Source organism: Peromyscus eremicus, chromosome 12, assembly GCF_949786415.1.
Source record: "Peromyscus eremicus chromosome 12, PerEre_H2_v1, whole genome shotgun sequence".
NCBI classification, from domain to species: domain Eukaryota; kingdom Metazoa; phylum Chordata; class Mammalia; order Rodentia; family Cricetidae; genus Peromyscus; species Peromyscus eremicus.
Genome location: NC_081428.1, coordinates 49935571 through 50079749, shown reverse-complemented (window position 1 = coordinate 50079749; position 144179 = coordinate 49935571). Strand labels below are relative to the sequence as shown.

Sequence of the window (144179 nt, the reverse complement as noted above, 5' to 3'; positions counted from 1 at the left end):
GCTGCCCCTTTATACGAGGCAGAATAAAACAACTCTCGCAGAGGCAGGGCTCAGGATGACATCAACATTTTTTCCATCTGGAAGGAATTGAAATCACCAGTTAATTTCGTTGGTAGTCTCCTAGGGAGGAAAGGTTGTGAGTGAAAAAAATCATAGCTTGGAACTCAACTCAGGACAAATAGCACTTTCCCCTCAATGTGCTGGATGGGAGAGGGGGATTAATCAGCTTCAGTTCTTCCCTGCTTCCTGTCTTTGTAATCACACTGGAGACAGCGCGGAGGGAATGGTCAGGATCAAGAAAAACACAGCATGTGCCATACTGGAGGGAGAATGGGCCGGACACTGGCCAAGTTACACAGCCTGTGTAACTTCGGCGCCATCTTACCGGTTGGGAAGTAAGGGGGTAGGTGGTGTTGCCTGATCTTCCAAACCTTTCCGTCCCAGGAAGCCAGACTTCTGTGTCAGCAGCCTTTCTGTCTTCCTCCTTTCCTTTGCCTCTCCCTTGAAAGTGAACAGGGTGATGGCGTTGCCTTGGCTGGGGAGAAGGGGCATGGAGACCAAAGCTGGCTAGATGAGATGCAAATGTTCTTTTTCTTCCCTTTTCTCAAGTCCCTCTCTCAGCAGGAGCCTCCTCACGACACCAAATGGCCTTGCTCTCTTCCAGAGTCTGGCCCGGAGCCAACCTGTTGTCTTTTCTTATGTCATTCATTACATTCCTTCTAAGCCCATCATCTCCTCTTCGAGAAGTGTTTCTGTATATTGGAAGTAGGATGTTGGTGAACTAGGGATCTGAAAACAAGGTTCCAGTTTGTAGTATTTGTCTATTTTCATGGCCTCAGTACTCCCTTCACACTCAGTCTCAAGATGACTGCAGTTTAGCAGCCTGCTTAAGAATTTTCTGAACATTTAACAGTCTGTGCTCATGGACCAGTGTGAACCAATTCTAGCACACTGCTGTCTTTGCATCATTTATAAGTGATGTTTTCATGAGACCAAGGTGTCAATACAACGCAGGGCCAAAGTTTATACCCACACCTAAGTGGAACCTTTTATTGAGTTTCTTCATCCCTTGACTAGTATAATCTTTGTGCTTTTATAATCTTTCTTAATGCGATTCTAATACATTGCCAGGCCAGTCTTAGTTCCAGAACTTGGAGGGTGGGAGATCTCAAAGGCCAGCCTTTTGTCACTAACAAACTAAATACTGACCAGATCTTCTGCGGAACCTTTTCAAAACTTAAATTTAAGACTTAAAATTCTCCAGTTCTCAGTGTGTAACCTCCAGTCTTCCTTTATTGTATGAGATTTGCTCTGCAGGGCCGGACCAGTTACGGCTCTGGAACAAAGTACTCCTTTTCCAGGCAGAGAGATGTTTCATCTGGAGCCAGCCTCGACTTTTCTTTTGGCTTTAATGGAAGCATGAAAATATGAAAATGAATAGCACAAACAAGGTCTTATGGCCTTCTCCAAGGAACACAGGGAGCCAGGAAAGGCAATAACAGAATTCAATCATCCTCTCTCCTTTCCTATTAGCTTGATTTTAATTTTGCTTCCAGAATAAATATTTCACAGGTTTCTTTATTCATGAGGAGCTGAAGGAAATGTAATAACTTTGGCTCAGGTGGATGGCTGTGGCTCTACCTGCTAGTTCTGGTCTGTGGACTTTAGTGTTGGATTTATGGTTCTTAACCTAGCCATGCGGTAAAGACTAAATAAAGACAGTCATGAGGCTACGGAGTAGGGGTCCAAGAGCAGACGATGGGCCAAGGTTGGGATGAGACAACACTGAATCTGCTGGGTGTGTTCACTCCCTGGAATGCAGTTCATTCTCCAAAATGGAAAAGTACAAGAATATCATTAGATTTTGAGGGAAGTTTTCAATAAAGTCGTAAATTAGTTGTGTTCTTCATAGACTAGGAGTCAAATAAAGTTGACTGTGGGTTAGCTTGGGGAGCAGTAACTCACACACATACTCTAAAGAGGCACACAAGACTTGAGAAGGCGTGGCTAGGGCCAGCCTGAAGCAAAATGATGAAGTTTCTATCAGCAGCTTTTGTTTCTGCTCTTTTGTTATTTACTGTGGAATGATTGTTTGTGTCCTTAAATTTGTATGTTGGAATTTTAAGCCCTCATTTGATGGCATAGGAAGCGAAGCCTTGGGAAAGTAATAAGATCGTGAGTGTGGGCTCTTATGAATGAGATTAGTGCCCTATGAGAAAAGACTCCATGTGTTTTCTCTCTAATCATCTCCCTCTCCCTCTTCTTCCTCTCTCTAATCTTCATCACGTGAGGAAGCAACATGAAGACGATCTCCCACATGCCTCAGTGGCAGGACACAGGGAAATCAAGCCAGAATCTTCTTCCTATCACTAGCTCTGGGAGAGAAATGTTTTACTAAGTTGTGAATCATGTATGCAACAAAACCTTCTGGTCATGCAAGGTGTATTCATTGGTACAATAGTAAGACTATTCGGGGGACCAACTGCTTTCTGATTGGATCTGGCACCTGATGCACAGGAGGGAATTTGTATCTGTTATTGTAAATCTGGTTATGTAATAAGCCCTAGTTGGGAAAATATTTCTGTTGTATTGCTAAATGGTGATAGTATTGACCTGTCAATCTGACTTCTAAATATTTATTTATTTTGCTTTTTTTTCGAAACAAGGTTTCTCTGTGTAACAGCCCTGGCTGTCCTGGAACTCTCTTTGTAAACCAGGCCGGCCTCAAACTCACAGAAACCCACCTGCCTCTGTCTCCCCAGTGCTGGGATTAAAGGCATGCATCACCATGCCCAGCTAAATATTTATTTTTATGCCCATGGATTAGTGGTGCTATTGGCTTTAGACAGAGAAACTTCTTTTTTTTCCACTGGGCAGTGATTTATAACTGATCAAAACTCTGAGAATAAGTGACTGTTGAATGCTCAGTCATAAATGAGGACCCACATCATCCCCTCTAAGGCTCAAGAAACATTGCAGAAGGAGGAGTGGAAAGAATGTAAGTGTTGGAGGGAGGGGGAGAGTGTTGCGGAATAGTCTTCCAGGCACATGACAGTTGTTTAACCCTGGAGCTGTGGCTACTAGTGCTACACCTGCACAGAGGCACCGGTGCTGTCACAGAATGCGAGAGACTCACGAGGTCTTGTCCCTTTTTAAGTATTTTAGGCAGTTGATAGATGATGCAGGAGGGAGAGACATTTTCTTCAGTGGTGTAGCCACTGGTAAGTTGTGACCACGTTCCTGTAATAGCCTCCTATCAAGTTCCTATTAAACTCTCGAGGTCACCAACCAACCAACCAACCAACCAACAAATAAACACACACACACACAGAGACAAGAAAGTCAAAGGGGATATATATTGTGAAAATGTCATGATAAAACCCATTATTGGCTGGGCGGTGGTAGCGCACGTCTTTAATCCCAGCACTCGGGAGGTAGAGGCAGGTGGATCTTTGTGAGTTCGAGGCCAGCCTGGTCTACAGAGCGAGATCCAGGAAAGGTGCAAAGCTACACAGAGAGAAACCCTATCTCGAAGAAAAAAAAAAAAAAAAAACATTATTATGTATAATCAATATAGGATAATAAAAACTTAATATACAAAAAAGATGATCTTCTGCAAAGCAGGAAGCTAGTCCTTAGCAGACACTGGATCTGCCCTCACCTTGTTCTGTGCTTTCTACTCTTGGAAATTGTGAAAAGTAAAAGTGTGTCTTTTAAACATCCCAATACACAGTAATTTATTGTGACAATATAAACATGTTTTTTACTGAAATGTATGACTTTTTACCATTTCCAGGAATCTTTCAACCACAGGATCCCCAAAACAACAACACAAGATGCTTCAAGAGAATGTCATGTAGTGAGTTGGATAGTTTAGACTTCAGGCTTACCTGTAAATATTGTCTAGTCCAGTGACATGCAAATTTACTCACATACATGGAACCACTTGGGGAAAGTTACCAAACAGAGTTCCTTTCCTTTCCCTTCTCCTTTCACGCATGGAAGCAGGGGTGCATGGAGCAGAGAGTGTTGTGATGATGATAGGTGAGTGGCAGGAACATGGAGAAGATACAGAGGCATCAGGGAGAAGAAGCAACTGGAGGTCGGAATTGGTTGTATTTGGAAAATAAGTCAGTCAATTAAGAAAATCGGTAGATGTACTGGAGACCGGAAGGTCAATATTTTTCACCATCTGAAATGGTATTTACAAAGATGGAAGGAAGAAAAGCTGGGAAGTTTGGGGTGAGGCTGAGGATGTTAAAGCATGAGCAATGATGGGCACAGAGATAGTTACAGATCCACACAGCACTAAACATGTTCAGTCCTCAGAGGCTGGCTTTCCATTTATCCTTCATTAAAAGGAGCCAGGGTTCCCTTCTCACTGGTGCGGGACAAGGGTGAGGAAAGATCAAGCTGAGTCTAGACCATCTTGTGACAGAAAATAAAGTGTTCAGAGAATAATAGGTCCACGTTCAAAGGAAATAGAAACTCAGTTCAAAAGAGCCCCCACTGGCCAAATTTAGGGCCAAGAACAATCATCAAAAGAATGAAAATACTGGATGAAAGTTCAGGAGACTGCCTGTGATGTCTATGATAGTCACATAATAAAATCACTGAGGAAGCATTTCTTAGGATGTGTCCCTACAGCTAAGCAATGTATGACTGTTCTGAAATATTTATTTTTGTAAATTAAAACAATTTTGACGTTTATTTTGTGTCTGTGGGGGGGGGGGAGTTGAACATGTGCCACGGCACTCCTACAGAGTTCAGAGGACAACTTGGGATGGCTGATTCTCTCCTTCTGCCATCTGGGTCCTGGAGATCCACCCTAGCTTGTCAGGGTTAGTGGCAAGCACCTTTACCACTGAGCCATCTCTTAGGCACTGAAGTATTTTCAATTAACATAAATGCGTTATTTACTAATCAAAGGGATGATACTAGCGAAGCCAGTTCTTTGAAACAGTGGCACACAGTGTTTGATGCTAAGGAAATTGAAAACCAGCAGCAGCAATCTGGAGGTTTGACCCGAGCTTGTTCATGCGCACCAATAATTACTGCACAAAAGACTAGTGAGGTGGGTCAGCAGGGAAACATACTGGTGGTCCAGCATGACACCCTGAATCCATCCCCAGGCACCACATGGTAGAAGGAAAACATGCACCCTGTGAGGTGTCCTCTGTTTTTTACAGTGTACCATTACACACACACACACACACACACACACACACACACACACACACACACGTGCACTGATGGTGGAAGTTTTATTTTACTTTTGTATAGACAGGTCACAGTGTTCATGAGGGCTATTGCTGATTTCCCACCTCTCAGCCTTTTTCGTTAGTATGCGTCCTTCCCATCCACTCCTAATATTGAACCAATACACCGTCCAGAAGGGTGCAGACTGTCTGTTTCTGTCATCGGCTGTAATTTCTTCAAACTTCTTTCTCCAGCGCCCACGGAGCTGTTGATTTCAAAGTCCCTTCACTTTTGACAGTGTGGCTTTTCTTGTCACAGGTGATTATACAGTCCGGGCTGGTTGTTGAATTCATTTTTTCCAGGAGTCAATCTCACTCCTACTTACTTCCTCTAGTCACCAAAGTCTTTGCTGTCCACAGCTGCCTTCTTCCTTTTGATGGCTGAATGGCGCCCACTGTTGTTGTGAGTACAAGCAGACAGCGGAGTTCCATGAGGGAAGGCAGGTGTGGTCTGAGTGACAGGTCATGGTTTCAGCAATAAAGAGTACATATACATTTCATCCACTTCTCTTTTACTCATCTTACATGAAAATATACCTACACACACATATGTATGTGAGTAGATAACATATATATACATATATATATATATATATATATAACACAAATGTTTGTATATAAGTATACATATACCTGGCAACATATACACATATATGTATATATGTATATATATGTGTGTGTATATGTGTATACTTATATATATATATACACACATATATATATGTGTATATGTGTATACTTATATGTGTATATGTGTATACACTCATACACATATACATATATATCCATCTCTCTCTAAAAGTTAATACTTGGTAAGTGGAGAATCTGGCCTAAGGAAACACATTTTGTCATCTTCTGTTGGTTTAAAACCACAGTATCCTTAGGAAGAACCAACACTACTTCAAGTTATGTGTACCACTCATCCTCCCAGGAAGTATTAACTGAGCACTCACTACCAAACGCTGTTCGTGTACTTGGGTCATATCCGGGAACAGCAGAGGTCAAGCTTCCCACCCTTGTGGTACTTTATGCCGTGTGTGGTCATCCCATGTTGCCGAGCTTAAAATGGAAGCTGTTCTTGCTGTTTCTAGAGAACAAAACTTTCTCTAACCCCAGGAGACCTGAGAAGCTCTTTAAAGGTACAGCCGGGTTTTCCTTGGTCACATGTCCTTGTCAACCGTATCTCCTTAAGCCTGTGGTAGGCACAGGTGATCTTTAAAAACTATCTAACACGTCTCACTTCTGGCTCTAAGGTGTATCTGAGGCCAATGTGTATTAGTATTGTTTAGTGTTGCTCATATGTATATGTTTTTAGGGCTGACGCTTAGTATTTGATAATCAGTGAGGAGAGCTTATCCTAAAGAAGATGGATTCTCCCCATCAGTTAATTTCCTGTCGCTCTTCATCTCATGGTGGGACCTTGTGAAGCTTCCACCATCCGTGTTAACATGGCAGTTGGTGTTGTCATTGTTCAGGTCTTGGTTAGGCAGCTGTATTGTTCACATTTCATGGGTGGGGCTTCCCTGACCTATCTAGAAGAAACAATCTCACAGCAGACGGCTTTTACAATATTTCCACCGTCTCTTCCATGATGTTCCCTGAGCCTTAGGTATAGGGTTTGTGTTGTATATGTATCAGTTGGAGTTGGGAAGCCCATAGTCAGAGGTTCTCTGCGTTTGACCAGGTATGTTCTGTAATGGTCTCCATCTGCTACAAAAAGGAACTTGTTTGAGGAAGGCCGAGAGGTACACTGATCTGTGGGTAAAATGTGTATTCTCTAGCCTGGAAACCTTCATGACTGTAACTTCCGTATATTTAGTTTCAAAAGAGGTGAGCATAAACTTTTACAAGTGTTTGGTTACCCGTTTTAGCCTCTGGAGATGGAGCTAAGGGGACTTGTGAAGAGACTTGATGGGGTATCAGTTTAGTAGACATGGAGTAGCTACGCTTCTCCTGTCTGGGTCAGCTTTGGTAGCAGTCAGCTTTGAGCCTGACCTCCCCATGGCTGCCCTGGTAATGACTCCCTGCCTGACTCCGGATGAGCCAGCCTTGCCCAGGGTAAGAAATGCATGTTGAGAGGTTTATGGAGGAAAGAGGCAATCGATCATACACTCAGCTAAAGGTCTTATTCACCACAAAGAAGACATTGTGGTTTTTCTGGAATCATATTCAGGTCAATGTGTACTTGTTTTATTAAAATCTAGGGCCATTTGCCTTGACATAAAGTGAGTTGGCTTAGCTTGCCACAACTGATATTTTGCCTAGAGATAAGTAAGCTCCTACAGTTAAGGGGAAAATTCCCTCCAACTGTCAAGGCTCTTGAGAAGATGGAGTGGGAAGTAAAGAAAAGCCCAGGGGTACTGGCTTCCATGGATGCTCAGCTGTTAGTGAGCTGTGTGACGAAAGGTCCCACCTTCCTTCCCTGTGACTCACTTTCCTCGTTTGTAGGATGGATGGGGTAGAATGGATGTCCTTTTAAAGGTTTTCCAACTCAGTAGACTAGGATGCCATGCAATACTACCTATTTTGCAAGGTCCTAGTGTCAGGTGAAAATTCAAGACCCTTTGTTAAATTATCAAGAATTCCAGGGCCTGGAGAGATGGCTCAGCGGTTAAGAGCACTAGTTGATTTTCTGGAGGACCCAGGCCTGAAACTTCCCATGGCAAAACACTAATGCACGTTAAAAAAAAAAAAAAAGATTTCTAAGACATAGCTGGGTGTTGTGGTGCACGCCTTTAATCCCAGCACTTGGGAAGCAGAGGCAGGAGGTTCTCTGTGAGTTCAAGGCCAGCCTGGTTGACAGAGTGAGTTCCAGGACAGCTAAGGCTATACAGAGAAACCCAGTCACAAAAAGAAGAAAAGAAAAGAAAAGAAAAAGAAAAAGAAAAAGTAAAAGGAAGAAAGAAGGGTAGCACAAAGTAGGGGTCTAGCAGACTGGATCCATGGTGTTGCTGGGTATTATTTGTTTATAGTAAGTTCACCGAGTTCCACCTGAAACAGAATTTTACTGAGTTGTGGCTTTTCAAGGCAAGATTATACTAGAGAGACAGATTCAGAACAGACATTCTTTAAAAAAAAAGAAAAAGAAAGTCATGAGGCTTCTTTTACCGTAAGTGCATCTGCAGGGCTCTGCCTTCTGGACCACACACTCTCTGGTTTAGGAAGTCAGTGTAGTCCCAGTTTAAAATCGTCTTTGGGCCTGTTACTTTTTTTCACCCACCCCTGGCCTCCCACTCTTCCTGCTCTTCAGAACTGCAGACAGCTCTGGAGGAAGGCTTTTGTGTCACACACTCGATGCCAGGCTGTGCTTGCTCTCATCTGCACTTTGAGTGTGCTCGCGCGTACAGCTTTTCTCGGTTTAGTGTTGCCAGAGAAGAGGCCCAGCCTCTCTTCGGGATGCTCTGCTCTTGTGAGTGGCACCATAAGCAGAAAGCAGCTTCTACCAGCAGGAAAACAACATTCACCTGTGTGTTTATTTTTTTGTTCATTCATTCACTACTTGAGCAGTGACTCACACGTGTTAGCTGTGGAGCCAGATACTGAGAATTTGGAGAAACTCAAGGAACAATGGGAGAGTAAGTAGACTTACTAGTAGAGAAAGCAAAGTGAACTTTTAAAAAAGATGATAAAGATGTGAGTGCAGATGGTGATGGGAATGACTCTCATGGTGTGTGCAGGTGGTGATGGGAATGACTCTCATGGTGTGTGCAGGTGGTGATGGGGAATGACTCTCATAGTTCGCTTTCTGTCTGGAGAGTAAGAGGAAGGAATATTTGAGTCTGGTGCTAAAGGATAATTAGGTGTTTTTGTAATTGGAAGTTTCCTGTCCCAACTGGCCTGTCCCAAATAAACACACAGAGGCTTATATGAATTATAAAAGCTCGGGCAGTAGCTCAGGCTTATTACTAACTAGCTCTTACAACTTCAGTTAACCCATATTCCTTATTTATGCTCTGGCACATGGCAGTACCTTTATTAACATGGCACGTTCATCTTCTGCTCCTCTGGCTGGCTGGTGACTCCTGACTCAACTTTTCTCCTTCCTGTCATCATCATCCTTAGTTTGGTCGCCCCACCTATACTTTCTGCCTGGCCAACCAGCATTTTATTAAACCGGTTTGAGTGACAAAATCTTCCCAGTGTACAAGAGGATTATTCCACAGCAGTTTTTTGTTTTGTTTGTTCTTTGTTGTTTTCAGGAAAAATTGAGTCACCTGAAGGGAATCCTAAAGTCTCATGGTTGTTTTTGGGTCCTTTAAATCATCTCTGAGTAATTCCCTGAGACATTTGCTTCGGGATTAGCCTGGTGGAGAGTCAGCTTTACCAACACTGTGGCTTCAGCACACACACAGAAACAAACCTTAACCTCTAGTTCAAGGGTACGATCACATAGGAGGTGAGGTACTCCATCTTTGCTTTAATTACATTGTTCCTCATTCCCAACCCTGTCTTCCCTTCTCTCACAGAGGAAGATGCCCTTACTCCTTCTAAAAGCAGCCCTTCTTCAGGGATCCCAGTCCCACCTCACCTTCTAGAAGCTTTGCTTATTACATTTTCTATCTCACAGCTTCAAACTCTTCGGCTTTCCATCTCCTTTCCTTCTGTCAACAAACATCTTCCAGTCTTGCACAAACTCAAAACAAACATAAGCTTCCCACCCCTGCTCTCCCCTGAAGCTACGGAGGTGCCCACAGCCTTCTCACTCACACACTAAGGAAATGGGCTCTGCTGTCACAGCTATTGTAATTTCCTTGATCCTTCTTCACTCCGTATCTTCTAACACTTTGGCCTCCAGCCCCTCCCCCTCATGGAATCTCAATTCCCCAGAGAACCTCCAGTCCAACAGGTCTACTGACCTATCTCCAGCTTTCATTCCCATCAATGTCATCTAAATCTTTAAAATGCACAGTTCTTGAACTGCGCTTATCCCATGTCTTCCACAGCATTGTGGACCCAGCTCCCCCGCCCCACTTCTGCTCCTACTCTTTTCAGGTCAACCCTACCCCAAGGGTGTCCTGTATGGTCTCTTGACCTAAGCTCTGGACTCTCAAGCCAGGCCTCTCACCTTCAGCCTCTCTGAGCATTCCACTCTAAAACAAGTCTTCCCTGTCCCACCATCCAGTTCCCAAATCATGACACAGACTTACATTAATTACGAAAGCTTGGCCAATAGGCTTGTTTCTAACTAGCTTTTTTTTTTTTTTTTTTTTTTTTTTTTTTTTGAGACAGGGTTTCTCTGTGTAGTTTTGGTGCCTGTCCTGGATCTTGCTCTGTAGATCAGGCTGGCCTTGAACTTATAGAGATCCACCTGACTCTGCCTTCTGAGTGCTGGGATTAAAGGTGTGTGCCACTGCCACCCAGATCTAACTAGCTCTTACAACTTAAATTAAGCCATATCTTTTAATCTACGTTTTTGTTGTTGTTGTTGTTGTTTTTTGTTTTTTCGAGACAGGGTTTCTCTGTGTAGCTTTGCGCCTTTTCTAGAACTCACTTGGTAGCCCAGGCTGACCTCGAACTCACAGAGATCCACCTGCCTCTGCCTCCCGAGTACTGGGATTAAAGGCGTGTGCCACCACTGTCCGGCAATCTACGTTCTTTTTAAGTGGCTTGATTACCTATACTTTGTGTTGCCCATGCTTTGTCCTCTGGTGTCTCCTCTTCTTCCCAGTGTCCTCTCTGCCCCCCAAATCCTGCCTAGCTATTGGCTGTTCGGCTTTTTATTAAACCAATTTCAGTGACACATCTCCACAGTGTACAAAAAGACTATTCCACAATACCACTCCAGCAGGGTCTGTGATCGTCCATTGAGGTAGCTCTGGGCATCTCAAATGCAGAACTCAGTATGTTCTGCCGTAGACTCTTTTTGTTTGTTTTTTGTTGTTGTTTTTTCGAGACAGGATTTCTCTGTGTAGCTTTGGAGCCTGTCCTGGATCTCACTCTGTAGACTAGCCTGGCCTCAACCTCACAGAGATCCGCCTGCCTCTGCCTCTCGAGTGTTGGGATTAAAGGCGTGCGTCACCACTGCCCAGCCTGCCTTAGACTCTTACACTTTGGTGGGTGATAAGCTTCATCCCGGCACTCAGACTCAGGATCTGATGGCATTCTTTATTCCTTGCTTCTCTCTATCTCCTTTGGCCTTTTTCCAATTGAGTCCCAAACCCTGTTTTGGGTAACTGAATGGTTCCTGCTTTGTTGGTATTATAAAAACAAGGGTTTCTTCTGCCTGTTGGCTACTGAGAATGCCTGATAAGTACATCTTCATTTTTCTTAGTTTATGTGAGTTAACAGAACTTTTCAATGCTTTACCCTGTGAGTCATAATCAGGGCCTTTCTGTATTTACTTATACTTGCCCTAAGTATTAACTGAGTATTTTTAAAGCAACATCTGATCTATGGCTTGGCCAGTTCTCACCCTTAAGTCAAGAGCTGCAAGATGAAGAAGAGGAAGAGCAGGTTTTTGAGGCAAGGAGTAGAACTGAAATTGAAGATAAAAACAATAAAGACTTGGCAAAGATAAATGAAAAAACCAATATGCTTCCAGGAGAAAGAGATCCCATTTGTGTGTGTGTTGGGGGAGGGGGTGTTGTAATAGGTGGAGGTAGTATTTGAACTGGATCCGAATAGAGATAAACTATTTCCACAATGGTATCAAGATGGGCTATACCAGGCATGTTTGGAAAAATAAGAAAGAATCTAGATTTGCTGGAGAAAAAGAGTGCAGACTAAACTAGCTAAAATTGGTTTACTTGATGAGTTCTAAAATTCACATATTTCTTAGAAAGCACAGTCAGTGCAGAATGTAAGGCTTTGGCTTGTGCTTCAACAAAAACATTTACTTCAGATCTGAGCACTGTGTATATTTGTTAGGACACACACACAGACACAAATACACACACAAATATAGACAGACAGACAAACACATACACATACAGAGACACAAACATACACAGACACACACACACACACACACACACACACACACACACGAGAGAACATGCTGGGGATTGTTGGAATGCACAGGCTCTGTGGGAGTAAGTGTGAATCCATTCTCAATTGCAAAGTCACAAGCGAGCGCTACTAACACAAGTGAAGACACACACCGTGCCTGTGGAAGCTTGAGGAGGGCAGAGGAACTGAGCTGGCATGAATGCAAGGAAAGATACAGGTCAGCACTTGATTTAGGATGTACAGTGTAAAGCATGAGTGTGTCAGCAGGAGGGGGAAAAGCACTGCGCTTCTAATGAGGGAAATGTGAGTACGTGTATCAGAAGGGGAGGGCACAGACAGATGTGCTCAGAGCAGAAGCTGCTGTGTAGACCCTGTGGCAGTTATCAATGGAGGTAGCTTTGCACGGCTGTGGCTTCATGGCGAGGTCAACTTCGTCCCTCGTGGGACTTTTGACAGTGTCTCCGGGTGTTTTTAAATGGTCACAGCTGGGGTAAAAGCCAGAAAGGCTGTTATACGTCCTTCCATGAACAGGACAACCCCTCAAAACAAAGAATCATCCCATTAAAATACAAGTGGCACCAGGGTTTAGAAACTCCTAACATGAATAGAGAAACAAGAAGAAGAAGAAGAAGAAAAGAAAAAGAAGGTTGGAAAGATAGGTGTTAATTCAAAAACAAACAGAAAACAAAAATTAAAAAAACATATATAAGGGAACTTTCTGGAAAGGTTAAAAAAATTAATTAATTTAATTGGCTTCATTATTTTATTAAAAGTAATAATTCTAGCAAGTGACAAAAGAGCATTTCAGCATTTCTTTGTAAGATTCTTACAGCTTAAGCACTGGTTAAGAGCACTTCAGCTCCTGTAAAAGACTTGGATTCAATTCCCAGCACCCATGCTGGGCAGCTCACAACCTACTGTAACTGTAGCTTTGGAGGATATGACGCCCTCTTCTGGCCTCTATGAGGACCTGTATAAACATGCTACACACATACATAAATAAAATAAATCTTTTAAAATTTCCTTTTATTCATTTTACATACCAATTACAGATTGTCCTCTCACCCCCCCCCTCCCGTTTGCCCCCCCATCCCCTCCTCCAACAGGGTAAGTTCTCCCATGGGGGAACAGCTAAGCCTGGTACATTCAGTTGAGTTAGGACCAAGCCCCTCCCCAATGCATCAAGGGTGAGCAAGGTGTCCTGCCATAGGTAATGGGATCCAGAAAGCTAGCTCATGCACCAGGGATAGAACCTGCCAGGGGCCTCTCAAACAGACCCAGTTACACAACTGTCTCCTTGCAGATGGCCTAGTCGGGTCCCAAGCAGGTTCCACAGCTGTCAGTCTGAAGTTAGTGAGTTCCTTTGAGCTTGGTTCAGTTGTCTCTGTAGGTTTCCCCATCATGATCTTGACCCCCCTTGCTCATATAATCCCTCTTCCCTCTATTCGACTAGACTCCTGGAGCTCGGCCTGGTGCTTGGCTGTGGATCTCTGCATCTGCTTCCATTAGTTACTGTATGAAGGCTCTATGATGACAGAGTATTCACCAATCTGATTACCAAGGTAAGCCAGTTCAGACACCCTTACCACTATTGCTAGTAGTCTAAGCTGGGGTCATCTTTGTGGATTCCTGGGGAATTTCTCTAGCTCCAAGTTTCTCCCTTACCCCATAATGTCTCCTTCTATCAAGATATCTAATGTCTGCTAGTTCCCTTATTTCTCTGTTAAGTTTCTGTCTGGCAGACCTGTTCATCAGTGAGAGTGAGAAGTTGAAGTCTCCCACTATTAGTGTGTGGGGTTTGATGTGCGATATAAGCTTTAGTAATGTTTCTTTTACATATGTGTGTGTCCTTATATTTGGGACATAAATGTTCAGAATTGAGACTTCATCTTGAAGGATTTTTCCTGTGATGAATATGTAATGTCCTTCTTGATCTCTTTTCATTAATTTTAGTTTACAATCTATTTAGTTAGATATTAGGATAGCTACACCAGCTTGCTTCTTAAGTCCATCTGACTGGAAAGACCTTTCCTAGCCCTTTACTCTAAGGTAATGTCTGCCTTTGAAGTTGAATGTGTTTCTTGTATGCAGCAGAAGGATGGATCCTGTTTTCATATCCATTCTGTTAGCCTGTGTCTTTTTATAGGTGAATTGAGTCCATTGATATTAAGGGATATTAATGACCAGTGATTGTTAATTCCTGTTATTTTTTGGTGGTAGTGTTGTGTCTTTCCCTTCTTTGGGATTTGTTGGTGTGAGATTATCTATTGCCTGTGGTTTCATGGGTGCATCTAACTTCCTTGGGTTGGATTTTTCCTTTGAGCGCTTTCTGTAGGGCTGGATTTGTGGATAGGTATTGTTTAAATCTGGTTTTATCAGGGAATATTTGGATTGAGAGTTTTGCTGGGTATAATAGTCTGGGTTGGCATCCACAGTCTCTTAGTGTTTACATAATGTCTGGACCCAAAAAAGAAGTCCCTTCACCGCATAACAATCAAACCACTAAACCTACAGAATAAAGAAAATGTATTAAGAGCTGCAAAGGAAAAAGACCAAATAACATATAAAGGCAGACCCATCAAAATAACACCTAACTTCTTAATGGAGACTGAAAGCCAGAAGATCCTGGACAGATATTACACAAACAATAAAATAAATCTTAACCAAAAAAAATTTAAGTGTTGAGGTCATTGGAACAAAAATTCTCCAATAGAGCCAGACATGGTGGTGCATGCCTTTAAACCTGGCACTCATGAGGCAGAGGCAGGTGGATCTCTGTAAGTTCTAGGCTAGCCTGGTCTACAGAATGAGTTCCAGGACTCTGTAGAGAGACTCTGTCTTGAAAAAGGAAAAAAAAAAATCCCCAATAGAAAGGTGACATACTCTCCTGGTTCTAGCTAGCTCTCTTTGCCTTAGAACTCCTCCATCCTTATCTCTTCCCGAGGCACAGGATGTCTGTCCATAGCTTCTGGCAAAGCTGACCGGGGGAAACAGGGCTGAGTTCAACATGGAGCGAGTGTAACCAGGATCACATGTGTTAAGCTGCAGCCTTCTGAGCCTAGGAAGGACTGGCTCTGGATATGTGTGAGCAGAAGGTTGTGGATCAGGATTCCTGAGTCACACTCATGTAGGAAAAACTGAGTATTCACCATCTTGTCCATTATAAACCATAGCTGCCTTCCCTCATGGTGTTAAAGCCGCTCTGTGATAAAGATGGTAAATTTAAATTAGTTGGAAGTGACCTAGGAAACACAAGACCTCCTAAGCCCATTTTTAACCTTCTAAACAAAGGTATCTACTCAACAAGTATTTCCTAAAGTGTAGGAGAGGGTTACCAGATATATACTTTGTTCAGATTTAAAAACAACAACAACAACAACAACAACAACAAACTACTAAAGCCTGTCACTTGTGGCCTCAAAAATGTGAACTTGGACTGGGCAGTGGTGGCCCATGCCTTTAATCCCAGCACTCGGGAGGTAGAGGCAGGCGGATCTCTGTGAGTTTGAGGCCAGCCTGGTCTACAGAGTGAGATCCAGGACAGGCACCAAAACTACACAGAGAAACCCTGTCTTGAAAAAACAAAAACAAAATACAAACACAAAAAAAATGAACTCAGGGTGACACCTAACCCAGAAATGGTCCAGAATCAATCTACCAATGTTGTCCAGAGGAGCCAGAGTGGATGGGAAAGAGAATAAATTCTTGGCCTGGGTCCCCAGGAGCTGGGTCTGGTAGTTCATGTCTCACAGACAAAATTAGAAGGCCCCTGTGTCCCTGGAAAAGAATTAGGAGCTCACAGATTTTGAAGAGGTTCCCAGCCCCTCTCCAGCCCAGTGGGTCTGGATCCACAGCCCCTTTGCCCCCGTAACACCAACAGCATTATATCCTGGCCCTTTGGGGTTCATCCTCAATAGTTCTGCTGCCGTCTCTGCTTCTAGGAAGCCAACACGCACAAAGTCCAGGAAATACCTTATAAGCAGTCCAGACAGGGCACCCCCAAGCAGAAAGCCAACATGGTAGATGAGCTGGCTACACTCTGGATTTGGGTAACTACAGCTCCACCCAACCCTAAAAACCAGTCTCTGACCCAGTGTTCCTAGAGTGGGCATCCCTTTTGTGAATTTCCTAGTCAAAGGCAGATAGTGATGCCTGCACAAGCAGAGAAAGAGGAGTCAGCTTTGAGCACAACTGATGCACCCAATGCCTTGGGAGAAAGGTATCAGGGCATGGGACACAGGTGCTGCCCCTTCAGCCCGAAGCCCTGGGCTCAGCCTGCTCTGGAGAGACCGAGTACCATGGGCCATTCAAAACATCAGGACCTGCTGTTAGCATCAGTTGAGCTTTTAAAGCAAACTATCAAGCTGGGTGTGATGGCAAACAAATCAACAAAATAAACACATCAGTTGTTTTCAACACACACTCTTGGAAAGGAAAACCAAATCAAAACCTTGAACTTGGGGAGTATTGGAGTTCTTTGTGGCATAATTAAAGGGACACAATGTAACTGACTCTTACTTACACTACAATGCCATGGAGACCATGAAATTAAAATGAGGCAGCCTCAGAACCACAGAGAAAGAGAGACTGCCATTAAAAAGTCAGAAAACCGTCCCCGCTTCTGCTTAGAAAGTGTATATTCCAGACCGAGGGTGCCAGTTAAAATACAGGATGCAGTTCAGTTTTGAATTTCAGAAACATAATATTTTAGCAGTGTAAGTTTATCTCAGGCTACCTCCAATTATTTGAAATTCAAATTTAACTGAATACCCTGTAGTTTCGGGGGTTTTGCTGGTGCTGTTGAATCTGGCAGCCTTACCCCAGACAGGATTAGATGGATATTTTGTGGATTTCCAGTCAGTACTGGTGCCCATATGCTCTGCTAGCATTAGCATCTTGCTCCTCCTGCTATGATGGCTGTGGAGTTGTATACAATGTGACTCCTGTATTCAAGATGACTGATTCAGCTAGTGTGGATCTGAAGAATCCATTGTCTAGTGCAAGTCTGGGAGAGGAGAGAGAGAAAATCAGAAAGTAGGCATGCTAAGAGTCTCTGATAAGGTACATTTTTTAAAAAAGGGTTTGCTTATATTTTATGTGTATGAGTGTGTATGTATGTGTATGTATGTGCATCACAAGTATACAGTACCTGTGGTGGCCAGAAGAGGGCATCCAATCCTTTGAAACTAGTGTGATCCACTGACATGGGTACTGGGAACTGAACCCAAGTTCTCTTGCAAGAGCAAAACATGCTCTTTTTTGTTGTTGTTTTCTTTTTTGTTTTGTTTTTTGTTTTTGTTTTTTGGTTTTTGAGACAAGGTTTCTCTTTGTAGCCCTGGCTCTCCTATGTAGACCAGGCTGACCTAAACTTACAGAGATCCACCTGCCTCGTGCTAGGTAGGATTGAAGGTGTGCACCACCAGTGTCTGGCACATGCTCTTAACCACTGAGCCATTTCTCCAGTGCCTGTGGTACATTTCTTAACTATTTTCTTCATTTGGCAGACATTAACTGACCAGTGACATGTTCTAGCTATTGGGGAATAAAACAAGAAATGAAGCATTCTTTTCTCATAGTTCCTGCATGACTAAAGCAGATTTTCAATCTAAGTATAACAACTCTGTGTTGGCTTTATCATATGATAGCACTTTGCTATTATTTGAATATGTATGCCTACTGTGCTGATCCTGTTTTTTAATTACTCCCAAGGCAAAATTTTCACTAAGGTGATTTTTCCATAATAGATTTTATGAGAATTATTAGCCATAAATACTGACATAATAGAGAAAGCTTTTAGGAACATGACTCTACTGAAATCTGTTTCCTCAATGCATGTGTGTATGTGTGTGTGTGTGTGTGTGTACAGACAGTGGTCTCTTGGAAACGAGACTACAGGGTCATGTCTCTCTTGGTCATTTTGAGTCCCCAGAGCAAGCACTTTAAAGATTGTAGTCACAGCTTCTTGGGTAGAAAAGATGGCTCCCTGGTTCAGCAAATGTGGCTTGGCTCTGTCCCTGGCTTAGTTCTAGGGTGTTATGTTCCATTAGAGGCCCTGGTGAGAGGAAGTTCTGAGTACCTTTCAGAAACCTGCCAAATCAGGCACAGACTTGCTGGCAGCCTTAGCGGAGGGATTTTACTGATCCATGCCCAGCTCTCAGGAGGTAACTGGCAACGGAGAAGAAAGCAAAACAAGCCACCCAATGCCTTTGCACCTTGGAAATTTGACTCGGAAATTCTGCCTCAAGGCTGTGAAAGAGTGGAAATAATGATTCCATTTTCTCCGGGTCCAATTTCTGGGCATTTAGACTTTAATGTTGAGAAAATACATCCAATTATCTGATTATTAACCCCACCAACAGGGTTTCTCTATGTAACAGTCCTGGCTGTCCTGGAACTCACTCTGTAGACCAGGTTGGCCCCATACTCAAGAGATCCGCCTGCCTCTGTCTCCTGAGTTCTGGGATAAAAGTTGTGTGCCACCACCGGCCGGCCAGGTCAGGAGATTCTGCTCCTTAAGAACACATTAAGATTAAGGCACTCCTATCTAAAACTAGACCATTGGTCTCAAGACCTCTTCCTCTTCCAGGCCAAGCCTTGAAATCTATTTTGCTTGTGGGACACTCTTTTGACTACCAGCATCTTCTCTGGTAGAGGTAAATGGACTTGTCTTCATCCTGTCTTAGGTCTCAAGAGTGAGGATTAGTAAATTCTTCTTTATGGCTTCTGAGGCCACAGTGACCCAGTTAGACGGTGATCCAGGCACAGCCTTATGCTGCCCTCTAGAGGAAAAGGTAGTTACTTTGCAAGCTGGAACTGAGGACTTATTTCTTAAGTAAATTTAAGGTGTTACATAAAGACCCACTGGGAATAAGGGCCCTTAAAGCTATTCTGTTACGCTAAAACTTGAATCTAAATATTATGAAAGAAATCCATATTAAACTAATGGAGTTTGAACAGTTGGTTATGCTATGAGAGTCTAATGTCTCAGCATTGGTGGGATCTCATTTCTCTTTCTTTTCTTTCACTCTCTGCTTCTCTGCCTCCCTTTCTTCTTTTTTAAAAATTTTGTGTGTGTGTGTGTGTGTGTGTGTGTGTGTGCATGTGTGTGTGTGTGTGCGTGTGTGTGTGTGTGTGTGTGTGTGTGTGTGTGTGTGTGTGTGTACACCATGCCTTGTGCCTGGACAGGCCTGGGGCACCCGACCTTCTGGAGCTAAATTTGCAGGTGGTTGTGAGCCACAGGAGTGGGTGCTGGGAACCGAACCTTGGTCCTCACCAAGAGTGGTACAAACTCTTAGCTGCTGAATTCCCTTTCTAGCCCCTGCATCCTTAACTTCAGCTATTAGTTGATGTATCTTGGGATAATTATCAAGATTCTTGTAAGATTGTCTTTCCATAGTTTCAAAAAGAGAAATTCATTCTACTCAGTCCAGGCCTCCCAGCCATGGTTAGCTTTAACCCAGACACTTGGGCATGTTAGGCAAGCACCCTAGCATTGGGCTACATACATCCTTAGCTCTGTACTTTGGGTCAAATTGTAAACTAAAATCCACTTCAGGAATTCAATGAAACAAATGTTCATATCATACATTTAGGAGTCCCTCCATTCAAGCAAGATGCTGCCTCCTTGGCACTTCTGAATGTAAATTAACATTTGAAAAGAAATGTTATCTTTTTAAAAGAAGTCTGAAAACGATAAGATTCTCAAAAACTACATCCAGACAGAAGCAAGCATTTTCAATTAATGTCTACTTGAGGATACATTTTATGATTTATACCATAATTTTTATGAAGATGGAATTTTCGGAGGTTACAGTATGAGGCATTGACACACTGGATCAGTTTGCTGGCCCTTCAAATGCTTTCCGATCACTTCTAGAACTATCTTTTTTATTATGAAACTTCTAAGGGGAGGCTAGTTGTTGGAAGGCTTTTTATCATGACTCAATCCAGTATGGATTCAATGAGTACTTGCAAAGGAGTCAGACACTACGGTGGGAGACAGCCTCATCTGCATGTAGGTTCTTACGCTCAGAACAGAGGAGTCTTAGGGACAAGGCAGAAAGGACAGGATAGAGTGAGGTGGAGGCAGAGGGAGGTGGGAGTTCAGACAGTTTTCACTCTGGGGCAGAACAAGGAACATCTGAACTAGAGTTTACAGACCGGAAAGAATCAAGAAAGAAAGTCTGTGCATGGCAGCAATTTGGAAACTTCACTCTAGGGAGGACGTCCTCTCAGGAAAATAAATTATAGTCAGGCCTAATGCCATATGAATAATCGTCTCCTGTCGAGATATATTTTGAAATGTGAGAATTAAGGACAGTTCAGATACCATTGTCCTCCCACCCCCATTAAAATTAGTTTTACAGGGGCAGAAGGACAGCTCAGTGGTTAAGAGCACTTAACTTCCTTTGCAGAAGACATGGGTTTGGTTCCCAGCACCCACATGGGGACTCACAACTGCCCTTGACCCCAGCTCTGGGGTATCAGGTGGCTCTCTTCTGACCTATGTGGGCACCAGGCATGTTCATGCTGCATATATATACACGTAGGGAAAACATTCAATTATACATAAAATAAATCTTGAAAAAAAGTTTTACTAATTTGTTGATATTTAGCAATGTTGAAAATACAGGTAGATACACTACTACAGGCTATCAAATGACTAAAGAATTTTATATAATTATATAATTAATATATTACACAGACCTAAAGCGTTTATTGAATGAATATCAGGCTCAGAAATTAACTCTGGAAAATTAAATCCAGTATCAGCACCTGCAACATGTCCAAAAGGGCAACTTATAAGTGTATTTTAATAGCCTGGCATAGTGGCACATGCCTTTAATCCCAGCACTTGGGAGGTAGAGGCCAGCAGATCTCAGTGAGTTCCAGGACAGCCTGGTGTAGCATGAATCTTAAAAGTTCTTACTAATAAAATCAAACCCGAGGCCAGTTATTGGGGTCAATGCTGGTAGATCAGAGAGACAGAACAAGCCACAGCTGTCTCACCTGACCAGCTTCTCGACTGGTCCTGTTTCCTCAGACTGGAGGCCTCTGTGTCCTCATATCCAAATGGCTCTCAGCTGAACTGCTGCTAGAAGCCTAAAAGCTTAACCAGCCAAATGCTTAACCAGCCAAATGCTTCTAGTTTCTGGTCCTCACGCCTTATAAACCTTTCTGCTTTCTACCACCACTCCCTGGGATTAAAGGCTACTTTCTGGGATTAAAGGCGTGAGTCACCATGCCTGGCTGTTTCCAATGCGGCCTTGAACTCACAGAGATCCAGAGGGATTTCTGTCTCTGGAATGCTAGGATTAAAGGCGTGTGCTAACATTTTCTAGCCTAAGTATCTTGTGGCTTTTCTGTTCTCTGACCCCAGATAAGTTTATTAAGGTATACAATATTTTGGGGAATACAATACCACCACAGCCTGGTTTACATAGTGAGTTCCAGAACAGCCAGAGCTACACAGTGAGACCTTGCCTTGAAACTTCCCCCAGAGTATTTTATTTTTAAGTGTGTGTGTGTGTGTGTGTGTGTGTGTGTGTGTGTGTGTGTGCCTTTAGAGGTCCTGAATCTGGAGTTACATGCAGTTGTGAGTCACCTGCCATGGGTGCTGGAAACTGAACATGGGTTCTCTGAAAGAGCAGTACATATTCTTATCCACTGAGCCATCTCTCTAGCCACCCCTAAGTGCAACTTTTAATGTCTTTATTCTCTCCTAATATGTTTATTAGCCCTTTCCCAAAAACAATGATCTCACCCCTTCCCTCTCCTCTGCAAGGACTTTAGAAACTATAATATTAAGAACATACAGACAAAAGATCTAGGATTTATCTCAGACTTGATAAGATGTAAGATTTTTTTTAAAAACAGGTGTCCATGCCCTTATCCCAGCACTCAGGAGGCAAAGGCAGGCAGATCTCCAAGTTCAAGGCCAACCTGGTCTACTAGGTGAGATCTAGAACAGCCAAGGCTACAGAGAAACCTTGATCTCTAAGTTCAAGGCCAGCCTGGTCTACTAGGTGAGACAGCCAAGGCTACAGAAACGCTGTGGCATTCGAGCTTGAGCACAGCATGGTGGATTCCTGCTGTGGTACACAGAGGTGTCTCCAAGCTGTGCAGCACTCTGCATGGTGGATTTAGTTTTTGTTAGTACAGAGGAAAAAAAAAAGAAAAAGAAAAAGAAAAAGGTTTCTGGGCTACACGCTGCTTGATGGAGGCATAGACCCACTGCCTTCTCAGAGTCGGCGGTGAGCATGGCTCCCAGAGCAGGTGGTAAACATACCTCTGCCATGTTGGGAAGCTGACAGGGGCAGAGTCAGCAGCCAGGACTGCTGCTTTGTCCTAGCCACACAGTTTAACAGTTTAAAATCTCTTCTGGTCAGAAAAGGATTGCAGACACACAATAGGACAGATTCAGATAGAAAAAAACTTCTAAACGGTACAATATGTGTTTAAAAATATATGTAGGCTTGGGAGAGTAAAGAGAAGGTATAGACAGTCATAAAAAGGAAATACGGTTTTAAAATAATAAAACAAAGCCATTAGAAAGGGAAATAAAATAATATAAAGAAAATGAGATGTGAGGATGGAAAATGCACAGAAAATCTGAATTATATGTATTATTGTATCTTTAAAATTTTTGTTTGTTTTTTGTTTTTGTTTTTTTTCGAGACAGGGTTTCTCTGTGTAGCTTTTGCGCCTTTCCTGGAACTCACTTGGTAGCCCAGGCTGGCCTTGAACTCACAGAGATCCGCCTGGCTCTGCCTCCCGAGTGCTGGGATTAAAGGCATGTGCCACCACTGCCCGGCTTCTTTAAAATTTTTGACTGCTATGAGACATTTGATTGTAAAGGCTGCTAAGTTAAACATATATATATATATATATATATTTATATTTATATTTATATTTATATTTATATTTATATTTATATTTAAAGGTATCTTGACTTCCAAAATTGGGTCTAAGGATATGTTGCTTTGGAAAAGAGGTTCTGCTTTTGTTTCTACAGAAGATGAGAACCTGTGGATTGCTTCCAGGCTAATATGGTTTTATCAACCAAGACCCCCTGAAAGGTCTCTGATGACAGCCATGGCCCAGACATCCAAAACAGCTTCAAGGCAACTAGCTGAGATGATACAGCCTTACAGACTACTACAGCCAAGATTTAATTGTAATTCTTAATTTTCTCAGGATCCCCATAAGATTGCCAGTGCCCCTAGTCAGCAGGAAGTAGTATGGGAAGCTACACTCAAATTCCCAAAATATTGTTTATGAATGTTTATTTTTATTTAAAGCAGGTTGATTACAAATGCAATATCTTTCTAAAGAAGAAAAGGGGATATAGCTATGATAGAATGAAAGGGTAGGTTATTGAATCTACTTTTAAAGAGCAACAACTTTTTTCAAATGTTTTACACAGCTATGGATTTTAGTTTATTGGTACAAATTTAAAGTTAATTTTGTTATACTGTATATATTACTGTATATATATTTCTACTCTTGTTTAAGGTATTATGTTTATGGAACTCATTTAAAATTGTAATGTATAATTAAGAAATACAGATTAACAATTAATTATCTATGATAATCAAACCTATAGTCATATTAGTTAAGTTTTCTAGGTCTACGTAGATATACTTCAATTAGGTAAGTAATCTTCAAACACTTCAAAGACCTACAGAATATGGCATTTAAAATGTTTTAAGAACTTAGACTTTTCTGAACAATGAGACATGTCTGCTCCAGGCAGCACCAATTTACTTCAAAGAGGAAGATGGGCATCGAAGACATTCCATATGGAGTTTATCTTCTTGGCAGAACTGGCCATTTGGGCAAGAAACTGCTTTTGCCTGGACTGCTTAACAGTATGTTATATAAACTGGACATACAGTACCCATAGAAAACTGACCATTAAACTTTGTCTAAATGGCGAGATGGTCCTTCAGGTTCCTGCTTCACAGAAGAAACTGCCAGACATTCTGCAGGACACAGAGGAAAGCAACTGATGAACTTTGCCAATAGGTGAGACAATTCTTCAAATTTCCTGCTTCACTAAAATGTCTGCCAGAGACTCTAGGCCTGTAGGCTGAAGATGGATGCCCCAATGCTGCAGAGGAACTTGGGGTGACTTGTCCAGTTAGCCAGCTGTGTGTTATTTCTAGAATTTTGAAAGTTGCTTACAATGTACTTCCTGTTTACTTAGGTAATATATACTTTTGGGGTCTTTGATGGAGTTGAAGACTAGATAGTTATAATCATAGTCTTCCTTAGTTATGATGAAAGGTAAATTAGATATAAAACTTTAGACTCATAAATATAGGATGATAGAATATTTTCTTTAATTTTGCCAAATACAAATAGACTAGATATTATAACTGTAATTCTTGCTTGATAACTGTTCTGTTATGTATATAATTTTACTATGTTAAAGTTAAAACCTTCCTTTTTGATTAGACAGAAAAGGGAAAGTGCTGTGGGATGTCTTTCTGTATGTTGTGAATATATGTTGCTCTCATTGGCTAATAAATAGCTACTTTGGCCTATGGCAAGGCAGCTTAGAAGCAGGCAGGAAATCTAAGCAGAGATACAGAGAGGGAGAAGAAAGGCTGGGTCAGGGGAAACACCAGCCCACCACCCAAGGAGCAACAAGATGCCTGCAGACTAGTAACACCATGGCCATGTGGCAACACACAGATTAATAGGAATGGGTTGAGTTAAGTTATAAGAGCTAGCTAGCAAGAAGTCTGAGACATAGGCCATACAGTTTGTAATTAATATAAGCCTCTGTGTGTTTACTTGGGACCAAGAAGCTGCAGGTGGAACACAGGAAAACTTCTCTCTATATATGTCTCTGTGTGGGTAATTGCATTGGAGTGCAGTTCTAAAGCTGGAGTTACAGGAAGCTGTGACCCTGATATGGCTGCAGAGAATTGAACTCAGGTCCTCTGCAAGCACAGTATGCATTCTTAGTTGCTAAGCTGTCTCTACAGTTCCCTATAGTTGCTTGTAAAGAAGTATGTCTTGAAATGTCATCTTTGTGGTTTGGCACATTTAATCCAAGACAGGCTGGAGAAGGCAGTACAACTTTGTGCCCAGGAATGAGAGAACAGGGGTCAGGTTTATAAAGGATACCTTAAGAAAATAGGAAGGTATTGTCAGAGACAAAGATGTTAGATTAAAGACTTCATAGTCATTTATGCTATGACCTTTCAGTTTTTGAGATGGAAGTGGGTTAGGATAGATGACTTGAACTGGAGAAGAACTATGACAGAGAAAGCAATTGAAATAATCACCTCTTCATTATCATCTTCTATATTACCCCAACATTTCATCAATATCTCCCTTAGGATCCTGGGAAAACCATGTGATCAGAACCTATGGGGACTCATGCCTCAGACCTAGACCCTAGACTTCTCTTCCATCTTTTTCCTCTGAGACAAACTTGTTACCTACAAGGTTCACACTTGAGAACCACACAATCAAGTTAAACATAAATACAATAAAAAATAAAATTCACGAAAATATCTCACAATGTTTTAAGCAAGTTTACAGTTTTGTGTTGGACCATATTTATTATTATCCTGAAGTGCATGTGGCATATGGGCCCTAGGTTTATGTCTAACATGAAAAGTCTTTTACCAGACTATATAGTAACTTGTTAAAAATGGCCTCCAATAAATGGATCACATCACCCTGTGCACATGCTGCTTAGCAATGTGTCTACTTCTTTCTCCAACAAGAGAGGGAATCTATTCCTCATTCCTGGAAATATGACAGTAGAGTATGATGAAAGCTCCATCCATGGCTGAGCCTCAAGAGGACTTGCAGCATAAGCTTTGGCTGAGAATGGATTCCAGCTTCCATGGAAAAGAGTCCAAGTGATCCCACTGGAGAGACTGTGTGGAGAGACAGGTCCCAGAGAGACTGCTTCCCTGTTTTTTCAACTACCATGGTACCACATTTAGAGATAGCAAGTACCAGATACCAACAACGTTTATACATGCTCAATTTTTCATTACTGTACATGACAGGGATGAACAGCATTATCCCATGCTCACTGTTCATCAAAGACTCTATCTTGTTCAACTTAAGTCTGGAAATTAAGTAAGATGCACTATCTCTCTACCTTGGTGCCAAAACCGGTTCCCTGGCTCCTATAACATAGACAAAATAATGCATTAATAGGCGGTGATCTATTTAATTCCTCCAGACACTTTGATCAATCAGCTAATCAAAACAATGCGACAACCTTGTTTCTTATAGTCAGTTACTGCCAATTGACCTTTGTCTATGTGGGATACTATTATTCCCACTGAAACCTGGAAACTCAGTTCAGTGGCAGTATCGCTTATTATCAGTTGACCTACAGAAGATGGCCATCACAGAAGACACTGTGAGCCTCTCATTAACTCATTTCTAGGTGCCTCAACATGGGGAGTTATGTCTGAACTCTCCGAGAGGCTACACCATTGGGGTTGAGGTGGGTAGGTAGACCACAAATTACATATCCACTCCAATATTTCAATTCCTCTAAGCCTTTGGATCTTACTCTCTGAATTATCCCCAGACAATTCTGGCACTTAGCCTGACTGAATATTGGTTCCAACTGGTTCACTTCAATCAGCAGAGAACATAGAAAACTTCTAGCTTTAAGATTCTCCCATATCAGTCCATTTTGTCTAGTCCATTGTTTTATATCTATCATCTCTGGTCTGATGACCTTAAACTCAATGTTACTGGAGTGTCTATCACTAAAAATGAGCAAGATTCTGTAATTACTGTGGAGTATAAACTCCTTCCCTCTCTCCCAGACTTTGTACTTGGTCCCTCAGAACAAACCCAGACCTGCATCTAGATTTAGTTCCAGGGATGATGAGAAGCAGCTGGGGTCTTCGTGTCAGTCCCTTCAGTCCCGAGAGCTCAGCTTTTCCTGAGTCCCAGTGGAAGCTCCCCATACCACGGTTCAAAGTCTTTCTTGTAACTAATCACATTTACATGTGAGGCTTATTAGCACACAGATGCTATTTAGATTGTAATTCTGCAGGCCACAAAATTGTGTACTGAGTCCAGGTCTGCTCAAAATTCTGACAAGCAAGTGAAGCACTTGCAGTTACCACAGAAGCTCTGGCTCTTCACTGGAGCTGAGAGTAAGTGACCCAGTCCTGCCATTTCCGTAGGCTCTCTGGTTCATTCAGAAGCATCACTGCTACTTGTTTCTGGTCCCCAGTGGGCTTCAGAAAGTTCTTCATTCCAGCCAATCTTGTGTGATTAAGCATGGCTACACAGCATAGCACAGACTTACCATATCCTATTGCCTTAATTAAAAAGGTTATTGTGTTCAAAATGAATGATATAATCATATCAACCGGTGAATCCCATATTGAGGGGTTATTACCTGGGACCACCTCTGGTTCCAAATAGCTCATCAGTTAGAACCCTTTAGTAAAAAGGGGTGAATGTCACACACTTTACCTTCAAGAACTGAACATCTGTAGGTTAACTGGACATTTGAGAGCTGGAATGCTAAACTACAACAGTGCATTAACACAAGTAACTTTCAGTTAACCATTCTAGGAGTCGGCGACACAAGAAAGACCAGGGACTTGGGCTATCGAAGGTAGGTTTTTAGAGGAAGATACCTGCAGAATTGGGACACAGGTCACTGAGGAGGCACTGCTGGCCCTACTGGGGGTGCTTCTGGGATCTGTTAAAAAAGTCAGAGACCAACTGCCACTACCTGGGCTGAAGAGGGAGGGCACCGTCTCTCCTCTTGTGGCCGCCCTCCCTCTAGTGGCCCACAGTGGTTTAACAACGACCTGGCAGAAGCATGAATCACAATGTGGGATCAGAGCTGAAAGGCCAATGAATGAGTCATGAAGTATGTGCCTCTGAATTATACTGGCTCACGTGAACATCTCCTCTCTCTCCCACCCCCTTTCACCCCCACACTCTGTCTTTAGTGTATTTTAGCACAAAACATTATTTTTCTCAACACAACGATTTCTATGTTAAAATAAAAAATACAAAGTCATAGAGGAAAAAAGTCTGCCCTACTGATGAAAACTGATCACTGTTAATACCTTTTTAGAATTTTTTTCAGAGCATTCCATCATGTATAATTTCAACAGATCAGCTTTCTAATCTGCTTTTAAAAATGTCTGAGGAGACTGGAGAGATGGCTCAATGGGTAGGAAGACTTGCTGCTCTTGCAGAGGGCCTGGGTTCAGTTTCCAGCACCCACATGGTAGCTCATGACCATCTGTAACTCCAGTTCCAGAGGATCTGACACCCTCTTCTGACATTCATGGGCATCAGGAACCATATATATATATATATATATATATATATATATATATATATATATATATATATATATATATATATACACACACAAAACCAGGCAAAACACTCATAGACAGTGGATAGAATAAAAAACAAAAAAACACACCTTAATGTAGCATAAAAATTGCTCACATCAGTCTATGTTTATTTACACCAGAGGATTTCAAACCATTCCTAAGTATGGGCTTGTGAACCACCCATGGGAGCTAGAGTATAAGGCCTTATTAATGGGAGGGCCTACCATCACCCTTAGCCACTACAATTCTGTTTTATATATTTGCTTTACACATTTGACACCAATGTTAATATTTTTTTGGGGGGTAGGGAAGAAAATTATATTGTCGGAACTATTAGAAAACAACAGATTTCTTGTGAGGATATAGTGTTATCAGTATTTCCTATTTTCTGTTTTAAATTTGGGGCAGGGTCTTGCTATGTAGGCCAGTTTGTAACTCCAGGAGAGCCACCTGTCCCAGTCTCCTGAATGCTAGGATAACACGTGCTCAACCAAGCACATTTTAGTATGCACTTCTTGGATTACTGAGGTATGTAAGGCTTTACATATTTGCTGGTCACCTGTGTCTGTTAGTCTTTCTCTGGAGTCTAAAAATTTTCCAAGCATGACTTGAAAACATGCACTGGGATTCTTCCATATGCCCAGTTCCTAGAAGCTCTGCTTTCAATACGCATTGCTCATAAAACACCATCTCCTTGTCTCCACTCCTCATTACGACCTCAGAAATTCCTTCACGAGAACAGACCTCTCATTCTTAGGCTCCCTCATGTCTTCCTACTCCTGCCTCATAAACATGTCCATATCTATAGCTACCTCAACTTTTCTTTCGGGCTCATATAGTAAGGCTTTTTAACCTTAAAGTGGACTCTTTCACTTAGGTCCTTGACTCCATCTCTCCTTGTCTCCTCTAAATAGGGGAAGATACTGCAAGATGCTATGGTACTGACTTTGAACATGGGAGAGGTGGGCATGAGCCAGAGAACGAGGCAACCACTAAAAGTTGGAAAAAAACAAGGAAACACATTCTTTAGAGCCTTCAGAAGGAAACAGCCCTTTAAACAGCCAATTTTACTTCAGTAAGATTGAACAGAGGCTGGGGAGATGTCTCAGTGGGAAAAGTGCTTGATGTGCAAACATAAGAACCTCAGTTCAGAGGTTCCTCATTACCCTAGGAAAAGCTGGGCATGGTGGTTCATACCTGCAGCTGGTGCTGGTGGGGATGGAGGGATGCTTCTGGGGACTGGGAGCCAAATACTGAGTTCCAGGATCAGTGGGAGAACCTGACTCAAAAACAAAGGTGGACAGCTATAGAGGAAGACCTAACCCAGTCGTTCTCAGCCTTCCCAATGCTTCAACCCTTTAATACAGTTCCTCATGTTGTGGTGACCCCAACCACAAAATTATTTGCATTGCTACTTTATAACTGTAATTTTGCTGTTAGCCTCCACATAGGCACGTGCACACGTGCATGCACCATACAACCCCGAATAAAAAAAGAACAGTTCCTATCTTCCATAAATCCAGTAGCTTTGTGTTGCTTCAATCTGTTAAATCTGTGGCAATTTGTTAAGAGTCAAAAATAGGCCATCAAAAGGGCACGATGGCAGTGCATTAAATGGGCATCTAAGTAGTTATAGAATGAGGATAGGTGTTTAGGAAGAATTATCAAAGATAATGGTCCCAGCGCTGACTGAGGAAGTGAGGCTGTTTCAGGGAGATGGTCCAGATGGAAGAGCAAGTATCTGCAAGGTACACAGAGGACAGAAATGTTGCAGTAGGGCAAGATTACTTGCATTATATACAAGTCTAGTAAGAGCAAATATTGGTATAGTAGGTACACTTCTAATGTATTCCATAACCTATGAAGGTCTTTATTTTACTCATAAGCATACTGAAGTGTGGAGAAGTAGCTTTTTGGGATCACAGAGCTAGCAAAGACAAAATGAAGTCACCTAAAAATCTCTAATGCTCACCAAATGCTCCTCTCCACATTGTGAAAGGAACCCTAAGTACATAAGATGATATCAACGGCCGAGAATAAACAACCATGAGGATATCATCATGATGAGGACCAGCAGAGCTTGGAATACTTTGTCCGAGACAACGACGGTGGTAATCCAAACAACCTCTGGGTCTCTCGTTACTATCAAAGTGGGGTTGACAGCCAAGGTGTGTCAGTCTTCCTTGACTACTCAAAATAAATCGTTACGAACTCCACATTTAAGATAATCCGAGTTCTTCTTCTCAAAATCCCTGAGGCGGAGTTGAAGGCTGGGCCTCACTCGGACTCATCTGTGTGAAAACCCTAGCTTCCAAATTGTTCCAAACTTCTGTGTGCCTCAGAATACTCTGGAAGGAACTTAAGACTACCTGTCTCCTTTCCGGGAGGGCCTAACCGGGCGTAACTCCGCCCCCAGGGCGGGCCACACCCCCTCGGGCCCGCCCCCCACTCCCTCCCTCCCTCTCTCTCCCGCCTAGGCCGCTCCAGCCGGCCTCTCCTAGCTCAGTGGTCGCAGGCCCTCCGGCGGCGCACAGGATGGCCGCTGCGGTGCGGCGGGGCGCGGAGCCGTGGAACCGCGTGAGGATCCCGCAGGCGGGCAGCAGCAGCACACTGACGGTGCCGGACCGCAGCGCCACCCTCGGTGAGCGAGGCGCGCGTGGAGCTCCGGCATGTCTCCCGGAGCCAGGGGGCCGGCTCACGTGGGACGAGGGTGGGACTTCCTGGGCGCGGGGCACGCCGGGAAGGGGCGCACCGGGCGGAAGGTCCGGGCTGCGAGTGTGCGTCCGGGACTGTGAAGCCGCTGGGCTCCTGCGGGTCTTAGCTGGAACGTGAAAGCAAGGCTAGCCCCGGCCTGGCGCGTGCAAAACGCTGCCTGGGACCCTGTGCTGTTCCCGCCAGGATCGGGGCTGTCCCCCAAGCACCCTGAACTGGGACCTCGGGCTTTTCTCCAAAATGGAGCTCGTTTTTTCCCTTACCGGGCGAGGGAGTACTTGGGTCCCTCGGTTCTTCTCGATGGAAACAATTTCAGTTCCGAGACAGTTTTAGCAGTTTATTTAGAAAACAAGAACTCCCAAGGAGATGTCAGGGGGCAGGGTGGCAGCTCAGTGGGGTCTGTGTTGTGAGTTATAATTAATATGTATGATGTGGAAGGGTGCGTATTCATGGAATCAGGTGATTGTATCTACCCTGTCCCAAATCATGGGCTGGATCTCTTCTAGGACTTTCTTCACAGGACTGTTTTTTAGAAAATTCTGTTGGGTGGGCGGGACGAAAAGGTAGTTTCATGCTTATCCATCCCCGGGTTTCATGTGGGAGAAGGCGAGAACAAACTTCCGCCATTAGTACGTTCTCTAGACTCAGTGCTGTGTGTGGTACTCCCTCACACTCAATAAAGAAATGTAATAAAATATCAAAACATAATGCAAATACTGTAATGAGGTGAGGGGGTCTTTTGAAGTGTGTGAAGTGATAACCTGGGTGCGAGAACAGCCTACCCGCAGCCTGAAGGATGTTTAACCACAAATGGACGTTCAGACCAGGAGACCTAGCTACCAAGATACGCTGTAATTTTCTTGGTTACCTCATATCTAACTTTTTTTTAAAAAAGTTGCCAACGGCCTTATGACTGTCAGCTAAGAAATTTTGTTATTTCTAAAACTGGGGTTTTAGCCCACTCTAAAATGGAAATTAAAAACAGTGCCAGTGTCTTGAGGCTGTACTGGGGAATGAAAGAGTTGATACCATGAAGCATTTGTAACTCTGTCTGGTATGGCAGTCGAATGATAGCAGCTGTCGTTAATATTAAATAGACACATTTGCTCATAATTGTTAAATACAACCTATCACGTCATCTCACCTGTCTTCCCATCTATCTTTCCTATGCTGTTTAAAACTCTAGTTCCTCTCTAGTCACATTAAAAAGACAAAACAAAACAAAACAAAAAAACAATGCTATGGAAAATTCACCAACTCGTAGCTAATTTAAATTCTCCAGATAGGGCCGGGTGGTGGTGGTGCACGCCTTTAATCCCAGCACTCAGGAGGCAGAGATCTCTGTGAGTTCGAGGCCCGTCTGGGCTACAGAGTGAGTTCCAGGAAAGGAGCAAAGCTACACAGAGAAACCCTGTCTCGAAAAACAAAACAAAACAAAACAAAATCCAGATGGCTGGGAGGGACAGACAGAGAACATTCTTCCACTTAGAGTGTTTGTGTTTCCTTTTTGAGCCACCAGGTGGCACATTATACCTGCTTCACAGCTGCTCATGTTAATATTAAGACACTGGTATTACCCTTTCAGTTACATAATACAACTTCCAGTGGCCCTGGTGGTTTCTCTTTTCTGAATGTAGATTCCCATTGATATTCATGGGGGGATTGGTTCCAGGAATCCTTCTATTTAAAATTGGGCACATGCTGAAGTCTCTGACATGGTCGATAGTACTTTCAGTAATGATCCACTCACATCTTTCTGTCTGCATTCACTCTATCTATAGGTTGCTTATGATATTGTATACAGTGTGACTGCTACTGAAATACGTTACAGATGGAATGTGGGGGACGATATTCAGTGTGAGGTTGGTTGAATTCACAGAGGGCACTCACAGGTAGATGGCTGAGTGTATTATATATTCTTATCAGAAAGTGGTATCCAAATACAGTTCCTTTGACTTTGAAGGCTGTGACTCCATCCATTCTGTCTTGCTTACCTGCAGAGCAAAGTGAAGGTTTTAGAGACATGCAGCATGTGCCTGGCTTTTGTGTATTTGGGGTGTAAGTGATGTAAGTGATCACCACCAAATGATGACTGTAGAGTAGTCATAGTACTCAACAGTCATGGCAAAAAGTGATGTAAGGACATATGCACACATTCATGTTTAACAGGTGTTCTCTTGTTGATCACCTGACACCATTTTCCAATTTCTTACATACTTGGAATCCTTTATTACATTTTTTTATAGTTGAGGCTAATTTGTGTTTTGATTTCTTTAAGGCAGATACAGCGGAATGTTTCTTTCAGCATTTGATGCAGTAAATGTAGAAATGCATACCGAGTCTTGTTTGAACTGTTTCTGCTTTAGACATTTGCATTGCAGCTGTCGTGAAGGGGTGCCGTCTCGTCACACGGTCACTCAGGAGCCGGACCTTAGATGCGGAAGTTGACGTGTTATGCTCCGTCCTCTACAGCAATCAAAACAGATTGGGCCACCACAAGCCCCATTTGGCTCTCCGACAGGTGAGGGGAAGCTTCTCTGTGCTCTACACGTAGCCCAGTACTGATGAACATGAGGATCACAACTGCCACTTATATTTTGTTACTTATGGAAAATTCATAAATTATTTTGATTCATAAATTTATAAGATAATTACATGTTGGATATTTGGCCTTTTATTTTCCCAAGATATTTTCAAAAGGTAATTTATGATCAGGAAGCATATTTCAAAGCTGGTGTGTGCCTTTAATCCCAGCACTTGGGAGACAGAGACAGGTGGATCTCTGTTAGTTTGAGGCCTTCCTGGTCTATGTACTGAGTTCCAGGAGAACCAGGGCTATGTAGAAACACCCTGTCTAAAAACAAAACAAAACAAAAAACCAAACCAAACCAAACCAAAAACCCAAAAAGAAGTATATTTTGATTCTTTCCAATTTTTGAGCCCTAAAATCTTAAAAAAGAAAAGTTGTGGTTTAGTGTTGTGGTTTATGTCTTGTGGGGTCATAATCTAGTCAGCAGTCTGCTGGTGTGAGTGGGTTTATGGTAAGTTGTGGTGTAAAGTGGTTTCATGCAAGTTTTGGAGATAAAGTATTGTGACCTTCAACTCCAGGACTCCATGGCCAAGAGCTGCTGGAGCTGAGTTCTGTATGTGCCGTTTACATACTCTCTTTGCTAATTCTGCAAGTCCCCTTTCAAAGCTCAGTGTGCTGCCCATGTGTGTCACAACCATCTTTCCAGTATTTATTTATTTTTTTGCAAAGTTCTCTGTTGACACTGTGCTTGCTGTTGGATCTGCAGCAATAACAAAGATAGTCTCTCACTGTGCAGACTCATTCTTGCTGGCTAGCTATACTCACTCCCATTGCTTAAAGCCCGAGGGATGAGGATGCTCTCAAAGAGGATCATGGTCTTTTCCTACATTGTCTTTTTGGGGCGGCTTTTACCCAGGTCTTCTAACCCAAGAGCAAACTTGTTTACTAACTTCTCTGCTGAAGTCCTTAACTGTTTTTATCTTTCTCTTCCTCCCTTACCCCAAACTATATTTCACTCACTGTACTTTCCAAGCGCATCACCATCTTGGACTGTCAATACCTGTCTTCAAAGATGGTATCCAGACTTAGAAATTAAAAAAGATAGGAGCCAGCCCCAGAGAATTTAAGGATTTGAACTATGCTGAAGTAGATTTGGTTTTTAGTAGTGTATAAGTAGCTCTGGTAAGATATGCCACTTACCAATACCAGTTCCCATCAGGAACTTTACATCCTTCGAAGTGCGGATACAGTCCTGGGAGGGCCCTTGGTGGGCATTCCTGATGGAGAGTTTATATAGCATTTTGTATGCTACATGGCTTGTTTTTCCCTGAGAGCCTACTAAACCCTGTTCTAAGAACTGGATTACATGGGTGAACAAACTGGACAAGGTATATTGTCCGCGGGGAGCTTACAGTATAGTCTGGAGAACAGGGCAGTCAGGCAGCCAGTCAGTCAAGGACTGGCCATGCCAGCCGGTAAGAAGTGCTACAGGGAAAAGCAGAGGGGGAGATTGCGATTTTCAATAAAGCATACCTATTTTTGCATTAAGTTAGTACTTTCTATGTTATCTGCCCTCATTACTCGAAATTGGGATGTATTGTATACCATGTTCTCTCCCAACATTCCTTTGCATGTGGTTAAGGAGGTGAGTATAGATTTGTTCTATGACTAAGTCACTTTTCTCGTTTCTGGTGTTTACAGACTGTTGAAACTGAGTGAAGAAGTTGCTGTCTTGTTTTACTAGATTCACTACTGTCAATATGTTCCCTCAGCAAATTATAATATCGAGACTTATATTTATAAGCATGCTTGAATACTTGGCACATAGGAATTGCTTGAATTGAAAAATTTGTTGGGTTGGTTAAATTCATATTTGTGAGCAGAAGCCATTGCTTTGGGATTTGGGTTTCCTTGTCCTTAAATGAGAAGGTCTTCTGTGGTATATTCCCACCTGGGAAGTTTGCTTTCTTTGAGTTCTTGGTCATATCTGCGACACTGTTGTATTACACACAGTCTAATCTAAGCCGATCTTCCTCCTTCAGGTAGAACAGTGCTTAAAGCGTTTGAAAAACATGAATTTGGAGGGCTCAATTGAAGACTTGTCGCAGTTGTTGTCTGCCAAGTAGGTGGCCATTGCTTTGTCAGGATGCCTTTGGTAGTCTCTGCTTGGTGTTGAGATATCATCGACTATGCCAAGACACATACATTGTGTTGTACTGAGGGGCCCCTGTTGACTGACGGGAGAGGCTGGCGGGACTCTGACATGTGGCTCACAGTAGGTGACAATGAAAGAACCGTGGGTTGCTGGTGGGCATAACCGCCTCAGGCCGAGCCTAAGGCAAGTCCTCACTTGTCTACTACTCTAGAAGTGTTGTGTTTAAAAACGAAAGTCGTGTCTTTTTCTGTTTATGTCAAGTGAAACTCAGCCTGGAGTTACAGAAAGCCACGCCGTCCCCAGCCAGCCGGTGGTGGAGGTGGTGCTGATGAAGGTTTTGGGAGGCTGCAAGTTGTTACTGCGCATGTTGGACTGCTGCTGCAAGGCATTCCGGTATCCTTGACTACGGGAACACCTTCTTTGGAATGGGGGCTGTTTGGGTATATTTAGCTTCTGTTTGAAAGCTGTGCTGTAAGGTGGTGTAACCTGTGGGAATTCTAAAAGCTTTGCCTTTTGGCTAGGGGCTTTAATACCTTCAAAGTCTTCTGTACTTCCAACTTATTTCTTTCATAATTTTAACTTATAAGTCTCAAGTTCCTTTGGTTTTGTTTTGCCAACTTAAACTGATTCTTCAGATTGACCGTGAAGCATTTGGTACTGCAGGAATTCATTATTTTGAACCTGGTGATGATTGGGCTGGTGAGCAGGTTATGGTATGTTTACGTTTCTACTTTCGTGTTTCATCTCTTATTAGTGTTCCCACAGTTTCGTTTCACACTGTTGGCCATGGGAGCTGAAGGTGTGGGTTTCCCTGTCTTCCCAGGACAGTTTATCTGCAGATTGTAAGCTGAGTGCTGGTGGTTATGCCAGAGGAGTGGGCTTTGCTTCTGTAACCACACGATCAGTGAATTCCTAGGACCTAGGAACTATAGTAATAGTAACAGTAGTAATAATACTAATAATGGTAATAGTAATAATAATAATAATGATGGCTATAGTAATATTGCGGTAGGCTTTTGAAAAAGCTGTTGTTCCTGTGGTGGTCATATCTTGATCCTTTCTGACAACTGGTTTCTAATTTTAATAGCAATTAGAAATACAATCCCAGCACTTGGGAGACAGAGCCAGGCGGATCTCTGTGAGTTCAAGGCCAGCCTGGGCTACCAAGTGAGTTCTAGGAAAGGCACAAAGCTACACAGAGAAACCCTGTCTCGAAAAACCAAAAAAAAAAAAAAAAAAAAAAAAAGAAAGAAAAAAGAAATACAATTTGACCTTCCTTGTATGCTCTGGACTTTTCTTTTGCCTAACACACAGCTGCTTTTGAAACCTATTTGGTTGATGTAAATAACATTAGTAATACTAAATAGTAATACCCACTAAAAAAAGTCATTTTCCTTTTTTAAGATTTATTTTATGTATATGTGTGCTCTATCTGCATGTATGCCTTTATGCCACAAGAGAGCATCAGATTCCCACTATAGATACTTGTGAGCCATCATGTGGTTGCTGGGAATTGAACTCAGGATCTCTGGAAGAGCCTCCAGTGCTCTTAACTGCTGTCCTGTCTCTCCAGCCCCCTCCCCCCAAAGGCACTTTCTTGTGTGTTTGTGCAGCATAAAAAGGTTTGCTGGATAACGACACAGAGTTGGATCATTAGCTCTTACTTGAATGTAGCAAAACTATCAAAACAACACAAATCCAGAAGATTCTACCTTCAAACATAAACCTTGCTTTGATGTCTTAACCCAGATATCTCATTTGTATTTTAATCATCTTTTTATTCTGCTTATTCTTAATCAGAAGTAACAGCATTTGAATTACTAATATTACTTTGTTAATAAAAAAATTAAGAGAGGCTCTTACTGTGTAGCCCAGGCTGACTGAATTCATGTTCTCTTACCTTAGCCTCCAAGTATTGTAGGTGTATACCACCAAGCTAGGCTTGCTAATCATATTGTTTTAAAATGTTTAACTTTTGCTATTTTCTGAAATGAAACGAGATTTACATTTTACTCATTAAAACAATGGTTTATACTTAGAAATCCAAAAACACAAAAACGTGAAGAACTTGAAATGCACCTGAAATCTCATCTCAATAAAATACCCGTAGGGTTTTTATGTACACATCTTTGACACACGTCTCTAGGAAGTTCTCTTTGTGTAGCGTCAAATACTTGGAGTTTTGTGTTTGGGGTGGATTAACCTGGCAGTTTGCAAATACACACCATAGGCGTTTTGTTTGGTTTTGTTCAATGTATAGTGGCAGAGCTTGTAGCTGTGTATTTTCAGTTTGGAATCTTGTGTTTCTTGTATATCTGCAGACGATATTACTAGTTAATTCCTGAGCTTCTGTTTCTTTCCAGGGTTCTCCATAAGGGACTTTTAAGGAGGCTGATTTCCTTATATGAGCCACTGTTTGGATTGCTTCAGGAGGTCTCCAGGATTCAGCCCATGCCTTACTTCAAAGACTTTGCCTTTCCCTCTGATATTACCGACTTTCTGGGGCCACCTTACACTGAACTCTTTAAGGGAAAAACGCCGGCACCTGTTGCCACTAAAGGAGTAACTAAGTTGCTAAATAAACTGTTTTTAATGAAAGAACAACTACCAAAGATCAATGAAGACACTTTAGATAGAATTTCCAAAACATCTGAACAAATAAAGAGCAATCTACAAGGAAGTGTGGACCTGGGACAGCCAGTGAAAACGAGTAAAAAGACCAGGAACCGTGAGTTGCTTGGATAAGCACAAACTCTTCCTCATTTCATTTAAAATTTTACTTATTTGTTTTTATTCTTTTCTTTTTTAAATACGTACTTTTAAGATAAGCCTTTGAAAGCACGATACAGTCATGTAGAAAGAAGTTCATGCGTAGAAAGAAGTTCAGAATCTCACTGAAGTCACTGATTATATTTAGGGAGGTATGAATGTCACCCCTTTTCAAGGCTTCGCTTCTAGTTCCTTCCTGGGCCTTTGCTTTATTTTCTTGGTTTCTTTGCAGTAACTTGGCAGGAAATGTCACAAAGTTAAGGATTTGTTGGTGGTTTGAAAGTCCTATGGCTGAGTTTTGCTTTTCCTTTTTTTAATTCCACAGAAAAGCCATCGGGATTGGACGTGCGGGCTTTGTGCACAAGGCTGCGAAACAAGGCTGCTCAGGTCTGTCTGGTTTAACTAACACAGCTCTTCATTTCTGTACGTTTAGAGGAAGCCCCTCACTACGGACGGCAGGACTTCCCTCTAATAAGCGTGCCTGAGTTCTTAGTTCTCAGTGTGTTCTTTTGAATGAACAGGACAGGACTTTTTAATATCCTGGTTACTCCAGTTCATAGGCTGTGTTCAGAAGTGCTTCAATAGGCATTTTAAATTTCAATAGGCATTTTAAAGTAACCATAGGGCATGGCCCATCTGAAGTGAGCAGACGGATGGTGAGCAGTTTAAGAGCACGGACTTTGTGGTTGCTGGAACCTTGGCCCCACCCAGCTGTGTGATCTCTCAGTTCTCTGACCTCGCTATACCTCCTCTCTCCTGTCCACGCTCCTAACTTTGGGCTAGCTTCAGTACATGTGAAGTGTTCCATGGACTCTTGAGCGTGGTAAAGCATTTAGCTGATGGCAGATGTTGTTAGTAACAGTCATTTTGTCTTCCTCCTCCTTTGTCCTGAGGTGCCAGCCATTCTTTTGGGGTTCAAGCTTTAACTTGGTACCTTTTAATAATGTCGGAAAATTGTTCTGGACTTCCTGACTGATAAGTACGTCAGTGTCAGCCTTCACCCGGTAACTGCTTGACTTTTATTGCCCTTTGTCTGGTTTCCTTTTGGGGTTATTTCTCCCATTTTATTTAAGAACTCTTAATCATTTTTCGAAGAACCAGTAGTGCGAATCCTGATTGGTCTTAATAATAAAAACCTGGAGCCAGATTTCAGGGTAAATGCTGAAAGATCAGAGAGACAAAGGAGCAACTCCTCAGCCTGAAAGGGGCCGAGCTCCTGTCTTCTCCTGCCTTATATTCCTCTCTCCACCTAGCATATCACTTTCTGTTTCTTCCTCCCTAGTGCTGGGATTAAAGGCGTGTGTGTGTGTGTGCCTCTCAAGTACTGGGATCAAAGGCATGAGATCCCAAGTGCTGGGATTAAAGGTGTGTGCTATCACTGCCTGGCCTCTATGGTTAACTAGTGGCTAGCTCCACACTCTGATCTCCAGGCAAGCTTTATTTGTTAGAACACAAACCAAATATCACTACAAGAACCTGTGTTGTTTTTTTTTAAAGATTTATTTATTTTATGATATGAGTGCTCTGTCTGCATGTACAACTTTATTAAAGAAGAGGGCATCAGATCCCACTATAGATGGTGGTGAGCTCAGGACCTCCGGAAGAGCAGCCAATGCTCTTAACTGCTGAGCCATCTCTCCAGCCCTGAACCCATAGTTCTTTTTTGAACTTTTTAACACAGATGGCAGCTTGCATTTTGATCTTGCCTAATTGATGAGTTCAGAAGGAGGAAACATAATAGCAGGTCCTTTGAGCACCGGACACTATCTTAAATGCTGTATGTGTATTAACTCCCATCTCCTTAGAAAAGCCCTGGGAGGTAGATGTTTGCAATACTGCTTTCCTATTTCTTTTTTTAAATGTATTTATTATGTATATAGTGTTCTGCCTGCAGGTCAGAAGAAGGCACAAGATCAAATTACAGATGGTTGTGAGCCACCTTATGGTTGCTGGGAATTGAACTCTGGACCCCTGAAAGAGCAGCCAGTGCTCTTAACCTCTGAGCCATCTCTCCAGCCCCCGGCTTTTATATTTCAACAGAGGAAAATGAGGCATAGACAGTCTCAGAGTTCTTTAGGCCATATAGTTAAGTGACAGGGATCAGGTTTGAATACAGGCCACGTGATTCCTTATTACAGCTATCCTGGGGAGAATCTTTGAATTCCGGTCTCAAGAACTGTGGGCCTTTCCACCTCTGCAGCCTGAGAGCCAGTTTACAGGGGAGCTGGGCTTGATATGGTTGATTAATATCCTCCTTATTCAAGAGTAATTGCTCCCATATTGTAATTGGCATTCATAGGCTCAGCTTGTTTTTAGAGCAAGTTATTGATCACAAAACAATACTAGAGGGTCTTTAATTTCATAATTATTTCTTTAGGTTCCTGTTGAATGTGGGAATTTATTTACTTATTTATTTGACAGAATCTCACTATGCAGCCCTGACTGGCCTGGAACTCACTATGTAGACCAGCAGGCTGACCTCATAGAGACCCTTCTGTCTCTGCTTTTTGAGTACTGGAATTAAAAGTGTGTGCCACCAGAAATTTGGAAAGAAAGTAAGCTTTGAATGGAAGATAGGTAGACTTGGTAGGTGGTAGACTTGGTAGGTTGTATAGTTTTCATAAAGTAGAAAAAGCTAGTAAAATCCAAACTTGACTTGCTATAGAAGAGACTGAATAAAGATCTTTGGTCAGAATGGTGCAAGCCTGGGAGGGTTGCACGCTTCATCATTTCATCTTGTTCACCAACTGACAGGCCTGTCATGCTGGGTGCTTTCCAGGGCTCCCCATCTTTATGTTTTCTGTAACATTTATGACCCATCTTGAGGACTGTTCCTGGGGGGATAGAAATTAGTGGTAAACAACTGTAGTTTGAGGCAGTCTTGCTGGCACAGGTTTGTTATCCCGCTACACAGGAGGCTGAGGCAGGAGGATGGCAAGTTCAAAGCCTCTCTGAACTAGAGTGAGTTTAAATCAGCCTGGGTAACTTGTTGAAGCCTGTCTCGGGATACAGGCCGCTTGCCAAGTATGCACACGGTCCTAAGTTAGGTCTTCAATAAAAGAAATAAAGTCAAAAAATAAAACAACCCTCCAAATAAACAAACAAGGTAGTCCAGTGATGTCTGTGAAAGACTTGTGATTTTTTTCCCTTCATCATTAGGCTTTGACTGGTATCAGAGTTTTATTTATTTATTTTTTTTGTTTTTGTTTTTGTTTTTCGAGACAGGGTTTCTCTGTGTAGCTTTGCGCCTCTCCTGGAACTCACTTGGTAGCCCAGGCTGGCCTCGAACTCACAGAGATCCGCCTGGCTCTGCCTCCCGAGTGCTGGGATTAAAGGCGTGCGCCACCACCGCCCAGCGGTGGTATCAGACTTTTATTGTGTATGTTACATATATGTGTGAGAGTATCTTGGGTTTTCTTTCTTTTCTTTTTGGTTTTTCAAGACAGGGTTTCTCTTGTATAGCCCTGGCTGTCCTGGAACTCCTTGAACTCAAAGAGATCTGCCTACCTCTGCCTCTGCTAGGATTAAAGGTGTGCTACCATGCTGCCTGGCTTAATTTTGGGTTTTCTGTGTACATTTAATTAAAAGAAAGATAGGACCTGCCTTGGTAAAAAGTAGTGTTAAGAGACTGGATAAAAAGGACAGGTCAATGTATTAAGAGTTTCTTTACCCCCCCCCCCCCAAAAAAAAAAAGAAAAAGAAAAGACTAATTATTTGAATTTTTTTTTTTAAATGAATTAGCTTTCTAAAACTCAGTATCATTTTCAATTTATCTTTCTCACCTTTTTATATTTCAGGAGACCAGCCTTGAGTTGAAATGCTCTCAATCCAGATTTAAGACAAGCAAACTTTCCTCTCAAAAGCTGACAAGAACTTCCCGGGCTGCTCACAATATTGTGCAGAGAATCCGGGTGACCAAGACTTTCACCCAGCTTTCTGAAGAAATCCAAATGGCAGTCGTGTGGTGCCGGAGCAAAAAGCTCAAGGCTCAGGCCACCTATCTGGGCAGCAAACTTCTTAAGAGTAACAGGCTTAGACATGTGGAAGCTCAGGGTTATAGGTAATTATGTTAGAAAAGTTCTTTCTCTTTTCGGTAAGAATGTGTACAGATGTGCATTACCTCCTTTGTTTAAAATGGGATGGCTAGCAGCCCTCAGGGTGCTAACATAGGACCTACTCAATACAGTTTCATGTGTTGCTCATGGTGTCTGGGCAGTTAGGAGGAAGAAAGTGAACGAACAGTTCACTGGACTTACTGATTTATACCTCATCATTCCAGCTGGTTCATTCAGAAAGCATTAAGATTGCCTGTGGCCTTCAAAGCATGCAACAGTCTTAGTCCTCAGGAGCTCATGTTCTAGAGGGAGGCACCCTTCTGTGGACAGCCTCAACACAGCTGGGTGCGGATGTCAGAGAAGTGAGTGCTTCTGTCTCTGAGGCCCACACAGGCTGCAGGAGTTAGGGTCAGGTTTGATGCTTACAGCAGCTGGATGTCCACATATTGGTGTGTTCAATTTGTCATGGTTCTTACATCAAAGAACAGTTTAGAATAGTGAAGAAACAAATCATAATGGTGAATGGTTAGCAAGAGGGGTAGCAAACTCAGGTTTATTGGTTAAACTGTTAGCCTCTACTTCCCAAAATATAGTGACCATGTTGCCCTGTTGCTGTTTCATTAGTACATTTATTTTCCTGTAGTACGTTTTGTAAAACATTTAGTGTCCACAGTACTCTGGAAGGTGGCATTCTCATTCCCATTTCATACATAAAGAGATGGTTTTGCTCAGGTACTGGAACTGGACATCTAGAACTCAGCTCGGTTCCTGACTCTTTTTTTTTTTTTTTTTTTTTGTTTCATTCAGAGATGCACCCACTTTTTACACAGTGAAAAGCCACTGCTTATGGTCATGAATTGCTTATTACACAGGGTTTCCTCAAATGATGATGATTATTATTTTTTTTTAAGAATGAAGGGAATTGGGTAAGGCACATAGAGCTATGTTAGTCTTTACCAACAGTGAGTAGTTTACAAGGCCAGAATAAGCCATAAGGTAGTGAAGCAATTGCCTAGACTCATCAGCTGAGTTCTGCTGCAGACTTGAAGGGGGTACAGTACAACTCACACTTCGGGTTATCTCACGGCTGTCAGTTTGTCTCCGCCAGAAGCCCCCTCTTCACTTCTATTCCTTTCCTCTGTTCATTTCCTGCCACAACATGAACCTAGCTAGGAATGGATTCTGACTGCAGCACTTCCCATTTGTGATATTTTGTGATTTCCACCTGTTTACCCTGGGAACAGATTATCAGCATGAGGGAAAGGCCATGGCTCTCAAGTGTGGAGGTGTCTCACCATTTGTGACCTTGCTGGGCAGTTATGGGAGTTACTTTGAGGGCAAAATGGAGGCACATTTGCCTGCATCCTGAATCAGGGAATCGGGCTCTGAAAAACACACTGTTAGGTTGGATCTCCCATTTCCTTACTTTTGTATGTTTGAGGTTATACATACACACAGGCACAGGACTTACAACAAACTGTACTTTTTATAACTGTACTGCACAGGACTTACAACAAACTGTACTTTTTATAACTGTACTGCACAGGACTTACAACAAACTGTACTTTTTATAACTGTACTGTACTTCTGTTGGAAACTAGTGGAGAAGTTAAAAGTGCTTGAGAACTGTGTAGCGTCATAGTAAGTTAGCTTTTTCTCTTCTGTCCTTTAGTTTACCAAAGAAGCTACAGTGCATGAAAACATCTCTTTGCAACCGCCTTCTTCGCGGCTCCATTGCCAGCACTTCAAAGTGTCCTTCCAGACAAAGATCAAAGCATAAAGTTTTATCGAGACAAAGGAAACCGCAGAGAAAGTTGCAGTCAACTCTTTTAAAGGAAACCCAGCAGGTCCCTGAAGGGACTCTGAAGAGCACAGGGGGCAGCAGTGCTAAGTGGAGCCGCTCAGATGGGACAGTTCCGAGGACAGATGTCTGTCCTAACAGAAAGCAGGTCTCGAGAAGGCTTTCAAAGCCTGTCCGAAAAACAAAGGAGCCGGGGATCCACAGGAATCTCACAGCAGGCGGTGGAAATGAAACTGGTTTGCGGACAAAGAGACAAACACACACACACAGTGTACCAGCAGCTGCTAAAGAGGCAGATGACATTGATGATATTTTTGCTTTGATGGGAGTGTAGATGTACGTATGTGAAACTGAGCAGTTAACAAGCTGGTTCGGGCTTCTGCTGTCTTCAGTGGTACTGCTGAGAGCTGGAAACACTGCTTGGGCCAGGAGCTGCTTCTGTGCGACAATCCAGAGTGCACGCCAGTTCAATAAACGTTTACAGCAGCAGCTCTGTCAGCTCCTCAGTTACTGTTTATTTGGCTTTGACTGTGGAGGGTGTGAAATATGATGAGAAGTGTCACTGTCTGCCCGAGTAACACCTACCTTCTTGACTGAAGCAAGTAGGTTTCAGGTTTCTGAAAAGTAGATGTTTATGATTTACTAGGGAGTTAAGATCCCAAGTTCACAAAATCTTAGGTATCTGAGGGTAAACAGAGCAAGTTTGGACAGTAGCAAGGAAGCACCATAAAGGTTTGTGTGTGTGCATGCACGCGCATGCACGTGTGTACATGTGCGTTGACATCGGAGGATAACTTGTGAGAGTTGGTTCTCTCCTTCCATCTGTAGGTCCCAGGGTGGAGTTCAGATTGTCAGGCTTAGCAGCATGTGTGTTTACTCGCTGGGCCATCTCACCTGCCCAGGTTCTTCTCTTGAATACAATGTGTACGTATGCCAGTGTATGCTGTTACTAAGATGAATTATCAAAAGATTTGCCATTACTTGGTTAAAACTACTGAATCTTCATTTTATCACTGTAACTCTTAAGAGGCTATATTACAAGGCTTTTGGAGTTTTCTTCTTTCTTGTTTCTATGGAATGCAGCTAAGAAGTAGGTGAATGTATGCAAGGAATTTCATAAATTTGTAACCTGGGGTCAGTGCCATCACCTGACTTTTGACATACCTGTACAACTGCTCCCGGAAATGGTGGTTATGGAGAATCCACTTGGCCCTCAGGCCAGAAAGAGGGAGCTTCTTAGGAAAAAAGGAGTCTTCCCCTTGTCCTCTGTAGTGACCAGCTGTCCAATGACAGCACAAGCCTAAAGCCTGCAAGCCTGGGCACAGCTGGACACTTGCCTCAAAGGCCTGAGGGTGGGAATGGTGGGCTGTGTATCTGGACTTTCCATACTCCAACTAGAGTACAACTGCTTTCTGCTCTCAAACACTTTGACCACAAACATGAGGCTCAAAAAAGTTACAAGTTTGGAATAGTTCTGATTTTGGACTCTTGGATATGGGACACTCTACTATTAAAGTCTGCAAATAGTCATAAATTCTGTAATCTGAACTTGCAGTTCTTAGCATCTCAGATATGGGCTGAAAGGAGCATTAGGCGTTCCAGTCGTTTTTAAGTGCAGTGTATGAGAACTTTTGTCTTTTCAAATCCTCTGACACTACTGTGTCAACCAGTGTTGAGTAGGGCTGGACCTTGCCTTCTGCTCTGGGGACCTGTCCCGGCTTCTAGGCTTTTTAAGATGTGTGATCAGTGTATGTGGCGTATGTGTGTATATATGTGTGAGTGTGAACCTCTGGGCTTATACAAGCTACAGGAATTGCTTGGCACTTAGGTATGTGCACCCGGGAAGAGTATACCTGCTTCACCCTCTGGTCTCAAAACCCAAGGTTTCGTGTTTGGGTGGGAATGGAACCTAGTGCGTCATCTATGCTAGATCATGGCTTTACCACTCAACTACATTCTCTTGCACTACAGGTCCATCCATGTCTTGAGGCTGTTCAAAGTCCCTCAACACAAGCACCTGTGTCCTGGTGGCCGGGCCTGCTGGGCAAGCTTTCCTTCTACTTCACTTCTGTTCTCTTCATCACCTCACAAGAATGCTACCATGGGAAGCTTGGATAGCTCTGCTTCTGGCAGAGGATGACTTTGAATGTAATTCTTCTGACACCTATGTTTTGCTTTGTGAAATTTTTTTATTTAATATTTTTATTTTAAAATTAACTTAATTTCACTTATCAGCCACGGATTCCCCCGTCCTCCCTCCTCCCACCCCCCAGCCCTTCCCCCCAATCCACCTCCCATTCCCACCTCCTCCAAGGCAAGGTCTCCCCTGGGGAGTCAGGCCAGCCTGGTAGACTCAGCCAAAGCAGGTCTCCTCCTCCCTACACCAAAGCTGAGCAAAGTGTCCCAGCATATGTCCCAGGCTTCAAAGAGCCAGCCCATGCACCAAGGACAGGTCCCAGCTCTACTGCCTGGGGGCCTCCCAAACAACTCAAGCTAATCAACTGTCTCACTTATCCAGAGGGCCTGCTCCAGTTCCATGGGGGCTCCTCAGCCATTTTTAAATTTTTTTTGGCTTTAAATACTGCTAATTAGGATAAAATAGACTAACTTTATCAATTATAAAGCAACTGAAAACATTTACCATTGAGTTTTTAAAAAGTCACAAAGTTGTACAGCCTTACCGCAGCTCTGACCTCTTGACAGCAGCCTCACTTAGAAACACCAAGATACTGCATGAAGAGTTGATCTCTATGAGAAGTCTGCTCCTGTGAGCTGGAGGTCAAAGCCAGTCTTCCTGTTCTAACTCTGCAGTACAGTGATTCTAAACTGTCCACTGACTGTGAATCCATTTCCTCACTTAAAGCTAGGTCCTCCTACCTCTGCTACTTGTTTCAGGGTGGGAGGCTTTTTGTGAAAAAGCCTATGAGTTGTGCTGTGTCCTTTGGCTGGTTTGGGCTTGCAAACGTACAGCTGTCATCCATATAACTTGTTAGCTTTCAAAGCTAAGGTGCTGATAGCCACCAACGAGGTAGCAAACACCAGATGATTTTCCCAAGGACCAAGTAATAACACACACTAAGAGGAGAACCTGAATCCTGGATTCTGATCATCAATCCTGTGTTCACCCAAAGGGCAGTGAACAATTCTACAAGACTGGTGTTTCCATAAACTGGCAAATTTTGAGAATTTTTTTCATATTCAAATAAAGACTAGAGGAAGAATTATAACCATACATGAGGTCCTTTACTTTTCTACTTACCTATGCATGCTTTATAGAAAGGCACCCCCACCTTACCTAGTTCACATTTACAACATTAAAGACTGTAGACACTTTTTATAAGACAAAAAATTAATAATATAACCTCTCCACATAGTAGTAACAGAGTCTCACTTCATGTATTTCTATATGCTCTTGGACTTGTCAGTTTGTTAAAACAGAAAAAGCAGCTAGCATCTGTCCTAATGAACATTATGATTTAATTATAACCCTCACCCCCAACAAATTCATTTTTGCTTCAGGATGATGCAGGTTTTAAAGCTTGCTGATTCTCCTGCAAGTTGAGATGCACAATATTTAAAACAATATTGGAATTCTTCGAGATGTTTAATTCCAGTTGACATGAAGAACGCTGAACCTTCATCTACCCTGGGAGCGTTTACTTAAGACTTCCTGTCACATCTGCTATAAAGCATTTCAACAGATGGACTCCAGAATGGGTCACTGCACTGGGAAAAGAGAAGAAAACGGAATGTTTCCCCTTACAACAGAACTGAATTCATGTTATGCAAAGTTGTTTTTTCTCTCAACCAACTCTTACGGTGCCATGTTAGTGCAATGCCTTTTCGTCTGCCCTATCTCCCTTCTGTCTCGTCAGTTTCAGGCAGCATTCTGCACTATCTAAAACAGACAGACCCACTCATCTGTGCTGATGATCCACAGCATCCGATCCAGGTCTTTCAGGATTCTCAACATTTTACCACACCTTCCATCTTGCTTTCTCTTCTCCAGAGTAAGTCCTGATATAGTTTGGTCTTTTTGTGATAAAAATTCAAACATCTTGAAGTATTCTGAGGTTAAAAATAATCATCACCACACACTGTGACTTTTATGTGTCTGTCTCCCACACAGAAGTGGACAACTGTGGTCTCTCAGGCCTGAACATCCTCTGGTTTTATAAAAGGTGGAATCTTCCCTATGGTGCTACCAGTTCTGTTAATGTGGACAGCAGTTTGGATTTTCTGGCTAAAACTACCAGGCCAAATACAGCCTTCTGATGGCTTTTACAAGTGAACTAAGCATGTATAATTTAAAGGAGAGATGTAAGTTGGATGGTTCACACACTAACTGGCACTCTGCATTAATGTGCAATGTTTCTGTTAACTCACAATTCTTTTCCCAGAGTCAGTTCTCATCTGCTTGGAATTTTACTACACCAAAGTACAGAAGCAATTAGACTCTGCCTACTCACCTATTTTTCCTGTATCATTTATAAAATATACCATTCGTAATATTAATCTATACGGACATTTCACATTTATACTTTTCTATCGTGTTGAGGCAGAGTTCATGCATAAAGATTATCACTTAATTTTTGTCTATAGGTTCAAAGCCAAATCTTTCCAGACTAAGTGTCTTTACCTTTCTCTTAAGACAGCAGTTCTCAACCTGTGAGTCTTGACCCCTTTGACAAACCTCTATCTCCAAAAATATTTACATTATAATTTACAACAGAAGCAAAATTACAGTTATGAAGTAGCAATGAAAATAATTTTATGGTTGGGGGTCACCACAACATGAACTGTATTAAAGGGCTGCAGCATTAGGATGGTTGAGAGCCACCGTCTTAAGAGCATAGAGGAAGAAAATAAAACCTGACTTATTTACAGTACTCAATTGTGAATAGGCCAAATTCCCTCTGAAGGAATGTCTGGAGCTTTAACAAGCAAGTGAGCAGGTATATACAAGTCTACCAAGGTTTGAGAGCCATGAGCACATTCCTATGAATGACTGCTGGGTTAAGGGATGGCGAATTTCTTTCAGGACAATAGGCTTCCATGTCTCAATTCTGAGTGCTGGGTGGCTTTCTGCAGGGCTTTGGTTACATGTGGTAACTATGTGTGTCAGGGTCATGCAGCAGAGAAAGCTGTCATGTCTAAAAAAGCAAATGCCTTTATAAAACACCAGGAATCCAATAATGTGGCTCGTAAGCCTAACCCTGCCACTGATGACTGGCAAGAAATGGAATTATGTATTTAAAGTGTATATATCAATCACAACACATGATCCTTTTAGTGACATTTACCAGTGAGAAAATGGACTCAGAGAAAAATGAAACAAGTTGCTTTAAAACCGGTAGCCTCTAACAGAAACCCACATGTTATCTGACCCTAAGGCCCATGCCCCTCCACTTCAGCAGATCCTCTCTGTAACCCCATTTCTCACTTTAACCTTCTATGTGAAACAGGCATGTTTACTCTGGAGATCAATGCAGCGTGCTGTATGTGCAGCACCTCCCCCAACTCATCTGTTTTTATATAGCTTTAGTTAATGTCAAGCCACAATCTGACAGGACACGTTTTTGGGATATAGTATATGTACACAAAGTGCGGGGCTATTGCCTCATCAATCCCTTTTTGGAACTCCATAATTCCATTGATATAGCTCCCCAAATTATTAATTTTCCCTGTAACATCATGCTGTTAATTCAAACTCAGCTTATAGTAACTAAAATTGACATTTTTTTTCAATATAGGTATATATTAGGCACGATTTGCTAGTTTAACTTTGTGTGCTTTTTAAACCCATTTTATTTCTTCCTAAACAGTTAAAGTCGGTGGCTGTTTTCTATGGCAATGCCAAGGGCTCTGGAGGAATTAGGACATTAGTCCCACCTCCAGGATTTCCACTGCACTTGTAGGATGAAGGCAAAGGAACAGGACAGATCTGAACATAGGTGAACGAGAAGAGCATTTTGGAGGAGGTGGATCCTGAAAGGCACATTCATAATCTCAATTTCCATCTGCTCTAGACTGATAAGACTAATATAGCTAAAGGGACAGATCCACCTCCATCAAACTGTTACAAGGTTTTTTATCTTCTCACAAATTACCATGGTGCCTCCCACAAACAAGTCAGGGCAAGGAAACCAGAGATTGATACTCCATCTACCTCAGTACACATTACTTACTACTCCCAAGATACCCAATAGAAGTAAAAACCCAAGTTTTTCATGAAACCCTATCATAGTGTCTCAAAATTGACCAGCTCAGAAAATACCTATTCTGTCTGTTTACTTTAATTCAAACTTGAAATATTTTTTCTTCTTTATATAGGCCTATTTTATATTAAATTTTTAAATTATTTTTTGAGGGAGAGAGTCCTACTATGTAGTCCGGCTGGTCTTGAACTCAGCTCTACAGAGCCTGTCAATTTTTAGGCAAACTGATCTGTCAGGGCCTGAATGAGCTTTTTACCACAAGGTAAGTAGTGCTCACTGAAATTAAGGAGCCGGGCTGGTTAGACAGCTCACCAGGTAGTCAGGCTTGACTGAAAGCCTGAGGACCAGCGTTCAAGTAGCAGATCCACCAGGTGGCAGGCAGGAAAGAAGTGACTCCAAACGGTGCCCTCTGCCCTCCAGAGGCCACCACTGCATGAATGTGCCCGCACACACAATAGATACATCAACAAGTAAAAGCTGCTTTGTCAAGTTCTCATTTCAGTCATGGCCTAGGGCTGAGCCAGGCTGAAGTAGAAAGAGAAGGAAGTACCTACAAGAAGAGCCAGCATGAAAAAAAGAGACGGAATAAAGCTAATAGACTGTACTGAGAACGCACAGCTAAATTCAGTTTCCCAAGTGGCACCTCCATCAAGGAGCACTGATTTCATAGTGAAGGCTTTTTTCCTCTTTCTTTCTTTTTGTTTTTGTCTTTTTGAGATAGGGTTTTTCTGTGTAACAGTTCTGGCTGTCCTGGAACTTGCTTTGTAGACTAGGCTGGCCTTGAACTCAACAGAGATCTGCCTAGTAAAGCCTTTTAGTATGCAATGTTATTAGAGCAATTTAATTTGACTCTTACCTTATAGGAAATAACTGAGGAAAACAGCCTTGTGTTTGTGTGTTGACGTACTTCTGGATCTGAAGCACTTGTTTTAAAAGATAGCCCTTGGAAGATCTGTCAATTTTTGTTAATATCATCTATAGGAAAATAATTTAAGTATTAGAAATAAAATTTATCAATATAGTTTTACACATTTTAACTATAATTTTTCAGTTCAGTTGAGTTGGTTCATGTAAATTTCTTAATCTCTATCTACATTCTCATCTATAGAATAAAAACAAGCCATAAATAATTTGCTCTGATGATGAGATGAGCTAAAATGTCACATATGAAGTGTGCACTGTGTGTCCGCTACTTAACAATGATTTTAGTACATGACCATAATGCCTTGGACTTTATTTAAAGATCAGTGAGAACCACTGAGCCACATTTATAATTGACGTCAGCTGTTTTATGCGATTAAAATGTATTAGTCTAAGATATTTAAGTGAATATAACTTGGTTGAACCACATAAAGCTGCCAATATGTAACAATTTTGGAACCAAAAGTTCAATTTTACATGTAGTATTCTAAAGGAAAAATTAGAAATTGGGTTATTTGTTGGCTATATCTACTACAGTTGTATTCTTGGTGAATCTAGAATGTTACTTATCCAACTACCAAGTAGTGGAGGAAGGTCAAATCATGGGTGATTACAAATCAAGGAAGAAGTGAAATTTCAATATATCAGGTTTTCTCAGGGAACATTAAACACTCAAACACCCATACACTCTTACTTGAAGCTGCTGGTGGAGGGGCTCATCCATGCCAGGCAAGTGGTATTTCACTGAACTATAACTCCCCTAGGCTAAAATTTAAAGTCATCTTTTTGTTTGCCCTTTTTCCCCCTTCTTGGGCACTTGGATTATTGCTGATATCTTAATTCCTTTTCCAAAGAAGAAAGTATTCCCTTCAGGTAGAACTGACGGAAATATATGAGTCACAAAGTGGTACCTGGGATACTTAATCAGGACTACTAGTACTTCACAGCCAGTTTGATAATACTGAGTCATTTTTATACTAATCCCTTGATGCATTATAACAGTGTCCCTAATACTTCCTAGGCCTTCTGTAAATCCCAAGAACTTCACAATTCCAAGAATACAACAAAAGTGGCTGCCGAGTCGCATGGCTTTATTCACATGCAACTTCACTGCTTCAGTTTAGTGGTTTCTGACATCCTTTGAAAAGTAAATTACAGTCATTGAGTTCTTCACTTCCCTTAAAAAGAAACTTTAAAAGTCTATCTGGAAGTATTACAAAGTAAAATTAATGTGGACACTGACCTACTGACCTGCATTTTGGTGTAGGTCAATTTTATGCTAGTAGAAAAAAATAAATCTAATGAGATATTCCTAAAATAAATTTTTAGTTATCTTTTTTATTTCATGTGCCTGCATGTAAGTCTGTGTGAGGGTGTCAGATCCTCTGGAACTGGAGTTATAGACAGTTGTGAGCTGTCGAGTGGGTGCTGGGAAATGAACCCGAGGTCCTCTGGAAGAACAGCAGGGCTCCCAACAGCTGTGCCATCTCTCCAGCTCAGAAAGTAATTTTTTAAAGAATATAAAAATTCTACTGTAGAATTTTTATATTCTTAAAAAAAATGTTGGAATCGTCTGTTTCTGGTGCAGTTTTAGTTACATCTTCGTAAGTACTAGACCATGAGCTGCTGTTCAAGAGCTAGTAACGTGTTTGGGACAAATGTTTGTATTCCCATAAAAAACACCTTGGGAAGGGAAGCATTTCAGAACACTAGATGGACAGTTTAAGAAACTGTCTATATATTGTATAGCTCCAATATGTTAAGAGCACACACTGTTCTTTAAGAGGGCCTGAGTTCAGTTTCCAGCACTCCCAGTGGGTGGCTCACAACCTCCTCTAACTCCAGCTTCAGAGAAATCCGCTGCCCTCTTCTGGCCTTCATAGGCATCTGCATACAGGTGACACAGGCATGTGTATGTGTACACACATGTGTGTGTTCTCTCTCTCTCTCTCTCACACATACACACACACCCACACACCCACACCCCTTCCTCCCTCTCCATAAATTTGAAAAATTAAAGGAAAAAAAAATAAGTGTCACAGAACTTAAAGGCACTTTTGATTTTTTTTTTTTTTTGGTGTATATGTGATGTATACATGTGTTGTGTGTATGTGTGTACACATATGCACATGGGTCTGCCTGCAGAGGCCAGAGGAGGACATGTGTCTATTCCATCACTCTTGCCTTTTTCCTTTGAGCCAAGGCCTCTCCCTGAATCTGGAGCTGGGCTGGTAGCCAGCAATCATGCAATCCTCTGGTCTTCAACCTCTACAGCACTAGGGTTGTGGGCATGCATGTGACCACACAGCTTCCCATGTGGGTGCTAAAGACTAGAACTTAGGTTCCCAAGCTTGTGTAGCAAGCATTCTTCCCCACAGACCCTCTCCCCAGGGACTCCTCTATCTTCTGAGGAAACACCTGCTCACTACTAACAAGTACATGTGTGTATGTATCCCAACTGTGATTTCTAATTGCCACCGTAAGGCTAAGGAAACACTTACCACGTAAGGCAATGCAAATTCTTCACACATTTCTACGGCAATATTGTCTAACTTTGTAATTCCAACAACACTATCCACTAACAAAAATGTTCTCTTCAAGCTGTAAGAATAGAAAGAAAATAATGGCAATATAAGATAAACTCATTCTCTCTCCTAGGAACTTCATCCTGTGGTCCAATAGGACTCAATGCAGTTTATTGTACTTTCAATAACTAAATTTGCTAAATACCAATTTATTTCAATAGGAACATATTAAGCTGACTGAGTCATGACAGAAAGATAAATGAGACCCCTCCTGTAAGACCTTAAAGTCTAGTGGAAAAAAGAGACAAAAATCAAATTTATTATAATTTTATTACTTTAATTTTGCACCTTTTATATGTAAAGCTACAAATGTATACATATACATATATGTATATACACACACATTTAATTTGTGATGCTGAGATCAAATGTAAAGCCTTTAGCAAGTTAGGCAAGTACTCTATTACTGAGATACATCCCTAGTCTATTTTTTTTAATGAATATTTTTTCCTTTTCTTTCTTTTTGGTTTCTTTCAAGGCAGGCTTTTACTGTGTGGCCCTGGCTATCCTGGAAGTCTCTTTGTAGACCAAGCTAGCCTCAAACTCAAGATCTGCCTGCCTCTGCCTCTGCTAGGATTAAAGAAATGCACCACCACCGCCTGCTATAAATATTTTTTATATACTCCAGAAGTCTAACATTATTTTCCTCTAGATTGTGTGATTCTTCAAACACATTATTGCTTGATTACTTATGGAGATCAAAAAATAAAGACAACATTTTTGGAGTTTGTGATGAGTGAGCTACTTGAAGACAGAGTTTACTGAATTTTATTTAAATCAATTAGCTAACAATTTTAATTTTCAAAATTAGCTAGCTGAGAGTTTGGTTTCGTAAAAAAATGAATGAACTAACTGTTGAATACTCTTTATAGTTTCACCTTGAGAAAATAAATGAAGTTAAGATTTTCTTGAACTATAGGCAGAAGCTACACAGGCGGTGTATACTCTGGTCCTCAATATTGTATTGCAGAATAATATGAGGATAAAATGCACCTACAAATAAGTCATTTCATAAATCTGAAGTATCTGCCATGTGTAGAATACCCTTGATTTTAAAAAGGCTTTGGGACTAAATGTATAACTACTGTAAGAAAGAAATTTCCTTACTTCGTCCGTTCTTTTAGATAGGTCTCTACCATGTCAACAAAGTCTTCCGGGGCTCTATAGCCATAACCTGGCATGTCCACCAATGTAAAATATTTTCCAACCTTGAAAAAATTCATTTTCTTTGTGTGGCCCTGATAAAGTAAATGGAAAAAAAAAAAGCTGGCTTAAAATATGTCCTTTATTTCATGACTAGAAATGTTTCTGTTCAATCAACAAATATTTATTAAAAGTTGAAGTATAATTATGAATGCAAAGGGAAAAAAGTGAAGATTAGTGGCCACCAATAATTAAAATCTCTTCAATTTGTTTTTTTTAATAAAATACGTTTAGCTTAAAAGCTTTACATTTCATATTAAAAAGACAGAGACAAACTATTTCAGAATCTCTCCTATCTTGCTGTCTGAACCTCACCCAGACTGAAGTTGTATGTCTGCCATTAGCCAGTTCTCTGATGAACAAATACACAGAGTCATGAGCTGGGTGCTGATCAAATGTTTATCTTATCACACAGGTTCTTAAAACACCATATCCAAGGTTGGGCAGTTCTTATCTGCAAACTAGTGTTTCACTAAACCAAGATGCTTTGTATGTGGGTTTTAGTGTCCTCATAGACATTTTTTTAAAAGAATGTGCAACACCACAATTATTAAATAAAGTGCAATTAAAATTGATGCAAATATAAAATACGGCTACTATGCTTTTGTGTTCATGAAACACTTAGGAATCAGGAAAGGAAAGACAAACAATGTAAAGCCAACTGTTTGGATCTTAGAAAAGACCCTATCAATGGAGAGGGTTTTTATAAATGATGATTAAGTTCCTGGTTACTTATTTGTCCATCTGTTAGAAAGTGTGTTTAGAACTCTATATTCTAGAACGAAAAGACCCAACCTCATCCACTGTCCTCTTATACAAGACTGGAATCCATCCTATCTAGAAGTCCTGATTTAGCTGGCTTATTTGGTGAGGAAGAAGAGTAGTGAAGATGAAGTGCAAGGATGAAGTGATGAAGCCAGAGAATCTACTACATGGAGTGGGGAGCAAACACCTCGTGGTTTCATGCAAGAGCTTCAACTTAATGAAAGGGGTAGGGGACATGGAGCATTGCAACAGATGCTAAGGTAAGGGGAACCAGGGGTGAGTTTTGCAAAAAGGCTACTTTAGATTCCAGCTGAGTCTGCAGAATTGCAAAGGAAGTAGATGGGGGAAATGACAGAAGCCTGTAGAGCAGAGTGTCCATGAAAACAAGAATAGAGTGGCCTTGCGTAAAAGAATAAGCAAGACTGGTATACATGCAAGAATGTATGAGAGTGTGTATGAGTAGAGAAAGTGTAAGATTATAGAGGATAACACAACTTTAAACCCATTTTTCCTACAACCAATGTAGAACTAGATGCTCATTAACATATACAAAAACAGAAAACAGCAATAAAATACTTAATTTGGCAATTAGAGAAGATTTAGATAAAGGATGCTTTCCTCAAGATATTGGTAAGACCTCTACAGTCAATTCAGATAAATATATATATATATATATATATATATATATATATATATATATTTTTTTTTTTTTTTTCAGGAAATACATGGGCACTAATGATATGTCTTACCTTATTACTTGTTTAAAAGAAATCTCTTCTCTAGGAACTTAGCAATTATGATCTCTTGCACCTTCCAATACTTAGGTCTCATTTTAGTAAATTCAAGAGATACCCAGCATACCGGTTTTTTTGAAACTCTGACTTCTACATCAGGTGCCAGCGAAAACAAGGCCTTTATCAAGGAGGATTTTCCAACATTGCTCCGACCTATGAAACACACCTAGTATGAGGGGCAAAAAGGAGAATGGAGAACTTAGAGAACTGAAGAGTGGTTTATTTACTAAATGTTCTATTTGCGGGGTTGGAGAGATGGTTCAGTAGTTAAGTACACTTGCTGCCAGAGGACTCTGGTTCAATTCCCAGCCCAAATGGCTGCTTTCAAATGCCAGAAACTCCAGTTCCAGGGGGAATCTGATGCCCTCTTCTGGCTTCTGAAGGCGACAGCAAGCACGTGGTGCACAGACATGCATGCAGGCAAAACACACATCATGAAATACAAAAGGCACTGGCTGCTGTTCAGAGGACGGAGGTTCGATTCCCAGATTCCCAGCACCCACGTTGCGGCTCACTGCGGTCCTCCATGGGCACTGCACACAGAGCTGGTGCAGCCACACCGAGCTTTCTGTTGATTTGATTTTTTTTTTTTTTTTTTTAAATCTCTCCCGTTGGATAACAAGCAATGAGCAGGGGCGAACTCAAGCTCTCTCACCTCCGGCTGCTGCAGGCTCGGGGCGTGGTCTAGGCGGACGGCGGAGCTGAGGTACTCGATGCGGTTCCGGGCTGTGGCCGCGAAGACGCTCTCCGCCCTCGCGATGTCCTCCAGGCTGGGGTCGAAGAGCCTCTGTTCGATCAGGCCTGGCCCGGTGTCCGAGACGAGGTGCTGCTCCAGTTCCCGCAGCGGGTACAGAACTTTCGTTAGCTGTTTCTGCGGCAGCCTTAGCACTTCGGCGAAGGCCGGGGACGTGCTGTAAAGCCGGGGCCAAGGCCCCAGTGCCGGCGCCATCTCAAAGAGCCTTCCCACCCTAGGCCACAGCCCAGCGGCCGCCATTTTCCTCTCCCAGGATCCTCGCGACGATTTCATTCATAGGGTCTGGACCGCGCCAGGGAGACTCTCCCTGCCGCGGCGCCTGCTGGGAATTGTAGTTTTTCTAGGGCCTTCTCGCCGGCTCGAGGTTTTCACCGCCAAAGACTGCGAGGATGTCGGGGACCGGCAGTGGAAAACCTGCTGACTTTCTTTAACACCTTGGCCTTACCAACTGTGCATCAGATTGGTGTGTTCTGTGGGAAAGTCTTCAGCGGTTTCCAGAGGCGAAAAACCTACCTCGTCCTGTGGTTTTTGAGTCTCAAGGGAAGGAGCCATAGAACGAAGCTCTAGAGCATTCCAAGCCCGATTTGTCATCTGTTTCCGGTCGTCTTACCGATAATTGACATTTAATCATAAGTTCACATCACTGAGAAAAACACATTTGCAAAGTTAAATGATCTGGTGAGAAATGTGGTTGGAATAGCACCTCGTTTTCAGGGAAGGGACTGTAACTCTCCGGCAGACATGCCGTTGAAGCTGCAGCTGACAGCTCACATCCAGATCCATAAACCAGAAAGCAGAGAGAACTGGGAAACAGACCTGGGAATAACAGGAGGCCTTTGAAGCCTCAAAATGCAACCCCACCTCCAACAAGGCCACACCTTCTAATCCTTTCCAAACATTTCCACAAACTGGGGACCAAGCATTCAAACATATGAATGAGCCCTTTCTCATTCAAACCACCACAAACATTTAATCATTATTTCCCCCTCTATCACTCCATTACTTTTAATAAATTTTAGAGAGATGACTTAGAGTCGACATATGCTATCCTTTCTCTGGACATAGGTGATCAAACTCTTCCCAGTGTAGACAGAAGATCTATGTGAGACATGCACATAGCAGTTAGATCTACTAGTGAGAAGGTGGAAAACCAGAATTGGATTTAAGGGAACTAACACCATTAAAGTTGCCATGGGAATCATAAAGAATACAGAGAATTGTGTAAGTTCAGGAAAATCAAGCCAAAATCAGTATAGGAGAAGATCCCATCTGGTAAATGGGATTGTGCATCGCTTGCAGTAATAATCTGAACCTGGTTGTTGACAGTATCTTGGTTTCTGGTGTTTTGTCTATATGAAGCAGGTATTAGTCTATGGCTGTATATTAGGATTCAGGATCTAGCTTTCTACACCAGAGGTTTGTCTGGGCTAGGATCGAGAATAGAATTTAGCCCTAGTGAGGTAAAGCCATATAGATCAGAAAAACACATGGTCTGTGCACAACATACACTGTCCAAAATGGAGTTCCTAATATTCTCTCCTCCCCTGTTCTGTGGGTTTTTGCATTCATTCCTATCACAGTACCCCTTCAATTGATCCAACCAGACTTCTTGAGGGAAAGTCTTGATTTATTTCCTTATATCCCACACTTAATCCATCAGCAATCTTGCTGATTTAATCTTTGACACATCCTGAATGTGAGTCTTTAGCATATCCACTGTTAGTATCGTGTTTCCAGTCCCCATTACTTCTTACCTAGATAATTGGCTATAGCTTCCAAAAAACTGGCTGTCTACCACTGCTTTTTACTCTTTTAGGTGCATTCCCAACATAACAGCAAAGATGATTCTGTTAAAATGAAAGTGAAAATCTCCAGCATCTTCCTGTCTCAAAGACAAGCCAAAGTTCTCCCTGTAACTTAAGAAGCATAGGTAGCCCTGCCTCTCTGTATATGCCTGCCTGAAAGAAACATTCCAGATGTTATGACATGGTTTGCTTCTTTACCATTTGGAGTGTTTGTGGTGCTCCTTCTGAAGAAGTGACTTTGATTTTGAGAACTGAAGAGGTAGTTCACCACAGAGTTAACACTTAAAAAAATTAATATGATATAGACATGTATTGTATACTTTACACAAAGTCCTTAGAGTTGTTTTATTTTATTTTATTTGGGGGGATCGTTTTTTGAGACAGAGTCTGTTCCATAAGTCAGACTGGCCTCAAATTCGTGATCCTTCTGTCTCAGCCTTCTGACTGATGTACCACCCCACCCAGATTGAGAGCTAAGATTTTTCACTAAAATTCATGTGACTGAAATGCTGTAGCTATATTCTGCCAGGCTTAGCTTTTAAGGACAGGAAGAAGGTTGGTAGATCAGTGACGAGATCTTGCCATTCTTACAGATCATCACACTTGTTTTTCCACTGTTGTCTGTCTCTGAAATGAACGGCTTTTTGGTTCCAACTGATCACGAGCTATGTCGATCCAGTAGGTATCAAGTCTAGGGATTCTATCTAATTCAAGAAGAAGGTAAGCAGTGTAGGCCTAGACCAGTAGACAGAATCATGGATGTCAGAGAGTCAGCAAATACAGAGCTCACACAGGTCAACTCTTATCCTAGTTTAGACACACCACACTTCGAATGTCTGGATAGACATAAGAGTAGAGATGCTGGGAAAGCTTGCTTTTGGATATAGGGAGAGGTAATGGATTAGTAGTCAATGTTTGTTTTTCCAAAGGTTCTTTCTTACCTTCACATTTCCCTTCTTAACAACAGTAATTACAATTTACCTGTTAAAATACCATGCCTAGTGGTGGTACCTGTGATGCTAGCACTTGGGAGGTAGAGGAAGGAGGACCAGAAGTTAAAGGCCATTTTCATCTACATGCCAAAGTTGAGGCCAGCCTGGACTACATAGAGCCTGTCTCAAAAATGTTATTGAATGCTTTCCATAAGAGGAGTTGATTTGAGTATCAGGAATTAATTATGGAAAAGGCCTGGTCATATTCAAATTCAGGGCTTGCAATGGGAAGGAAATAGTGAGGGAAAAGGAGATGTATTATATAGAGAGTGACATGGAGAAACTCCAACACATAAATTGTCTGAATTATAATAACTCCTGTTGGGATGAATTATTTAAGATTAAAATTCATTTTAAAAGTATTTATTTTCGTGTGTGTGTGTGTGTGTGTGTGTGTGTGTGTGTGTGTACATACCAGCAGAGGCCAGAAGAGAGTGTTGGGTCCTCTGGAACTTAAGTTATAGGAGGTTGTGAATGTCTCAACATGGGTGCTGGCAGCCAAATCCAGACCCTTTGAATGAGCAGCAAGTTCTCTTAAACACTGAGATATCTCTCCAGGGCAACTTTAAAATTTCTTTAATTATATTTTAACTTTTCTGTGAAACTTTCTCTTTAAACAATTATATTAGCTATAACTCAGCACATTGACAGAGGTTTGTGACCCCCACACATGCAACGTGATGCGTGGCTTTTCTACCTAATTTATTTTTTGGGAGGGTGCAGGTTATTACATGTGAGGGTCACTATATTATCATCTTGAGAAATAACAGATGTATTTCTCATGACCATCTTGGTAGTTTATCAAATCATTAAATTTCATTTATATCTCATTAATGTTCCTTTAAAGAATGTCTCCAACAACTTCAATAATTGTATTGTTGTTTTTCTTTTTTTCTCTATGAAGTCTTCTTGAACTTCTTTTACGGTTGTATCTGCCATGCTGACAAATTTCTCTAAAGAGATCTGGAGATTAAATATCAAATGATAGTCATGTAGGAGGTGAGTTCTTAGAATAATCTGAGTTCTGAGAGGAAAATAAAAAATTGTTTCCATCAAGTTTTTTTTTCAATCAATAGAAAGCAAGTTGCTTTAAACAATATTTTCCATTGTTAATTTGGTATTTCATCCTAATCATACTGATGTTACTGTTTTGCAACTCTTTGCCATATATAGTTTGTGCTTTTATATCAGTTAAAAGCTCGTGTGTGTGTGTGTGTGTGTGTGTGTGTGTGTGTGTGTGTATGTGCATACTGTAGTGGTTGCAAAAAGCATGGGTTTTTCTGTTCCAAGTGATGAATTCATTAATATCTTAATCTTTTCAACGTATTAGGTAAAAAAATTTTTTGGCGGGCAATGAGTGATTGTAGTATTGCTATCAATACTATATGCAATTGCTATATTCAAACCTGTAGAAGTTTGAAGGAGAAAGGCCCCCACAGGCTCAGATATTTGAATACTTGGTCCCCAGTTGGTGGAAATATTTGGGAATAATTAGGAGGTGTGACCTGACTTGTCGGAGGAGGTATGGCACTTGGGTCAGGCTTTGAGGTTTCAAAAGCCCAGTTAGTTGTCTCTGCCTCATGCTTGTAGGTCAAGACATAAGCTCTCATCCACTGCTCCAATGTCATGCCTGTCTGCCTGTTGTGATGCTCTCAGCCATAATGGTCATAGATTCCAACTTCTGAAACTGTAAGCTCCCAACAAATTCTTCCTTCTATAAGTTGCTTTGGCCATGGTGTCTTAGCACAGCAACAGAAAAGTAACTAAGACAATCTCTGAACTACATTTCATATACTCTTTGGCACCCTGAAGAAACAGAGCAACATCCCACAGGTAGATACACTCATATATGTTCCAGTTTTAAACTCATTCACAGATAGGTTTTTGTCAGGTATCTCCCAAGTCTAGCTTTCAAATTTGCTGATACAAGAGGAAGATTTACGAAATTCAGTATATGGTTGTCTCTGTGGCTAGAATTTGTCACAGCAAAAGGGTTCGAATTAGAGGAACAGACTCAAGTTGAAGCCTTGAAAAAAATAGGTTCAAGTGTGTCAGAATTCTCTGTCATAGCACAGGCTGCATTTACATCTGCCAGCAATGAGTTGTAATGTGGGAATGCTGTTCACATGGAGAGCTCACTGGAACCCAGGAGTCTAAGGTTTATATCAAAGGCTGACCATGTAACTATTTTGTGGTTGTGTAACTGACTATACTTTCTGAAATTTCAGATCCTCAGAAGGTAATCATGCATTCACTATTGTTATAATTTTCATTTTGTTTTTGAGACAGGGTATTACTATGTGGTCCCAGCTGTCCTGGAACTCACTATGTAAAGCATGCTGGCCTCAAACTCACGGAGATCTGTTTGTCTCTGCCTCCCAAATGCTAGGACTTAAGGCATGCACCACCACATCTGGCTTACTGTTGCTATAGTTTTTATCTCAATGGCCCCCCAAAGGCTCAGATGATAAAGGCTTGGGCAGTTTCTTAAGAGGTACTATCAGGAGGTCTTGAAAACTTTAAGAGGTGGGGCCTGGTGGGAAATAGATCAGTAATTCTCAAGCTGTGGGTTATCACCCTTTTGGGAGTTGAAGGACCCTTTCACAGGGGTCACATAAGACCATTGGACAAACACGGAGATTTACATTATGATTTATAACAGTAGCAAAATTACAGTTATGAAGTAGCAATGAAAATAATTTTATGGTTGGGGGTCACCACATCATGAGGAACTATATTGAAAAGTTGTAGCATTAGGAAGGTTGAGAACCACTGCTCTAGATCATTGGGTATATACTCTCAGGGGGATGTTGGAACTCCAACCTTATCCCCTGTCTCTTTAGTTTCCCATGAGGTAAGCAATTTTTCCCCAGCAACCCCTCCTGCCAGAGATCTGCTATGTCATCACAAGCCCAAACACAATAGGACAGACTGAAGGCTCCGAAACTGTCAGTCAAAACACTGGGTCTAAGTTAATCATTTCAAGTATTTGCTATGGCTATAGCAAGCTTCCTAACACAACCCTAAGCAGCCTTGTCCAGATAGAGCAAGCACGGAAAGCCATTCATAAGTGAGGGAAGCGTTCGCTTAGTCAAGCACTCAGAAGCAGCTCGGGGCCAGTCTTATAGGTAAACTGGATCTGGCCACTGGCCAACTATATTATTCACTCCTTTCCATGCACAGATTTAAAAGGAAAACATTGAATGCAAACCCCAGAATTCTACGTGTTTAGGAAATTCTAATCAAAGCCACCGTCTCAGGCTAGGAAGTAGTACAGTGGCAGAGTGGCTGCCTAACAACTCAAGAGGTCCTGGGTTCTGTCCCCAGGACACCCCCACACTATCCCCCACTCCCCACCCCGACACTATAGTTCCAGTATAGCAGATCTTTGGCTGACTAAATGGGGCTGAAATATTGAGCTGGAATTGGGGCCTGCTATGGAGCATTTCCTTCCACTTCCTTACCTTCTTCCATGAGGTGGACCGCTAGTTACTAAAGGGAGAGGGGGAGGGGGAGGGGATGGAGAGGGGGAGAAAGAAAGAAAGAGAATATTTACTCTCTAGAAAGGCATAATGTCTATGGTATGGATCCTGGGGATTTCCTGGTAATAAGATGGCATATCCAACCATGATGGTATGGTTTTCTTCATGCAGCCTCTCAACTCTTGTACTAACCAGTTCCAGAAATACTCTCACATGCAAACCCATGAGTAATGCTTTTACTGTCAATGAGATATCCACAGCCCAGTCAAACTGACACTTAAGATCAGCCAACACATACACAACTGTTAGAGACAAGATTAGACAAAACCAGTAGTCAAGATAACTGAAGTACAAAGAATCCAAATTTTATAGCATAATCATGTGTGAAGACTTAGGAATTGTACGCTTTAGGACTCTTCCAAACATAGAGGAGCCATCAAGACAACACCCAGACATCTACTAGCAACATTTTGATATTTTTTCTAACACGTAGCCTTATGGAAACACAGATTTACATAAAAAATGAAAGTTATACATGATAAGGGGGGTGGGTAGGACACATTTAAACATTTTGAATTACTTTATTTGTTTATCATGTGTGTTTGGTGTGTGCAAGTGCATGCGCTCGTGCACCTTGACCCACCTGTGGAGGCCTGAGGATTGAGAGGATCGAACTTAGGTCGTCAGCCTTAGCAGAAAGCACCTTCAACCTCTGAGACATCTCACTCGCCCAAAACAAACTTTATTGAACAAATTATTATTCTTATTTGTAACTTGAAAATACCTAGAATTGCTATATGTGGGCTTCCATCTACATTCTCACTAGAGTCTCAAGAGTATAAAGCCTGGGCCTGGTAAAGACAGAAAGATAATAAAATGAATACAATCCAAGATATACACATTAGTATGTAAATGTAGGAGCGATCTAGTGAAGCATTAATCTCCTGTTGTTGCTTTAGCAACATACCACAGACTTAGTATCTTGTAACTTCACAAGACATTTTGTCTCCTCAGCCATTATTTGCTTCTGTTTGTAGAAAAGAAAATCTAATTATGCACCTCTTCGACTTCTAGAAGCAGTTTTTTTGATTCATTATTTTTAAATAAACTTTTTCAGTAGAGACAAAGAATAGAGTATACAGAACATAGTTGAATTATATAATATTTGTTCTTGAATAGAGGAAATAATTGTAGCAAGAAGAATGGTAAATACTGTAAATAAAGCAAAGCAAAGCAAAACAAAAACAAAAAGCCCATATTTAAAAAGTATTTCAGTATGTCATTTTCTCATAGCCAGTTCCAGTCTCTGTGTCTTATTAATACTGGTGTCCCAGTGCCGAGGAGTTACTCCCTGCTTCCAAATGGACCCAAGACAGACATTAGACCAAAGACCCACTGGCATATTCCGGGAAGCTTCCCTGTTTCCCCAGTAGCAATATTTTATATCTCTCTTTCCTCAATCCTGCCATGTGGAAAACTGAAATTTTAGCAATCATAAAATGTTTTATTGCAGTATGCTTATTTAATACATGTTGCTGCGATATGCATACGGTGTGTTGCACTAAATTCACGGGCTGCCTGGTTGGCCCCCAGTGTGGCATTCTTGAGAAGTGGTGGCACCTGTAAGGGATAGGGTCTTGTGAGAGGTAGTTAGAGTGACTCTTGGAAAAAGTTAAGAGGTCAGAGAGGTAAGTTAGGTTCTGTGGAACTAGACTGGTTACCACAGAGTGAGCTGTTCTGAATTAAGTTCAGCTTTTCAACTGTTCTCTTCCTTTTCTCCTTTCTGGCCACATGACATCTCTGTCTTGTTTGGTACTGTCTCTGAGGCTCTCAAAACAAGCTAATGCCTGTGCCATGTTTTGGGGCCTTCAGAACTGTAAGCTAAATCAATATCCCTTCTTCCTAAAGTATTTACCAAGACAGGATGGATGTACCAGGAGACATTAGTATTAAGAAAGTGACTTCCCAATGATAACCAAGCTCCATCCTAAAGAACCACAGTGGTTAGGTATAGAGTAAGAGACTGGGAGGGGGCAGCTCTCTCTAGGAAATGGAAATAGGAGAGTTATGGATGGATGTAGGAAGCTGGAACTGGAGGATCAAGTGGGAAGGAGGAGGGAAAAGGAAGTGAAGGGGGAATAGAGAGAGACTATTTTAGAGCTAGTATGGAAGCCTAATACAATAGAAGCTTCCTAAAATACATACATATATGAAGGTGATCTCAATGAAATTGTCAAATAATAGGTGAGACAGCTCCCATTGGCCATCTCTTGTCACAAAAGAAGCTTTCAGTATTGGGATTGGGTCACATCTAATTGAGTTATTGGCCAAAGAGTCCCCATGGGAACCCCCAAACAAATAGAGCTGTTGCTAGCCTATAGGTTACTCTCCCCAAATTGACAGCAAAGCCCCGTTGCTGAAGAGAGCACTTACACAACTCACTGAACATGGAGAAGTCTAGCTGGTGCCTACACAGAGCCTTCACCCCTACGTGCTATCATCTTTGGTACAGGAAGGCACTCAGCACGCTACCAAAGGAGAAACATAAACACCAAGGCAGCCACAAATCTTTTGATCTACAATGGTGTCCTGTTTACAAGATACTCTCATGCAATGGTGGCACAATGCTGTGGGAGTAACCAACCAATATCTAGTTTGACTTAAGGCCCACTCCACGACATGGAACCCATACCCTACATTGCTTGGGTAATCAGGGACCTAGGACAAGATAGCCCAGGGACCTAGGGTAAAGTCAAATACTACTTTTCTAAAACACAAAACAAAATAAAAATAAAAATTAAAAAAAAAATAAGAGCAATGACTCTTATACATTTTGCTGTGCTCATAGATCTGTTCCCAGCTATCCTGAAAGCTTCCTCCTGCAGCAGATGGGAACAAAAACAAAGACTCACAGCCAGAAAATATGTAGAGAGTAAGAGATCTTGGAACACTCAGCCCTAAATGGGAGGTCTCCATCAAATCTCCCCCCCCCCCCCCCGAGGCTCAGAGAACCCTGCAAAAGAGGTGGTAGAAAGAAAGTAAGAGCCAGACATAGTGGAAAACACCAAGGAAACAAGGACCTTGAAATCTAAATCAACATGATTGACACATGTATGAACTCACAGAGACTGAGGCAGCATGCGCAGGGCTGGTACGAGGCCCTAGAGCTGAAAAGAGAAATAGACATGTGCCCCCATTCCTAATCCAGGAACTCTCTCCAATTGGTAACCACTTGCAAATGAAAATTTAGTTTCTCCAAGTGAGACACTGGGAAAACAAACTACCCTTAAGGGTAGGGTAGGCTAAATGCCCAACAGTAGATAGTCAACGGAAAACAAACTCAATGACATATTTGGAGGTTCTTTGTCTCTTAATCTCATGACAAGACTTTTCTCTCATTTCTTTTGAAAAATTTTTATCTTGTTATTGTGTGTGTGTGTGTGTGTGTGTGTGTGTGTGTGTGTGTGTGTGTGTTATTTCCATTCTTTTTACCCTACAGGTCTTTTGTGTATATATTATGATTCCCAGTTTAGTGTTTTTATGAGATTTCTGAGTGTGTGAATGAGTGGGTCTCTGTGTCTGTATCTGTTTCCTATGCCTTTTCTTTGGCTCTTTTCCTTCGGTTTGCTTAGTTTGTTAGTTTTTGTTTTGTCTTATACTATATTTTATTATCACCCTTTAGAAACCTGTTTGTTTTCTAATGAGAGCTAGAAGGGGGGTGGATCTGGATGGGAGGGGGTGAGGAGGAACTGAAAGGAGTGGAGTGAGGGGAAACCGTAATTGGAATATATTATGTGAGAAAAAAAATCTATTTTTTTAATAAAAAAAAAGAAAGTGACTTCTCTGCCTAAACATGGCCTGAATAAGAAAGGGGGAAAACCCAGGAGACCTCAAACTGTGACAAAGAACTACAGGTCACTAATGAACGCTGACAGTGAGAGAAATAGTCTTGTCCAGGGAAGAGCACAACTGGTTATCCAGTACCAAATGATCAGCACTGAAAACATACGTACAAGTACCATTATACAGACTGAGCAGGTTGTGCTTATGTATTTAGGAATATATATATATATATATAATAAATGTACACATATACAAATATTTCATATATATAAAGTATTTCTATGTGTATACACATAACAAAGGAAAAGTGGCTATGAATTTGAAAGAGAGTAAGGGTGTTTTTGGGAGGGGTTAGAGCAGTGGTTCTCAACCTATGGGCCATGACAGCTTTGGGCGTCAAATGACCCTTTCATAGGGGTCACCTAAGACCATTGGAAGACACAGATATTTACATTATGATTCATAAAAGTAGAAAAATTACAGTTATGAAGTAGCAATAAAAATAATTTTATGGTTGGGGGGTCACTACAACATGAGGAACTGTATTAAAGGCCACAGCATCAGGAAGGTTGAGAATCACTGGGTTAGAGGGAAGACAAGAAGGGGAGAATGATGTAATTACATTATACTCTCAAAAAATAAAAATGATATATAACAAAAAAGTGACTTCCGTTTGAAGATGGAGGCATGGCTGCTTGTGGTCCCTCTGCCATTGCTTCAGGCATTCTTAATTCTTAATTCAGGCAGAATCAAGGTTTATAGGTCAACCATGGTTCTATTTCATCCCATGTTCATTTTCACCAAAGTGGCTACGTCACAATCAAGAGCTCCGTTATAACTGTTTTGTTTATTCTCGGGGCAAAATTGTTAGAAGCAGGACATTATTTCTCATGGGTTTAGTTGCTGAATTGTGTTCAGCCAAGTAAAATATAGAAACACTAAGTCTGAAAAAGATGTTATCTACTACTTCCTTTTCTTGATAGGGAACATTCAAAATTTAAACATTTTCAACAGTCCCATAATCCTTACTTCTTCTTTTCCCAAGCTGAGATAATCATAACAGTATTTTAATAAAACTCCCCTAGATAAACTTTCAAGTCATATTAAATCAGCCCAAAACTATCATCAACACTGTATATTAAATTAAAAGTGAATTGAAGCACACAACGAAGATTATTAGTAGAAAAATAGTCACAGAGATGTAACTTAGATGTTAATGTAACAAACTATTTTAAGGAAAAACCATCTAGATGTAGAACTCCGGGCTTGTAAAGTTCTGATATTTCATGTATGGAATGCTGAGCCTTTATGGTTTATTAATATTAACAACTGCTACAAATGACCAAACCAGATGAATATTGAAACAGACCACACTGAAGAAGGTTGTGATGTAATAGTGCAGCTGAGAAATGCAAGGATTCTTGAGGATCTGTTATCTATTCTTTTTGTTTGTTTTGGGTAGCTGTGGTCTACAAGTAAAATGACACAGATTTTGTTTTTCAAAACCATGCTTTTGAATGTGTAACTTTATCTCCATTTTCCAATGTAGCAGAAGGGCCATCTGTGTAATAGCCGATGAAGACCTTTAGACCAGCTCTTCCACTGAAGACAAATAGAAAAGCTGGACATAATAGCAGTAATAAAATCTGTTAGTGAGTAAGAGAGCTAGCCAGGTAACGTTGAATTGCCTGGGTAAGGTACATAAGAAGAAAGAAAAGAAAAGGAAGAAAGGATGAAAGAAGAGAAAGAGAGAGAGAGACAGAGAGACAGAGAGAGAGAGAGGAAGAGAGAGAGAGAGAGGCTGAGAGAGACAGAGACAGACAGAGACAGACAGAGACAGAAGAAAAGAAAGATGGATAAGCTGGACATGGTAACGTTTTGCCTTGGTGATGATTGCTGAGCAATCTATAAGAGCTGACTAAAAAATTAAAAAATTAACGGTGTTTCCATCAGCCTCTTGACTGGGGAAGAGTAGGATAAAGTGGGTCTGAGTGGACAACAAAACCTCTTCTCTTCTAGACTTTGTTCTTGCTTTGAGTCACAGGATGTCGCCCTCTACTCCTAGTCATATCTTAGGATGAAGATGCTCTGTTCACAGATTCCTGGAAGAAGTACATGAAAATCATTCCCAGAGGAAGATAAAAATCACATAGGGGCTCAAATTATCTCTACATTTTCTACAATCTAAAAACCAAAACAGTGCCAGACAGTTGAGACCAATCTTTACTGAAAGAATCATAAAAACAAGATTGTTTTTGGACAGGGCTTCTCTGTAGCCCTGGCACTCGCTGTGTAGACCAGGCTGGCCTTGAAATCACAGAGATCCTCCTGCCTCTGCCTCTGCCTCTGCCTCCTGAGTGCTAAGATTAAAGGCATGCGCCATCACCAACCAGCATGACACATTATTAAAGAAGAAGAATCAAATAGACATTCTAGAACAGAAAAAAAAGTTAAGTGACAGAGATGACGTTTGCCATTTGCAATACAGTTTTAACAGCTCCCTCAAAAGGGAAACTCGTGATTTTCTTAACTCTGCATGTAACACATTGGATTCTAACCACTGAAAACTCATCTACTCATTAAAAACATCATACGATTATAAAATACAGTGTGGTTAGCCGTATATAATTTGAAGACAATATTTTTAACCCCTTGGGAGACTAAAACCATAATAATTTAACAGAACATTTATCATTCCCTTTTAGAAATCTGGAGCCAATGAAATTTCAGGAAAACACCAGCTTCTGTGACTGCTGTGGTTTTCATGTTTTATATTATTTTACAAGAAGGCCACAAGGAATTAATTTATTTATCAATTGAATACTATCTGAGGCATTTAAGATAATTTCACGTGGAATGTTCTTTTTCAACTTTTCAGCCTTAGTAATTCTTGAAGATCAGATGATCATTATCTGAATTTAGAATATTTTGCCACATTGTTAGTTTTTAGCCAATATATGTGGCAGTGATTTTCATTTTCTTTTCTTCTTCTTCTTTTTCTTTTTTTTTCTTTGTTTTGGTGGTGGTGGTTGACTTCTGTATTTTTCTGGAATTCCCAATTACCACCCATAAGTAAAAACTGCTTTAAGTAGGAAATATCTTAAAGTAGAAAATACTTCAAGATTGCATTAAAGAAGCTCTCCCATTTATTCGGCTTCTGGGGGCATAAATACAGTTGGTAGCACAGAAAAGCACTGTGCCTGAGCACAGAATTGGATCTGATTATTTTCCAGTATTTATTCTCATAGCAGACACTGCAAGGTGTCATGTGACCCCTTTCAGTAAAGGATTTTGCTATTCCAGTTTTGATGGTGTTGCCCACAGTTCAGAACCTTTCTGGAATGTTGCACTCAGGTCTTCCTGTAGCCATCTATTGTGACTGACGAGTGTGAAGCTTTAAACTTGGTCATTTGGAGCTAATAGAGGACAACTCTAAAGGATGATTTACACTCTGGAACCCTGTATGGGATTACCTGAGTCTTGTGTAGTGTTCTCCCCCTGTTCTACCACCTCCCTCTATCCCTTCATTTGTACAATCGATGGCCTAAAGTTTCTCTGCACACCGAACTCCATCTCTGAGTTTCTTTTCCACAGTACCCAAGGATGGCAATCTTCAAGTTTTCCTGAAATGAGGCATGGAGTCTCTTACGTATCATTTTCTTTATACTCTTTGTATTAAAGCTCCTCAGCAATTCAGAAGATTCATTATTACTCTTTTAAATAACATGTCGTCTGGCTAGGACACCCACACTCTCCATTAGGTAATCAGTTGTAATTTTTTTTTTTTTTGAGACAAGGTCTCTCTATGTAATCCTGGGTATCCTGGCGCTTGCTATGTAGACCAGGCTGGCTTCAAACTTAGGGAGATTTATTTGCCTCTGCCTGCCTCTGCTTCCTGAAGTCTGGAATTAAAGGCATGCATCACCATGCCCAACTATGTAATGTTTAATAAATTTATAGATGACATTAAGTAAGTGTGCAAGTGCATAGCTTATGTTGTGTTCAAAATCTCAAAGTAAAGCTCTTAACCGAATTTATCAAATATAATTTTGAAAGCCTTAATAATTGGTTTCACAAAATTGTCTGTAGTGGGCAGCAGAGAGCAGTATTATTAATAAAAATTAGATTAGGGCAGATGGTTTATTTATGAAATAATCACACACAAAACGATAACAAACCTCAATGTAATAATAAGTGTGTGAAATTGAAGGAGAAAATAAACGACAGATAAATACTTATTGGACGATATATTGAAGACAAGACAGAGCATTAGAAAGGGCTTAGAAAATGAAAGTCTAACTAACCAAGTACCCAACTATGAAGGTAGGTTTCCTGGGTCTTATTCCTGCTTTCATCATGTGTCACATGTGTGTCTTTGGGAAATTTACCTAGTCCTTTTGGCTAAGAAGGGGAAATGTAAAACGGGAATAGTAAAGATACTATTCTGCATAGGGTTGTAGAGAGAATTAAATAGAGTAATATTTGTGAAGTGTTTAGGACTTGGCTTTGGGTGTTAAGTGTAGGGCTTAGTAAGTGTTATTTACCATGAATGTGACCAGTGAGATTTAGAATTGATTCCTGGCAAAAAATAAAAGGCCACTAATGTTTCTTTATGCATACAAAGTATGCTAACATACTAACCACTGAACATGTGGATCACTTGTTTGATATTGTATGTACTTTGCTTTCAAACACCCATGTCTAATTTTTTGTACAATTGGTAAAATTATAACAAAATGGTTAGCTCTTACATGATACATATGGTGTTTTTTATGTTGATGACATAATGTAAGTAGAAGTGAAAATTTTCAATATAAATATCAACATAATGATAGGATGTGAAAGTAGAAACATGCAGTTTACGGGCTGCATCCCCTTTTTCAGTGCTAGGGACTGAGCATGCTGGGCAAGCACTTAACCACTGAACTACACCCCAGCCCTTTGAGACTGAGAAATGCTCCTGAGCAGACGATGTTTACTTGAATAGCCTTTGTAGACAGATACGTAATTTTTGAGTAAGCCTAAATTATAGGTTTGCGGTTGTCATGGCTTACAGGGGCTCTAACTTACTGAAGCTTGCTAAGCCTTTGGCTTTTGGCTATCACATGATTGGTCTATGCCATCCCATCCTGCTTTCTTTCTTCCTCAAATTCCCTGATTCTTAATAGACAACAGTAAAAGACAGTTGCAGGGTTTGTGTTTCTGCTTGAGCAATTTCTTTCTCTTGATCGTTTCTCATTCTTCTGCTCTGTCTCCTGCGGTCTGGTACCAAAAAGTACATGCAGGAAGAAACTAGGGCCTTGAGATTTTCCAGAGAGAAGCCATTACAAGATGCACACACACTTCTCTTATTATGGTGATTCTCACGGCACAGTGGATGATGATAAACTCTTGGAGCCTTAATTTAAATGCTTGTTCTTAAGAAGAGAAGGTGGGAGTTGGGAAAGCTGGGATGTGGGGCTTGAGGGTAGAAGATGGGAGTGTTGAGAGAAAAAGCACACTCTTTCCACTATTTTGTGAATTCTATGGTGTTGAAGTCATTGAATCGCCTCTTATACAGCTGGTTAAAGCTTGTGGTTTGTTCTCAGTTGAGAGCACAGGGAGCCTATCTGTGAAAATCACACCTGAAGTCTCAGACTGGAGCGTGGGAGCTGAGTCTGAAGAACTCAGAGGCGGCAATGGTGAAATGCTGTGCTCAGCCCAGCAACCAGGTCTCCCTGAAACTTTGCAGGTCTCTTGAGCTTAGTTTTGATATTAGCATCAAGCAGGCATTAAAATAAATGACTAGTAATTTTTTTTTTTTCAGGCTGGGAGTGTGGCTCAGTTGATGGTATGCTTGCCTAGCATGCAAAAAGCCGTGGGTTCAATAGCCAGTAGCGCTGAAACCAGGTGTGCTGACACAGGTCACAGTATAATCTGAGTACTGGGGAGGGGAAGACAGGAGGGTCAGGGGTTCAAGGTTATTCTCAGATGCACAGAAGGTTTGAGTCCAGGCCATCTCAAAAATGAAGGATAAAGAGAATAAAAATAAAGAAAAGTAAAATTAAACAATGTGTCCGCCCCCCTCGTGTGTGTGTGTGTGTGTGTGTGTGTGTGTGTGTGTGTGTGTGTGTGTGTACATGCCATGGTGCATTTGTGAAAGTCAAAGGGTAGCTGTGGAGTTGGTTCTGTTCTCTCCCTCTCCCTTTATGTAGTTTCTGGGGATTGGGATCAGGTCTTCAGGCTTTGTTGGCAAACATCTTTATCCACTAAGTCGTTTTGTTCCCCTCATCATCAAGAGTTTTTGATGACATGAAAAAAAAGCTCATGTCATTATAACATCAAGTGGAAAAAAGAATACAGACATGACTAAGAAAATTAGCCAACATTTGCCTGGCAGAGAATTTAAGCCCCTTTCTGTCTGTCATCAGAACCTACAGTGTTAACAGCTTCGTGTGATGGAAAAACAGTATCACGATTTAAATGACATTTCTTTGATTTTTTTTTTTCAGATATCTGGTGGGTCATTGACAGAAGGGAGGACAGCCACTGTCCACTCATTGTCACAGCCCATGTCTTCAAGCCTTTCTCGCTCTTAAGGATCTTATCTCATTATCCGAATCAGATTGATTCACTGAGAAAGCTTGAGAAGGGGAGGGGAAATACACACAGTTTAATGTTTGGTAAGCGGGAAGATGGAACTGCCAACTTTGAAAAAAAAATGCATACTGTTTTATCTTTTATCCTGTTTGCAATATTTTCTTCCCCTTCCTGGAGCATTTGCCCTGGGGTAGGAAATTCTTACCACAGAGGTTGTTTTTTTTTCTTTCTTTCTTTCTTCCTCTCAGCTATAATCTATGTGCATATGAACTAGTAACATTACATAGAATTTTTCTGGAAAGTCAGAATCTCAGATGTGTGACAACTGAAGTAACCTAACTCTGCAAAAGTCAGAGAGAATGGAAATTCAGTATTGAACCTCCACCAGAGGTCCGTGACTGAATGTCCACTGATCTGGCAAAATGAACTCTGTGGATGTAATTCAATGAAGGATCTTCGGATGGAGAGATAATGACCAGGACCAGATCGATCACAAAGGATCCTTTTAAGAGAGAGGCGGAGGGGTCGTGGTCAGGGAATCAGGTATGACAACGGAGCAAAGGCCAGCATGATGTGTCCACAGACCAGAGAGCAGGGACATCTTCTAGGTGCTGGGAAGAGTTGAGCCTCCAGAAGTAAAGCCCTGCCTGGCCATGCCTTGCCCATACAATGCCCTTTAACCCCATGCCATTCAGCCTCTGACTCCCAGGTACTGCATTTGTATTGTGTTAAGCCACTAATTTTGGGATTGTTAGAGTAATAACAGAAAAGTGGTACACTTATGATGCTCCTAGCATTATGTTTGGACTTCCACACCAGATAGTAATTTCACCAAAGCATTTCCAAGGAGAAACATTTATTCTACCTTTAAAGACTGAAGAAGGCTATACATTTTCCCCCCAAATTGGAGAACTTTCTAGAACTTAATTGTGATTGGGAAATTTACAAGCATAGACCCCCCGTAGGTAAAAATCCCACTTCTGTTTTGAATGGACAAATCCATCTGTCTTAGGCACGTTCAGAGCCTTACTGTACAGTTTATCTGTGAGCAGCAGGAGAGGAGAACCAATGAGCTGGAAGCTAAGTCACTCAATCTGCTTCCTCTGCAAAGCTTCAGGGCATTGCACAGGAAATCTACTGCTGTGTCAAGTCCCAGAGAAGTTTCTTCTCTTCCAAGTTACTAATCAGACTAAGGAAGGGGCAGAGAGGAAAGGAGGGCTCGCTGCTGATGGGTTAAGAGGTGCGACCACGCAGAAGCCAGCGGGAGAGCGGAGGGAGCCTGGCCATGGTCACTGTTGCTCCCCTACCTGTGAGGAGAAAACGTACCGAGTGAGCGGCAGACACCAGAAACCAGAAATGTCCTGCTTTTGGAGAACTTCTGACCTAGCGGTACTCTTGATATGGGGGGTCTTTGTGGCTGGTGAGTCTGAATTTTCCTCGGGAGAATGATTAGGGATGAGAGAGAGACCTGCTCTGCGCTGCTTTTGAGCCTTGTCCTTCTCGCTAGGCAAATGCAAGCAAGCCAATTGCTGCCGTAGAGATGGGGTGGTGGTGGTGGTCCTCCAGATGTGAGTTATCTCCTCACCCCTACTTCTGCTTTGTCGTATTTATTTTGCTTTGTGTCCTACAATATATGCGTTTCTATAATTTCCTCCACTGCTGTGTCCTCGTCTTCCCCTCCCTTTTAGGGCAAAGCAGAATAAATTGAAGGCATATTCATAGCAATCCAAGTGACATCGGTTCTCTGTATTTTCTCCCTCTTCGAAAAAAAATTTAAATGACTGACATTTTCCATAACCCATCTAGGTCTCCCTTGCCAACAGTGTAAGTTAGGAATATTTGTTTCTTTCTCTCACTTTCTGTGACTGTGGGCTTTATGCATACAGTTACGCTGGCACGTCTGTGATGTATGTCTGTATTTATCTGGAAGATGTGTGGGCTACAGGAGACACTTTCTGAATCAGAAGGTGCACTCCTCAATGTCTGCGTTCCTGTAGGAGTTGAATAGAATTTAGGGCTACTGTGGGGGTGTCCTGGTTTCACTATAGAAAGGAGGTGGGAGTTGATGTGGGAGGGCATTTTCATGTTTCACTTTTAGTCGATGGAGAAGCTGCAGGGAGCAACGTACTTAGCTCTAAATTTTATAGTTTTATGATTTAAAGGAGAAATGGTATTTTTCCCTCTCATCAGAATTTCTTTAAAATCATTTTTGTCTATCACCGAGAAAAAGACTATCTCATGATAACCTTGTTGGTGAGCACATGTAAAATAACTTTGGTCTACCCCTGCACTTCTCTGCGGAGAATTTTCACATATCTTTTCTCTTTGATGTGCATAGCAACCCAGTGAGGTAGGCATGGAAGACAGCTCCATTTTACAAAGCTAGACCCTGAAGCTCAGAGAGGTGAAATGATTTGTCCGTGGTGATAAGGAGCATCACAGAACACTGGAGTGAGCAGTTTACTGGTACCCTTTTCACTAAAGAGAACTGCCCATTGTAACACTGCTGAAAAATGCTAAGCTAATATTGGGCTATAGATTGAATGGGGAAAGAACAAGATAGATCTGCATCTTTCAGGAGCTGGGCTTCTCTGGAAAGCTCCTGAAATCTGTGAAGGATGAGTTTGACAGGGAAAGCCAGGCAGGCAAGGAGATGTTTGTGTCAGGTTGCGTTGTGAAGCCGACACAAAAGCAACAAAGTGAAAACGTAACAGATAATTTGAATTTTAAAGGCTGAAGGGTGAGTTTTTAAAACTGCATCTGAACACAGGTTGGAGATGCTACGTTCATCAAGTCGCTGAAGTCCAGGCTTGTATCATAAAATCATCAAGTGTTTCGAAGGCAAACAAGCAAATTACTTTATACCCATGATCTGGCATGATAAGATCACTGAGAAGTCATTTAGAACGGTGGGCTGAAAATCAACCAGGGCCGCAACTTTGTGGCTTTGGTACTGGTGTTGCAGACAGGAGTAGCCAGCTCACTCTATGTAAGATCGGTTCACACAGGAGAGAGGGGAAGGGTATCAGGGTAAAGGATAGGATGTGTTTCTTTTGCCTATTTACTTTAAGCTGTAAACCATGTGGTATTTATCTAATAAAAATCCTGGAAGGGGAAGTTAAACAGTCTAAACTCTCCGTCTTATGCATGGCTGCCTGTCCTCCACTCTCACAGACCATGCAGACTATGCCATTTCTTTCTACTTAATTTTGCCCCATTGTCTTCTAAGTTTTCTCATGTTCAAATTACGGTTTCATTCCACCTTTTATTGAAGTTACTGGTTTTGCCAATGTGAGTTGAAGAAAAAAAAAAAAAAAGGAACCAACCCCTCCTCCAGTGTTTTCTTCCTTTTCATATTTTTTGCTCATTTTCCTTATCTTCCACTAGGGGGCAGGTAGTAACTGAAGGAGACACAAACAGCTCTGAAGAGATTTAAAGCCACTTCAGAAAAGCAATGAATTGTCCTTACTAACTTCAGCTTTATCTTTCTTTTTTATTTTGTGCCAGCTGTAAATTTGCCTATTAGCTTAATATATAGGTGTGTTTTTCTCAGGATGTTCATGCTTAATATTCTGGTAAATAAAAATGCTAACAGACCCCCCCCCCCCTTGTGTGTGCATGTGTGGTATGTACAAGAATACTGGCTAAAAGTTTCCAGCAATCTAAATGAGGGAGATGAAAACAAAATTAAATCCTCAAGGAACATTTAAAAATCAGAAAATATGCCAGGCAGTGGTGGTGCATGCCTTTAATCCCAGCACTCGGGAGGCAGAGCCAGGTAGATCTCTGTGAGTTTGAGGCCAGCCTGGTCTACAGAGTGAGATCCAGGACAGGGACCAAAACTACATGGAGAAACCCTGTCTTGGAAAATAAAAAAAAAAAAAAAAAAGAAAAGAAAAAGAAAAATCAGAAAATATTAAAGTAAAAATGAGGAAAGGTAAGACCATGGGGTGTTGATAGTGTTACAGAGGAATTGGGTCTTGACTGACTGCTTTGGGGAGATAGAGAAAGTCAGAGAAGAAATTGAGAGGAGGGATGTATAACAGGAGCAAAGGCCAGGAGGTTCTGTGAGACAATGGGACCTAGCTTGCAGGAACAGTGTGTCATATAATAATAATAAAAAATAAGGGTGCATTCCCAGGGACTTTAATGGATAAATAGATTGTCTGGATATTGTACAGTTAACGGCGAGGTCATCTGTTAGCTTGTGAAAAGAAACAATAATCTAAGGCAGTAGTTTTGGAGAATAATGTGGCGGCAGCATCCTGTTGCTTGGCAGTGGCACTCAGTAAAGTATTCCCATCCCAGATATGGTGAATGGTAGAGCTAGCCAGAAAGAGCTGTGAGATAATAGAAATAGGGAGCTTCTTATCAGGGGTTCTTACAATAGGATTGTGTTGGTGGCTAAGGAGGGAATTGTAGAGGAAGGACATGAATGCTAGACATTCCTATCTATACTGGGGAGTATAGAAAAATCCAGCATTTTTGAACCACATATGGAGCAGATGTTCCCTCTAAGCCAATACAGAGATTCGAATGATAGAGGAAATACCAGAAATGCTTGCATTCGGGTCTGAGGGGCCAAAATGATCTCTTTTCCTCTCTGTAACAAAAAGCAAGATCTAAGAAGAGATAGGAAAGGAGAAAATATCGCCAACAGATTATGTGCTTAGCCTTAACTAGGAGGAAAGAAATGCTCTGAGATTGAGAAATGGGTTGAGACAGAAATTAGATACAGGGAGGCTGGCCAGCTCAGAATGGCTAGAACAAGATGGGGATAAATGAAGGTACTCATTGTAGGTAAACAGCGTCTCAAAAAGGCTAGGGGAATTTCAGCTGATGATGCTCCTGAACAAAACTATCCAGTGGTCATTTGGTTTTATATTGCGTCTGAAGAATTAATCTATGCAGTCATTAAGATGTTATCAGTGACAATGTGATTTTGCCTCTTCTCCCTTGATGTCACTGACTCCCATTTTCTAGCTCCTGACTGGGTCTAGGGAGCCAGACAGTGGGTGTCATGTAGCTTTGAATTGTGTGACACTAAGAAGTAATCACCGTCTATCACTTTAAGAAATGATAAACATCACAAACACATGTAATTTTTATGAGAGTTGATTATAATCTACTCATTTCCCCCAAGAACTGACATCATTCATGCGTTAGCCCTAAACAAAGAATTTCAAGGTTTTCATACCTTGAATTTATATGCCTTGCATGTCTGAAAACCTAGGCTCCATTCTGGGAACATAATCTTATTCTGTTTGAAGAAAGTACCATAGAGAAGCTGCAGCATTGAGGTCCGCCTGGCAGCTCTTCCGTTGATAAAGAGGTAATTTTCTTCAAGCATCTCTGATGCTCCTAACTGTTGATGCCTTGGCAGGTCTTCCTGGGGTCAGACTTAGCTGGGGTTTGGTGTACAGAACGTTCCTGCATCTCAACCCCTCACTCTCAAGATTCCACATCAGTGAGAACGCTGGTCTTTATATCTCCGCCTTATTCAGTTACTGGGTGGGCTGCCCCGGGAAGGGCTTGATTTTGAGCAAGGAAAGCAAACACCCTTGGAAGTCCCAGAAAACTGAAGGCTGTCAGCTGTCAGCGCTCTCGGCTGGGGCAAGGGGCTGTCCCTGAAGGGGATTCTGGGTGGCACATTCTAGATACACATCACAGCTGCCACCTCCTATATTCTTCATTCCTTCGTGAAACTCCGAGTCTCTATCTGGTCTTACTTACTTAATCAATTTTATATCTTTAATTTTTAATTTCATTTTCTTTTTGCTGTTGAGAAGTTCTCTCAGTTTTCTTTATTATGAAAAGAATTATTAATGATTTTATGTTTGAGACATTTATTTTACTTTCATTATCAGTGCATGTTATTTGCTAGAGATGTGTAGAATTCTGGGTAGCGATTGGCTCCCCCCACCCCCTTTTAGTTCCTAAAAAACTCTAATGAGAAGTCAGCTGCTACTCACATCATTTCTCTAAATTTTATCTCCTATCTTCTAGGGCAGTTTTCAACATTTCATCCTTGTTGCTGGGGTTTGCCACATTTAATCTGTTTAACTGTGGTAATTTCATCTATGAAGGATTACTTAATCTTTTCAGACAGTATTTCCTCAGTTATGAAACAAGTGGTTATGACACTATTAAGCGATACAGACTTTTCAGACTCAAGACACCTCTATATTAAATCTTTCATTTTGTATGCGGACCGATGACGACTAGCCACGTTCGAGGAACTGCTGACCCAGTCGCCTCACCTTTCAGTGGACGAGTTGGCATGGAACAGCTCTCCAGTACCAACAGTCGAAGGGCAAGAGCTGTGGCAAGAGTGTGTGTATGGGAACCCCTGGTTTTAGGTGTGATACCCTGGAAATGACAGTGACGTTTAAGAGAGAAACAATAGCGACTAAATTAGGGTTGAGATTCTTGTTAAGGAAAAATAAGTCGTAGCTAAAATGAGGCTTGGTCACTTGGTCAGCCAGGAAGTAAGGGAGTGTTCTGCCATATGTCTGTCAATGTGCTTTGTACTGAGGATATTTGATGAAGAAAGATGTGGAGGGGCTGGGGATGTAGCTCAGCGCCAGAGCATTACTCTACCATGTATAAGACTTTAAATTAAATCCCAGATCTTAAAAAAAGACCAGCTATAGAGCCTATTTTCTTGGAGCTTAGAATCTGGTAGGGGAGACAGATATTAAACAAATTTGTGCAATTAATTAAGTAACATAAAGAATGTAGGGAAAATACAGGGTCGCCTAAAAATGTAATTGGTGAATCGGATCTTGTCTGAGGGTCAGGAAGGCTGCCCTGAGGAAGTGACAGATATGGTGAATGGTAGAGCTAGCCAGGAAGAGCTGTGAGATGAACTCCAGGCTCGAGGAAGAGCCTGCACGATATACAGAGAGAGCTGATTTACGGTTGGAATGAGCGAATCAATGGTGTGGAGGTTTAGCAGGAATTCTGGAAGATGGGAAGGATACTGGGAGAATCAGAGAAACAAGAGTGGGTGAAGACCTACGGGTGGTGTGCATGCCTGCAATCTCAGCATTTAGGTTGGTGGGAAAGGCAGTATGGCCAACCTAGGCTGCACAATTAGAGGCTGTCTCAAAGGAGCAAGCAAGTAAACAAAATGTTTTTAAACATAGAGGAGCAGCTTGAGAGGAATACCCCACACCAAGGTGCTGGAGGACAAAGGTAACTTGTGGAGAGGGTACTGAGTAGGCAGGCAAGGAGGCAGAGGGGAAAATGTGTAGGTGTTGTGGTGGAGGTGACGAAAGGGGATTCAGAAGGAGAAAGTGACCAAGTGTGCTGTTAACTTAGAGAGCAAACCAAGAGAGACGACCCAAAGATTAGTAAATGTATTTAGGAGCAGCAGCGTCCTGTCGGTACTTGTAGTTAACTATGTGTGTATTCAAGGAGGCAAGGGACATTCTTAAAGGTGGAAAGAGAGGGATACACAGGGTGTGTTCAAGTTATCATCACTAGCTGCAAGGATTCATGATGTGACGTGAGTGGGGTCTGTCCACATTTGCCCATAGTGGTTGGGTCAATGTTTTTTTTACATTCGTCTTTTGTTTTCTGTGTAAGGTAGCAGTGGCCTTTATCCACAGTTCTTCAGCATCACAACAGCTCTTGTTACCACACAGAAAGCACAAGATCCCTGTCCCTCATAATCTTCTGACATTATTTATTCAATTTTTTAAAAAAATTAAGCCGTAATACAAACAATTCCATTTTAGTTCTAACTTTCCCAGTATAAAAACCCAGCCACGCAACTCAGGTGCATCAATACTGCTGAGAAGATATATGGGGACTATAAGACGGTGGTGGCCTTTGAGATTGCCTTTTGAGTAGAAGGTGTGTTGGGGGGGAGCAGCCACATTGCTGGTACTGCTGGGGAAATGAGTGGGAGGAAAATTGATGCTGAGAGCCCCGGCCACTCATTCTAGAAGTTAGGCAGCAGAGAAAGGGGAAAGCAGAATCTACCTTTTTTTTTCCCCCTCCTCTATCAACAGTGGTAAACCTGGGACTATGCTAATGATAAGAACACCTTCTGAGACAATGCGGTGCCTCAGTAAAAATGTCTTTCTGATCTCCGTGTGTCCATGCAATTTTAAGGTATTTAGTAACTTCCTTTTTCTTTTGACATTTTTCTTACTTGACCATGAAATTCCACTGCCTGTCCAACTTACCCCATCGCATGCTGCAGGGAAATTTACTTCTATGACCCTTTCTAGGGTGTTGACAAAAAAGTTGAAGTGGAAAACACGTGTAGATTCCAAATGATTAAGTCTAGCTATGTTTATTCCCAAAGCAAGCCTTAATTGGTTCCTTCTTAGAAGTTACCCAGGGGCGATTGTAATCCAGCACTTTTAAAATGTGTCTCACAGAGCCAGGCAGTGGTGGTACACACTTGTAATCTCAGCAGTCAGGAGGCAGATCTTTGAGTTCAAGGTCAGCCTGGTCTTCAGAGCAAGTTCTAGGGCAGCCAGGGCTTCACAGAGAAACCCTGTCTCAAAAAAGCAAGGGAGCAAAACAAAACAAAACAACAACATCAACAACAGATGTGCCACATGGAGTCTTCTATGGAGACTAAACTGCTAGGGACACCCAGGCTCTCAAAGTTCCAGGTATCTGTGCTTTCAGGAACCTTTGCAGACAATGATGGATAGAGCTGGGGTTGAGTGCTGCCCCAGGTCTTTGTTAGTTTCTTACTTGGGTTAGTCCCCCAGTCAGAGGATTGGGCTCATTTCCAATGCACCCGCCTTGCAATGTGGACTTTAACCAGTGGTAGGGCATCTGAGACCTTGCTTCATTCATCCTAGCATGCCTAGAGCTCTACCAGTCACCGGACACCAAGCTACTTAACGGTAGTTGCCTTGAACGTTCTCACTACCTCGTGTGTCTGTAATCATGCCCTCTTAGGTCTTTTCAAAAGGAAACCACTTGGCTTTTTGCCTCCTACTCCTTCAATACATCTAGGATCCTGCTTTCCCAGTTACCTTTCTTCACTCTTTTCTACTCTTTCCATCTACAGGCACACTTTGTCTTCCTCTGTTTTTAGAAACGTCCTCGGTCCTCAAGCACCAGCTATTGCTCTATCTCTTTCCCAAGTTTGAGATGAACATGTTACAAGGTCACGGTCTCTTGGCTTCCATCTTGTCTAGGGCAGACTCCTTGAGAGTTTAAGCCTCCATTTTGTTGACTCAGTCGGCTCTGCTCTCTAGACCCTTTCAGGCTGGATTCTGCTCCAACCTCTTTACTAAGATGGTTTCCTTATATGATCTTTTCCTTATATGGTCTTCAGGGCCATCACTGACATTCTTGCTGCCAAGTTGTAAAGTTCTGACTTCAAGATTTTCTGTATTTTAACTTGATTTAGATCCTTCATGTCAGGAGATCTTTCTTCTTCTGGATTTCATGACACTGTGCTTTTTTTCTGTTTTGCGGCACTGTTTCTGCCAAGCTCACAGCCTTCAACAGAGCCCCAGATATACACGTTTTAAAGGTCTGGGTTTGACCTTTTCTCTAATTTCCATACCACAGACAGACATTTGGCAGTTTATGGGCTTGAGTTAGCTCTCAGTTGTCACTCTTCATATCATATTTTTGAAACTTTAAGTTAGCTGCCTATTCCTTAGTCTAGTGTCGAGAGTTGCTGGGAGGATTAGGTCCAACAACGTAACTGAAGTTTTTGGCATAGTTTGTATTCATAAACATTTAAAATGATTCTTTTGTGGTTCTCAAATATATTGCTTCGTGCCATTCAGTTAGCTCTCTACAGATTGACTTTTTGGCCATTTTCAGTTTTTTGAGAAATAAGAGCTTTTTGTTTCTTTTTTCTTTTTCTTTTTCTTTTTCCTTAAGACACAGCAAGACGGCTTTTATTAGCACTTGGCACAACTTACTGACACAGATAATTACTTTACTGTGGAATAAGATTCATTACTTATCATAATTATTGTTTGCTTTCTAAATTTTACCTACCCATTGAATTTGTTGTTTGAATTCTTGTGTCCTAAGTTTTGTTTTTGTAAGCAGTTTCTTCATGTCTTCGTTTTATAAACCGTCTGGGTGTTTTATTTGATCTCTGAATCCCATTTGATCAGTAGGATCGGAATCGCTAGCTATGACACTTCCAAGATGCTGTTTAATCTCTTGTCAAGATATTCATGTCTGTTGTCCAGTTTTCCTTCATTCAGCTTTTCCATTTTTTTCCAAATTGATTGTATACTTTCTGATATTTTCTAAGGAAAATTGGCCTTTGATGACCAAAATCAATGTTGTGAACAGTCTTTAGAATTTTGCCTGGTAATCTTTTAGTGGTTTTTTTTTCCCATGTGAAGGATTTAAGTCCTAGAGTTAAATATTTTAGCATTTTTATTTCTAGTTTCAGTTTCTATAGTTAGAAAAGTTTCTGGGTAAAGTCAACTGTCACATTTTACCTGGAACTTTCTTCCTGGTTTCAGTACTTGAACTCTCACATCCCAGGAAGCCCTACAGCTCCAGCAGCATATTATCTTACCCATCCTCCACCCTGTTCAAGGTGAAAAACCCCAAACTACCCATGTTTTCTCCCAGGGCTTTTGTTTTATATTTAAATATTTCCTTTCTTTTTGTCTGAGGAGTGAGATAGGAACCTGATCTTATTTCTTCCACATGCCTAGCTATCTATCCCTCTTAATACCGCTCACAAATAATGGAATGAATCACCCTTGCCTGTAGGAATGTAAGTTCCACTCATAATGTCAGACCCTCTGTTCTCACATGTGTAATTAAGCAACCGAGATTCTCAGAAACCCGTGTAAGATTACAGGGATAAGAAATGAAGACTTAATATATTGGTTGGTATTCTGACTCGGATTTTGATGTCTTCTCTGTTTTCACTAGAACTTTGGGCTTCTGTCCAGATTTTGTTACTTAACACCTAAATAGAATGTTGTCTGCTGCTAGGTTGGAATCTTTCATAAGAAAAGATAGTTTCATAAAGTCTAAGAATATGAAACCAATTCCTAGGTCCACAATTTAAGCCAATTATGCTTAAACTATTAAAACTAAAACATACACATTTGTACTTTTAATTTGCAATTATTTTAACTTTCTTCTATGTTAACATATACTACGTTGTACAACTTACGACGTGCACAAACGTGAAGGGCTCATTCTATATCAAGGACCTGAGGGAGTTAAGAAGCAGACCACTGCAGACTCCCTCCAGCTTCTGCTCTACCAGCAGCAACTCTTTTGAGGTGATCATTCCCTGCGCAGAATAGTCTACTGTCTACTCATCGTCACATAAATGTCCTGCTCTCAGTAGTACTACGTCTTTTGCTTTTTTTGTGTTGTTTGTAACAGAAATATTGAACATTCTGTTTCATAATTGCTTTCAGTTGCTCAGTGCAAACGAACCATCTCAGTTTACCTGGAACTCTTTTTTTTTTTCTTCTGGTTTTAGCACTAAAATTACTGCATTCCAGGAAACCCCTTAGGCCTAGCAAAGTAAGGTCCTACTCATCATGTATGCTGTTCAAGACTCAAAACAAAACAAAATAAAACAGAATTGCCCATTTTTTAAAAACTGTTTTTGTTCTTTATGTTTAAATCTTTGATTTATTTTATTTTCATATGAAAGATGAGAGTAATCCTTATTAAAGTTTTTTTTATATTTATGTGGTATATGTACCTGTGTATATGCATGTATGCATTGTGTGTGTGTGTGTGTGTGTGTGTGTGTGTGTGTGTGTGTGTGTGTGCATGTGGTGTTCCTGGATCTTCAGGTTAGCTATCACAGACTTCTACCTGTCTCCATACCACACATTGAAAACCACTGCCTTAGAGTAGAATACAGTGAGGTCATTTGAATGATGATAATTTTAGTCTCAGAACCTCTGAGAAATAGGCAATTTAATCCCACAATTCAACGAGCTTTAATCTCATTCCATCTATAACTCAAAAATACTTTGAAAAAAAATGACACTTTTCTAACCTACAGCTACAACATGCAGCTTATAAAATGTAGAAAAACATCCACCAAGTCACAATTAAAGTTGCCATGTTTGACCTTTACTGGAGCTGGGAATTTTCCACACTGTAGTGACCTTATTGTCCTTGTGGGTTGCAAAAGTCACCTTGCAGTTGAGCTAAATAAAGGTCTACCAATGCTATCTGAATTTCTGGATCTTTTATGATGACGATATGAGTCACAAAGCTGCATTCATTTAAAATAAAACCTCAAGCCTGGTATATTGGCAAACACCTTTAATCCCAGTACTTGAGAATCAGAGGTAAGTGGATCTCTGTGAGTTCAAGACCTATGCAGCAAGCTCCAGGCCAGCCAGGACTACATAGACAGACCCTGTCTAAGAAGAAATGAATAAATAAGATAAAATGAAATCTTGAATCTTCAGGAGAAATGGATCCATGATTACAATGGATTTACCACCTCAGTTTACAATGTGCTTTTATATTTTACTTATACATAGTTTGTAAAACAAATAAACAACACTGCATGTATTTGTCAGAGGGAAAAGCAATGCACCGTAATTTACCTCATTATATAAAACATTTAGAGGAAAAGGAAGAAGTAAAACCCCCATTGCTCATATTCTCTAGCCATTAGAAATGGCTTCCTGCTTCTCCTCCAAATACTCAGCCCCGAGTGTATTAGAACAGTTACGAAGTTTGAGATTTAAGAGTGACAAATGAAGACAAATACTTTTACTTGGTTTTCCTTAGGTATTTCCACAGATTCTGATGTGTCTTTCATGTGTTAAATAACAATGCACATGACAGGTCCTGAAGTTTATGATAAGCAGTAAGAATGAGTTTTATGTAGCTCAGTACCCATATTGAAATATCTGTAGAAATGTGGAAACAAAACTACCTTATACTTTTTTTTTTTTTTTTTTTTGTGGCTATACTGTTGTGAACTCGGAACTTCATGTTTAAAAACCTACAGTTTGGACCTGATTTTAAAGTTTTGATACAAAGTTCACTTATTAGACCTTTAACCATAAGTTTGCATTTCCTCCAAAAGACCTGCAAATGAATGAAAAGGGAGAAGAATCTTAACTTTTTTGTTTCTCATTTTTATGCATTAGTAATAATAAGTGACTATTAACAGCAGCGTTAGCTGCTTCACTATGGCACACTCCATGCTCGATTTGAGCTAATAGTGGCTCCCGAACCAGGACTGTTAATGCTGGTATGTCAGAAATGCCTCCCTCCAGTCTTTCTTTCTTTCTTTCTTTCTTTCTTTCTTTCTTTCTTTCTTTCTTTCTTTCTTTCTTTCTTTCTTTTTTTTTTTTTGAGTGTGCACTCAAAACACAGCATTTTGCAACAGATGACAATTGTTTAATCTCGCCAGGAAGTCATGTGTTGTCTCTGAGAGCCCTTTTCTGTCACTGAGGAAGCTTCTCCGGGTTTGCACAGTCATGCCTAAGCGACGTGTCCCGTGTGGGCGGTATTTGCTTGCTCAGGCATATGTATGACAAAGATGATTTGGGAAAGGAAACTTCTGCTTACTAAGTTACTAAGAAGTTTCGCTAACAGTAAAACCAAAAAGCATTCTCCTGTGCCGATTTTGACTTTGGTGGAAAAGTATTTGAATACTGCTTTCATTCAGAACCAAGGTCTTTGATATGTGCTGGTGATGGTACATGCGTTAAAACTTGGCATTTCTTTTCTTTCTTTCTTTTTTTAAACATTGTTTTATTTTTAAAATTAGCTTATAGAATATCAAGTCTCCAGATGGGATTTTTATATGTATTCCATTTTGGTTTAATACCTGCACCCCACTTACTGGTCCCTCTTCTACTTCGTTCTATTGTCTTCTCCACCCCTTTCCTAAAGCCCTGCCCTCCCCCAAGTCTGACTGACTCCTTTCTAGTTTCCTGGCCTTTACCCATATTTACTCCCACCTGGACATACATTTAACAGCTAGATGCTAGGATCCATATATGAGAGACATCATATGGCATTTGTTTTACTGGACCTGCGTTATCTTGCTTAATATATATATATTTTAGTTACATCCATTTTCCTGTGAATTCTATTTTTCCATACAGCTGAACAAAGTTTGTTTTTTTTCTTTTCTTTCTTTATTAATTTTTTTCATTTATTTTACATACCTACCACAGTTTCCCCCTCCCCTCCTATTCCCTCCCTTCACCTCTCATCTACCCACTCCCATCCACTCCTCCATTCAGAAAGGGGTGGGCCTCCTATGGGAGTCAACAAAGCATGGCACATCAAGTTGAGGCAGGACCAAGCTCCTCCCCCTGCAGCAAGGCTGGGCAAGGCAACCCAGCATGGGGAATAGATTCTGAAAAGGCAGCTCAAGTGCCAGGGACAGGTCCTGATCCCACTGCTAGGAGCCCCCAAACAGACCAAGTAAATATAGACTCATACCTTCTGCAAACAGGGATAGTTCTTTCTCTTGTGTTGTTCTAGTTAGGACAACACAATATTGACCACTATATTGAATAAGAGAATTATTTCATCTTTTGCATTTATTAAGACTTATTTGTAGCTTATAGTGGCCAATATTAGAGACAGTATTGTCTCTGTTTGTCCATATGTGTTGGGGTGGAATGTTTGGTAACATATCTAAGTCCAGTTGACCTTTGGTGTAACTTGGCTCTGAGGTTTCTTTGCTGAGTTTTTATTTGAAAGACTTATATGATGCGAGATTGAGGTGTTAATGTCTCTCATTATCATTGTGTCCAGATCTGTGTAGTATTTTTATGGCATGTAGTGTTTGTTTTAATGCAGTTGGGGTTCCAATAGTCTGTGCATAAATATTACAGCAGTTACGTTCTCTTGATGAAGTGGTCCCTTTGTCAGTATGTAATGGCCCTCTGTATCTCTTCTGAGTGGTTTCGGTCTGAAATCTATTTTATCAAACATAAAAATTGCTGTGCCAGCTCGTTTGCTGCTTCTGTTCGTTTGGTAGTTGGAGTTCCAACTTTTGACTCTCAGTTTACGAATGTCTTTCTTAGCTGTGTATATTACTTGGAGACAGCAGATAGTTGGGTCGTGTAAAACCTGATGTTTCTGATACAACTTTGAATAACTCTTTCAGCTTCATAATGTAAAACGTATAGCTTGATGAGTTTTGTCAGGTGTATACACTTGTGAATCATCACCATCAAGAAGATAAAACAAACATTTACATGATTTCCAAAATCTTCTTCATCTATCTCTGAAGTCCATCCCTGCCCCACTTACTTAGTTACTACCGACATATTTTTGTCACTGTAGAATATTTACCAACTTATATCAGAAGAAATTATTTTGCATACTTGCAGACTGAATTAAAGAGCACATTAAAATGACCATATACCATGACCAAATCCATTCCATTCAAGTGATGTAAGGATGGTTCAACATTCACGTCAATAAATATATACAACACATAATGACCCAAGGACAAAAATCATATGAGAATCTCAGTTAGTCAGTAAAGACCTTGGACAAAGTTTAAAATCCCTTCATGATAAAACCTCTGAAGAAACTTAGAATAGAGCCTACTTCGATAGAATAAAGCCTATTCATGAAAGATCTATAGCAAACATTATAGTGAATGGGAAAAATGAAAGCATTTTCTTAAAAATCAGAAATGACAAAAGTGTCTACTTTCTCCACTCCTATTTGATACAGAGTTCAAAGTCTTTAGCTACAGCAATAATACAAGAGAAGGAAATAAAGAGGGAAAAAGTTAAATTATCTCTATTTTCAAATGATAGGATCTTATACTTAAAAGACTCTAAAGACTCAACGAGAAACATTTAAGGTCTGATAATTCCAGCATAGTAGCAAGAAACAAAATCAACCCATGGAAGGCAGCAGCTTTCTATATAACAATAATAACTTGTTGAGAAAGGAATTTTTTTTGGGGGGGAATCCCCATCTCCAATGGTCTCAAAAACAGGAGATCAAAAAAGAAACTTTAAAAAATCTTTCTCTCTCTCTCTCTCTCTCTCTCTCTCTCTCTCTCTCTCTCTCTCTCCCTCTCTCCCTCCCTCCATTAGATATGTTAGCAAAAATGTCTTTCCCATTCGGTAGGCTGTCTTTTCACTCAATTATTTCCTTTGCTGTCGAGAAACGTCTTAGTTTAATAAAAATCTGTTTTGTCAATTGTTGGCCTTATTTCCTGAGTGACTAAAGTCTTTGTCTATTGTTATATCTTGAATGTTTATTCTGCTTAATAGCATGTCTTCTAGTTTCATTCATTCTTTTTTTCAGGAAATGACAGGTTTGTGTTTCTTTGTAACCTTTTATGTGAATTTATCCTCAAATTTACTTTGTGGCCAGCTGCTTAACGTTCATAATTCCCCATGCCTCCACCTCTTTGTGGGCATGCTTGACTTGGGACTAGTATAATTGTGAGAAATTCGGCAGAACTCAAGGAAGGAATACAAATAGGTTCCAGGAACTGTATAACAAGAAAGTGGACAGAGGAAAGGACATATACCCTGTCCCTACCTCTGTTCTGCTTCACTTCCGTTGATCATTCTCAAGGTAGGAAGTAGGAAGAAAGAGAGAGGATGAACTCTTTGTGGTTCTGTTTCTACAGTTTTTGAGAATGGCTGTTTCTTCATCTCTGAAGTGTTCATTATCACTGGACCAAATGTCTTTAATTAGGGGATGGTATCTGGAGAAAGGAGTTTAACCAAGTCAGCTCATGTGGTATGCTTAAACTGGACCTGGCAAGGGGCTGGAAGAAGAAAGGCAGGGCCACCCTACCAACTATTTGGCAAAATAAAGTCACTCATAAGTGGGAAATAATTGATTAATATCTTATAACTGTTATTTTCAAGATGTCGATATATCAGTGATGATAAAACTTGGAATTACTATCTTAAAATCATCTAAATATTTAAGCATTCTTATTTAAATATTTTTCTAGAATCAAGTTGTATGAATGGGAATCAAACGGCACAGAACAGTTCATTACCTTTGGCAGAAGGTACTACTCTTCTTTATCTTGTGGACAACACTGTGGGAATGGAGAGTTGAACTTGCTTAGAAACAGTAACTAATGCTTTGGCTGATGGACAGATTCAGGATGAGTGGAAGAATCTGGTGATGTGAGGGTTATGATATGAGGGACCCTGAACAATTGCCTCTAAACCTTAGTTGTCTTAGAGAAAAAAGTGCTATGGGATTAGCATCCTCCCAGGTCTGTGTTGAAGAAGCCTTCATCATCTAATTAGATGACCTTTATTTGGATGTGACATGTGAAGACTTAAGGTCCCCAAAGAGGCAAGTGACATAGAAATAGGATAGTTGAGATAGTAAATGCAATGCTTATCAGAAGCAAGGCTTATTCACAGTGATTTCTGCTACTGTTAAAGTAATAACATTAATGACTCTTCTGTCACAAGTGATTGTAATAGATAATTTTGTTGAGTAATCACCACTCACCAAACTTGTATCCTTCATGGGCTCTTTAAGTCGTTGTACAAGCAGTGTGAGGTTTTATTGTGCAAGATCTATGTAGCTCACAGGCCTTGAATTTTTACTTTAGAAGGTGAATAATATATTTAATTCTGATAGATTGAACATACAGAAACTAGAATGTGAGAAAAATCTGATATTTCTGGAATACATTCATTAGCTAAGCAATGCTCTAGTGTAACTTCATACACGCTGCTGTGGACGAATTAACACAGGTTTTCTTCTCTCCTTCTCTTTGTGTGTGTGTCCAGTTAACACTCCAGTGTCTGTGCAGATGGGTACAAAGGCTCTGCTGTGCTGCCCTGCTATTCCACTGACAAAAGCAGTACTCATAACATGGGAAATAATCCTAAGAGACCAACCTTCCTGCAGAATATCCTACAAAGTAGAAACCAAGGAGACCAATGAAACCAACTGTACAAACAGGAGAATCACCTGGGCCTCCACACCTGACCAGAGTCCTGACCTTCAGATCAGTGCAGTGGCCCTCGATCATGATGGGCATTACTCATGTGTTATAGCAACACCTAGTGGGAATTTCCAAGGGAGACATAACCTCCAAGTTCTAGGTAAGCAACAATGTCACACATTGTGGTATTTCAGGTCACCAGATTTTAGATTGAAACAAATGCCTTTGTAATTTGTTTGGAGACAGAATCTTTTTTCCCTTCTATCTCCACAGTCCCCCCTGTAGTAGCCCTGTCTCCAGGGAAAAATAGAACTGCAGTTTGTGAGGCAACTGCAGGCAAGCCGGCTGCTCAGATCTCCTGGACTCCAGATGGGGACTGTAAAACAAAGAATGAATCACACAGCAATGGCACCGTGACTGTCAGGAGCACATGCCAGTGGGATCAGAGCAATGTGTCTGCTGTGTTCTGCTTTGTCTCCCATTTGACCGGCAACCAGACTCTGTCCATAGAACTGATCGGAGGTAGTGAGTACCCACCTCTTTAATTTTTTGCCTTTATTTATTTATTTATTTATTTATTTATTTATTTATTTATTTATTTATTTATTCATTCATTTATTGATTGTGTTTGTGCATGTGCCATAGAAAGTACATAGAGGCCAGAGGACAACTTGTCCTTCTACTATATGGAATGGAACTTTGGTCCTCAGGCTTGATAGCAAATGTTTTTACCACCTGAGCTATCCACAGGCCCATCCACCTCTGTTTCTTTTTTACTCTTCATCACTTTCTTCTTCTGAGATTAGATCAGATCTACCTTTGTAGCCAAGACTGGCCTTAAGTTCATGATCTGCTTTGTCTGCTGCCTGAGTGCTGGGATTACAGAGGAGCTGTTTCTTCCTTGAGAGGGAACTGTTATTTCACTTATTCTTCAAGTAGTAAATAATGAATAACCCAACACAGGGAAGACAATTTGAGCTGCTCTCTTGGACCTTGCTCTATAGCTAGGAAATGCATTGTTGTGCTGGAGAAGTATTTTGTAACTTTGCATCAAGTGGGAAGAATTGCCAGTACTAAGTACTTCTTGTCTGTACTTCCCTAAATGTCCTGTTATTAGGTTCACCATAAAATATTTTCATACTTCTGTGATGTGTAGACTTTAATGCTCAGATTAGTGATACAATACATTAATGTTCATGGTGTTTCTTCTCTTCCTGATTTCCCTTTTTCTTGCAGTTATCCAAAATGAGCCCTGCTCATTTCATCTTGTCTTCTGAAGCCAGTGTTTATTGGAAATTATGTAAACATTTGAAGCTCATGATACAATGATAAAAATGAGAACCTCCTCTGCTTTCTATTGAGTTGCAGAATACAATATGGCAGTTAGGAGCAAAGTCTTTGCACACCATGGCTTCTCATTCACAGCTGTATAAATGTGAATATTATTCAAAATGTTCTGACTTACTGGGTAATCTGCCAGTCAGTCTTTTCCTTTTTCTTTCTGAAGAAACAGGGTGGCTTACTTGCAAAGACAGCAAGTAAGGGAAGAATGTCCTACATCATTTTTTTCCTTAAAGACATCTCTTATTTTTTTCCCTTTTTGAATCAATAAAGGGATTGACTTTTATTTTGTCTCTGAAAGTTATGAAACACATTTTAAAGTTTTTCTTCTTAAAATTTATTATTTTATGATATATATGCATGTATGTATGTGTATATATTACTTTGTTCATATTCCTCCCATTACCCCTTCTTATCTCCTTCTATTGAACCTCCTTTCCCAGCATGCTCCTTTCTACTTCTTTCATTTTTTTCTTTTGGTGTGTGTGGCACATTATGTTAATTCAGGTTGCTTGCATGAGGGTGGATGGGGAATTAAGTAGTTGAACAACTTATGGCCCTTCTTTCATCAGGGGTGGAATGTTGAAGAGTTCAGTCTCGTACAGCTCTTGTACATGTAGCCACTGCTGCTGTGAGTTCAACATCCATTTTATGCCTGGAGGATAATGTTTTGCAACACTCCTTCCCATCCTCTGGCTCTTACCTTCTTTCTGCCCCTCTTCCTCTATGCTCCCTGAACCTAGGATGCAGTGATAGAGATATAGTGTTTGGGATTGAACATTCCATTTAACTTTGATTTATTCTCACAACCTTGAGCAGTTATGGGTCCCTGCATTACTTGTTGCAAACAGAAGTTTCTATGACCAAGATCAAAAGCAGCATCAATCTCTGAGTGTAAAATAAATATTTAGAAGACTGCGGAACACCATGTCCATTTAGCAAAGCAACAGTAGGTTCTCCCTCACCCCAGGGCTCATGATCTTCCTGACCACCTGCTTTTGAGCATATTTCAGTACCAGACATGAAGTCCTCCGTTTCATCAATGAAAAATATCCTACTATCAGGATTTATTACCTTTGAACCATAACATTTCCTGTCTGTCATTACAGGTGGCAAAGCATCACAATCTTATATTCCGTACGTCATCCCATGTACTATTATTATTATTGTTTTGATCATCATAGGATGCATTTGGCTTTTGAAAATCAGTGGCTTCAGGTATTAACTGACATTTTTTTCTTCAATCTCATTGAACTAGAAAAGGCTGAGAAATGTGGGGCTGACGGGTCCATTGGGGAGTAACAACCATATTCTCATAAGCAAAAGGGATGCATGAAGTGTTAGACTGGGACACTTTGCTTGGTGACAGTGTTTAATGAGTTGCTCAGGTGTGTAAGCACCATGAATTAAGTCAGTAAGGGCTGAGAAGCTGGGCATGCTACTTTTTTTAATTTGAGAAAATAACTACAATAATTATTTTCATGTAACAAAGAGATTGAGTCAAATATATTTTATTGTATGAAGCTCCTATCTCAAGATTTTGCTTTTCTACCTAAGAGCCAGAATTTTCTTATTTGTTATAGTAACTGCAAATCAGTGTATTCCATTCATTTCTGGTAGTTCATTTTTGATTTACTGAGACTTACATAATAGTTATCAGAGTATTTCGATACTACAACTGTTTATCCTGAACAATGATGCTGCCTGCATTCACTCCAGATTTTTATGTTATTTTTTAGAAAATGTAAATGGACAAGACCAGGAGCTTCTACAGTTGTTGAGGAGGTAAGATAAGTTAAAAGATATTTGTAAACTTTAAAGCCACATGGTCTGAAATCTAGCAACATAATCTGTAATTTGCATTAATATTCATGTTCTAGTTGAACAAAACAATGCTGATTTTACACTGTTAGTAGTCAGACACACTTAGTTCGCTAATTACCCATCAAATACTATGTATATGCTACTCAAATACACCTTTTCATCTGATGAATTGTATCTTCATCACTTTTGCCCTATTTGGACTGTAATCTCTGGGGAAATCAAGTGGGTGTTTCCTTCTCCAGGAACTTGTGTCTAATTCTCGACTTCCCCTTTTCAGCACCACCATCATTTTTCTCTTATCTGAACTTAAAGCTGCCTGCCCCTTAGTCTCCTACAACCAACTTCCTATTGTCTTTGATTCATCCATTTGAAGTACTTCTCACATCACCACATCCCTCTACATTTCTATTTCACCCAACAGCTGTGTCACCCAAAATATAAATAATGAACAAATGTTTTCGATAGACTATTAGAACAAAGCCTTGTTCTTCTGTTCACATAAGTCAGAGACACATGTATAAGCATTGCTAGTAGATGCTAATATGGTAGAAAAATGGGTTATTTGGGTAATAATTTCTGGCTCTTTTGAATGGGTTTTGATGTTGAGCTTTTCCCAAGGATGACATGCAGCCTTATGCCAGCTACACGGAGAAGAGCAATCCGCTCTATGATACTGTGACCAAGGTGGAGGAGGCATGCTCGATGCCACAAGGTGAAGTCAATGGCACGGACTGGCTTGCTTTATCAGCCACTGGAATCTAGAACCAAGAAAAATGAATCAAGAGACACCATAATTACTGTTTTGCTTTCCTTAAAATTCTACAATGGAAGGATTGCTTGGAAACTTGCTCTTCAAAAGTTCTTAGAAAGCACAAATGTTCTAATGGATTTGCATTTGTAGTCTTCTATGATTGGAGGTTTGGAATCTTTGCTGCTACCAGTTAGTTCTTTGAAGAACTGATGTAATTATTACAAAGAAAGCACAATATCACATTGTGCAATATAGTATGATGAAAACTGAGTTTCCTCAAGAAATAACTGTGGAAGGAACAATCATTACTAAAGAGTTTCTAATGAATTCTTCCAAAATTTTTTCTCTGTATATGACATACCTATGGTATATGTATGCATTTATGTTTATTTACATATGTGTATACATGCACACATCACCTTGTCAAGACTGTTCCTTGTCAAAACATACTGGAATGCTGGACTTACAAAAGTTAATAATGTGAGTCTTGGAAACCTTTTTATAACAGCATAAGCAAACTACCTCATTCTTTTCAATGTCTATGTAAAATTCCACTGTATGATTATATTGTAATTTAATTAATCATGGCCCTTGGATGGGCATTTAGATTTTGTTTTGTGTGTGGTATTAAACAATACCAAGTAGAATGTTTCTTATGGATAATCTCTGCATTCTTTGAGCACATAGTGAGATAATTTTTTGAGAGTAATGGTCCTGCCAGTTGGAATGTGTTTTTATTATTAATAGATCAGTCAAATTGTGTCAATTTAAATTCCCTCAAATTATGTTTGAATGTGCCTTTCCCCATATTCTTATTCTTGTTTCCTTAACTTTCTCACTTCCACAGTTTCTATTTTTCAGTTTTAATTAACCAGTTAGGGCATAAGTCTTAAGATTATGATATTAACTCTATTATTTAATGAAACTGGAATCATGTCTTTGTCAGGTCTGCAAGAGAGAGACAGCATTTGAGAGACAGTATTTTCAACTCCTTGTATCAATACAGAAGTGCTGACATCTCGTGCATGACAGTTTTACAGATGTGATGAGCTGTGCATTTTAACACTCTATTCTGATACATTTATCAAATAGCAAGTGTCTGTAAGTGGGACAACTTGGGGTTATTTACACGCTAAAAGGATGGCAATGGGATGATATAACTTTCTCCTTCATTTTTTGTTTACAGGGAGATATGGGGAATATATATATTGATAATTTTTTAACATCTTTTAATTGTTAAAAATAAGCTTGTTCCCCCTTATACTGGGAAAAGTATTTAGGGTGGATTTTTTTTGTCTTATTTTATCTGCTTTGTTTTTTTCTGAAACAAGGCCTTGATGATTTCTAAGGTAGTCCCTCAACTCACCATACAGCCCAGGCTGGCTTCCCAAGGGCTGTGATTACAACTATGTGGCAACATACATGCAAAAATCATCTTCATATAATAAAATGATAGAAATTATAACAACACTCATTCACTCTTCACATATCCCAACTGAGACATTTAAGGTAATTCGTTTGTATACTAAAGTATTTTCTTTTTTCTTTCTGGAAAATTATCTCTCTTTTCTTTCTTCCTATTTCTCCCTACCCTCACTGCACTACTTTGAAAGTTATGCATTATAACATATATGTATTAGTGGCTATGTTTTATTTATGAACATCTAAAAAGTGGTATCAAAGTATTATTGAAATTTAAAGTTTATTCTTTTATAAAATTTTTTATTAAATGTTTTCATTTATTTTAAATACCAACCACAGTTTCCCCTCCCTCCTCTTCTCCCGTTCCCTCTCTCCACTTCTCATCTACCTCTCCCCCATCTACTCTTCCTCCTCTGTTCAGAAAAAGGCAGGCTCTGATGGGAATCAACAAAGCATGCTATATCAAGTTCTTGGTCCTGAGGCAGGACCAAGCTCTTCCCCCTGCATCAAGGCTGGGGGAGGCAACCCAGCATGGGAAACAGGTTCCCAAAAGCCAGTTCATGCATCAGGACAGATCCTGACCCCAGTGATAAGGGCCCCACAAACAGACCAAGCTACACAACTGCCACCCACATGCAGAAGGCTTAGGTCATCCCATGCAGGCTCCCTTGGCTTTATCTTTGTATTAGTCAGGCTTTTCTAGTGGAACAGAACCAATAGACAGAATATATATATATATATATATATATATATATATATATATATATATATGTGATTTATTAGATGGTTATTCTCACACAGGAGAAACAGAGACTCTAATAATTGCTCAGTTCATGAGCCTGGCTTTCTCAGCAGTCCCAAACTGTTGCTGAAGGCCTGAAACATTCCCGGAGAGCCACCAGTCTTCAGTCCATGTCAAAGAGCTGGAGAAGCTGAGTTCTGACATCAGTGAAGAAGGAAACAGCAGGGGCAGCTGCTGCACAGGGTCAATTATGGAAGAAGCATTTACCTACATTTGGTCATCTAGACATTCTTAGGCCATTTTGGCCTTGGATTACCGCGTGATCTAGTAACAGACCTGGGTGTTATGCAGACATACGGAATTCAAGTGTTGTGGATGCTGCCACTCGGATGTAAGGGAAAGCCTGGGAGGCATCAGCGTCATCAAGAATATTGGCTTATAGTTTTCCTTTCTTATAATGCCTTTAGTTTAGTATCAGTGTGAAATGGAACTGGAAAAACTGTTCAGATTTGGGTAAGGGGTTGGAAGACTTGGCACTTGTTATTCTTCAAATGTTAGAAATTTTCAGTGAAGCCCTCAGGTCCTGAACTCCTATTTATTTTATTTTGATGGGGAGTTAGTTTATTACTGATTTAATCTTATCACTAGTTGTGTTTGTCCAAACTTTTTATTTACTCATAATACTTCTTTGTGGGCAGTATGTTTCTGAGATTCCCTACTTCTTTTCAGTTATCTGGTTTGTGGTTTGTAATTATTTGTGGTAGTCTCAATGATAATTTAACTTTCAATTTACTATTATTACTATTATATCAATAGCTGTACAGTACTATACAGACAGGGTATCACTATGTTGTCCTCTCAAGCCTCTTACCTCCATCTCCTAAGTGCTGGGATCACAGATGTGAACCACTATTCCTGGCATTTTTATGATATTTTTGTTTCTATGATAGCAGTTATAATGTTTCCTCTTTCATTTTGGCATTATTTATCTGTATCTCTTCTCTCTTTTTTCTTGATAAATATGCAGGTCTCAATTTTTTACATATATATTTTTAAAAAATCCAAATTTTAGTTTCATTAATTTTTTCCTGTTATTTTCTGTTCTCCATTTTTCTTCTTTCCTTCGTTCCTTCTTGGGCCTGGGCCTTATCCATGCTAAGCAAGCACCTGCCTTTAATCTACAACCCCAAGGCTTCTCATCCAATCTTTATTGCTTCATTTCCTATGTTAACTTTCGGTTTAGTGTTTTTTTCTTTCTCCTGCTCTTTGAAATATAGTTACATTTTTCATTTGATTTTTTAAAATATAGGTATTTATCATTATAAACTTTAAACTTAAAATGTCATTTTAAGTTTTTTTAAATTTACTCTTTAATCTACCAGTTGTTCAAAAATGTGTAAAGTTCCACACACTTGTGAAAATTTTTTCTCAACACAGAAAAATTAGTTGTATATTTATACCCTGATAACAATCCACCTGGGAAGGAAGTTGAAAAGTAAATTTTATATGCAATAGTATCAAAGAGAATAAAGTCCTCAGAAGTAATTTTAGTTAAGTAAAAAAGTACTAAAAACTACAGAACACTGATGAAAAAATTATCATTTAGACAAATGAAGACATTTTGTTTATTCATAGATTGGAAAACTTATAATTGTGGGCCAAAAGATCTACAGGTTCAATACAATCTCTATCAAAGTCACAATGACATATTTTTATAGAATAGAAATTTTGCTGAAATCCATACAGACTTGTAAAAAAATTAGAATACCAAAACCATTATAAATAAAAAGACAAACCTGGAGGCACAACACTTTCTTATTTCAAAATGCATTAGAAAGCCACAATAACTAAATTGCATACTATCGCTATAAAGACAGATGTATATAAACTAGTATAATGTAACAGAGGCAGCAGAAATAAATCCGTGAATATTTTAAAGATTTATTTTTACTTATGTGTAGGTGTGTGTGTGTGCGCATGTGGGCATGTGGGCATGTGGGTATGTGCACATGACTGCAGGTGCCCTTGGAAACCAGAGGCATCAGATCTCCTAGAGATGGAATTGCAGAAAGTTGTGAGTTGTCTGACTGTGTACTGGGAACTTGGGTTTTCTGAGCGAGAACATTTCCCTTAAATAACTGCATTTTGTAATCTCCTGTAAGAGCAGCAAGTGCTCTTAACCACTGGACTATCTTTCCAGTCCCAAACCAACCCATACATATTTATGTTAACTGACCTCTGACAAGGGTCTAAAGAATACACAATGGAGAAAGGATAGTCTCCCCTGACAAACAGTGTTGGAGAAGCTGGATATCCACATGCTGTGTCAAACCTGACCTCTGTGTTACCGTGCATGCAAAAGTCAATTCAAAACTCTGGGTGGATGAGGAAAATAAGGCACACATGCATTGTCCTTTTACCAAACACTGCCGCTTTGACCATCAAAGCACTGAAGAAGTAGTCTATCTCATGGCAGGGATCAGCCCTGGTGATAATCTCTAGTCTGGAGAACTAAATGTAGATATCATATTGACTTTTTTCATAATAAGATAATATCAATTGCTCCTTTTGGCTAACCAAAGTGCAACCAGTGTTAACCATGGGGATTTAGAGGGTGCCACAGGATAAAACTAGGGGGCTGGACTACTTCCTGTTTAGGATGCTGTGAAGAGAATGTGTGAGCACAAACTTCAGCCTGTAGGTATGTGTCCTCAGTCTTCATCTTCACATTCCACAATAAAAACCTGCTTGTGGCGGGAGACAGCGTATGCTAAATTGCTATAGCCGGAAACACATCGAACAGAGGAAGAGGATGAAATACAAAGTAGGAAGAGGTTAATGCTGATATTTGGATGGAGAATTACTTCTATTGCAGTCTTCCAAAAGGTCATCCAATCCAAGCTTGTCAATCCTAAACACATGTACATACAGGTAACATTAAGTGGACTCAGTAGGTAGGTACGTGTGTGTGTGTGTGTGTGTGTGTGTGTGTGTGTGTGTGTGTGTAACAACAATAATTAAAGAAGACGAGGTCATGAAATTCAGAGGGAGTGGGAAAGCAGGAGAGACACTGGCGGGGCATGAGGAAGGGGTGGGAATGACGCAAATTCATTACTCATATATGAAATCCCCCCCAAATAAATTTTTATTAGTTTACAAAACAATAAACGTCCATAGAGGCTTTCGGTGGCTCTTTCATTTTGTTTGATTCTCCGCCCCTCCCCCTTTCCCTGCTGTACCTTTGTCCCGAGTGTCCCCTTCCTTCAGGTGAAGCTGTTCAATGGCACTAACCCCATGTCAGCACAGAACAGCAATGTCTGCTGTCAGCTGTTCTCTCTGGAGATGTCCTTGCATCTCTCACTTCCTCAACAGGTCCTGTCCTAACCTATTACCTTTTCCTTGGATCATAGCAAGAGACCTCCAACCCATAGCCCTACATCTAGTCTCTTTTTAAGAGTCATCCTTCAGAATACAACCATATATCCTTATACATTATCCCATCAACACCCGCGTTTGCCAAACTCCCCAACAGCCAGCTCTTCATTTGCTCTGAGTATTGGATGATGTGTGTATTTCTTATCTTTCCCCACTCTGCTGTTCCTGCATGTGCCCTTCTCACGCAGCCCCATGGAGTCAGGCTCCTAGACTTTGTTCGTGCTGGGTTTCTGGGTAAGCTTGTGTCAAACAGCTCTTCGGTCATCCCAGAACACTGCTACCAACCTCAGATAACCCAAACTAGGTCATTTATATTCTACTTGTGTGAGATGGTAGTGCTGCCTCTTTGGACAGAATGACATCCAAAGCAAACAATATGTTCATTAAATTACTAGTGAGTAAAGAAGAGATCTATGACATGGTTGACTGCTTTACTTATGTGGATGTTTACAATGAAAGTAATATTTGCATCAGGTGGATCAATGAAGAGCATTGCTTTGTATTTATTTTTATGAATTTCTGTATTTCTATGTGCATGTGTGTTTTCATGTATTTGTGTATGCATTTATGTGTGGGTTCACATACACATGTATGTGTGTGCATGGAGAAGCCAGAGGCTATGATCAGGTGTCTTCTTCAGTTGCTTCTCCACCATACTTTTGGAACGAGGTCTCACACAGAACCTGGAGCTTACTTTTGGCTAGACTAGCTGGCCAGCAAGTCCCAGATCCTCCTATCTCTACTTCTCCACAGACAGTGGAAATCCACAGAACTGCATCTGTGCTTTCCTTTTTCTTTTTTAACCTGGTTGCTGGGAATCGTAACTCAGGTCTTCAGGCTTGAATAGCAAACATTTTACCAATGGAGCCATTTCCTCAGTGGCCGTTTTTACACCTTTAAAGGTAAGAATATGTTGAACAGTGCTCCCTAACGTAACTGGTGCATGGATATTACTAATCATTACTTCTTTCCTATGTCCAGTTAACATTTCTCAGTTTGTATCAGGAGCTACTGGCTGTGCTCCCCTCTGTCTCATGAAAAACGTGATGCTAAAGACACAGGAGACACTACACTCTTCGGAGACAAGCCTTCTGTCAAGGTCTACAGGAGACATAGAAATGAACTTCACTCACCACTAAATGGCTTGCACGTCCTGACCGGCCCTTCAAGTCACTCATTATTACATGTGTACTCTTGTAATTCTTGCTGGAACTTTCAAGTGTGACAATCACCTTCTTATATTAAGTGAAGCACTTCACTGGAAGAGTTATACACTAATCCAGGTTCAGGATGGAAAGACAGAATTTTTCCATGATTCTTGGAAGAATCCTTCATTTTCCACCAATATTCTATAATCCACATCACCCACCACAACACTTTAAAAGCACTAGTGTTGACTATTGGTGGAAGTATTAAGGCAACTCCACGTAGTTAAAAGGGAGGTTTATTTTGTGGGATAACTTACAAGTGAAGGGATAGGTTACAGGATCCGGGAAAGGTGTAGTGCAGTCCAGCGGTGTTCTCTGGAGAACTCTGCTTGGTCTATCTCCAGCATCCAGGATTCAGGAACCAAGAGAGCCAACACATACGGATCTCAGGTCTTAAGGGCTCCTGTCTTGGCCCCACCTTGTAGGCGTGACAGTTGCCGGAAGCCTCAATGGGGGTAGTACTTCCAGGTCAAAGCTGGAACAGCTACCCACTACAGTTGATAGTTACAGAGTCCTTACTACATGTTAGAAGCTTGTGTGTTCTACATGCATTAATTTACTTAACTGTCATATTGCAAGAAGGACAATTAGTCTCAATTTACAGAGAGAAAATTGAGGCATACAGGGCGATATGTATCTTTCCTTATTATTCCAAAGGTGTGTGTATTCTCTGCTTTTTAATATCTTCAATGTAGAATGAGTATCAGCTATCTCATATCTCAGTGGAAATATGCACTAAAAATATATAATCAGCCGTAGAAGATTTGGCAGAAAGAATGTAAGTGCCAGGGGAGGGGGTGGTGTGTTATCGATGCTGTATTCCAGGCATGGTATGGCCATTGTATTCTCAAACTCATAACATCTAGGGTTACTTGGACAAGATATAAGCAAGATTGGGAACATCAACACACTGTCATGGAAGGGTTAGAGGATCATAAGATCCCACCACTCTATAAGGATGGATAGAGAGCTAATGGCTACTAAGGGAGGGAGCAATATTTCCTTTTTTAAAAGTCTTTATTTTTGATACACACATGTGGTGTGTTAGTATGTGTATGCATATGTGGGTACGTATATGTGTGCAGATATGCCTCTCTATGTGTACACACTGACTGTTTGTTTCCTTCTAGTGCTGCTAATGGAGCCCCTTCTGGGCCTCAGAGAAGGATGGAAAAGGCTGAGGAGTGGGTCTAGACAGACAAATGAGATATTCTAGTACAGGGTGTACCTTATGAGAAATATCATGAATAGTTGACAGTTTTTTTTCAATTCTTTCACTATACAGCTAATATGTTAAAAATCAACAGTATCGCTCAAGTCACAGGAAGTAGTTGTGGCCGAGGTTGAAGCCAAGTGTCTTACTCTAGAGTCCAAACCCCTTAACTCAGACTCACTAATAGTCCTCAGTCACTGTCCATAAGCTCTCACGCTTTTCAAAACCTTTAGCTAGAAGCAATTTTCTGTCCTTGTTTATGTCATCCCTCAAGGTCACACCTTTCTCAGCAAAGGACAGCAGTGCAGTGCACGTGAACAGTGTACGGAAAGCCAACTGTGTAGCTCTAGAACACAGCAGGAAATTGCGTCATTGAGCAACATCGTAAGACGCGACTGCAAAGAGCATAGGGCAGACCTGTTCTCTTGGTCATTTGTTTGGAGCAAGAGTCTGATCGCTGGTAAGTAGCCTGGCATTATCTATTCAGTTATTAAAACCTTTTCACCTATTGAATTATCTCTTCCAAAATCCAAATAGATTCAGATTGGATTTTCTCATTCTTCTCTCCATTTATTTCACTTCCTCTTTCATGTTTCTCTTCTCCAGATGTTGCAATGAGATTGGTCTCAGATCAATCCTCTTCTCTCTTATTAGTTTAAATAGATTCACTAAAGAATTGGAGTGCAATGTATAATGTAGTGAATGGCCTCAGTTGACTTATGTCTTTTGATAGGAATTACATTTACTCCTTTAAAAAATGGCAACCTACCTTCTTCTGACTTTGCATTTATTTTGAGATACCCATAGGCACACTCATTTGTTTCCCTTGAATGCTAAGCTCATGGATTTCTCTTCAGTTATATCCAGTATGTTGCTAATTTATCACTGAGATTTAACTTCAATGATTATATTTCTAAAAAATTAGTTCTTTTGTTTCTTTTCCTTTTAAATCATAATAACTGTGTTTTACTTTAGGGTAGCTTTTTACCCTCTTCTGTTATTTTAATTATTGTTTTGACATATCTCCTGTGGACTACCCTAGTAGAACTGTAGACTTATAGACACAATGACCGACATATATATTGTGAATGGGAGTGTTGTGTGAGTGCAGGATCTAGAGCATACTTTGGAAAGTCTGTTATGTATTTAAAGATTTAATTCTGATATAGTAAGAAGAGGGCACTTTAAATGAAGGTGCCTACATATGAAAAGACATAGAATTATGAGATTGCTTGCAGGCTGCAGAAGAAATACAGTGGAAGTTGGCTTGAGTAGAGCAGAAAGACTGAGGAGACTTAGGAGTGAGCACTCCCACAGATGACTTTGCGGAGGCATTGTTTTTTATATAAATACATTGCTACTTTTAGCCTAAACTGAGCATTTTTCTAGCTATTGCACTTTAGCTTACAAAACTGAAATGTTTTCTGGTTTCTTCTCTGGGGGTTTCAAGCTTCTCATTGATTTTCTTTCTTCTTTCATATTGATTTTTCAAGATACTTTCATTTTCATCTTGGCTGGATTTAGCATCACCCAGGAGATTGAGGGGCTTTCCAGAAGATTAATTGATAAGAAAGACCCATCCTGACTGATTACAGGGGGCACCACAACATCGACTAAATAAAAGAGATAGGAAAAAACACATATTGTGCCGACATTTTCCCTTTTCTCCAATTCCTGACCCACTGTGGCCTGAGTTGCTCCACTCAGCCACATCCTTTCTGCACCAATATGTTTGATCCTCTGAAGTAATGAAGCAGAAATCAATCTTCCCCATAATAGTTACTTTGTGTCCCTGTGACAGAATATCTGGCAACAGAAGAATTTAAGAGAAGAAAGGTTTAGTTTGTGCCACTGTTTCAGAGAATTTCAGTCCATCTTGGAAGGGAAAACATCCTGTCATTCACAGTGGTGGGATTGTGTCCTGGAGAATCTTCGCATCATGGTAGAGTGGAAAGGAGAGAGGTGTCCAGAACATGGGTCTAGCTTCACCCTTCAAAGGCCTGCCTTTACTGAGTTGATTCTGCCTGGTAGGCTTTTCTTCCTGAAAGGCCTTAGACCTCCAAATAGCATGACCAGCTGGGGAATAAAGCAACAAAACATGAGCTTGTTGAGGACATTTTAGATTTAAGCTACAGCACTTCCTTAAACTGTCACGCACTACCTTGTTACAGTGAATACAAGACTCTGCTGTGCAGTTATAACGACCATTCACATGCTGTAGAAATGTTCACTAGTGGTCCTTTAGGCATTTGATTTTCTTAGTTTTTTAAAATGACAGTTTATTTTTGTGAAAATGAGATATGTTTTTTATATGAACTTCAAGCAATCCATAAAAATCTTAAGTGCCTCAATTTTTTATTGGTCACATATACTGTCAGTATTAGATGAATGATTTTCTGTGAATATGCCTGGAGGAAAGTACTTTCACTGTACTGGCGAGATACCTCAGTGGTTAAGAGCCCTAGCTGCTTCTCCAGAGGACCTGAGTTCTGTTCCCAGCACCTATGTTCTGTTCCCAGCTTACAACTGTCTGTAACTCTAGATCCAGGGGGATCTGCCACCATCTTCTGGCCTCTATGGGCACTGCGCACATGTGTGGTGCAGAAACATGCACGCAGGCAAAACACCCCCCCCCACACACACAAAATAAAGAATACTTTCATTTAAAAGTTTGATTTTCAATAAAAGCACCACATTTCTTGTTTCTAGGTTTTAAACTAGAGCAAGAAACTGGAGCTGTTTCTGAATTTGAGATTAAAAATGTCTTAAGCAAATGCAGCCCTGAGTGAACACCAGGATTAGTTAGAGACTTTAAATAGTAAAGCATCGGGGCCGGTTCATTAGTTATAACAAATGTACCATGCCAGTTGTGTTGTTGGGTCTCCCGGTCATTGTCTCTGTGAAGGCAAAGAATTCAATGAAGAGACACAGGTAGTTATGCAGAAGTCCATTTAGTAAACCATAGCAAGTACTCCAAAGAGAGATTAGAATGATTTGTCCCAAGGAGGTGGGTGTAGAAGCATCCTAAGTTCTATATTTTGAGTGTTAAGAAAGTTTTATGAATATTTATGAGGTGAGTGGCATATTCATTGGGTAAGAAGGCAGTTTTCTCTCCTGAATCATGACGGAGCAGATGGATGGTACCTTTCAGATGTTTCCTACCATGACCCTCTAGAAAAACCCACAAAGGAGGAAGTGTCAAAACCACAATATAAAAGACATAATAGTGAAGCAGAAGCCTTTTGAAGATTCAGATACTTTGTTAGTATACATGTGCGGGAAATGCCCCAGAGCCTTGGATTATGAAGTGATGGGAGCAACCTGTCTGCGGCCTCAGGGAGGTTTATTCTGTGTAATAATTTTATTATTACTTCATGTCTAGCTTCTCAAGACTGCTCAAGGTCTCATGACTGTCTGTTGATTAAGACATTTGCTGCCTCATGTTAAGAAATTGTGTCACTTTAAAAACTGTTGCTTTATCGTTAAGAGGAGGCTGAGGTTTTATTATAGGTTGTCCGTCTGTGCAGATCAGAATGAGGCTTAGGCTGCTGTACATGAGCTGCTTCTCCCAGCTCTACAACCCTATCTGTGTTCCCGTGAATAGTAAGGAATGTTGATGGCGGGGAAGTCTATGCTTGTGAGGAGGGCAGAGGTATTAGGAATTCTCTGTACTTTCCACTTCATTTTATTATAAACTTAAAACTAAATATAATTACTCTCTCTCCCCTGTGTCTTTCTAATGAATTTCGTTTTAGCAGGAATTTTCTGACCTACCATAATATGTAAGAGATTCAACAAATTAAAAAGAACCATGTTAAAAACAGAGAGACATCTACATAAAACAAATGTTTATTTTAATGAGTCTGAAGCACTTTCCTCTATGTTTTTTTAAGATTTATTAAAAACTTTTAATTATATGTATGCATGTGTGAGCACACACATGAGTGTTATTGCCCATGGAGGCCAGAAGAGGGCGCCAGACCCTCTGGGGCTGGAGTTATGGGATGTTGTGAGTTGCCTGACATGGGTGCTGGGAACTGAACTCAGGTCTTCTATAAGAGCAGTGCATGTTTCTAACTGCTGAACCATCTCTCTTATAACTCTTATAACTTTTTTTTTAAAGAAAGAAAAAGATATCTTTATCAGATTGGGTGATGTTAAAGGAGTTCTCTAACACAAAAAAAATAATATTGTGAACCATATTCAAGAATTAAGTCAATGTGATGGAAGCAGATGCAGAGATCCATGGCCAGGCCCCATGTGGAACTCCAGGAGTTCAATCGGTGAGAGAGAGGAGGGATTATATGAGCAACAGATATTGAGACCATGATTGGAAAAAGCACAGGGACAAATAGCCAAACTAGTGGAAACACATGAACTATGAACCAATAGCTGAGGAGCCCCCATGGAACTGGATCAGGCCCTTTGGGTAAGTGAGACAGTAGATTAGCTTGAACTATTTAGGAGGCCCCCAGGCAGTAGGACCAGGAACTCCCCTTAGTGCATGAGCTGGCTTTTTGGAACCTAGGGCCTATGCTGGGACACTTTGCTGAGCCTTGGTGAAGGGAGGAGGGGACTGGACCTGCCTCAACTGAATCTACCAGGCTGAGCTGAATCCCCAGGGGAGTCCTTGCCTTGGAGGATGTGGAAGTGGGGGGTGGCTTGGGGGAAGGGCGGGGGGGGGGTGCAGCGGGAAGAAGGAGGACAGGGGAATCTGTGGCTGATATGTAAAATTAAATTAATTATAAAATTAAAAAATAAAAAGAATTAAGTCAATGTACATTTGTAAGACTGTGTTTTCACCTCTACACAGTGTCCACTGATCTCATATCACTAAAGATAAGAAATGATTTTATTTCTATTTTACATGTATGTATATTTTGCCTGCATGTGTGCATGTGCACCATGTGTGTGCAGGTACCTTCAGAAACCACAAGAGGCTGTTTGGTCCTTTAGCACTGGAGTTGCAGATGGTTGAAGGCCACCTGATGTAGTTGCTGGAAAGGAAACTCAGGTCCCTTTGTGAAAGCAGTACATGCTCTTAAATATTGCGCCACCAGTCTTTATCTTTTTATTAATTAATTCATTAACTTATTTACTTTAGTTCTGTACTCTTTGTTACAGATCTTCAGGTAAGATAAAGGAAATCTCATAGTGCTCATTTTGGTTCACAGTGTCTGTCTGTTTCTCTTTGTGATGCTGTTTATTAAAACATGGTGAGATCAGACAATGGAGAGTCAACAGGGCCAGTGCTCATTCTGAGTGAGAGAAACAAAATAAGCCAACCCCCCAGGAACAAACCAAATTCTAACATATCATTATCAATAACAGGTCAAACATTATTTTTGTCAGAGGTTAGGAAGACATAGAACCTACAGCATTTGAACAAATTTGTATGTGGCTCAGATGAGAGATGAACAGAGGGCAGTGTATTCTAAGCTAAGCTGAGTCTCACAACCTCAAGTGATCACATGATGCTAACCGATTATCTGTTTTATATATATAGATGTGGTATTTTTACTCATGCAGTTAATTCTATTACTTGAATTGTTTGTGTTTTGTGGTGGAAATAGTTGTGATAACATCAGCTCGAACAGGAAATCCATGTGGGTAACTTAAATTTAAGTGTTGAATGCGCCTTTTAGAGAAGCAGGTGAGGAAGGGTCAAAGGGCTGGCCAGAGCAGTGGGGGACGATGGTGCAGATTGTCTGTGAAGGAAGGCAGAGACCAGAGAACCTGAGATGTTCAACAAGAAGGCAAAGGCATCTGTGGTGAAAGGCTGTTGTCACCTTGAAAATGAACATTTTCCGTGTAGGAGATAGTTTACCTATTTTCAATATAAATAGCAGAGTTTAGCTTCTGAGGTCAGCAGGGCTGCAGGGGTCTGGAAAATGCAGATCATTGTCAGGAACTGTGGTGTAGAAATGACCCCAAACCATTTCAGAGTAAATCTGTTGGGTCACATCAGCAAAAATGGTTGGGTCAGAAGCCCCGAAGCTCTGTCTCTCCACCCAGGCAACAACTAAGCTGCACCCAGTTCACATTTTCAGAACTCTGAGACTCAGTCTAAACAATGAGAGGAGGGCTGCTGAACTTAAGGAAGAGAGGGGTTGGCATCCTAACTCACCTGCCTACCACTCCCTTCCTGGCTGGCTAGTGACCACTGAACTGGAAGAAGGCTCAAGAGTCCTTTCCTTGAAGAATTGTCTTTCATTTTTAGCTACCAGAGAAGTGCAAATCCAAACCACTTTGAGGCTCCATCTCATCCCCAGCCAGAATGACTGTGATCAAATAAACAAATTACAAATGCTGAAGTGGATGTGGGAAAGAGAGTGTAAACTGGTGTGGTTCCTATGCAAGTAGAGTTGCCATATGACCCAGATATACCACTCCTGGGCATATGTCCACAGGAGTCAATATCATAACAAAGAGGTATCTGCATATCTGTGTCTATTGCTGAATTATTCATAATAGCAAAGAACGGAATGGTTCTTGATGTACACCAACAGATGAAGGTAATGGAAATGATTCATGTATGCACAATAGAATTTTATTCGACTACAAAGGCAAATGAAATTTGCTTGAGTAGGGATCTGGAAAGTGGTATATTAAATAAGGTAACTTAGACAACAACTAATTTTTAATGTTTAAATGTATGTAAATAAGGGGGCATGACTGTGAGTATGTAGAGAGAGGAGACTATGGAAGGGAACGGGCAGTACTGAGAATGTGGAGGGGGGGTGTCACATGAGACATGAGAGTGGAAAGGAGCCTCCTGGGGGTGGCAGGGTAAAAGAGAGGATGAAGAAGAGTTCTGTGGGATATCTTTGTGTGTGCTGTGAGTATGTGTTGCTCTGATTGGTTGATAAATAAAGCTTCATTGGCCTATGGCAGGGCAGGATGGAACAGGGTGGGAAAATCCAAAAGAAATAGTGAGAGGAGAAAGGAGAGAGGAAGGAGTCGCTGTGAGCCACTGGCAGGAGAAGCAAGATGTGAAAATACGGGTAAGCCACAGCCACATGGCAACTTATAGATTAACAGAAGTGGGTTAATTTAAGATATAAGAGCTAACTAGCAAGAAGCTTGAGCCATAGGCCCATCCAGTTCATAATTGATATAAGCGTTTGTGTGTTTACTTGAGGCCAAGCAGCTGTGGGATGCGAGTGGGAGAGATTCATCTCAACCACAGGCCGGGCAGGACACAGGAAAACTTATGACTACAGAAGAGGAGTGGAGGGAGGGGGAAACAACAAAACAAATTTTTTTTGAAAGCTGACATAATGAAATGTAGTTCTTTGTACGATAATAAAAAAATAAATAATTATGTTTGTGTATTTGACCTGTGTGGTGGCTCTCTGAGGAGCTGGCTCAGGGCCTTGCCTTTATTGCTTCTACTTTAGAACAATCCCAGGACTGAATCAGCCCTAAATAGCCTTGCAAAAAGCTATTTACAGGTAGCTCTGTGGGTGAGGGATTAGAAATCTAGGATAAGCAGGAGACAGATAAAAAATATGGAAAGGAAGAGGCTGGGAACTGAGAAAGCAAGCAGAAAGTGAAGTATCAGGCACATGTGTAAACTCTCTAGTGACTAAGAGAGACACTGCCCACCTGCAAAGGCTGGAAAATACTTTCTGGAGATGGAGTTGTTTACAGAAATCATTGTCAGATCAGTAGATGATTAGCAAGCTAAACAGACATGTAGGCAGACATAAATAAAGAGTATAAACATTAAAAACCAATTTAGAAAATTCACTAGACAAAAGGTACTGAGCACAAGCAACAAAAACCCCAGGGAGAGAGAAGAATATGAATTCCAGGCAGCTGCATTATAACACAATATGCAAATGTTTGTTTTTAACAATTAAAAAAAATGAGGAAGGCAAAGAAACAGGAAATCATGGCCTATATACAGGGAAAGAGGAAGTAGAAAATGTCTCTAAGGAAACACAGAGAACTTACCTAATCATCAAAAAAAATTAGTTTAAGCATTTTGAATATGTTTAAAGAGCTGAAGAAAGCCACAGAGAAACAAAACCAGAGGAGTACAAAACCAAATAAAAGAACAAATGTGACAGACTTTTCTGTAAAGTAGGATTTTCTGAAGGGCCTTCCCACCTCGTCTTGACAAGGTTCACCAGTTCTTTCTTTTATGTCCTGCTTGTCCATTTGGATAGCATACTGTCAGAAGTCAAGGCAAGGGCACTTTCTTGCCCAGTGGCTAACTTTTGCCACAAGAAAGTAAACTTTATATGGAGTTTCCTTGATGCCTATCACCTTCTCTGAAATAGATTGGTGTTGCCAGGAATAAACATGTCTCATTGTCATAAAAACAAAGAATCTATGTTATTAAAATATCTTAAATGCCATATTCTGTAAATCTCTGAAGTGTTGACCTGTCTATCTAAAATATATCCCTGTTTGACCTTGAAAACATCCCTAACCTGACTACAAGTTTGATTGTAGTAGATGACTAACTACTACTAACCTGCATTTCTTTATATCCTAATTAGTTTATAATAATAACTTTCAAGGACTAGAAATTTTCATTACATTGTTAAGTGAGCTGTATAGGTACAATACCTTGAACAAGATTAGAAGTATATGCACAGTATGTTCTAATGAAATTTATCTCAAACTTGTAGCAATATACAAAATTTGTATATAAAATGCAAAAGTCCAATCCAATGTAAAATATTTAAAATTAGTAGTTGCTTTTTAAAAGTAGATTCAGTAACCTACCTTTTTATCTTATCATATCCATTTTTTTCTTTCAGAGTAGATTAAGTAATCTACCCTTAGAGTAGAAATATATGTATAGCATATTTAACAAAATTATCTCCAATTTGTATCAATATACACAATTTGTATACAATATACAAAAATCCAATCCAACGTAAAGTATTTAAAGCTAGTAGTTGCTTTTTAGAAGTAGATTCAATAATCTACCTTTTTATTTTATCATGTCTATATCCTCTTTTCTTCTTTCCAAAACAAGAACCCTGAATCTAATTTCCTTTGTTTACCTTTTTTCCTGACCATTGTCAATAACAACTTGTAACCAACCACCCTAAACAATAATTATCCATAACCCATTGAAGGAACAAAAACCACCCACCCCACCTTTTGGGAATGTGGGCATTGTATACTTAAATTTACTTCCTGCTGTCTGGGGCAAAGGCATTTTTAGGGGATCCTGAAAAGAAAAAAATTGGGTTAATTGTCAAGTCCTCGAAGAGGTAGCTGTACCATTTGCTGTTCAGTCTCTGAATAATGGGAAAGTGCAGGTCTTGTCTCAAGTCCTGACTAGTGTAGTCTGCGAGGCTGGATCATCTCAGCTAGCCATTTGGAAATTGTCCTGAGAAGTTTGTAGTCCAAAGCCGATCTTTGGATGGTGTCTGTCAGCCCAGTGGTGTTATCATAGTTCTTGTGGAATTATTGTTATGGGGACCCATCATCCTTTTGGAGACATCAAAGATTGCTGTTAGATGTGGTCATGGTTCACTGCAGAAAACTGGTAGAGACTCAAACCTGAAATCATGTACAGGAAGCTAGATGAAGCCTTTTTTTTCTAGAATTAGTAATCTATATAACCATTAATATCATGACAAAAATTTAAATAATATATTAATCTTATAGATTGATTTTGATATAAAATTCATGCCTTAAGAAAAGTTTTAAAGAGTCAAAATAAAACCAAAGGATCATGAGATTAGTAGCAATAGAATAGTTCCTTAATTTTGGTTTTCTTCTGTCCCATATCATGTCCCACATTTGACATGGTACAGAGATTTTGCAGTTCCCTTTAACAAGCATCTTGGGTTTAGAGAAGGAGAGAGCCACACTCCATCTCTCAAGCCATCTTTACTTTTTAATTGAACTCAGACTACATAAAGACCATTTCTGTTATGTGTCTGTAGAGAACAGCAGAAACAAACATTTAGGAAGATTTATGAGATTTTATTCTGTTAGATATGTGATATGCCAATAGGCCAATTTACTTTTTTTTGAGACATTTTTTTTTCTGGACGATTTGCCCTTGTTCTCCAGTTGTCTCATTTGCTCAGTGTTCTTCAGCTTCTTTACCCTTCATTCTCCTGAAAGACAAAAACAAAACCCTTCCCCAAACCTAATTTCAGGGAGGTTCTAAATCTAATCTTTATCAATTTTGATTTATGGTTTCTCCTGAATTTTTTGTTCTCTCTTCTTCAGCTGTTCTATCACCCAGAGCAGTACAGGTTTTTTTTTTTTTTTTACAATAGGCATTAGGTTCTTTAATTGCTCTGTGAAAGAGTTTCTTCAAGGATGACAGGAAAAGAATAAATGGAATTTGACATGGGGGCCTTTGAGAGGCTCCTAGGACATTTCCCTGATGGCAAAGGCAAAAAATTACCTTGTCTGTCCTTTGCTGATCTACATTCATTAGTCCAGTGCCTGCCTTTGCCACACCTTCTGCATAATCTAGAAAGGAGGGAAGTTCTATTGGGATTATTCCTTGAAAAAGAAAAAAACATTGTTTCTAGGAATGCTATTTACAGTCTCTTTTTAGATGACCTTGTTTACTACAATTGAAACATGACATTACTATTTTTCTTCAAACCTCTGGAAGTCACGTCTCCTATCTAAGCATCATCATGGTCATAAGATTCAATATTGATTGTATCTTGGATCCATTCCTCCAAGGGTGCTGATCTTTCCTTTAATGACATAATTACCCCTTTGCATTGTGCATTAGCACAATCAAAAGCTAGAGATTCAATTAATATTTGTCTAGCTTCTGAATTTCGTATCATTCTACTTACTTCTGAAGTCAATCTTTGTAAGAAATCAGTGACGGTTTCTTTTGGGCCCTGTATAACTTTTGCAAATGATTCCATTTTTTTTTACAGAGACTGAGGCAGCAAGTACAAGGTTACAGGGTCTTCTGTGTTTATATTATAGCTTTCATTTTAGTATTTTTATGGGATTTCTGAATATGTGAACAAGTAGGTCTCTGATTCTTGTGCCTTCTCTTGGGACTCTTTCTTTTGCTGATTTCCTTGTCCAGCCTCAATGTGGTGGTTTTTCTTTTATCTTATTATATTTTGTTTGGTTATGTTTTGTGGTTATCTCTTAGAAGCCTATTCTTTTCTAGTGAGATACAGAAAGGAAGTGGATATGGTTGGGAGCAGGGGTGGGGAGGAACTGGGAGGAGTAGAGGGAAGAGAAACTGAAATCAGGATATACTGTATGAGAAAGTAATCTATTTTTAATAAATGCGGGGAATTACCATCCTAAAGACAACCATGTCCAGGATCTTTTGAGGTTATTGACACTAGACAACCCTGCAGGCCTACTCCTCACCCCTACCCCTTGCTTTTCACACATGAGCCATCCCCTGCAGATCCAGCTTGCTGTTACCCTGCTGTTGGGCACAAGGCCTTTGTGATCCTGCATAACAGCTTTCTCTTTTTTGGAGTTATAAGTAAGTAACTCTCTAAGTGCCTTCGTGCTGTGCTTTGTCATCACAGGACTCTAAATTTCCTAATACAGGAAGGAAGAATCTGGTCTTTGCCTTTTTCTACATTCTGGGGACCTGATGACAATTTTTGTTGGTTCTTAACTTGTAGAAAAAACACACCTCTGTCTTTGCCTTTGTGTTCACATGAGCATTTCTCTGTATGTATGGTTATGCCCATTCTTCTTTACAAATGGATACCAGTTACACTGGACTATAAGGCCTAAACTATCCTAATTTCATTTTCACTACTTATAGATGAAATGACTTCATTTAAAAATAAGGCCACATTCTCAAGTATTGACACACAATTTTAAAATATAAAGGAGGCGGTAGACAGGCAAGTTAAACTGTGACAGGAAGTATTTGTTTAAAGTCACATTATCCTATGATCCATCACCTTTATTTGTGAAAATAAAGAAAATTTGTGCCAAATTTTCACAAAATTTGTGAAAAAAGAAAATGGGTGCCATAGAGACCAAAAAGCTTGTGCAAATCAAGTATTCTCATAGAATCTTTATATATGTTAGCCACCAAATAGAACAATTTAAATTCATGGAGAAGCTGATGAATGAATTATGCTATATTCCTTGGTAAGTCCAAACCAGTATGCAGGGATGAACTCAGCAATGCATTTCATTTATGTGGAGCTCAGTTACCAATAAAATGAGCAAATGGTGATAGATGTTAGAGCTGTGTTTGCTTCTTGAGAAGGCAACCGAGGAAGAGCATGTTGGGAACTCTGAGTAGCAAAATGTCAGCATCTTGGTTTGGAAATGTTGCAAATACTTGTCCAATTTTGTCTAGATGTACAGATTCATCAACTCTACACACAGTATTTGCTCATTTTTCAAGATGTGATTTATTCTATAAAAACTTCACTACAAGGATTATCATAAAGTATATCTTAATGTTTGAATACCGTGAGAGAATGAATGATTTAAGCATTGGCTTCTTTATCACTCAGAAAACATTACTGTCAATTTTTCTTGTGCAGGCTTAATCATCCAGCAGGAGGTAGAATGGAGACGAAGATAAAGATAGGCGAATGAGGAAGAAAAGTCACCCTTAAATCTGGTGAACTGAGGACAAGCACAGCTGACATCGAGGGACAGCTCACTGAGTCCATCCATCCACATGATGACTTGTGTTTAAGTAGAAACCACTCCAGATGAGTGTTTTCGGGAGGAATTTGGCTTTGGGGTTATTGATCTCCATCACTATTCTGGTGGCAGGTAAGTGTGACGTTCTGAGGTTGTTAAGAAATGAAACCATTCTTCAGGCTAACTTCGGACTATGATAATCCTTCTGCCTCAACCTTCTGACTCTTGGCGTTACAGACATACACATTTGGTGCAGGCTAACAGGGCCACTTTAACACTCTTCAGGTTACTGTAAAGCTGATTATTTTTAATAAGCAGGTTTTCTAAAAATATTCCATGGAGTAGATTATTTTATTGTTTGTTATAATGAAATTGAAGATGAATGACTGTCTGAAAAGAAATATTTTACTGGACTTCTTGCTTGTCCTGTCTTTAAGGTTGACACATATAAAAAACAAAAACATAAACAAACAAACAAATAAAAGACTAGAAAAATCTCTGAGGAGGGAAGCAATGGGAACCAGAGTAAAGTGGAGACACTGAACTTAGGCAGGAAGGGACCGTCCTCCATTATTGTAAGAGAAACAGGGACAAGGTGGCCTGGAAGTGGGGGAAGTGGGTCAGCTCATGAATTGGTGTCATAGTTACAGAATCTGTCTTAAAGCATTTGAAGTAAAGCTGTTGGACGTTGCCAGCAGAAAGAGGGGCCAAGATAAGGGCCATAGTTTGTGAACTACCACTACGAAGATGGGACAGGCCAGCCTGCTGGCTAAGGTGGTAGAACTCTAGTCTTAGTTCTGTTTCAGGAGAACCACAGCTCCTAAGAAGACTGATCAGTGTGAAAGTAAATTGATTTTTCCTCAAATACAAAAATACCAGTGTGTTTCCTTCTACTTCAAAATGTAAAAAATATAAGTCTGACATAAAGTATACCATTAATGATCCATTTCAACAGTTAAGAAAGCACGAGAGGCCTTTATATGAGGTTAATTTAACCATTTTCAAATTTTTAAAAACTATAAATATATATATATATTAAAAAATATATATATATATTTATGTTTGTGTCCATGTCATAGCATTTGTGTGGGGTCACAGGACAACTGTAGGAGTTGTTCTCTTTTTCTATGTGGGTTCCAGAGTTCAAACTCAGGTTCCCAGGCTTGGCTGCATATGTCTTTACATCCTGAGACATTGCTGGCCCCTAACCTTAAATGTAGAGATTTGTTTTGTGATCCAGCACAAAATCAACTTTGATAAACGTACCTAGGTCACTTGAAAAAATACACATTATATACATTGGAATTGTTTTATGAATGTCTCTTTGGTCACTATAATTGATACTGTTATTAATATATCCTATGTCTATAGTACTTTTTAAAGTTCTGATTGCTCAATCCATTTCTGAGGAAGATGTGTCAAAACCATCATCTGTGATTGTGAAACCACCTGTTTCTTTAATTTAGTTAAATTTTACTTTATGTGGTTTGAAGCTTCATTACTATGTATGTACTTCATCATGACAAGTAACATTGTGTGATTTTTAAAGTGACTAGTAACATTTTTTGAATAATTTTTCTGTTATTAACACAGACTCTAGTTTCTTTCTTTCCCTCTCCTTCTCTCTTCTCCTTCCTTCCCCTCTGCCGTTTGCGTATAGTTAATATTTTGTCACCAGAAGCTTTTGGTGTAGTTATATGGCATTTTACATCATCACCAGTAACGCCTGTAACTACCTGTGGGAACATGGTTAAAAGATTGACCCATGGTGAACAGTGCCTTGAGGAACTGTGAAAGAGGCACAAGGAAGAAGGGCAGAGGGCCTTTTACCTCAGGTGCATTATGTTCCCTGGATTGTTCTTGCATGTGATTTTGTGCCTCTGGTGTTAAAACATTTATATTAAATTTATATGACATGTTTATTGTTGTTGTATGTCAGATCATAGCTATAGAACCCAATTCTGGAAAAGGGCTGCTTTGTCAATATTTATTATGTGCTTACTGGGAATTATTTACATGTTTTTCTGAGCTCAAGCAACCTTTCTTGGATCATTGCTTTCTTTGTTACATTCATGTATGAAAGTACACTTAAACTGAAATAAGGATGTCTACAGCATTAGACTGTAGTCCACTCCATCCTTCAAGGTCTTCAAATCCCAGGTTCTATAGACACAGATCTGCACAGGTCAATGAAAGTCAACACCCCCAACACTTCATACACTTGCACATATTACCAGTCATTATAATTCTGTTCATGCTTCTAGGTAGGTAGTGATTATTTTACTGGGTTTTTGATTGGCATTCCTTTATAGTTACTAATGCTTTCTATGTGTTTACTGGCCATTTGACCATTTTTATTCTTGTGAAGTGTTTACTCAAATTATCTTTCTGGTTTTCAAATCTGGTGTTTAATGGGATTGAATAGGTTATTGGGAGTTCTTCATGGATGAGTGCTGTGGGATGTTTTCTGTATGGTGTAAATATGTATTGCTCTGATTGGTTGATAAATAGAACCATTTAGCCTATGGCAAGTCAGGTTATAGCTAGTTGGGAAATTGAAGAGAGACAGGAAGAAGAAAAGTAGAGGGCAGAGAGACTCCAGCACCACCAGAAGCAAGATGTGAAAACACTGGTAATACATGGCCATGTGGCAACTTATAGTTTAATAGAAATGGGTCAAGTTATGAGCTAGCTAGCAAGAAGCCTGCCATAGGCCATGCAATTGGTAATTAATATTAAGCTTCTGAATGATTATTTTATAAGCAGCTGTGGAACCTTGGGGCTGAGAGAGACTGGAGAAAACTCTGGCTACAGATGAGTGTTAGATTGTATCAAACTTCTTTGGCATCTACTGATAATATTATACTGAATAAGTGTGCTAAGAGTGGAAAACCTTGCCTTGTTCCTGATTTTAGCGGAATTCCTTTGAGTTTCTATCCATTTAATTTTGGCTATAGGCTTGCTGTAAATTGCCTTTTTTATGTTTAGGTATGTCCTGTGTATCCTTTATCTCTCCAAGATTTTTATAATGAAGGGGTGTTGGAATTTATCAAAGACTATCGCAGCAGCTAATGAAATGATCATGTAGGGTTTTTTTTCTCTCAATTTGTTTATATGGTTGATTACATTGACTGATTTTCCTATGTTTAACCATCCCCACACTTCTGGGATGAAGCCTACTTGATCATATTGGATGATCTTTCTGATGTATTCTTGGATTTGGTTTGTGGGTATTTCATTGAGTATTTTTGCAACTATGTTTATGAGGAAAATTAATCTGTAATTCTTTTTTTGTTGAATCACTGTGGTTTGGGTGTCAGGGCGACTGTGGCCTCATAAAATGATTTTGGCAATGTTCCTGTTTTTATTTTGTGGAATAATTTAAGGAGTATTGGTGTCAGTTCTGTTTGAATGTCTGGTAGAATTCTGTTCTAAAACCATCTGGTCCTGGGCTTTTATTTATTTATTTTTTTGGTTGAAAGAATTTTAATGACAGCTTCAATTTCAATAGGGATTAGAGGTCTGTTTAAATTGCTTATCTGATCTTTATAATCCCTCTCAAATAGTGCCACCCCTTTACGACTACTCACTTAAATATATGAGCCTCTGGAGCCAATTCATGTTCAAACCACCACAGCATGTGGCTATCATAGATGAATTTTTCAGAAATGTTGTTTGAAGTTGATAAAGACTATTTTTTTGTTTCTTTTCCTAAAATGGTGTATCGCAGTGTAGCCCAGGCTGGCCTCAAATTACTATGTGGCCAGCTACTCTGAAATTCATCATTTTTTTGCTACTGTCACACCACCCTCCATATGCCTGATCTTGTCTTATCTTGTAAGATGATCAGGGCCCTCCTGGTTAGTACTTGGAGGGGAGACATTTTAAAGCAGCGATCCTCAACCTGTGGGTCTCGACCACCAGAAAACACATAATTCTGATGGCCTTAGGAACTGAGACACTGCTCAGTAGCAAAATTACAGTTATAAGGTAGCAATGAAAATAAATTTATGGTTGGGTGTTCCTAATACCATAGGAAGTATGTGTTTTCTGATGGTCGCCACTCACAAGTTGAGAACTGTTGGGTCCTGTCCCACAGGGAACTTAGGTCCCCTGAGAAGGGAGACCTAGAACCATGGAAAGGTAAGTTCTGCTGCTTGCCTGTTCCCCAGCCTCCCTTTTCCCCAGGGAGACAATCAGATGCAGCAGGGAGCCAAGTAAGGCAAGGACTCATTTATTTAAAAACAACAAGCTCCTGTTAAAGCATAAAGAAAACAAGGGCGGGGCGGGGTGGGGGTGGGGAATGCCCCATTGGGCCATCAGCTTAAAGATTACCCAATCACACACCTAGTCCGCAGTATTTACAGTGTTGTCTATGAGGGAATCATGTACTGACATCATCTTGACCTGAAGCCCCAATCATATTTTTTTGTAAACCACTTGGGTTCCACCTTCTACACTTTCCCTGGCTTGCCAGCTTTACAAGCACCTGGCTCCATAGGCCCTTCCCCCACAGAGAACTGCTGTTTTATGGTATTATCTAGATTATGTTCTTTGTATTTGAGTGTTGACAAATTTTCCATTCTGAAATTATCTATTTAGTACCAATTTCAAGAATGCAATCATTAAAAAAAAATCATTGCGTTTCCAAAACTCTTTTCATGCAATGTTTGCATCGTAGATTAGCCCTGAATACTTTTGAACAATGAGAAGCTAGTAGTTTATATTCTGTTCTGCTGTTTCCAAAATTTTTGTTTGGGGTTAACTTTGAAATTAAACTTAGACATTAATAGATTTTTAAAGAGCAATTTTAGATTCACAGAAGAATTCAGTGGACGGTACAGAAGATGTCCACATCCATATCCCTGCCCTTGCCTCTGCATATGCACAGTCGTCTCAGTTATCCTCAGTCCTTACTAAAATGATGCATTATTACAGCTCATGAATTTGTAAATTTGCACCTTAGGGTTCACCCTTATGCTGTGTATTCTATGGGCTTAAACAAATGTAAGACAGCAATATCTAAAATCACAACATCATACAGAGTCATTTGGTTGCCCTAAAATCATCTTTGCTTTGTGCACTCATCTTTCCCATTCCTCTAACCCCTGTTGTTCACTTTAGCCACAGCTTTGCTTTTCCCACCATGCCACGTGGCAGCAATGAATGAGCAGCTTTTCTGGTTTTTCTTTAAATTTAGTCATGTGCATTTAATTTCCCTTCCTGTCTTTTAATGACCCAATAGTCCTCTCCCCACTTTCAGTAACTTAGGATTTCCAAATGTGGCCAAGGGTGCCCTTGAACTTCTTTCTAGTTGTCCATCTTCTTCCTCCAAATTGCTAGAATTACTTGAGTTTATTATGTTCAGTTCCACGCAGGGCTAGGGATTGAACTCAGGGCTTTCTGTAGGCTAAGCAAGCTCTCTACCCACTGAGCTACGTCCTCAGCTCTGATAATTTCTTTCAAGCACTGAGCGATAGTGTCACTTCCAAATGTGACATAATATATTTACCTATTTGTTTACTAAAGAATATCTTGTTACTTTCCAAGTTTGGCAATTATGATGGGAGCTAATTTATATTCTTAGCAGCAATGAATAAGGGCCCCCTTTTCTCTGTATCACCACGTGTGTAGTTGTCTTCCTTTTCTTTTTTCTTAAATTAAAATTTCTAATTTTTATTTATTTAAAATATTATTACAAAATTTTTCCTTCCTTCTTCTGCCTCTAACTTGTAATGTTTTCTCAATGATTATCATTCTGACTAGAACGAGATTTAATCTCAGTGTTTTCAATTTGTGTTTCTCTGACAGCTAGTAATAGTGAGCATTTTTATATGTTTATTATTTATTTGCACTCCTTTTTTTGAGAAATGTCTGTTCATTTTATTAACTCATTTGTTAATTGGGCCATTTAAATTTTTGTCCATTTTTTAATATTCTATGTGTTAGACTTCCATTACATATATAGTTAGCAAAAATGTTTCTCACATTCTGTAGGCTGTCTTTTCACTCAATTATTTCCTTTGCTATACAGAAACTTCTTAATTTAATAAAAATCTCTTTTGTCAATTGCTGGCCTTATTTCCTGAGTGACTACAGTCTTTGTCTATTGCTATATCTTGAATGTTTCTTTTACTTTTTCCTGGGAATTTACTTTTTCCTGGGAATTTACTTTTCCTGGGAATTTACTTTTTACTGGGAATTCTAGATCTGGATCAGCAGGCAGCAGGAAGAAAGAATGACACTGGGGCTGGCTTGCGCATTTGAAACCTCAAAGTCCACCCCCAGTGACACACTTCCTCCAACAAAACCACACCTCCTAATAGTGCCACTCCTTATGAGACTATGGGGGCCATTTTCATTCAAACCACCACACAGCAGCAGAGCTTCAGAGCTCATAGTAATGTCTTTGCTCCATTTGAAGTTGATTCCTGTAAGAGGTGAGAAATTGGAATCTGCTTTCGTTCATCTACATATGGATATCCAATTTCCACTCCACTATTTCTTGACAAGGTTATATTCCTCCAATACATATTTTTGGCATCTTTGTTAGAAATCAGGTGGTTGTATTGCCAAGGCTGTTGGTTGATCTCCAGAAACTGATGGTAAGGCTCTGTTGCTGAAGACAACATCTGTGTAACTCATTGAACATGGAGAAGTTGAGCTCCTGCCTACCTAGAGCCTTCAAACCCAAAAAACCCCACCTAGTATTCATGTTACTGAAAGGTACTCTGCATGTTACCACAGAAAAATTGCAAGTGGACAGATCCCTATTCCTAACCCACAAGCTATCTCCAACTGATAACCCCTCACAAAGGAAAATTTAATTTTCTCCAATGGAGTCTCACTGGGTATACAAGCCACACTTCAGAGTGGGCACCATGCCCAGCCAACACAACGTAAACTCAATGGTATTTTTGGAGGTTTTTATTTATTTTTGTTTTGGTATTCTAATACTTTGCCTGGGCATTTTCTCCCCTTACAGATATATATATATATATATATATATATATATATATATATATATATATATATATAATGGTTTCTGTCTTTGTGTTTTTATGGAATTTCTTTGTGTGCAAATGTGTGTGTCTCTGTGTCTGTATGTGTTTCTTGTGTTTTTTCTTTGGCTCTTTTTTCCTGTTTGTTTGTTTTTTCCTGTTCTGATTTATTTGTTTTTATTTTATCTTACTTTATTACTACCATTAATTTTTAGATGGCTGTTGTTTGTTTTCTAATAAGAGAGAGCAGATTTGGGTAGGCAGGAGGATCTATGGGGAGTTCAGGGAGAGAAAAACCATAATTAGAATCTATTTTGTGAAAAAAAATACTTTCAATTAAATAATCAAGTGGCTGTAGCATTGTGGTTTACACCTATGTCCTCTATTCTGAAGAAAGGAAAGAAAGAAGAAATTTCTTCTCAGATCTTCATCCTCTCCCCTTTCTCAGCATGCTCTCCTTTCCAGTCCACTGTAATCCCACTTCTGTTTTCAGGTCTGTGGGTTGTATTCTGCTTTCACATACGTAACATGTGTAACTTATCTTGCTGTACTTGGATTATTCTGCTTAATAGCATGCCTTCTAGTTCCATTCATTTTCCAGCAAATGACAGGTTTGTTTTTCTTTGTATCCTTTCATGTTCTCATAGGAAGATTTTCTGTACTTTCATTGTATCTTTTGTTATTTAGCATAGGTATTCTTTTGCTTTTGGTTGAGACATACAATTAGTCCAATTTTATGAAGACACCACATATCCAAACCTATGGGACACTATGAAAGCAGTACTAAGAGGGAAATTCATAGCACTAAACGCCCACATAAATAAGCTGGAGAAATCTCACACTAGTGACTTAACAGCACACCTGAAAGTTCTAGAACAGGAAGAAGCAAAGTCTCCCAGGAAAAATAGATGCCAGGAAATTATCAAAGTGAGAGCTGAAATCAATAAAATAGAAACAAAGAGAACAATACAAAAAATTAATGAAACAAAGAGTTGGTTCTTTGAGAAAATCAACAAGATAGACAAGCCCTTATTCAAACTAACCAAAAGACAGAGAGAGAGCATCCAAATCAACAAAATCAGAAATGAAAAGGGGGACATAACAACAGACATTGAGGAAATCCAGAGAATCATCAGGTCATACTTCAAAAATCTCTATTCCACAAAACTGGAAAACCTAAAAGAAATGGATAATTTTCTGGATAGGTACCACATACCTAAATTAAATCAAGACCAGATAAACTATTTAAATAGTCCAATAACCCCTAACGAAATAGAAACAGTCATTAAAAGTCTCCCAACCAAAAAAAGCCCAGGACCAGATGGTTTCAGTGCAGAATTCTACCAGATCTTCAAAGAAGAGTTAATACCAATACTCTCTAAATTGTTCCATACAATAGAAACAGAAGGAACATTACCAAACTCCTTCTATGAGGCTACAATTACCCTGATTCCCAAACCAAACAAGGATACAACAAAGAAAGAGAACTACAGACCGATCTCCCTCATGAACATTGATGCAAAAATACTCAATAAAATACTGGCAAACAGACTCCAAGAACACATCAAAACAATTATCCACCATGATCAAGTAGGATTCATTCCAGGGATGCAAGGATGGTTCAACATACGAAAGTCTGTCAATGTGATACACCATATAAACAAACTCAAAGAAAAAAACCACATGATCATCTCACTAGATGCTGAAAAGGCATTTGACAAAATCCAACACCCCTTCATGATAAAGGTCTTGGAGTGATCAGGAATACAGGGAACATACCTAAACATAATAAAGGCAATTTACAGCAAGCCAACAGCCAACATCAAATTAAATGGAGAGAAACTCAAAGCAATTCCACTAAAATCAGGAACGAGGCAAGGCTGTCCGCTCTCCCCATACTTATTCAATATAGTACTTGAAGTTCTAGCCAGAGCAATAAGACAACATAAGGAGATTAAGGGGATACAAATTGGAAAGGAAGAAGTCAAGCTTTCCCTATTTGCAGATGACATGATAGTATACTTGAGCAACCCCAAAGATTCCACCAAGGAACTGATACAGCTTATAAACACCTTCAGCAACATAGCAGGATACAAGATCAACTCCAAAAAATCAGTAGCCCTCCTATATACAATGGACAAAAAAGCGGAGAAGGAAATCAGAGATACATCACCCTTTACTATAGCCACAAATGACATAAAATACCTTGGGGTAATACTAACCAAGCAAGTGAAGGACCTATATGACAAGAACTTTAAGTCCCTGAAAAAAGAAATTGAAGAAGATGTCAGAAAATGGAAAGATCTCCCATGCTCATGGATAGGCAGAACTAACATAGTAAAAATGGCAATCTTACCAAAAGCAATCTACAGATTCAATGCAATCCCCATCAAAATACCAACACAATTCTTCACAGACCTGGAAAGAATAATACTCAACTTCATATGGAAAAACAAAAAACCCAGGATAGCCAAAAGAATCCTGTACAATAAAACAACCTCTGGAGGCATCACGATCCCTGACTTCAAGCTGTACTATAGAGCTACAGTAATAAAAACAGCTTGGTACTGGCATAAAAACCGACATGTGGACCAATGGAATCGAATTGAAGACCCTGATATTAATCCGCACACCTATGAACAAATAATTTTTGACAAAGAAGCCAAAAGTGCACAATGGAAAAAAGAAAGCATCTTCAACAAATGGTGCTGGCAAAACTGGATATCAACATGTAGAAGGCTGCAAATAGATCCATATCTATCACCGTGCACAAAACTTAAGTCCAAGTGGATCAAGGACCTCAACATAAATCCAGCTACTCTGAACCTGCTAGAAGAGAAAGTAGGAAGTAGTCTTGAACACATTGGCATAGGAGACCACTTTCTAAATAGAACACCAGTAGCACAGACACTGAGAGAAACAATCAATCAATGGGACCTCTTGAAACTGAGAAGCTTTTGTAGGGCAAAGGATACGGTCAACAAAGCAAAGCGACAGCCTACAGAATGGGAAAAGATCTTCACCAATCCCACATCTGACAGAGGACTGATATCCAGAATATATAAGGAACTCAAGAAATTAGACATCAAAATGCCCAACAGTCCAATTAAGAAATGGGCTATAGAACTAAACAGAGAATTCTCAACAGAGGAAACTCAAATGGCTGAAAGACATTTAAGGAATTGCTCAACATCCCTAATCATCAGGGAAATGCAAATCAAAACAACTCTGAGATACCACCTTACGCCTGTCAGAATGGCTAAGATCAAAAACACTGAAGACACCTTATGCTGGAGAGGATGTGGAGCTAGGGGAACTCTCCTCCACTGCTGGTGGGAATGCAAGCTTGTACAACCACTTTGGAAATCAATATGGCGATTTCTTAGAAAATTGGGAATCCATCTCCCCCAAGATCCAGCTATACCACTCTTGGGCATATACCCAAGGAATGCTCAACCACACCACAAGAGCACTTGTTCAGCTATGTTCATATCAGCGTTGTTTGTAATAGCCAGAACATGGAAACAACCTAGATGCCCTTCAACTGAAGAATGGATAAACAAAATGTGGTACATATACACAATGGAATACTACTCAGCAGAGAAAAACAATGACATCATGAGGTTTGCAGACAAATGGATGGATCTAGAAAAAATCATCCTGAGTGAGGTATCCCAGACTCAGAAAGACAAACATGGTATGTACTCACTCATAACAGGATACTAGATGTGGAACAAGGATGACTGGACTGCTACTCACATCACCAGGCAGGCTACCTGGAAAACAGGACCCCAAGAAAGACACAGGGATCGCCCAACGACAGAGAAATGGAATGAGATCTACATGAACAGCCTGGACAGGAGTGGGGGTAGTGAAGGGCGAGGGTCGAGGGAAAGAGAGCTTGGGTGAGTGGGAGATCCCAGCTGGATCAAAAACAGAGAGGGAGAACAAGGAATAGGAGACCATGGTAAATGAAGACCACATGAGAATAGGAAGAAACAAAGTGCTAGAGAGGCCCACAGAAATCCACAAAGATACCCCCACAACAGACTGCTGGCAATGGTCGAGAGACAATCCGAACTGACCTACTCTGGTGATGGGATGGCCAAACACCCTAATTGTCGTGCTAGAAACCTCATCCAACTACTGATGGATCTGGAGGCAGAGATCCATGACTAGGCCCCAGGTGGATCTCTGGGAGTCCAATTAGCGAGAATGAGGAGGGTTTATATGAGAGAGAATTGTTGAGACCAAGGTCGGATAAAGCACAGAGACAAATAGCCAAACAAACGGAAACACATGAAATATGAACCAATGGCTGAGGGGTCACCAACTGGATCAGGCCCTCTGAGTGGGTGAGACAGTTGATTGGCCTGATCTGTTTGGGAGGCATCCAGGCAGTGGGACCGGGTCCTGTGCTCATTGCATGAGTTGGCTGTTTGAAACCTGGGGCCTATGCAGGGTCCCTTGGCTCAGCATGGGAGGAGGGGACTGGACCTACCTGGACTGAGTCCACCAGGTTGATCTCAGTCTGTGGGGAAGGCTTTGCCCTGGAGGAGATTGGAATGGGGGGCGGGCTGGGGGGAAGGTGAGGGGGGCGGGAGGGGGGAGAACAAGGGAATCTGTGGCTGATATGTAGAACTGAATTGTATTGCAAAATAAAAATTAAAAAAAAAAAAACAATTAGTCCAATTTTACTATTAAAAAGCACACTAGCACTTCATAGTAGTGTAAACACATTAGGATAACAAAATAGTTCTATTCATTCTTTCCCACCTCTTTAATTGTTGCTTGGAAAGCAGGAAATATTGCAGATCAGTGCTTAAGAAACCAAGTTTGAAGTTAAGATTATTTTTTGTTTCTTTTTCTAAAGCAGTGTATCACGATGTAGTCCTGGCTAGCCTCAAATTCACTTTGAGGCGAGCTGCTCTGACATTCATGATTCTCCTGCTTCCAACCTCTGTGTTGGCACACCTGGCTTGGGACTATTATAATTCTGAGAAAATTTACAGAACTCAAGGAAGGATTACAAGCAGGTTCCAGGAACTGTAAAACAAGAAAGTGGACAGAGGAAAGAACACATACCCTGTTCCTACCTCTGTTCTGTTTCACTTCCGTTATTCATTCTCAAGGTAGAAAGTAGGAAGAAAGAGAGAGGGTGAACTCTTTGTGCTTCTGTTTCTACAGTTCTCAAGAGTGGCTCTGTTTCTTTGTGTGAAGTGTTCATTATTACTGGACCAAATGTCTTTAATTAGGGGATGGTTTATGGAGAAAGGAGTTTAATCAAGTCAGCTCATGTGGTATGCCTACACTGGACCTAGCAAGGGGCTGGAAGAAGAAAGACAGGGCTACCTTACAAACTATTTGACAAAATAAGGTCACTCACAAGTGGGGATTAATTAATTAATATCTTATACATGTAATTTTGAAGATGTTGACATATCAGTGATGATAAAACTTGGAATTATTATCTTAAAATCATGTAAATATTAAAGTGCTCTTATTTAAATATTTTCTAGAGTCAAGTCGTATGAATGGGAATCAAATGGCACAGAACAGTTTATCACCTTTGGCAGAAGGTACTACTCTTCTTTATCTTGTGGACAACACTGCGGAAATAGAGAATTAACCTTCCTTAGAAACAGTAACTAATGCTTTGGCTGCTGGACAGATTCAGGATGAATGGAAGAATCTGCTGATGAGAGGGACCCTGGCTATGGTATGAGGGACCCTGAACGATTGCCTCTAAACCTTAGTTGTCTTAGAGTGAAAAAGGCTATGGGATTAGCACCCTCCCAGGTCTGTGTTGAACAATGCGTTGTCATCTAATGAGATGACCTTTATTGGATGTGACTTGTGAGAACTTGAGAAGCCCAAAGAGGCAAGTGACATAGAAACAGGATAGTTGAGATAATTAATGCAAAGTTTATCAGAAGCAAGGCTTATTCACAGAGATTTCTTCTCCTGTTATAGTGATGACATTATTGACTTTTTTTGTCACAGGTGATTGTAACAGATAATTTTGTTGATTAATCACCACTCAGCAAACTTGTATCCCTCTTGGACTCTTTAAGTCAGTGTACAGGCAGTGTGAGCTTTTATTGTGCAAAACATATATAAACCTCAGGCCTTGAATTTTTACTTTAGAAGGTAAATGATGTACTTAATTCTGATAGAGTGAACATACATAAAGTAGAAATTTGAGAAAAATCTGATATTTCTGGAATACGTTCATTAGCCAAGCAATGCTCTAGTGTAACTTCATACATGCTGCCATGGACAGACTTAACACAGGTTTTCTTCTCTCGTTCTCTTTGTGTGTGTGTCCAGTTAACACTCCAGTGTCTGTGCAGATGGGTACAAAGGCTCTGCTGTGCTGCCCTGCTATTCCACTGACAAAAGCAGTATTAATAACGTGGGAAATAATCCTAAGAGACCAACCTTCCTGCAGAATATCCTACAGAGTAGAAACCAAGGAGACCAGTGAAACCAACTGTACAAACAGGAGAATCACCTGGGCCTCCACACCTGACCAGAGTCCTGACCTTCAGATCAGTGCAGTGGCCCTCGATCATGATGGGCATTACTCATGTGTTATAGCAACACCTATTGGGAATTTCCAAGGGAGACATAACCTCCAAGTTCTAGGTAAGCAACAATGTCACACACTGTGGTATTTCAGGTCACCAGATTTTAGATTGAAACAAATGCCTTTGTAATTTGTTTGGAGACAGAATCTTTTTTCCCTTCTATCTCCACAGTCCCCCCTGTAGTAGCCCTGTCTCCAGGGAAAAATAGAACTGCAGTTTGTGAGGCAACTGCAGGCAAGCCGGCTGCTCAGATCTCCTGGACTCCAGATGGGGACTGTAAAACAAAGAATGAATCACACAGCAATGGCACCATGACTGTCAGGAGCACATGCCAGTGGGATCAGAGCAATGTGTCTGCTGTGTTCTGCTTTGTCTCCCATTTGACCGGTAACCACAATCTGTCCATAGAACTGAATCAAGGTGAGCATCCTTTAAAAAAGAAGAATAATTGATATTTAACATATTCTTCCATGAAAGATAAATGTTCTAATTCCTTTATGTTTACGACAAATACTGTGGCCAAATGACACTTAGGAGAGGAAAGAGGAAAGCCAAGACAACTCAAGCAGACACCATGGAGCTGCTGGCTAGCTCCTCAGACCTGTGCAAACCTATCTCACCTGCCTAGGGATTGGTGCCACCCACAGTGTACTGGGCTCTTGGGTATCTTTAAGCTGTAACAAGCAGACGGTTAAGCTAACTAGGACAACAGACCCATTCAGATAAGAGTAACAAGTTTTCAGTTATCTGTCTCCTGCAGTTCTTGTAAACTAACTATAAATTCAGGATGTTTCTACCATCTATGTATCAGGTTCATTGATTTGGTAGAATGGTTCACAGAAATGAGGATGCACTTTGCTTACTATTATTGGTTTATTATAATGACTGCAACACGGGGACAGACAAACAGAAGAGATTCATAGGGCCCTCTATGGAGGAAGGGGCATAGAGCTTCATGGTATCTCAAGGATATCTGTTCTTCTAATTCCTCACACAGAAGCTTTTCAAACTGTATTGTTTAGGATTGCTGATAAGATTTTGTTACATGGTCATGATGATCATCAGGACCATGCAACAAAATCTTATCAGTACAAAGGCCAAGCTCAGATGGTTTTTCAGTTGCTCCTTTCCTCTGAAAAGTCCTTTCTCCTAACTCTTTCACCTAGTAAACCAGCAAGACACTATCCTCTAAAACTTGCAGAGAGAAGCCAGTCCACTGAGTAAACTGCAGGGTATAGACTCATGTAAGGACTTTCTAAATAGGACCCTGGTTGCTCAGGAAATAAGATAAAATACCAGCAAGTGGGACTTCAAGGGATTAAAAAGTTTCTGTTCTGTGTATGTGGATAGCATGTGGAGTGAGTAGAAAATTTCTTAATAAAGAAAAATGAAAAAAAGAGTTTCTGTTCTGCAAAGGAAACTGTTAGCCGATTGAAGAGGGAGCCTACAGATCTGATGGAGGATTCATATCTAGAATATGCAAGTCATTAAAAAAACCCAAAACACTAGGAAAACAAACAACCAAACTGAAAAATGAGGTATGGAGCTGAATAGAGAGTTCTCAGAAGAAGAAATACAAATGGCCAAGAAATATAGCATTGTTGCTGGGAGTACAATTGGTGCAGTCACTGTGGAGATCAATGTGGCTGTTCCACAGAAAACTAGAAATATGAGCATATTTTTACCATATGAGCAAGCTCTTCCACTCCTAAGAGCATACCAAAGTACTCTGACTACAGAGATGTATGCCCATCCATGTTCATAGATGCCTTTTTCCTATTGGCTAGGACATGGACACAGCTTAGATGTCCACCAACTGATGAGTGAATAATATCCATGGGTGAAATAATGCCACTGTAATTATAGAGGCTACTAACTGCTTGATTGGATTTAAGCCACAGGAGGAAACATGTACCTGGTATTTTAATTGTGGTCAACAGCCCACGGATGTTAAAAAATTCTTTTATACATTTATTAAAGTGTAAAATCTATGCGCAATTATTAAGGAATAAATGGGGAACCCGAAAAGAATCACAAGCCACCACTTACACCCACCACTGCTTATAAGACCTTCCCTTCCTTGGTCACATCTTACCCAGTGAAAACCCTGCCTCTTGGACCAAAGTGCTCCTCTCAATTGGCTAGTGGACCAGTGACAGAATTCCCACAACAGGGGAGCTCACAGGCTATTATTCTGCAAAATGGACATTCCAAGTACCCTCTAAATTTGTATCATTCTACCCATACATTACCTGAATTCTCATGCCTCTTCAGAGAAGGTTATGTTGTAAGTAAATAGTGGTTAAAGTGGAAACTCTCAACTGGTCAAGGAGACAAGCAGAAAGTTTGTAAAATGCAGAGGTCAGGGGAGACCAGAAGAAACAACTTCTGCACCTGACAGGGTCTCTAAACTCCCAAGCTCATAGCAACGTAGTTTCCTGCCTAGGACTTGCACAAGATGAAGCCAATCAATATTTTAGCATGGAGTGGAAAGGAACTCCCGAGTTCTGCCCTGTCAACTGAGGAGCTACGGACAACTAATGGTTTCTTTCTTTCTTTCTTTCTTTTTTTTTTTTCAAGATAGGGTTTCTCTGTGTAGCTTTGCGCCTTTCCTGGAACTCGCTTTGGAGACCAGGCTGGCCTTGAACTCACAGAGATCTGCCTGCCTCTGCCTTCCGAGTGCTGGGATTAAAGGCATGTGCCACCACCGCTCAGCCTAATGGTTTCTTGAGGAGAGAGAGTCAGTTATCTTTTAGGGTATTCTCCTCATAGGCCCCAACCCAGGAGTATATGGGCAACATAAACAGAAGCCAGTGGATTATTAAAAAAACCATGAAAATTTGGTGGCAGAAACAGAGTGGTGTGGATCTGGTAGGAGACAGGAGGAGGAGTTGTAGGTAAATATGATCAGCATAATTACACGAAATTCTCAAAATTAAAAAAAGTAAAAAAGAATCTTTCAAAAGATTAAAATTTTCATGGGATGTATTTCAGACAGTGGACTGAGAGGATCTGAGCTGGATTTGACCTGAAAACCTCCTCCCTGAGCACTAACGTTCATTGTCACCAAAAGTGTTGTACAAGTTGCCCCAACGGGGAAGGAACTGGTAGGATCACAAATCTATGAAGCTTAAGAACCACAATAATGACAATCAAGGCTGGTCCCTAAGGTACAATAACATAACCATATCTTGGAAGGAACCAATAGCTGTCCAATTATATTCAAGGTCCACTCAATAGGAGGAAAATCAAGACTGGTACTGGAAACCTAGCCAACCACTCAAGGTTCGTGAGACCATTTGTCTCAGAGATGAACCTACTACAGCCCTTCATTAAACTAGCATAACACCTATCTAAATTCTACATACCCATATGTCCACCAATAAGTGTGGCTCTTAACCCTTACCAAACAAACTTCTCTGTGTAATAGACAGAAACCATTAAGAAAGCCACAAACGGTCAAAATGCAGAGAACACTGATCATGCCTTGTCCAACTCCCACGGATATCTACAACACAATTCCTACACTTAATGCTCAGAGAATATTGTAGAAGAGGGGGCAGAATACTGCAAGAACCACAGGACCAAGAAATCTACTATAAGATTGTGTCTCCTCAACTTCCTGAATAGAATGTCAGTAGCACAGACACTAAGATCGACAATTAACAAATGACACCTTATGAAACTGAAAAGCTGTGTAAGGCAAAGGATGCTGTCAATAGAACAAAATAGCGACCTACAGATTGGGAAAAAGATCATCACCACCCCCACATCAGACAGAGAGCTGATCTCTAAAATATATAAAGATCTCAAGAAACTAAACATTAAAAAACCAAATAATCCAATTTAAAAAGGGGATATGGATTTAAACAGAGAATTCTCAACAGAAGAGTTTCAAATGTCAGAGAACATTAAAGAAATGGTCATCATCCTTAGCCATAGGGCAATGAAAAATCAAACTGACTCTGAAATTCCATTTTACTCCTGTCAGATGGCTAAGATCAAAAACACAAATGACAGCTTATGCTGGAGAGGATGTGGAGCAAGGGAAACACTCCTCCATTGCTGGTGGGAGTGCAAACTTGTGCAGCCATTTGGAGATTCAATTTGGCAGTGACTCAGAAAATTTGAAATCAATCTACCTCAAGACCCAGCTATACCACTCTTGGGCATATACCCAAAAGATGCTCAGTCATACCACAAAGACAGTTGCTCAGCTATGTTCATAGCAGCGTTATTTGTAATAGCCAGAACCTAGAAACAATGTAGATGCTCTTCAACCAGTGAATGGATAAAGAAAATGTGGTACATTTATACAATTTATACAAAGCAGTATTACTCATCTGTTAAAAACAATGATATAAGGAAATTTGAAGGAAAATGGATAGAACTAGAAAAAAATTATCTTGAATGAGGTAACCCAGACCCAGAAAGACAATCATGGTATGTACCCACTCATAAGTGGATATTAACTGTAAAATAAAGGATAACCATGCTACAATCCATAGACCCAGAGAGGCTAGGTAACAAGGAGGGCCCAAGGGGAGATACATGGATCTCTCTGGGAAGGGGAATAGAAGAGATCTCCTAGGTAGACTGGGGGCAGATGGGCATGGAACTTGAGGGATTGATTTGGGGGTGGGAGGATGGAGGTGGAGAGTATTGAAAGAGATGACTGGAAAGGGGGCTTTTGGGGACCAGGCAGAAACCTGATGCAAGGGAAATTCCCATGAATCTACAAGGATGACCCAAGCTAAGACTCCAAGCAATAGTAGATACATAGCCTGAAACCGCCATCACTTGTGATCAGATTGGTGACTACCCCAATTGTTATCAGAGAGCCTTCTTCCAATAACTGATGGAAACAGATGTAGAGACCCAGAGCCAAACATTAGGCTGGGCATGAGGATTCCTGCTGAAGAGAGAGAAGAAGGGTTGTAGGAGTTAGAGGGGTCAAGGATATCACAAGAAAATCCACAGAAACAACCACCCTGACTCAGGAACTCACAGAGTCGAACCAACAACCAGGGAGCCTGCATGGAACTGACCTAAGCCCTCTACATATATGTGACAATTGTATAGCTTACTCTATTTGTGGGACTTCTAACAATGGTAGCAGGGGCGGTCCCTAACACTTTGGCTGGCTCTTGGGAACCTATTCCTCATACCATTCCTTGCTCACCTATACAAGGGGAGTTTCTTAATCTCATGGCAACTTGATATACCATACTTTGCTGATACCCATGGGAAGCCTGCGCCTTTCTGAAAAGGTACAGAGGAAGAGTGGATTTGGAGGTGGTGTAGGGGAGGTGGGGGAAGAAATGGGAGGACAGGAGGAAGGGGAAATAAAAAAATATTATTTATCAGATTGTAGTAATAATACATTATTATTATTATTGTAATGGTCAGGATGTAAAATAAATAATTAATAAAATAACAACAACAAAAGACTACTAAAAATAATTGTGTCTCCTGGAAATGACAGAAATGCTTCACCCATGAAACCTCAATAATATTGCTGCCTAAATAAAACCAAAACAAGCAAACCACCAATAGTGAAGCCAACATGTTAGGGGATAATCTCATGGGTCCCCACCCCTTGTGGTAGTATGAATGTAGCTGATCTCTATAATCTCATAGGGAATGGCAGTATTAGGAGATATGGCTTTGTTTGAGTGGGTATGACCTTGTTAGAGGAAGTATGTCATGGTGGGGGTGGGCTTTGAGGTTTCCTATGCTCAGGATACCACCCAGTGAGTCACTTGACTTCCTGTTGCCTGCAAGAGGTAGGACTCTCAGCTCCAACACTCCATCTGCCTGCTCACTGCCATGCTCCCCAACATGATGATAATGGAAAGAACCTCTGAAACTGTAAGGGAGCCACCCAAATTAAATGTCTTCTTTATAAGAGTTGCTGTGGTCATGGTGTCTCTTCCCAGCAATGAAAACCTTAACTACGACACTACTAGACAAAGATCTACAGTTGATTATGGGATGGTGAGAGGGGGAGAAGTATATTCCCATCAGAGATGGCCCCTAATCGGTTATCTAATATCAAGTGGTCAGTCCTGAAATCATGCACATGCAAGCAACACAGAATCATCTAAGCAGGTGTTATTTACATATTATGTAAAAATAGGCAACACCACCAATTTAGGAAAAAGAGGCTAGGAATTTGAGAGGGAACAATGGGAGGTGGGGAACATGGAGGAGGTTGGAGGAAGAAAGAGGAATGGGTGGAAAAGATGCAATCATATTTTCATAAAAATAAAGTAAGGTTTGCATGGGAACTTTTTCTTATATAACTGGGAAGCATTAACAATAGTTAGTGTGCATTTATTCACTTTAAAATATTTTTAAACACCTATGAACCACAAAAGTTAGCCTTGACTCCTGAACTTGATCCAGAAATAATGATATATGAGTGGTATTTGAATTATAACTGAGTTTCTGATTTTGACATTCTCTAGAAGTTTAGGAATACTGTAAGTGATTTTAAAGCTGTTTGCCTCTAATTTCTTGATTGAAACTATTATTGAACTGACCTGAATTTTTAACCTTGCCTGTATTTAAAGGTGTCACCAGCTCTCTGCATTCCTTGATGACCATTCTCTATGTGAAACTTTCCCTTTGGGGGATTATTATGCTCATCGTAGGATTTGTTTTCTTCGAGAAGAGAAATTACTTCAGGTAGGAACAGAAAACTAAAATGTTAAGACTCATTAGAACGAAAGCATTGCCATGAGTTTGGGCTCACAGTTGACTGGGAAAGTATGTTATATGGCCCCATCAAGGTTGTTCCCTCAGCCCTTCTTCAGCATCAGGATTTTCCAAACATTGGAGCCCACAGCTCTGACAAAAGTTCTGCCTTGCTGGAGTTCTGACTGAGCAGGGACTTAGCCTGGCCCTCTGTTTCAGGAATCAGTGGTAGAAATGAAGTTGCGGGAGCTTTATGAGTTTATTTACAAGTTTCTTGACTTATGTGGGTTTCTGTTCATTCCTGCTTAATTGTATTTTTTGTTGTTTTTTGTTTATTTCTAGAGAATGAAAATCTAGATTTCTGAAGCCTATTATTCTGATGACACAATACAAGAAAAGAGCCATTTGCAGTCACCTTTCTAGTTGACACCCAGCATACCTGTTCCTGATGTCTCCATGTTTGCTAGAAGTCCTGTGACAGCTGGCAGTCATGCAGTATGAATATACAGGCAAAAGCTTGGTGCTTACCATCTCACGTGCTATTAATGACCATATACTCTCTCCCGTCCCTGCTTCTTAGGCCAAATTGGAAGATGGCTTTGCATAAGATGAACAACAGTGCTGGGTGGATTTCTTCTACCAAGTCCTTCAGGAATGGCTTCCATCAACTTCCTCTTTGTTGGTTCATTTTACGTGATCATAAATGTTGTGCTGTCAGATACCATGAGAAGCAACAACTTCCAGTCAGCCACTAGCTGGCCTTCTTTCCTTGCTTGCTTTTGGACAGTTGTCTTTTGTATTAATCATTGAACACATGGCTAGAAGCCATTTTTTTTTTTTTTTAGCAGTATCTCTGCACTTTAGTAGATATTAAAAGTTGAGCACAGAGAAGGCACTGCCAGTGTCATGGAGGTAACATTGAAAATTCCCTTACTGTTTAGAGCCACAGTGTCTCAATTCTCTTTGCTGTCTGCTGTGATGTATTCAACACAGGGGATGGGATGGATTAGGGAGGGTAATGATAAGACACTGGTGAACCCTAATAACTGGAAACCTTTTTTTCACTTGATACAGACAGTAATCCTATAATAAAAAATATATTTTTATTTAAAAAATTATTTCTTGGTTACAGTGGCAAGTGATTAGCTATTTGTTTTGTTTTTACTAAAAGTTTAGAGAGAAAAATGAGTATGTTATACTAGAGGATGCTTGGATGGTCACCTCAAATGGTTCTTTAAAAGTTTGTGTCTTGTCTATTTCACAGTCTAACGTAGTTGATCAGGCCAGCCAGAGGATTAAGGGATGTTTCTCTAAGCTATTGTTTTATTCTACAACTTTATTCACTGTGGGGCCCACAGAGACTCCATAATGAGGCCCTATTCCATCTTGACTCAGGGTCAGAGAGTCCCGTTTGCTTTGTCCCACAAGGCTGCATAATAGGATGTTTTGGCCAAAGTCTTGGTTATCAGGTGTCTTACACTTCAAGACCTAATTACAAGATGCTTCACTGTAAGGAATGGTTCCCAGGTGTTTTGGAAATTAAGGAAGGGTCTACACTTTTTTGTATTTTGTACCTTGACCTTTCTGGTGTATAAAAAGCTCACTAGGAATAAATTGGAGGTGACTGTGGTATTGACCCAGATCTCTCCTGCAGCTATCCTGTGTCTCTATCTTTTTATTTTACATCTACATCTCAATTTTCATATCTTTATTTCTCAATTCTCACTCCTCCCTTTAAGGACTGTTTGATAGTCAGGCTGGGCCTCAACAATTCTCTGAGTAGTTTCTATTCAGCAGGTGACTAGGGAGAGGGAAAGATCATATGTGCAATACTTTATGAGTCAGTCCTGGAGTAGTAAGCACACCTGCTCAGATTCCATGACTAGTACTCAGTCATATGACCACACTAAATTGGAGGAAGCCTACATAGTGTAAGTGGTTAACTTGAAGAAAAAGAATGAGCCTTGGTGCACACTAAGCAAATCTCTGCACACAATAAAGAGAAGGAGGAGTGCTAATATCAAGATTAATGCCTGCTTTAATAGTAGGGAATCACCATGTGTCAAGCAGTAAATCCACTCATAATTGTCACTTAAACACATGTAAGCTATGAGCTCTTTTTATCTCTTATTTTACTACAATGTTTTCATGTTTAAGTCAAGATCTAAAGAGGGAAGAGATCTAGCACTATAATTCTGTAACAGACTAGGAAATTCAGGGGCAGAGATTGCAAGTAGCTTGGTTTATTGTCTATCTGTGAAAGACAGTTCTTTTCATGATTAAATCTTCATCCTACCTCTCTAGTCATGTTTTTAGTAGATCTTAAGGTTCTCTCCATAAAGAGTTCATGGGCAATCTTTATTCACTCCAAGTAGTTTTCTCTGGCCAATAAAAACATACATAAATGGCAGTTTGTCAGTTTTGACTTTAGATCTCAAAGGGTCCTGAGTGTTTCTACTTTTAATTCTTTGGTAAGATAGAAGGCCTACTCTGCTGGAGGATGAGAACAGAACACAGCTGTCCAGGTCAGTCAAGCCTTTCATCTCTCTGTTGAGACCAGTTCAAGGATTCAGGAGTCAGCTTTCTCTTAGACCCTGAACAAGCTCAATCAAGATCATGAGACATGAGCCCATGCTGATCCTAGACAAATGAACAGTCATTGCCACAGAGCTTCTGTGGTTGCTTATCAGGTAGCACATTTGAGTGTTAAGTAACTCATACATTGCTCCATAACCTAACTCCAATTTTATAAGTTACTTATATTGCTCAATAGCATATACCTCTCATTTTATCAGGAAATACATAGCTAATAGTCTCCTTCAGTTTCCCTTGCATCTGAGCCTGACCATTAGTCCTGGCAAATGAGATGTGTGATGTTTTCAGGACAACCCCTTAAAGAATAGGAAGGATTTTCTTTTGCTTTCCAAGTTATCTGTGGGACTGCAGTGTTACAACTGGAAGTCCCAGAGCTACTTTATCCATGGATAATATTGAGGACGGAAGCTACTAATTAAGTGGGAAAACAGAACAATGGAAAGACTTGGGCCTGATGACCATTGATTTACCCAACCAGCTCTCCACCATCCATTTGTCATCTTAGTGTTATAGAGAATAAACTGTGTTTTTCATAACAATGCTATTTAGGGTTTTACTTTGCACATAGCTAAGTTTAATTCTAATTGAAACAAATACTTAGTTCTTCAATTGGGAAGTTTCCAACTGTAGAAATTTGGTGTGTCCTACTCACATGCATGTTTTGGATCATTTTTGTTCTCTCTCAAAGGTTATTGTCTTCATTAGGGTTTCTATTGCTATAAAGAGACACCAGAGACATGGCAACTCTTATAAAGCAAATCATTTAATTGGAGTGGCTCGCTTACAGGTCATAGCTTCAGTCGGTTAGCATCCTGGTGGGGAGCATGGTAGCATGCAAACACATGTGGTGCTTGAGTAGTACCTCAGAATCCTGCATCCTGTAGGCAACAGAAGGTCAACCTGCACTGAGCAAAGCTCCAGCAAATGAGACCTCAATGGCTGCCCCCACAGTCACACACTTCCTCCAACAAGGCCATACCTACCTCCACAATGCTACACCTCCTAATAGTGCCACTCTCTTTGGGATTATGGGGGCCAATTACATTCAAACTTCCACATTCCTTTCCCTGACCCCCATAAGCTTGTAACAACATCATAACGCAAAATTCCTTTAGTCCAACTTGAGAAGACACCAGAGTTTACCACAGTCTCAACAATGTTTTAAAGTCCAAAGTTGGAAGTCTCTTCTGAGATTCATGCAATCACTTAACTGTACTCACCTGTAAAAATCAAAATAAAAATGCAGATCACATACTTCCAACATATAATGGCACAGGATATACATGACTACTCTAAAACATAGGTTAGGGAGGATAGACTCCTGACTCTGCATCTCCATGTCTAATGTAAAAACATTCTCCAGATGTCCAGCTCTGTTCAGCTTTATTGACAGCAACACATTTTTTTCTATAGGCTGGTTCTGCTCCCTGGTAGCAGCTCTCCCTGGCAGATATGCCACAACTCTGGCATTTCTAACATCTTGAGTTCTTCAAGGCAGTCTAGGCTTCAACTTCACAGCTTCATGAAATGGCCTCTCTACTAGGCCTTCATTCAGGGACACCCCAGACACATGCCAGGCTTCAGCAGCTTTCTTTAGGTAAAGAGGCAAATTCCATAACCTGTTTCTTCTATTCTACATCTAAAGCCAGAAGAGAACCATGTGGCCAAAGCTGCCAGTGTCTGCTGCTTACAGGGGCTGGACCATGGCCTCCTCATTCAATCATATCTTCACCAGCTTTCTGTCCTTTACTGCCTATGCTTGGCTGTCTTAGAACTTGCTTGCTCATTAGATCAGGCTGGCCTCAAACTCAGAGATCCTCCAGCCTCTGCCTTCCCAGTGTTGGAATTAAAGGATCAAAAGGGCCCAAGAACACCCAAGAAAACCCACAAAATCAATTAAGCTGGGATCATAGGGGCTCACAGAGACTGAACCACCAAGCAGAGAACTTGCAAGAAACTGGCCTAGTTCATCTCCACATATGTTACAGTTGTGTTGCTTGTCTTCTTTTGAATCTCCTAACAGAGGGAGCAGGACCTATCTCTGACTGTGTTGCCTGCTTTTGGGACTCTGTCCTCCTACTGGATTGCCTCATACAACCATAATAGGAGAGGAGGTAACTAGACTTACTCCAACTATGGCTGGCTGATATACATGGGGGGGGCCTGCACTTTTCTGTAGAGAAAGGAGAAGGAGTGGAAGTGAGGGGAAGGGGACATGCTGGGGAGAGACACTGTGAAGAGAGGAGGGAGGAAGGGGAAACTGTGATTGGGCTGAGAAGAATTAATGAATATAAAAAAATGTCCTGGAAAGATTAGTAATAAAATGGACATAACTTAACAAAATAAAGGCAGTTTACAAAAAGCCCATAGCCAACATCAACTTAGAATAATTCATAGGAATTCCTCTAAAGTCAAGAATAACACAAGGTTCACCACACTCTCCATATCTATTCAATATAGTACTTGAATTCTTAGCTAGTGTAATAAGACAACTGAAGGAGATCAAGGGGATACAAATTGGAAAGGAAGAGTCAAACTTTTGCTATTTGCAGATGATATGATAGTATACATAAGTAACCCCCAAAATTCTACCAGGAGCTCCTCTACAGCTGATAAAAACCTTCAGTGATGTGGCTAGATACAAGTTTAACTCAAAAGGAAATCAGAAGTCCTCCTATGCACTAATGATAAATGTACTGAGAAAGAAATCATGGAAATAACACCCTTCACAATAGCCTAAAATGATACAAAACATCATGAGAGAACTCTATCTGAGGAAGTGAAACCCTTGTATGATAAATATTCAATTCTTTAAAAAAAAGAAATAAGAGAAGATATTAGGAGATGGAAAGATATCCAATGCTCATGGATCAGCTGGTTTTTAAACATAGTAAAAAAGGCCACCCTACTAAAAGAAATCTACAGATTCCATGAAATCCCCATCAGAATTATAACATAATTCTTGACAGATCTTGAAAGGTCAATTCTCACCCTCATATGCAAAAATAAAAAAACCCAGGATAGCTAAAACAATCCTGAACTATAAAAGAATTGCAGGAAGTATCACTATTCCTGATTTCAAGTTGTACCACAAAGCTATAGTAATAAAAACCACATGTTACCAGCATAAAAACAGACATGTTGAATTCAAAATCTATACATAGTGTACATACATACAGACACCTGAGTTTTGATGAACAAGCCAGAAATACACACTGAAAAAAAAACTGCAGTATTTTCAATAAATGGTCTGGGCAAGGTAAATAAACGTCTGCATGGAGAATGCAAACAGATCCATATCTATCAACTTGCACAAAACTCAACTCTAAATGGATCAAAGACCTTAACATAAAACCAGATGCACTGAATGTGATATAAGTGAAAATGGGGAACAGCCTTGAACACATTGGCTCAGAATATGTTTTGAATAGAGCACCAGTAGCACAGGCAATAAGATCACCATTTAATAAGTAGGACCTCATAAAACTGAAAAATGTCTGTATTGAAAGGACACCTTCATTTGGACAAATCAGCTGCCCACAGAATAGGAAAAGAGTTTTGCCAACTCCATGCCTGATAGAGGACTAGTGGGGTGCAGACCTATAAAGAGAATTCTCAATAGAGGAAACTCAAAGGGTCAAGGAACACTTAGGGAAATGTTCAATATCCTTAGCCATCAGAGAAAAGCAAATCAACACTACTTTGAGATTTCGTATCAGGCTTGTCAGAATGGCTAAGATCAGTAATACAAGTGACAACTAATGCTGGCCAGAATATGGAATGAGGGCAACACTCATCCATTATGGATGGGAGTGCAAACTTGTACATCCTCTAAGGAGATCAGTATTCTGATTCCTCAGAAAAATGGGAATCGAACTACCTCAAGATGTAGCTATACCACAATTGGTTTAATACCCAAAGGACACTTCATCCTATCACAAGGACACTTGTTCCTCCATATTCATTGCTGCTGTATTCAGAATAGCTAGAAATTGGAAATAACCAAAGTGGTCCCTCCACAGAAGAATAGATAAAACATGTGATATGTTTACAAAATGGACTATTAATTATCTGTTAAAAAATGACATCAAGAAACTTTCAGGCAAATGAATGGCTCTAGAAAATATAATCCTTTGTGAAGTAACCTGGACCCAGGAAGATACATATGGTATGTATTCTATTCATTTATATATGGATATTAGCCATTAAATAAAGGGTACTAAACTACAATCTGTAGACCAGGGGATGTTAGGTATAGAGGAAGCAACTAGGGGTAAATATGTATCTTCCCAGGAGGAGGAAATAGAATAGAATTTAAGAGTGGACTGGAGGCAGGGGCAATGGGAACTGCTGATC

At 40.4% G+C, this 144179-nt stretch overlaps 4 protein-coding genes across 6 annotated transcripts; 3 read left to right on the top strand and 1 right to left on the bottom strand.

Annotated features, from left to right (window-relative positions):
- Nucleotides 1–31044: 31044 nt before the first annotated feature.
- Nepro (nucleolus and neural progenitor protein) lies at nucleotides 31045–45081 on the top strand. 3 transcript variants are annotated; one of them, XM_059277255.1, is made up of 9 exons: nucleotides 31045–31211; nucleotides 33649–33803; nucleotides 35855–35934; nucleotides 36229–36360; nucleotides 36603–36680; nucleotides 38331–38695; nucleotides 39062–39123; nucleotides 42534–42796; nucleotides 44464–45081. In XM_059277255.1, the coding sequence occupies exons 1-9, from the start codon at nucleotides 31106–31108 to the stop codon at nucleotides 44924–44926; spliced, it is 1704 nt and encodes a 567-aa protein (XP_059133238.1). In that variant the 5' UTR covers nucleotides 31045–31105; the 3' UTR covers nucleotides 44927–45081. The 3 variants fall into 3 exon arrangements, with proteins under 3 accessions (XP_059133238.1, XP_059133239.1, XP_059133240.1); XM_059277256.1 differs by lacking the exon at nucleotides 31045–31211 and adding an exon at nucleotides 31323–31721; XM_059277257.1 differs by lacking the exon at nucleotides 31045–31211 and adding an exon at nucleotides 32169–33144.
- A 2970-nt stretch (nucleotides 45082–48051) lies between these two features.
- Gtpbp8 (GTP binding protein 8 (putative)) lies at nucleotides 48052–58106 on the bottom strand. Its single transcript, XM_059277364.1, has 6 exons — nucleotides 57734–58106; nucleotides 57146–57244; nucleotides 55424–55554; nucleotides 54233–54332; nucleotides 51667–51785; nucleotides 48052–48318 (listed from the first exon to the last, which is right to left on the bottom strand). The coding sequence occupies exons 1-6, from the start codon at nucleotides 58103–58105 to the stop codon at nucleotides 48249–48251; spliced, it is 891 nt and encodes a 296-aa protein (XP_059133347.1). The 5' UTR covers nucleotide 58106; the 3' UTR covers nucleotides 48052–48248.
- Nucleotides 58107–75667: 17561 nt separating this feature from the next.
- Nucleotides 75668–96550, top strand: LOC131922638 (cell surface glycoprotein CD200 receptor 1-like). The gene is made up of 7 exons (XM_059277460.1): nucleotides 75668–75953; nucleotides 91446–91505; nucleotides 92248–92565; nucleotides 92679–92930; nucleotides 94856–94964; nucleotides 95486–95531; nucleotides 96189–96550. The coding sequence occupies exons 1-7, from the start codon at nucleotides 75890–75892 to the stop codon at nucleotides 96330–96332; spliced, it is 993 nt and encodes a 330-aa protein (XP_059133443.1). The 5' UTR covers nucleotides 75668–75889; the 3' UTR covers nucleotides 96333–96550.
- Nucleotides 96551–121073: 24523 nt separating this feature from the next.
- LOC131922240 (cell surface glycoprotein CD200 receptor 2-like) lies at nucleotides 121074–137577 on the top strand. The gene is made up of 7 exons (XM_059277013.1): nucleotides 121074–121081; nucleotides 121905–121945; nucleotides 123924–123961; nucleotides 130275–130587; nucleotides 130701–130949; nucleotides 137105–137219; nucleotides 137571–137577. Exons 1-7 carry the CDS (start codon nucleotides 121074–121076, stop codon nucleotides 137575–137577), a joined length of 771 nt encoding a protein of 256 aa, XP_059132996.1.
- The last annotated feature ends 6602 nt before the right edge of the window (nucleotides 137578–144179 follow it).

Excerpts from the sequence above, each read along its gene's own strand:
- Nepro (XM_059277255.1), top strand. The coding sequence starts at position 31,106 with ATGGCCGCTGCGGTGCGGCGGGGCGCGGAGCCGTGGAACCGCGTGAGG. Across the intron at positions 31,212-33,648 it reads GGACCGCAGCGCCACCCTCG|ACATTTGCATTGCAGCTGTC; the intron begins GTGAGCGAGGCG and ends TTTCTGCTTTAG. Across the intron at positions 36,681-38,330 it reads GGGCTGGTGAGCAGGTTATG|GGTTCTCCATAAGGGACTTT; the intron begins GTATGTTTACGT and ends GTTTCTTTCCAG.
- Gtpbp8 (XM_059277364.1), bottom strand. The coding sequence starts at position 58,105 with ATGAAATCGTCGCGAGGATCCTGGGAGAGGAAAATGGCGGCCGCTGGG. Across the intron at positions 51,786-54,232 it reads AATTTGCATTGCCTTACGTG|ATGATATTAACAAAAATTGA; the intron begins GTAAGTGTTTCC and ends ATTTTCCTATAG. Across the intron at positions 48,319-51,666 it reads CCTCAGTTATTTCCTATAAG|TGCAGTGACCCATTCTGGAG; the intron begins GTAAGAGTCAAA and ends CTCTTTTCCCAG.
- LOC131922638 (XM_059277460.1), top strand. The coding sequence starts at position 75,890 with ATGTCCTGCTTTTGGAGAACTTCTGACCTAGCGGTACTCTTGATATGG. Across the intron at positions 92,931-94,855 it reads CATAGAACTGATCGGAGGTA|GTGGCAAAGCATCACAATCT; the intron begins GTGAGTACCCAC and ends CTGTCATTACAG. Across the intron at positions 95,532-96,188 it reads CTTCTACAGTTGTTGAGGAG|GATGACATGCAGCCTTATGC; the intron begins GTAAGATAAGTT and ends GCTTTTCCCAAG.
- LOC131922240 (XM_059277013.1), top strand. Across the intron at positions 121,946-123,923 it reads TTCTATGGGCTTAAACAAAT|ATATATATATATATATATAT; the intron begins GTAAGACAGCAA and ends CTCCCCTTACAG. Across the intron at positions 130,588-130,700 it reads ACATAACCTCCAAGTTCTAG|TCCCCCCTGTAGTAGCCCTG; the intron begins GTAAGCAACAAT and ends CTATCTCCACAG.